This window comes from Labeo rohita, chromosome 5 (assembly GCF_022985175.1).
Source record: "Labeo rohita strain BAU-BD-2019 chromosome 5, IGBB_LRoh.1.0, whole genome shotgun sequence".
In the NCBI taxonomy this organism is placed as follows: Eukaryota; Metazoa; Chordata; class Actinopteri; order Cypriniformes; family Cyprinidae; genus Labeo; species Labeo rohita.
In genome coordinates, this window is record NC_066873.1 from 25,156,226 (window position 1) to 25,273,718 (window position 117,493).

The window sequence follows — 117,493 nt, forward strand, 5'->3', positions numbered from 1 at the left end:
TGTTGCCAGTGTGTAATACGATACTGCAATTTAGACGGCTTTAATCTTCGTCTAACCGCTTTATTTGATGTGCCAATATAGTTGATTTCCACTTTATCTAATATCTGAGGCCTGACAGGATGCCTTTTTGTCTTCTGGGGGTACACAGAGAGCACAGGAATGAAGTAGAAGAAAAGACGAATAAGGAGGGAGAGGTCTAGGGGTGCTCGCTCTGTTTCCTGTGGGGCAAAGTGGGGTAATATCACTCCCAAGCCCCCTGATACACAACAAGAGGTCTATTGTGTTGAGACAGAGAGAAAGAGAGAGAGTGCAAGAGAGAGAGAGAAAGAGTAAGGGTTGGGGTTACTCAGCTGTTAAAAGAATAATTCCCTCTCTTTAAAACTCAATTATATGAACCTGACTTTTGTCGGTGTCTCTTGCTCTTTCAAGCCACTGAAGACAGCACAAGCACATATTACATCATTAAATCCCAAATAATAGCTGTGGTTTTGCCAGTGCTGTCATTTTAAATGGATACAGTATGATTTTTTTTTATATATAATAGCACAAATGGAGTATAATAAAAATGGCAAGGCTGTCAGATAAGTAAGACAGTAATTTACACTGTTTAGGGATAAGCAGTAGATCAGAACTACTTTGTCTGTACCCCAAAAAAAAAAAAAAAAAAAAAAAATATAGCAAGGTCTGAGACACAAAGGCACTGAGGTACAGTTAGATGAGGATGTGAAGGGTACACAAATATACACTAAATTATTTTGGTAACACTTTACAATAAGGTGACATTAGTTAATATTAGTTAATGTATTAACTAACATGAACGGACAATGAACAATACATTTATAACACTATTTGAAGAGTTCGGATGCAAAACCAGCTAAATCCATCTGACGTCTTTCTTTAAAAAATGCATTTTTATCAGGCTCAGATGTATAGGTTTCTATGTAAGTATTGGTACTTCTGATTGGGCTGACGCTGGTATTTTAGCGAGTTTGAAGAAAAAGTATTTGATGGACGTATAATATGTGTCAAGAGCATTGTATCATTATCTCATTTTCGACCGAGATGGCTTTTAGCTGGTTTTGCATCTGAACTTTTCATTTAATCATCTCTGTTAATATTAGTTAATAAAAATACAACCATTAATTGTTTATTCATGTTAGTTCACAGTGCATTAACTAATGTTAACAAACACAACTTGTGATAAATTAACATTAACTAAGATTAATAAATGCTGTAGAAGTATTGTTCATTCTTAGTTCATGTTAACTAACACTGACAGAGGCCGCTCCCACGATAGTTGATTGACATGAGCGTCTTACCTCAGACCTGCCTTAAATCAGCTGTAACAGTAAATTAGGCAAGAATATCTCTGATTGAGTGACTGAGGTGTTCTGTTGCTGGATGTAATAATGAACATAGTGTTCTGAAGATGCAGTGGATCACATTTGTTTGTGAAGGGAATGCGCCTCCCGATCTACATAAATGTGTCTATGTTTGCACAAATCATTCATGATCCAGCTTCACCTACAGCAAAAATAAGTATAAGGGTTTTTTTTATGAATCTCTGCAATCACCTTTCCTCGTCACTCCACAGAGAGAAGAGAGGGGCGGGGCAAGCAGAGCTCATTTGCATTTAAAGGAACAATCCATCAGAATGGGTTGATTTTTGCAGAGCTCAAGGTAAAAAGAGTGTTGTTTTACACTACCAATGATAATTTTTAACCAAAATATATTATAGACTTTTCATTAAGACCCTGAAGAATCATATCAACTGGAAAATGGGCATCTGATGACCCCTTTAACTAATGAACCTTATTGTGAAGTGCTACCATTATTTTTAATGGAGGATTACTGCTAAGTGTTCAATATTAAAATTCCATTTTACTATTTTGTCTAAATAAAGTAAAACACACACAAAATAAATAATAATCAAAATATCCAAGTGAATTTAGGCATCGCAAAAGTATAAGCCCGAAAATGTTGAGATCGGCTAAAGATTACATTTAAAGGGGACATTGGAAGCAAAATTCACTTTTACATGGTGTTTGCATATAAATGTCTTAGCAGTTTGTGGACACAACCACCCTACAATTATAAAAAGCCATTTAATCCTTTGTTTTTAGTCCCCAAAAAAGCCTAAACAGACTTAATTATCAAGCCGTTTTGATTTTCAGAGCAGTGTGATGTCATACTGCTCAAGCCCCGCCCACAACCACTGACAGAATGTCCCATATTAGCATATGGTCAATCATTTGTACGTTGTCCGCCCTTTTCTCCGCGCTCGAGCAGCGACAATAATGTCTCGTAAGCGATGCAGGTGTTTTGTAGTTTGTAGTAGGATGTAAATTTTCATTTTCTTTCAACATCAGAGCCACTGAAGATGCAGTGGATTAGTTTTGTTTTTGATGGTAATGCGCCACTGAATACACCTAAATTTGTTTATGTCTGCGCAAATCATTTTACTCCAGACTGCTTTCCGAACAAGGTACAATTCAAGACAGGTTTTGCTAAAGTTTGCTAAAAACTCAAGGATGGATGATCCAGCTGCATCTTCAGAAGAAGTAAGCGTCACACTTTATATTTTTTATGATTATTCGCAAATCACTCGCAATTTGCACGACCATTGAGGAATTGCCCTAATGCCAAAACAGAGGAATAATTCCCAAGCATAATTTTGTCCTGGATTGTTAATCATAAAAATACCCCAGGGAAATCTTTTTCCATTCCTAGAACTATGTTATGTCTGCATTTGTATGTGTGTGTATGTGTTCAATTAGTTTGAAACATGGAACTGTGAAATTGAGAATGTGTTGATGTGTATGAAAAAAAGAAAGCACACAGGTGAATACAGACAGAATTTGTACAAAGAATATATGTGTGAGTATAAGTATGTGATGGCAGGGGCCGCAGGGTGGGGGGATTTGACAGGTGGCTGGATAACCAAAAGCTGCTGAGAGAACTACTTGTTTGAGATTAATAGTTTTGATAAAGTGGTAATGAGAGAACTGAGGGAGAATGAGAAGAGAAAGGAGAGGGATGGGGAATTGAGGCATGGAGAACGTGAACGTGAAGGTAAAAGTCATTTTGAACTACACACCAATCACTGCCTAACACATTTAACAGTTGACTGTACAACTGTACTCATATTCTGTATTTTAATTTGATTTGTTTAAAATTAAAACTATTTTTTTTTGTCACTGCTTTTGTAGTGCGTATTGATGTGTGTTTTACAATTATAACAATAAAGTACTGAAACTAAAATTAAAACTGAAAAAGGGAAAATAAAAGTCAATAAAACTTGCTAATAAACCAGATCATCAACAATTTAAAATTGAAGAGAGAACCCAAACAGAAGAGGAGAAGAACAAAGGCAGAAAAAAAAAGAACAGATTAAAAATACACAGCTGGGACAGTCAAAATATTTACATTAATTTGGTTAAGTTACACTCTTGTAGCATGGAAAAAGATTTCCTGCATCCTCATAACTGTGGTCTAATCCGAGGCCAAGGCTGAGTTCTGTACTGGGTAAATATGACTCAAAACGGACACAAACGCTCCGTTTGGTGTTGTAAGTGACTGATTCCGAATGAGACGTGAAACATCCTCCCTAGTAATAAACCTCCTGCTGCGAAACACACACACACACACACACACTTTGATCTTCAAAGCTTTGTCTCATCCTGCAGAAAATGACGACAGGCGCATGAGCAGGGTTGCGTGGGTAATTGAATGTACTGCACTCAAAATACATTGACGGATACAATCCTGTTAACGAAATTCACTATTTTTTGTCTCTTTTTTTCTTTCAACTGCTTCTTCAAAACCTTAAACAAAAACCAGTAAGAGCTTCTAGTTATGGCTGTTTCATCTAGTTTATATGGTACATTTTCACTCCTCAAATTCTACTTTAAACACAAACGGTTTGCTGAAATTAAGTGTGCTGGAACTGACTTGTTCAGACTTCAGACTAGACATGCAGGAATCAGCCCTACTGCTAAATGTTGTAACTACACTATTATGCTGCCCAAATCCACTGAAATAACACACGATTAGCCTCAGATCAACACCCTTGTGAAAAAGTACACAAGCATTCTTTAAAAAAGAGTACTTACTATGGAAATAATGTACTTTAAGTAAGTGTGAGATAAATATAATGTTTTTCTGACACTTAATTGCTTGTTAACTGCAATTAAATAAAATATTATTATTGTTTGCATATATATTAGATGTAATTTGTTGAGCTTAAGAGTGCTTTTTAAACATAATAGGACAGATTTATAATTTCGTTATTAGTTCTGTTGTGCTTGTTTGAAATATACTTAAAGTGTAAAGTGTACTATCTATCTATCATCTCTGTTTTTTTTAAATATGCTTTTAAGGTTTGAAGTATACTATGAGTGCACAAGTTATACAATTAAGTGCATGTTTTTACATCTTTGTGAAAATGAATTTAGAACTCTTCAGAACAAAGTGAACAATAGCCTTGAAAAATACTTTAAAAACATACATAATAGCAATGAGGCAATAATAATTAGTTAAAATAAAGTATAAAAACCAAGTAATAATATGGTTTTATTGAACAAAACTTAAAATGCATAATGTATTATAAACAATAGAGCTAATTATGCGTTATAACAAATGCCTGCAGAGCGCGCAAACGGCCTGACAATTGTTTTTACACTTTACTGCGTGATCTAATCATTGTTTAATATTGACTCAACAACATTTAACTTAGATGTAAGTTTTTTAATACATGGATATCAAAACATGTAAACTCAGAGTGAGGGTTTAAACTTTTATTTTGAAATCGCGATGAACAGTTAGCATATGATAAAGATAATGATGTATTCTCCTGTGTTTGCGAAAATTTATAAATGATTTACCTTACAAATCTGATGAAATAACACAGGCATGTTCCCAGATGAACGTTATAATAAACCCAAACTCATAGCAATATGCAGAGATGGAGTTTGAGACACTCCACACATGTAAATGATAACAGTTTGTGTAGCAGATTTACTGTGAACGGAGCCGTAAATAATTAGAGTGCATATATTAAACCTGCATCACATATATTTATTTAATTGAATTGTAGCGTTTGGGAATTCTTAAAATAATTATGCTTTATTATGATTTTTAAATGGGTTTAAAATATGTGGAACGCGCCACTTCCAGTATTTTGCCAATTACTCCACATGGGCAAAATGCAATGGAGGATTTTTTAAAATCGAATACTTGAATAGAATTGAGGAATAATTGCAGCCTGACACATTCGCTTGACATAATCATGATACTTTCTTAACAAAAACAATCATGCAAATAACTGGTCTTATTGAGAAAAACTAAAAAAACATAACCTTCCTATGTCAACATGTGAAGTCATGATTCTATACACCTCTTCTCCTTTGAAGAACACGATCTCCATCTCAATATCCTGACTGAGCCAAAGGTTAGAGCTTAGGGTCAGCTGTAATGCAGTGCATCAAACGGTTAAACACATTACTACAGAGGTGGGCTGAGCTGGATAGTATCAGCTGACATGTGCACCACTGGAGATCAAACCACTGATCAGATCGGTGCTGGGCCATTTCTCTAACTGCCCGACTAATGCTGCATTAGCATGGAATGAGCCGGCCCATCTGCAGTCCTCTGACCCCAGGCTAACGGTTTTCCCTGTCATTACACTGTCAGGTCATTTGTGTCAATGGTGCTAGAAAAAAACAGCCACTCAGCCGTGATCTTAGCGTGATGTACTGTAAAATAACACGCCAGAGGAGTGTGTGGATGCTGTGGATGTAGGGTTGTGTGCACAGATGTACTGTGTGCGATAAGTTTGGTTGGTTAAATTCAGTGTAAGCTATGTGTGTAATTCAGTTTTTCAGCCTGTTTGCTCATCAACCTATTAAGGCATTTTCACACCATGTCTAAATGTTTGGTACGAAAAACACGCATGAGGAGATCCGAGAACTAAATAAGGCATCTCAATGAACTCATTGACACTGAGACCAAAATATCAGATTGCAATGATCTGTATATAATTTTTTCCTCAAGTTTTTTTTTTATTCTGAACCAATTACAGAGAATAACAGATATAGTGACTCTATAAAGTATTGACACTTAAGTTAAACATTTTTAACCCATCTGTAGGTCATTATTTCGTGGATGTATGAAGTCAGTTCCACTCAGATTCACACAGGTGTCATGTGACCACCAGTATAGTTCATAATATTAAAGGGATAGTTCACTCAAAAATTAAAATTCTGTCTTTAATTACTTATCCTTATGTTGTTCCAAACCACTATGGCTTTCGATCATCCTCGGAACACAGTTGAAGATATTTTAAATGAAATCTCAGAGGTTTCTGTCCCTCCATTGACAGCCTATAAGCAACTTTCACTTGGAAGGCCCAGAAAGGTAGTGAAAACATCATGGAAGTATTCCTTGTTACTCCAGTGGTTTAACTTTAATTTTCTGGACTTCTCGTAGACCAGAGAACAAAATGAAGAAGCTCTTGTGAATGTGCACTTGAGACTGAACAGGAAGTGAAGAAAATGTTGAATATAGTCGTTACTTCCTTTAATTTCTCATAATTTATTTTGCTTCAGAAAAATGCAGTTGAACAAATAGAGTCACATACTCACATACTTAGTTTTTCTGGTCCTTTGAAGAGAAAGTTGCTTAGGCTGTCAATGGAGGGACAGAAACCTCTTGGATTTGATTTAAAATATGTTCAGTTGTGTTCAGAAAGATGAACTAAAGTCTTAGGGGACTGGAACAACATGAGGGCGAGTAATTGACATTTTCCATTTTAGGTGAACTATCCCTTTAATAATAAATATGTTCCACAAAGTTTGACAACCATAACTTGTCCAAAGACAGTTTACCTTCATTTGGAAACTTTGTGACACATTTTTAAACCCAACAAACTTCAATCTGTGAAATACTTTTATTAAAAAGGGTGTTTGTGCTATATAATGTCTCTTAAAAATAAATGCCACCTGTTTCAAATTTTGCAAAGAAAATAATACATTTTTAATATTTGTTACTTAAAGTCGGTGTCCAAAATATTGCGGGGCCTCTTTGTATAGATAAATGCATGTATGTAGGTTAATGCTGTAAATGAGATATGATGAGACATCCAAGAATAATATAATGTGTAGGGCCCTATGACTTCCACGATGCTGAAAATGCGGACAAAACCGTTGTATAATGCAGAATGCCATAGACTTGACAAATTTTGGATGAATAAATCAAAAGTAGCTGAGAAACCTTACATCAAAGTGTGATATGGAGTAGTGTCTTTGAATATTAAGCTGCAAAAATATAATTTCAATATGAATGCTGCATGCTTTGCATGTCTCTGTGTGAATGAATGGCACAGACACACAGTTTTGTTTATTACACACATACTGAAGTGCGCTTGACCGTCAAAATAAAAGTTTGGTTTAACTTTAAGAAACTGTGACAGGAATTATCTTAATACTACAACTGCTGCTAATAAAATTATTATTAAAACCTTATTTTTTAACAAATATTTACCAAAATTTATTTACCAGAAAAATGTAAATACACAACTCTGTATTTCTAAGAAGAAATATAGATTTTTCTTTTTATAAAATCAAATAATTAGAGATGCTTTTGATTATTAAAATTTATTTAAACTATTAATGGAATTCAGAGAATTAATGAAAAACTGAATTTGGTAAAAATAAAACTGAATTTGAGAAAAAAATAAAGCGTATTTCATAGTGCCTTAAAATGTAAATTTTGTTAAACTTTTAATAAAGTTATTTTTATTAAGTTTTTTAATTTAACCATTAAAACAAAGTCTAGGAAAATGTAAATGAGTAAAACAGAATTTGGAAGAAAATAAAACAGAATTTGAAAAAAAAAAATAAAATGGATTTCATAAGGCCCTAAATGTGGCAGCAACAGTCCATATAAGCATACATAAACAGCTTAAAATAGCTTCGTTTAGTTATTGCTGTTTGAACCAAACGTCAGAATGACAAAAAAATGTAAGTGACTTTGGCAGCAGAATGATCAATTGTGCCAGACGGGGTGGTCAGAATGTCTTTGAGACGACTGATCTCTTGGGATTTTCATGCACAACAGTTTCTACAGAGAATGTGTGAAAAACAATAAACATTCAGAAAGCAATGTCTCTGTGGGCAAACGGCCTTGTTAATGAGAAAGGTCAGAGGAGAATAACCAGATCGGTTACACTGTGAGGAAGGTAACAGTAACTGACATAACCAGGTGTTAATGCTAACAAGCAGCAGAAGACCAAAGTAGGTCCCTTCTCTCAGCCAGGAACAGGGAACAAAACAAAATCCACAGATTCATCCTACTTTGTGTGAACAGTTCAGGCTGCTGCCGGTGTAATGGTGCGAGAAATATTATCTTCTCACACATTAAAGGCTCTTAATTCCAATTCAGCATCATTTAAATGTCACCGCCTACCTGATTATTGTTGCTGATCATGTGCATCCCTTTATGACCACATTCTGCTTATATCCTAATAGGGATATTTTATCATTGGAGCGAATTCCTTTTCTTGTTATCTCAACATGACAAGACCTCAAGATCTTGATAATCGCTTTTTTCTTTTTCTGAAGATAACAAAATCTGAAGCGCTAAAGAAGACATTTTGAAAATGTCTCAATGTTTTTATCCATACACTGAAGTTACTTGGGTGCAGTGTTTGAACTTTTAAAAATATCTTCTTTTGTATTTCACTGAAGAAAGACAGTCATACAGCATTTTTAGTTTTGGCTGAACTCTCCCTTTAAAGTTGTTTTACATAGTGCTCGGCAAAGCGGAATTAAGCTCGTTCAGTATAATATATTGTTTTCATTAACAATTAACCATACACCATATGTGTGTACTGCAGATGTTTTTCTCTGTAACTAACCCTCAGAGACCCTGATGTTTATTTTATCTGATGAGGTTAACCATCTTCCTGCTGTTCGTGGAACAAGAAACTGTGTAAACGGTATATTTGTACTAGGCATTGTGCATCAGTGAATGTGTGTTTGGACAGTCCATCACCGCTTTTTCTGCATTTTCTATTTGTACTGCCAACTTAGCCATTATAGAGAAAAAACGAGGGGCGAGAGCTCATCTTCTTTCTCTATTTATCTTTGCTCCCGCACTTTTTATCTCTCCGTGTCATTCGAGAGCAATGGGACTGTCTTTCCATGCCAGTTCCTCTGCTTTAATAAAGGTGTGCAGTGAATCTATTGACGTGAACTGGCACTCAGGTGATTCAAGTATTGTTAGTAGTTGAGCAGGTTTTCCAGATCATGCAAATCACACTGAGGGTGTGTTGGTGTGAACCACAGGATAGTCATTAAAATTCATTCATTCTTTCATGCTGTCCTACGAACATATCTTTTTACCGCCACAAAAGCAACATATCCTTTTATCTTACTCACTTCCCCTGAAACTTATTCACACACATAAGTGAACAGGTGAGTCATTTACATTACACCTATAAAAGCATAAAAAGCTAATTGTTTTACGGTAAGCTTCGGGCTGTTCTTTATCGTGGCTGTCAGACCAGTATGTAAAGAAAGAGTCCAGAGAAAAGGTCCACATACCAGAGCTTTTTACGGAGAAGTCTTCAGAACGGTAAAGCCTGCATACCGCACATAGCAGCTTGATGACATACAATCACATGCAGGTCAACTCATGTGAACCCCTGTGAAATGGATCTATTAATTAGCTTTGGCATAATATCAGAGAAAGAGCCGAAATAGCTTCAAGCCTGGCGGAATGTCTTGTCGCTGTATGAAAATGCAGCAAGCATGCCTTGCTTTTACACTGTTTGCACACCTTTTGCTACTTTTCTTGGGAGTTTTATGATTATTACATTTTTATGTGATTCATTTATGTTGAATTACAATGGTGGGGGATAGGAAGTGTTTGCGTTAGTAGTGGGCTGTGTTTGTATATGTGTGTGTGTGTGTGTGTGTGTTTAAGACTATGAATCACACAACAGCACAATTTCAACCGACACAACCAGGTCAAGAGGAACAGAGTTGCAGCATGCTATCCAGTGTCTTGGATGGATTTCAAAGCCAGACTAGTCATATATTTCATTATATTCATATTTCCAGTTTGCCTTCTAGATTGTCTTCTGCATAGTCAGTTTGTTTACAAAGGTTTTAAGAGGTCATGCGATTTTTTCTGTCTTGTTTTCTTGTGATCACGACTTGTTTTTCTTCAGATCTTGACACATCAAAGGTTGACACAAAAACACCCTCACAATTTCTCAGGTCGGCATTCGAAGTATTTAAAAGATTATTTGACTTCCAGAATAAAAAATTCCTAATAATTTTACTCACCCCCTTGTCATCCAAGATGTTCATGTCTTTTTTTCTTTAGTCGAAAAGAAATTGTTTTTTGAGGAAAACATTCCAAGATTTTTTTCCATATAATGGATTTCAATGGGAGCAAAGGTCCAAATTGCAGTTTTAATGCAGCTTCAAAGGGCTCTACACCATCCCAGCCAAGGAATAAGGGTCTTATGTAGCAAAAGATCAGTCATTTTCTAAAAAAAAAAAATACTTTATACAAAGCCGCGGGAACTAGGGGTTCTGAGGGTGCTGCAGACCCCCCACTGCAGTGCCAGGTCTAAGATCTTCCGTATGCCCCTTGATCATTCCCAAGATACTTCATTTTTGTGATAGTTTTGTGATTAATTATATATTAAACTGACCAGAAATACAGTGCAGTTGTATTTTTCTTGTGTGCCTCGTAGCGTGCGTCCATATACATCTCCCCCTTACTGACAGAATTACATGTGAGATGTTCATGTGATATTACTGGAATTTCAGATTCCGACTTGTAAAAACCATTCACGTCCTTGCCCTTTTCATGAGCCGTTTTCCAAAGCTTTCTCACTTCTCAAGATGGCCACTGACAATCACAGCTCTTTAACCGCGCTCTAGTAGTCAAACGTGCTCAAAGCACTGTAGCCTATTGTAATCTATTACTACATACATCATAACGTTTTAGGTAAGTACCATATTATGTCTTAAAGATTTTAATAAGACTGAATTTATATTTAACCTGATCACGTTAAATAAAAAGACATTTTAGGTTTAAATTTAAATTATACAGCGAGCAAAGAACATTTACGTTATCAAAGAATATCACTGAATTCAGTCTAGCTTGAGTGTAAGCACTAAAAAAAAGTTCCAGTTACAATAAGTAAAGCTGTCCGCAGCATATGATAAATGAATCTCTTATTTACATCGCATGTACATCTGCACTTTGTTGTTTCTGGTGAGAGAATCCGCCAACGTGCACTGACTGAAATTTTGGCGTACAACCATGTTAATATTTAGTAAAATCCACTTAAATAATAGAAATAGTAAATAAAAAAATTCTAAATACACAAATATACAAATATATATTGGTTCGCATATAAGTCTGTCTTCATTAATTTGTATGTTTTGTTATGTTTAAATTTGGGCTGTTTAAATTTTAGGATTTTGTCTAAAATGCAACATCAAGCCCCGCCCCCCAGCACCCCCCAGATAAAATATGTTCATGTGGCTATGACTTTATATACTTTTTAACCACAAATGCTTATATTGCACTAGCTTGACTTCACGTGTTACGTAGTCACGTTGGAACAGTCACACCCAGTGTTTACAAAGCGAACGTGCAAAGAAAGCGAAACGCCCTTTACAAAAAAAAAAGGTAAAACAACGATGTTGGACGATTTTAAAGTTGGAGGAGAAAATGAGATGGAGCTTTTCTCCCTACCCTACTTTTCTGAGCCAGAGTACACAGACGAAGAACTAACCACACATAACCTTTCCAACTTGATTACTTAATGCGTGAAGAGCATTGTAGAGCTAGCGCAAGACAAACATTTGTGGTTAAAGTATATGTACATTTCTCTCTTTCTTTTCTTCGAAAATGACTGATTGTTTCACTGCATAAGACCCTTCTTCCTTGGCTGTGATTATGTACACTATAAAAAATGACCATGAATTTAACAGTATAAAAAATGTAAAAATGCTACAGTAAAAACCTGTTAAATGGTTAACGGTAAAAGACCATAAATTTTACAGTGAATAACCGTAAATTGACATTCCCAGAATTCCCTTTGTTACATTTTTTTTTCTAAATGTGATGTTTTTTTGTTGGAATAACTGTTTCTTCTTAGTTTCTTCTTAGCGGTTTAGTACATTAGGGTTGTATGTTACATCTAATGTTGTTAAATTAATGTTTATTGCATTATTTCAGTTTCATGTGTGTTACCATGATGGTGTTTAGTGTTTGTGTGAATGACACGGTGCACCTTCTATATATATATGTTAGTATTTAAAAGCTGCTTGTGATGAGCTTTGGTTCATCTTGTGACATTTTCATCACCACCTGCTTTTGGTGGTTATCAGTGTATTATAAAAGTACAAAACAGATTTCAGTACTTCAATAGGTTGGTACATTAATATTATATCATTTAATGAAATTATGGTATTTACCTGTACACATAAGTGAAAACCGTAAAACGTTGCTACCATATTTTTTATGGTGAAATTTTACAGATTTTACAGATTTGTTTTTTTTTTTTACAGTGAGTAGTTTGAAGCTGCCTTGAAACATTCAACCTGTTGGCTCCCATTGACATCCACTATATGGAAAAAAATCCTGGAATGTTTTCCTCAAAAACTTGAATTTATTTTCGACTGAAGAAAGAAAGACATGAACATCTTGGAAGACATGGGGGTAAGTAAATTATCAGGAATTTTTACTCTGGAAGTGAACTAATGCTTTAAGTGACCTCTTTCACACATTATTCTATAGTCATAAAAACTTTTTTTGTGCTAAAAATAATGTTTTTGAAAAGGCTATTATCATTGGTGCTGCATTTATTTTTTTATGATTATTACATATTTTCCTTTTTAATTTATTTTTGTTATTTATTCCTGTGCAAAGCTGAATTTTCAGCATCATTACTCCAGTATTCAGTGTCACATGCTCCTTCAGAAATCATTCTAATATATGCTGATTTGGTGTGCAAGAAACATTTTTTTCAGTATATTTTGATAAACAGAAAGTTTGAGGAACAGCATTTATTTAAAAATAGACATAATTTGTAACATTATAAATGTCTTTACTGTCACTTTTGAATAAAAGTATTAATTTCCTTAAAATAAAAAATCTTATTGGTCTCTCTTTTCATCTTTTTATTTTTCAATGGATGACGATAGCACACAAAAACATCAACAACATAAACAGGTTGTTTTCAAAAATGTGACAGTGTAGCTAGTTGTTACTGGGCAGGAGCATTGTTTACTAAGAGACACAAGGCAGATTTAACTAATTACTGGTAATTAAACATCCTTAAAGGAAAAACAGCTGCGATGCACATCTAGATGCATCTCTTGTTATCATAATCCCATTCTTGCTTAATGTGCTCTGTGTCTGTCTGCCTTGCATCTTTTTCATTTTCCATGCTGCTGATTTCTGTCATACATGGTGGGTGTTTATTCTGGTTTGTGTTTGAATAATCAAAAAGTTTGAGCTGTGCAGTTTTGTTTTGTATATATTTGTTGTTTACACCTACAGCCTGGGAAGATTCAGTGGCTGTAATGAATCTCTCATGGGAGTTGTATTTTATAGGCAACAAACACACTAAATGTTCTGAGGACGAGTTGACAAAGACCCACACGAATCAACACACACACACAAATAGACACACACTGCAGATAAGAGTTTTATGCATCACACTGCCAAGGACTGCTCAAGATTGGGCCCATAAATCAAACGGACTCCCTTTACACACACATACGAACACACACACACACACACACCTACACAGCCCCTGCCACTGCGTCCTTGACATTAAATGGATTTTTTCTCCACCCTTCCCGGCAGTTTCTTCATTACTGAAGTTATGGAGCTATGATTTATCTAGCTACGGCCATCACCGCTGCACAATTTTCAGCAAAACAACTGCACATCCCATAAAAAAGAGAAGAGGAAGATGTCCCTTTTTTATCTTCCCTCTCCTTAATTCTCTTGCTCGCTCACTCTCCCTTCCTCCCTCCCTCCGGCACAAACCGCTATGCAGGGGGTAATATAAATTGACAATATGTGTGCCTCTCTATTTGGGGAGATGATTTCGCACACGGCTGCTGAATGCGGACCGTACATTTGAAAAGAAATGTGCTGAAAGCAATCTCTCATGGTAAACCTCAAGATAATAAATAATTCACATCCCAAAAGAAAAATATCAACAGACCTTGAGGAAGAAATAATGCTTTGAGTGATTTATTATTTGGCAGCCTCTGCTCTAAAGGTACGGGATCCAGAAATCTGCTTGATCTCACACCTTGGCTTTTCTTCTGTTCTGAGACGGGTAACAATTTTACACACATACTTACGGAGAAACACAGCGAAACCTTAGCATAGAATTCACCAAAATGGCTCAGATGTCAACATTTTCTCAGATTTTACAAGTCATCGCCTTAGAATGATAAGGTTCTATCTGGATTCTGAGCACTTTTGAGATACTGAGCTTCAAAGTTTTTGCGTTCCGTAGACTTCTGTAGATTAGAACCGTTTTTGTTTTCTAAAAAAGGCCCAAAATGTAAATTACATAATGTAAATAAGTTACCGAATAATAACTCAATTTTGACAAAAATGACAGATAGAACCTTATAATTCTAAGGCGACGAAGTGTTTAAAGTCTTTATGAGAAATACACAGATAGCTAGTACACTTATAGCTAAACTGAACTGCAAAATTGATGAACTTTAAAAAAATTTACATTGTTGTTGAACTGAAATGATAGTGAACTAAACTGAGCTGAATAATGACACTATTGTCTTCTGTATAGCTGATTTAAAGCTGATATTGAAGTTCTGTGTTGTATAAAGAGCTATAAATGTTACTTGACTTGTGTTTTGACTGTCAGGTGTGTTTGGATGATGATAAATTTTTAATTCATAGTTAATTAATTAAACACAAACACTAAGACAAATGCAAATTTCAGACTAATATAGGCTATAAAAATACGGAACCATTTATCAACTAGATATTAATTTGGAGAAACCACTTTTATTTATATAAAAAAAGAGTGTGTTTGGGGTTCATTACAAGTGTATTATAGGCATAACAAGCGAATAGTCGAAAATTAATTTTTCAGCATGTATTTGGTATTTTCTGAAATGACAAAAGCACTCGAGCAGAACTACAAAGTTTCTGAACATACCCACACTAATAAGCCAATCTTTTTTATGTTATGGCCGATATTATACCAGTACCAATATCTATGCTATTTTATCTAAATAGAAAATAATAAAAATCAATTATAGGGTGAAGTCAGATAAAACAGGCCACATTTTGGTAAATTACTTATCATGCCGTCAAATAAGCATATGCTTGACACCTAATGATATTTTTATAAATTAGCATGGGTCTCTTAAATATATCTATATTTTTTTAAATGTGAAAAAGTATAATTGTTTTAAAATGATGAGAGTTAGAGTATCAGTGGGTACCTTCTTGAGCCAGGTAAAATGGGCCAATATAAAAAGAGAACAACACAATTTTATTTTAAACAGTAAATTGACACTATTGTGTTTAGTGTGCCATAAACAACGCCATAAATGTAGCTCATTAAATAAAAAGTTGAATGAATATTTCATTAAACAATGCAACTGAAAATTAACTGATCATGTGCATTTATGTGTGTATGCTTGTATTTTTTTATTTTATTTTTTTCAAAAGGCTGTTAAGATTTTGTATACATACATATCTAGGCCTATTTTAACCCTCAATTTCTATGTAAAAGTGTGTGTGTATGCAGCCCATTTTACTGACATCTTCCTTTCTTTCCCTTTCACTTCTCTCTTTTTATCTCTGTTTCTTTTCTTTGCTTGTCCTCCTGCCTGTAATGCACATTTTTATTTTATTTTTTATTTTTTAAAGACTGCTAACACACACTGCTATTTTCACCCTCAGTGTCTGTGTGTGTGAGCACGTTTGGTTTATATATACTGGTGGGGACTTAAACCTGAATATACACATGCACTCATGGTGACTCGTGTCACGGCGGGGACCTAAATTGAGGTCACCATGAGTACAAAAGCTTATAAATCATACAGAATGAGCTTTTTTTGAGAAAGTAAAAATGCAGAAAGTTTCCTGTGATGGGTAGGTTTAGGTGTAGGGCTGGTGTAGGGTACAGTATAAAAACCATTACAACTATGGAGAGTCCCTACAAGGATAGCTGACTAGACTGGTGTGTGTGTGTGTGTGTGTGTGTGTGTGTAGCCCATTTTAGATGAAAATTTTGGAAAATTGTGTTTAGCTTAACCAGTCATTTCTACCTAAAACTGGCTTTTCACAATTGGCAATTTTTTTATTTGAAAGAACATGTCAAAACATTGTTTCTAAACCTTTGCTTTGTTGGTAAGCTTACTTATAATTGCCTTAGTACCATTATTAGTGATTAATAAAATGTACTATGTCAGGCTCACTTACCTTACAATTTCTCTGACAAGCTTCATTTAACATTCTGCCCTGCCCGCCTTAAACAACTAGTCGAAATTATTGTTACATGTCAACAAGTGTTAAAGCACTTGTAAAGAGATATGATGCTACAACCTTATTAGGCCCATTGCCTATTTTAGCTGACTTCACCCTAATTAAAATTCATTATTTTAAATACTGAAAATGCTACAAGTAAATTTAACCATCATAACATTATAATGTAGACTAATGTATAAAATGTGATATTCATTTTGAAATTTGCTAAGATCATAGTTAGCATGTGTTATAAAATTACTTTTACTTATTAACTTTGTTACAGTTATTAACTTTACATAAGTATTAGACTATTAAAAAACAATCTCAATTAAATTCCTTTTTGTGATTTACTATTTTCTACATAAAATAATCCTTCATAAGGTAAAGTACATTCTGTAGCCTTAATGAAAATATAGCCTTAGTATCTTTAATAATAAATAAGACCATGTCAAAGATTGAAATCATAAATAATGTTTGAAATCAAACATTTTTATCTCATGATTAGATTTTGAGACTTTAGCCTGAATTTCACAGACAGGGTCTCACATATCCAATATCAGCAGATACTGATATATTAAAAATATTTAATATGGGCTGAAACTGATATGCTGATAATTCATGCATCCGACTACATTCTCAAGGCCACAAATATGCTTATTTGATTACTGATCTAGAAAAAGTTATAGAACCGTAATTAACTGAAGAGTTTATTTGCAAAAACGGATATATCTGTTTTTTATTTATTGTGGGGTTTTTTTTGTATGTTATGATGTTTTTATTGTTTTATTGTGTTACTTAGCTGTATTTTTTAGTCATTTTTACTTAATCAAAATAACCTAACTTTGAAAATGGTTAAAAACAGAGTTATTTGTTTTTGCAAATTAACTTCATTTCTTTTTTTTCCCTTCATTATAACATTTTTACATTTTTTACATGTTTATTTCAACTAAATGTTGAAATTGTCAGTGTGCTGTCTGACATTTGGACCCAACTCTATGTCCTTTACATAGCTGATGTGTACACGTGCAAAGGAAAAAAGACATAACATTTAGACAGACATTGATGTGGAAAGCTAGAACACATCTGCCTTGATGTAATGTGACAACAGGCCTGTGTGTGTGGAGATGAGTCAGTGTGAGTCAGTCTTTAGAGAGCCAGTCAGTCTATATACGTAAGAGTTCCTTCAAGTGTGTGTTTTCATCATGGATGAATTAAAAGACATTTGGTATGTGACATCGGATTAACTCCAACATCTCCACCCTGATTCTGCTACGGAAATTTCCTCCTCCTCTTCTCTTCTTTCTGTCTCGCCATATATCTAAGGCTTAGCCATAGTGGAAAAAATACTTTCTGTTCTGCGTTTTCACAGAATTGTGAGATATTCATCTCTGCAGCTGCGATTAGATCCCATGTGTATGTGTGAGTGTGTGTGTGATGGGTGTAACATTATCTGACCCTGGGTGTATAGCGCAGCCTACACATTTTTACTAGTTCTGTTCAGACTGTCGTCATCGTTCTGGCAATATGAGACAAAAAACAAAATTGAATGAAATGTTATTATGCATAATTCATTATTCACTAGCTCATATTCACATAATCTTTAGCCAGATGAAGGTAAACTGATTTGGCTTGCTGTCCGTAATGTAGAGCATGACTTAGCTCATTAATATTATAAGTTAAATGTAATTGAAATGCTATTTTAATTGGAGTTTTTAAATTAAATTTATTTTATTCAGCAAGGATGCATTAACCTTGTAAAGATATTTACAACGTTACAAAAGCTTTCTATTTTCGCTGCATGCAGTTCTTTTTATCAAAGAAACCTGGGGGGAAAAAAATAGGACCCAACAGTTTTCAAAACTGATAATAATAATAACAATAATAATAATAATAATAATAATAATAATAATAATAATAATAAATGTTTCTAGAACGGAAAATAAGCATACTACAATGATTTCTGAAGGAGTCATTTTATATATAAAATATTATTATTATTATTATTTTTAAATAGTTAAAATATTTCACAATATTACTGTTTTGCTGTATTTTGGATTAAATAAATGCAGCGTTGGTGAGCATAAGAGACTAAAACCTTTGAAACTGTACTTTTGTATATATTTAATTATATTTATATTTTTATATAAAAATACCATTTTGAGGAGTAGCCATGTAATGGGTGTGATAAAATACAGTCAGCTGGTCATTAGCACAAAATAAAACCTTTTTCAGTGTTACAAATCCTGCAAATCACCCTGTCTGAAATTGTGAGTATGACTAACAGACTTTAAATTACATATGCGTCAGTGCATATGGATTGATTATGCATTATGCATTCAGAGTTATGCATTTCTAAACTTGCCCAGATCCTGAAATGAACTTCATATCCCAAGCCAATATTTCATCAGTGATCTATAGAAGTAATTACAGAATTAACAGATTAGATGGCTGTTCCTCTCCTTTGCCTCTCTTCTCATTCAGCTCGTCCCTGATCTTGCTCTTTCATTCTCATCTGCACATTTCATTCGCTCCTCTTGGCAATGTCTCATTACCGAGACTGAATGGATGAATAGCTAAATAATCCTCAAATCATCTTTCATTATTATTACAGAGCAAGTTTTTCTCTCACTCGTAGTAGCCGTCTATGGCGCTTCTCCATTGTGGTTTCCATGGAGTCGCTGCAGATGTAGCTAAAGAATATGAAAATGTGTAAAAATATGAATATGGAAATATGTGAGTCACACAAATGAAGGGTGATGTTAAATTCAACCTCTTACGTCTTATATTATTTATTATGTTTTTGACAAACTCAACCTTGGAGCTACATCATTAGCTGATGTGTTTTTACGTGTTCAGTTGCTGTTTAAAAGTACAAGTCTGTCACACACACGTCGTATTTCTCTCCCCCAAACACGCACAAATGTAACAAATCTTCTCATATATTTCCTCACTGTTTCTATAAAATAAAAAACAGCCTTAAGTCACAGCCCTGGCACATGCTAAAAAGTATTCATGCCTTTTTCTTCAGGTTATTCAATAAATCATTTCTCTCCTATGTGATGTGATGACAAAGCTGAGCTGATCTCAAATATGTTACACTCTGTAAGTTTGCACACACTTACAAACAGACAAAGCCTCAGGGCCAGTCATTCACCTGCCACACATACAAACTCTCTGTTCCGCTGCCAGAACTCAGCAGCATTTCAGGTGTTCGGTTTTTACCGCAGTGTCTGTCCAGCGTATTGCATAAGCTCTGATATCATTCTCTATTCTGCTTTGGCTGGAGGTGTTATTGCATAAGTTTTGCAATATCTTCTCCTCGTTTCTGCTTGCATTGAGACATTGGGATGATACAGATCTACCTTTAGTGCCTTATATGTGCTTTACATATTTATACCTCAATATGTCTATGTAAAACATATGTAAGTTTTAAACAAAGATAAGTCAGTAAGATTGTTTTAAAGAAGTTAATGCTTTTATTAAGCATGTACTCACCCTATTGTCATCCAAGATGTTCATGTCTTTCTTTCTTCAGCTGTAAAGAAATTGTTTTTTGAGGAAAACATTTTAGGAGTTATCTCCATATAGTGGACTTCACTGGTGCCCGCAAGTTTGAACTTCCAAAATGCAGTTTAAATGCAACTGTAAAGGTATTATCTAACAAAACAATCTGTCATTTTCTAAAAAAAAGAGATATACTTTTAAACCTCAAATGCTCATCTTCTCTAGCTCTGCCATGCACATGCATGTCCCGTTCAAGACAGTTGGGGTATGTTGGAAAAACAATACAAAACAATACTGTTCAATACAGTTAGGAAAAACTCCCATCTCATTTTCTCCCCCAACTTCAAAATCGTCCTACATCGTTGTTTTACCTTTTTTTGTAAAGGGTGTTTGCACGTTCACTTTGTAAACACTGGGTCAGTACTTCTGCAGCGATCAAGGATGATTTTGAAAGTGGAGTTTTTCCTAACTGTATTGAACAAGAATGCCCAGGGTACACACTCTTATTCCTCGGCTGGGATCATTTAGAGTCCTTTGAAGCTGCATTTAAACTGAATTTGGAAGTTCAAACTCATGGGCACCATAGATGTCCACTATATAGAGATATATTCCTGAAATGTTTTCCTCAAAAAACAATTTCTTTACGACTGAAGAAAGAAAGACATGAACATCTTGGATGACAAGGGAGTACATTATATGTGAATCTTTGTTTTGGAAGTGGACTTCTCCTTTAATACTTTTATTGAGCATGGACTCAATAAATTAATTAAATTAAACTGATCAAAAGTAACAGTAAAAACATTAGATAGATTTTATACACTATTTTAAATAAACACTTTTTAAATATTTCAATCCTGATAAAATCCTGAAAAAAAAAAATCAGTATATTATAATGATATCTTAAGGATCATGTCACACTAAGGACTGCAATAATGGCTACTGAAAATTCAGCTTTGGCATTACAGGAAAAATTTATATTTTATTACAGTATTAAAATAGAAAACAGTGATTTTAAAGTAATAATATATTTCACAATATTTTTGTCTTTACTCATTTTATTGCCTTAATAAATGCAGTCTTTATAAGCATATGAGACTTCTTTCAAAAACGTAAAAAAATAATATTACCAGAAATTTACAAGGTAGTACAGGCTACATGTTTGTTAATGTGCAAAGTGTTTGTTTGTTATATTTGTGGAAACAAAATAGCCTTACAATTGTGGTAAAATCTTGCATTACTTCAATTATGGAGCCTTCTAATGATCCCTATTGAAAAGTTGCTACTTTATTAAAGTGTTAAAAAAATCTACACGGTGTAGGTGTATGAATAAAGTAAATAATTTAGTGCTGGGAGATAAATGGGTCATACTGTAAACCGGTTTGAATTACGCACACGTTTTTTTTTTTTTTTTTTTAAATAAGCATACTGGTACAAGTGGCTAAGCAACGTAGTGTTGTGAACTGAGAGGGGATCCCTGAATTGAATACACTTCTCACTAATGGTTATAGAACTATTAATAACACACAACTAATTATTTTGCTGGGTAAATAAACCAACTGTAAACGGCCATTAACAGAAGCCAGAGACACTGAAGACGAATGCAAAGAGGAGAAAATACTGTAGCAGGCAGAGCAAACTCAGTGTTTAGGGGTTTTATATAAATGTATTTTTGAGGAGAACTGTCTTCAAAAAAGTTTAGATGGTTTTATTCTTTTCATCTTACTTCTGTATCATTTATTAATGTAGTATTCAGGGCGGTACGCTTACTTTTCTTTGTAGGAGCACTTGTGCTCCTAACCCTAAAAAATTTAGGAGCACAGTCAAAATTCAGCACCTGCTAATCAATAATTTAAAAATCTGATCAAAAATTAGCCTTCCCATTATGAAGTGATATTTGACTCAAGTGATATACTGGGGAATTTTGTTTTTACCTTTGTAATGGCATTTTTCTAACTTTATTAAAAGTATGTCATCTTTTATGTAATTTTTTTTTATTTTATTTTTTAAGATTTTTAAAATTTCTAATTAAAACAACAGATTAAGAATAAGTAGAATAAGAATGTTACCAATCAAATGAATCAGTATTAACAAAATTAATTTGTACTACAGAGGTGGCACAGAAAAACTTTGTCTTGTAGGTGTATTTTCATGTTTAATGAGGCTCAGAGGTGGCATGAGTGCAATCAAATTCATAAATTCATGTTGAGATTAATGTTTTAAAAATAACATTTTGAATACAGAAATATTAAACGATTTAAACAACTGTCAAGTCACTGATATAATTACTGAATCATATCATTCATTTGATTCCTTTCGAACAGCTGATTCATTCAGGAATAAAGCAAGTGACTGTCTTTATGAATGGGAAACTGAATCGTTGACTCACTAGATTCGTTTAAAATGCACGTTCATTCATACACGACACAGCTGTTTTTGAATGGAGATGCACAGCGGCTCAGTTGACTTGTTTTAGCCTATTTTTGACCACAAAATAGAGCAAAATCAGGCAATAGTGTTATAGTCAGACAACGTAAGTCACGTAATATTAACTTCTTGTTTATGTAACTGTTGTATTAAATCAATATCTCATTTACAAACTCCCTTAAAATCATTAAAAGCTGTCACTCATCTTAGTTCATCGCGATCTCACAAAATTCCATTATAATCAACGAAGCTCTCTACACTACACAATAAATCTTTTATTCACACTCTCTCTACACTTCGTTTATGTAAGGATCCGTGAGATATGTCTGTGATACATTACCCAATGTTGCAAAAACACGTCGAAAATTTTAAAATTCTATCATTTAATTTACATTAAAAAACAGCTCACACTACATGTAGCATGTTTGTTTAGTTCAAGATTAAAATGTAGTGTTTCTACAACAGTTTTATGCAATCTGATTCATATAATGGCACAGTAAGAGAAAAACCATGATAAACCAGCACTAAATTTACTTAATATAAAAGCAAACAATCAATTTATACTAAAACACAAAGTCCCCAATGTGTGTTTTGGCTGCACAAACCACATGTTTAAAAGCAGGACTGATCCTATTACAGCCTCTCTCAATGTCAGACTGATGTGAGGCCAGTTTACATCTGAGTGGCCGTCACACTCTGCTGGTATCCTCACTGACCCTGAGAAAGCCTTGTCTCTGGGATAGGATATGATGTAGTTTTCACAAGTTTCAGTAGGGGGTTTACACTACAATACAAGATAACTTCCAGACACAATCTTTTGATGACATGATTATTTTGTATTAAACAGAGGAAGTGCAGAGTCACATGTACACAAATAGACATATATCATAATGGCATCTTTATAAATACAGAGCACCACTAATGCATAAAGTAAGCTTTCAATTGATGTTTAGGTCAAAGCTATGAGCAATACTGTCATCCTAATTAAGTAAATGAGAATATCAACACTGGCTTTGCTGTCATTTCAAGAGATATGCATGCTTGCTAAAGTGATGCTGACAAAGGAAGCTGATCGCTGCTTGTGCACTCTTGTGCTGGGTACATTAGCGTCTGATAGATGAGACACATTACACTGCTAAACCGTTTCCACAAATACACCGTGTCATTACACACATGCACACAAACATAAACCCATATACATGCTGACTTCAAATGCAATATGTCTGCAGAGGTACCTGTACTGTGAAAATAAAATGAATTAAATACTTAATACTGTGTTTCTTTTAGTTGTAAAAATATCTAAACATCTTTAACATTTTCGTGTGTACTTTATTTTTATTTTATTATTTTCATGAATATCTTGAGTTTGTTTATTTTTAATTAATGTATGTATTACCTAATCTGCATTTTTTTTGTTTCAATAAGTATAGACTTAAAAAAATAATTTTTATAACAACAATTATCCTTGCTGTGACGTTTAGACTTTTTTATGGCAAATAAGACTGATTAAGAAATTTATTTTGTGCTGTGTGCAAACAAAAAATGGAAATGCCTTGATATTGCTATTGATGAAATGCTTGGGCAACATTGTTATATCTACCATAGAAAAGGGGCTTAAGTCCAGCAAACAATAAACAGAGCAGCTAATGCTTAAACATAAGCCAGAGAGGCAACCAAGGCTTACTAATGCTGCCTTTAGTATTTCACACTCACTGCTCCCTGACAAAAGGCTTAAGACTCCCTTCTCTTAATTCTCCTCTCTCTCTTTCCGTTCCTGCTCCTATCATTATTTGTCATTTTCAAACCTTTCCTTTTGGCAGCCATTTGGCTTGTGCTTTCAAATGGGAGAGACTGTAGTTTCCAGCTGTCCTGAAGAGTCAACACACGCCTCTGAGGAATGCGACCTTGCCTTTTCCTTTTTTTTTTCAGACATGCTACAGTAAATGTTCAAAACCAACTTACAACAGCGGTTTATTCTTACATTAAGCAGACGTGTGCAGGCCGTCGTTGAACATCAGTCTAGGCTGCTCTGCTTCTTGCTTTTTGCATACCGTCTTCTCACTTGATTAATCAATTCATAACAGAACAGGATCTTATGAAATGCTAAATGCTCTCAGGAGTTTTTTTTCCTGAAGGCCCTATGTACACGTTGTCATCTGGGAAATGTCATATTTAGAATGTTTTCTTATCTGCAATACATCACTGAAGCAGTTTACTGTGAACTCGTAAATGCACTTATACTATACATTGCAACTTTAGATCTTTAGAGAACTTTATATTTCACAGTGTTATTATACAACTATTATATAAACATAATTATTTAATAATTGCTTTTTATTTACCTTATTTTTATTATGTGAACATCAAGAATTAAACAAAAGTACAGTTGAGGTCGAAAGTTTACATACACATTGCAGAATCTGCAAAATGTTAATTATTTTACCAAGATAAGAGGAGTCATGCAAAATGCATGTTATTTTTTATTTAGTACTGACCTGATTAAGACATTTTACATAAAAGACATTTACATATAGTCCACAAGAGTAAATGATAGTTGAATTTATACAAATGACCCCGTTCAAAAGTTTACATATGCTTGATTCTTAATACTGCATTGTTACCTGAATGATCCACAGCTGTGTGTGCGTTTTTTTTTTGTTTGTTTTTTTTTTGTTTTTTTTAGTGATAGTTGTCCATGAGTCCGTTGTTTGTCCTGAACAGTTAAACTGCCTGCTGTTCATCAGGAAAAATCCTTCAGATCCCACAAATTCTTTGGTTTTTCAGCATTTTTGTGTATTTGAACCCTTTCCAGCAATGACTGTATGATTTTGAGATCCTTCTTTTCACACTGAAGACAACTGAGGGACTCATATGCAACTATTACAGAAGGTTCAAATACTCCAGAATGAAACACAACGCATTAAGAGCCGGGAGGTGAAAACTTTTTGAATGGGAGGTGAAAACTTTTTGAATGTGAGGATCAGGGTAAATTTAACTTATTTTGTCTTCTGGAAAACATGTAAGCATCTTCTGTAGCTTCTGAAGGGCAATAGTAAATGAAAAAAATACAATATTTAGGCGAAATAAGAAAAATGTACACATTTTTGAACGCAAAAGTTTTCATCCCCGGCTCTTAATGCATCGTTTTTCCTTCTGAAGCATCAGTAAGAGTTTGAACCTTCTGTAATAGTTGCATATGAGTCCCTCAGTTGTCCTCAGTGTAAAAAAAATGGATCTCAAAATCATACAGTCATTTTTGGAAAGGGTTCAAATACACAAAAATTCTGAAAAACCAAACAATTTGTGGGACCTTAAGGATTTTTCTGAAGAACAGCAGACAGTTTAACTGTTCAGGACAAACAAGGGACTCATGAACAACTATCGCTAAACAAAAACACAGCTGTGGATCATTCAGGTAACAACACAGTATTAAGAGTCAAGCGTATGTAACTTTTGAGCGGGGTCATAAACTATTATTTACTCTTGTTCAGGTCAGTACTAAATAAAAAATAACATGCATTTTGTATGATCCCTCTTATTTTGGTAAAATAATTAACATTTTGCAGATTCTGCAAGGTGTATGAAAACTTTTGACCCCAACTGTATATGTGAACCTGCACCACAAAACCAGTCATAAGGGTCAATTTTTAAAAAAATTGAGATTTATACGTCATCTGAAAGCTGAATTAATAAGCTTTCCATTGATTTATGTTTTGTTAGGACAATAGGACAATATTTAGCAGAGATACTACATATATTTGATATTTGAAAATCTTGAATCTGAGAGTGCAAAAATATCAAAATATTGAGAAAATCACCTTTGAAGTTGTCCAAATGAAGTTCTTAGCAATGCACATTACTAATCACAATGTAAGTTTTCATATATTTATGGTAGGAAATTTACAAAATATCTTCATGGAACATGATCTATACTTTATATCCTAATGATTTTTGTCATAAAAGAAAACTAAATAATTTGACACCAATACCAATACTTTGGCTATTGCTACAAATATACCAGTGCCACTTATGACTGGTTTTGTGGTTCAGGGTCACATATTTGCAATGCATATTGTATGGTCTGAATAAAAGAAAATTTGCTCTTATAGAAGGTTCAATGCAGCTAATCTTTAACTTAGATTAAACTACAAATAAGTAAAAAGCCAAATACTACACTCTAAATAATGTTGGGTTAATAATTAGACATAATTACTAAGAGGCACCAGCAATAATCAAAAGGTGAAAATTTATTAATAAGCAATTTAAAGAAAGTTTATTTAATTATGTATCTGATATTTGTAGACAATGCAGTGTTTTCACCAGTGTCTGAATTCATGGCTGCTAGATATTCTTTTGCAAAGGTTATCAGAGGATTACTATAATTAAGCCATTAGTTGCTTACTCAACAAACAAGTAATGATTTTAATGTACCCTAGTGTTTTTACTTTTCATGCATTCCTCTCGTTCTCTATTCCTGTTTTTTTTTTTTCCCTCAAGCCTATCATTCTTTGTTATTGCTCTGTTTATTTTGCCTCTCACTTCTGCTTGGCTAACACAACTCTCATTGCAGCTGGACAAATGTGTTTTTGAAAGACCCTGAGAAATGTAATCTTATCATCTGTCAAAACAAGACCCCCAGCTTAGCAGGAACCCAATCCCATATCAGGACGTTAACATCGAGCCCGGCTCAGACTGGACCGGGTCATATGGGGCGAGTGTTTCTGACACATAAGCACTAAGCTTGGTAGACCCTGGTTGTATTCCACTGACCCCAATTTTGTAGTGATGCCAAGACGAAGGATAAGAAGGTAAACACGTAACTGTAAGAGAGATTAGAATTATTCTGGTTAACTAGTGTGACTGTTGAACCAGTTTAGGAGTGCTTAAGAGAAACGTGCTGAGTTATAGAGACTGTAGAGACCACCCACTACCGTTTGGTAGGTACCGTATCCCACGACACACTGACCTCAATGTTCATTCATCTCTCACACACTCATATTTATATACAAACACTCTTTCCCCTTAATTTATAGTGTAAATAATACTCCTCCACACTTGCATGTCACTGGGGCACACACTTACAAATTACAATCTGATCTATCATTTACACATTACACGCAAATCTAGAGATTATTTGTGGGATGACGCTGTACCAGGCAGCGAAATTCTGCAGCATTTGATAAGGCTCATAAATACTAAAAGGAGGCTCTGAAGTTGCTTTAACAAAAGTCAACAGCTGCTATGTGCTGCATTTGTCATCACTTCCTAAATCCTAAAAAGAGTGGTGTGAGAGAGGAGCCTGGAGGGAGAAAACAGTGCTCGTTACTTTAACTAAGGAAAACTATGTGTCCAATGTCACAAAACGTGTATTAAGACACCCACGTGTGGTTTGACTAGATGTACAGAAAGTTTTTCATCGTGTATACCACATGATATTTCCGTGTGAGTGTGCATATGTAAAGCTACATGGGTACACAAAACCTTGTTTATATATCCTTGTTGATACTGTGGGAACTTCCCTGTCACATATGTCAAATATGCTTTAATATGCTAATAAACTAACCAGAATTGATGCAACTCAACATGGTTCCAGTGACAAGTAATTTGACTGTCCACATTAAATGCCAAAATGGAAGAGACACCTTTTATGTTATATTCAGTAAGACACATTCAGTAAGACATGAAGAGATAGTTGACCCAAAAATGAAAATTCTGTCATTAATTACTCACCCTCGTGTTGTTTTAAACCTGTAAGACCTTTGTTCATCTTCAGAACACAAATTAAGATATTTTTGATGAAATCCGAGACCTTTCTCATCCTGCATAGACAGCAACGTAACCACCACATTCAAGGCCCAGAAAGATAGTAAGAACATTGATAAAGAGTGATAGAGAGAGAAGAGAAGAAATAAAGAATAAAGTTGTTATTTTTGTTTCTTTGTGCACAAAAGTATTCTCATAGCTTCATAAAATTACGGTTGAACCACTGATGTCACATGGACTATTTTAACAATCTTTCTGGGCCTTAAATGTGGGAATCACAATTTTAATGTCAGAATGTATATACGAAGTTGGATTTGAACCCAGGCTCCCACGCATGCTAATTAAAAACAGCACCACTAGACTAACACATCTTGCACTTACGTAAATAAATGTTAAGTGTTTTCTCATCATCTCGCCTAGGGCACTAAAAGAGCCAGGACCGCCACCGGTGCCTTCTTAAAAAACTTGATGCATGATGCCCCCAACCGTGTTCTACTTTATCTGGCTCTTCTCTTAAGAAATGAATTAAGCAATTAGACAGGTCAGTCAGAGGCTCATACAAACAGAGAGAGCGAGAGACACATGAGTGACTCAGTCTGCATATTCAAATTTTCACTCTCTTGCTCTACTAAATAGGACATTTCCATCTAACACAAATCAGGCAAACAGACACGCCAAGGACTGTGTAGTTCAAATATCTCTGATAGCAACTGAGTGTCTAGACTAACTCCTGTAAAGCACAAATAACAGAAAATGAAAGGCACACAAACAAATCAATGAGCGAAGTTATAATCCATAAAAAAACGACTGAATCAAAAGGATGATCTTTCCAGAAATTGTCTATTATTATTTGCGTAAAAGTACTGTTTTTACACAAATTCTACATGAATATTCAAACATTCAACTTTATTAAAATTCAAGTAATAAGATCCAATAAGTGGCAAAATAATAGAAACAATGAAATTATTAGTCTCTTGTTTATTTGTTCAAATCAAGGCAGAATATGAGACCCTGGACCACAAAACCAGTCTTAAGTCGCTGGGGTATATTTGTAGCAATAGCCAAAAATACACTGTATGGGTCAAAATTATAGATTTTTCTTTTATGCCAAAAATCATTAGGAAATTAAGTAAAGATCATGTTCCATGAAGATATTTTGTAAATTTCCTACTGTAAATATATCAAAACCTAATTTTTGATTAGTAATATGCATTGCAAAGAACTTAATTTGGACAACTTTAAAGGTAATTTTCTCAGGATTTAGATTTTTTTGCACCCTCAGATTCCATATACTGAAATAGTTGTATCTCGGCCAAATATTGTTCTATCTTAACAAACCATACATTGATGGAAAGCTTATTTATTCAGCTTTCAGATGATGTATAAAGCTCAGTTTCGAAATATTGACACTTATGACTGGTTTTGTGGTCCAGGGTCACATATATTACAGCAATTACTGTTCTAACATGTTGCAATATTCAGTTAACTATGGAAGGCCGTTTCCGCCACTGAATAAAAAATAAAAAAGGTGATTGCAAGTTTTTATCTTACAATTTTGACCTTTTTTCCTCGCAATTGCATTTTTTTTTCCTCAGAATTGTGAGATATAAACACAATTGCAAGTTATAGTCAGAATTGTGAGATATAGGCCTAAACTAGCAACTGTGAGAAATAAAGTCAGAATTGAGAGATTAAAAAAAAAAAAAAAAAAACTTTTTTCTCAAATTTTTTCCCCCCTCAGAATGGTGAGTTATAGTCAGACTTGCGAGATATACACTTGCAATTATGAGAAATAAAGTCAGAATGGAGAGATAAAAAATTGTTTTTTTATCTCTAAAAAAATTTTTTTTGTGAGATATAAACTCGCAATTGTGAGTTGCAAAGTCCAGTTCTGAGGGGGAAAAAGACTGATTATGTTCTCAGAATTGCGATCTTATATCTCACAATTCTGATTTAATAACTCGTAATTGCATCTTTTAAAGTCACAATTGCAAGATAACTCACAATTCTGAGAAAAAAAGTCACAATTGCGAGATATAAACTCAAAAAAAAAAAGTCAGAAATGTGAGTTTATATCTCAAAATTCTTTTTTATATCTCAGAATTGTGACTTTATTTCTTAATTCTGAGAAAAAAATGTTAAAGAACTGTTTATATCTCGCAATTCTGACTACATTTCTCAGAATTACCAGTTTATATCTTGCAATTGTGAGAAAAAAAGTCTGAATTGTGAGATATAAAGTCGCAGTTACCTTTTTTATTTTTTATTCAGTGGTAGAAATGGTCTTCCATAGTTAACCCAACATCTGTGGCTGAAAACTAATAATTGCAGTTGAACTGATTGATGCTGATGGTGCTGGTTTGTGCTTTAACTTGAATAGACTAAACAACAGACTGAATAGTAGGGAAAGGTTTTGGGTACTGTTAGTAAACAGTGTGTATCTGTTTGTTTCATGTGTGTGTGTCAGTATGAGAAAACGAGTCTCTCAGTTGGAGGCTAATGTGTAGATGACAGTGTGGATCATCTAGGATCCATAGGATAAAAGAAATGGGGGTTAAATGTGCCCTCTGACCTTTCCTATTAGCAGCATAATAGCTCAGGACGCTTGCCATTCATATCTACCTCTGCCTAAAAGGATAACTTCCAACAGAGAGGCCTTCAGGCACGCAACCCACTGAATTTAAGAGTGAGAACCACCACCCCCATTCCCGATCTGCCCAGCAATCCCCCCAAATCACTAACTGCCCCCTCTAGAGCTGAAGTGATCACTTCAAATCCCTAGGCAACCTTCGAAACATCAACTTAACCAACCTCAACCAACCCCAATCTCTAACAGTCCTCTGATACTTCACAGTTTATTAAAGTTTAGGTGGCCAGTCCACCAATAGCTCAACTCAAAAATGCACCCAGAGGTGAATTTATTAAAAACTAGCTTCAGGTAGCTTCCAAACAGATTACAGCAGATGTAGGTCGGGTTTACCATAGTATTAAAGGGATAGTTAATCCAAAAATGTAAATTCTGTCATTAAATACTCACCCTCATGTCGTTCCAAACCCTTAAGACCTCTGTTCATTTTCACAACACAAATTAAGATATTTTTAATAAAACTCTGCTTTCTGACCCTGCATAGACAGCAACACAACTGACACTTTTAAGGCCCAGAAAGGCAGTAAGGACATCATTAAAATAGTCAATGTGACATCAGTGGTTTAACCTTTATTTTGTGAAGCTACAAGAACACTTTTTGTGCGCAAAGAAAACAAATTAACAACTTTTTTCAACTATTCTTCTCTTCCGTGTCAGTCTTTGATATGCTTTCACAAGAGTACCACGAAACGTGTGTTCTGACTTAGAACCTGAATGCGGTGCACACGCTGTACACGTAAGCATGTCTTAAGATTTCGACAGATCTGGTCTGAACCAGAATATACAGACAATGAACTAAGAGAGATGGACATTCTGCGTCAGAACACATGCCAGTGAAGTTGGTATTTTTGTTTTCTTTGCGCACAAAAAGTATTTTCAAATATTTGAACCACTGATGTCACATGGACTATTTATATTATTTTAACGATGTCCTTACTACCTTTCTGGGCCTTGAACGTGCTAGTTGCATTGCTGTCTATGCAGGGTCAGAAAGCTCTCAGATTTCATCAAAAATATCTTAATTTGTGTTCTGAAGATGAACGAAGGTCTTACGGTGTTGGAACGTCATGAGGGTGAGTAATTAATTATAGAATTTAAATTTTTGGGTGATTAATACCTTTAAGATATGTCTCAAATGATCAAAAGAGGTCTGATGAGGCAGATCACCATTAACTGGTGGAAATTTGTGATCAAGTTGTGTCAAGTGGTTGATCTTTCAGTTCTGTTTTTATATATTTTAAAATGCATTTTATTCCTGCAATATCAAAACTGAATTTTCAGCGGCCATTACTCCAGTCTTCAGTGTCACATGATCCTTCAGAAATCATTCTAATATGCTGATTTGCTGCTCAAGAAACTTTGTTTTTTTTTTTCTTTTTGTAATGTTATAAATAGGGGTGCTCCGACCAGGATTTTTGAGGCCGATCCCCGATCGCCGATCACAGATACCGATCTTTTTAAAGCTTCCTATTAATCTTGTAGAATTATTTATAGAGATACTCCTATCAGGATTTTTATACACTGATTCAGGGCCTGATGTTTTTTTTTTTTGGTTTTTTTTTAAACATATATTTATCTCACATAAATGTCTGATCATGCAGTGCATTTTTGTTTTTAGAATTTTGCAATTATTGCACAATCGCTTACACACAGCACAAATCTGATTTCCACAAACACATTTAACCATTCTTTTGATTTCGAATCCAGAAATTGTTACAGCAAACAATGCGCTGTCACTTTAATTCTGCGCGTGCAGCACGATCTGCAGACTGCTGCAAATGCACCGTTCCTGGAACACACTACTAGACCGCAACTGTGTGCAGCTTGAATGCTTTAATCCGTTAACATGAGCGCGGAAAAATATGCACTGCAAACGGAGGTATGTTAACGTGGCGTTATGTGTTTATGCGGCCTTTTTAGAGACCGCCGATCAAACATCCCCAAGAGATTATCGGCCGATAATGATAGGTAGCCGATCAATCGGAGCACCCCTAGTTATAAATGTCTTTATAAATGTCACTTTTGATCATTCTTGCTTAATACGATTATCAATTTCTTTTTTAAAAAAAACTTGACGCCAATTTTTTTAAAACTATGTACATGTATGCATGCTTTCAAATGTTCCAAACAAATAGTTAAACATTGTCAGCAAAGGTTAAACCTTTGTTTTGGAGCAAAGAATGACTGACAGCTGAGTAGGCAGTCTTTTGCTGTTGCCTAGGATGCATCAAAACGGATTACTGTTTACACAACAAATGAAAGAGGTCAGATGCATTTTTGACTACCAGCAAATGTTTTGAATACTGTTTATGCCTTTATTTAGTCCTTCATGCTAAAATGAAAGATTATAAGGATTTTGAGTTGTGAGCAATTTTAGACAGGCAGTCAATTGACTCACTGGTTCTGTCTGAGGTAGACTTATGGTCTGTCTGCTAATTCACAAAGGACCAGTTTCCTGGAGCTGACTTATACCCAGACCGATAACGTGAGGCGATTGCTCACGAAAGCTCCCTGTTCCTGGATTAAGATGATGCTGAGCACATGAAGCCCCTGCAGAGTCTCAGACTGACCCAGCGTATGTATCATGATTCACAGAGTTCAAACGCAGTCTGGTCTGGAGGTCTTCGGGAACGTGAGGGTTTATGGAATCAGCTGTTGTCACATCAGAAGGATGCCGGGCTAAAGGTTTCCAGTCTGCGGTCGATGACTCTCTGAAGCTGGTTTGTCTGGGTGCCTTTAAAATGTCTGGCCTGGGGCCCTTTTCCAAAACACATGTTAGTGATTTAAAGAGGAAAAGGAGGGGGGGGGGTGCTAACCAATGGGTGGGTAGATTTGCATGTTTGGCTGTGCATTCAAAAAAGGTGCTTAGAAATGAGAGACAAGATTTTTCATAAATAAAATAGAAGATATATATTTAGATATAAGATAAGATATATTAATTCTCATTTTGTATTTTCATTTTTTTTTTAATATTTGTTTTTTACCCAAATTTGTCACTACCGAAACACAGTAATAATAATTTAATTAAAAGGGTTATATTGACCTATTAAGATTTTGCTTACATCTAGATTGTAAACAATTTTTTTGCTATTTTACTAACATTTTTTTTTCAGAGGTCAATCTATAAGAATTACATTTTTAACAATATTTCAAGTGTAATTTATGAGAATATGTTGTATTTTGAATCCAACTTTTCTTTGTAAATGGCAAAAAGTTGATCATACTGATTTCAAAGTTAAGGATTTATTAGTTTGAATATACATCCAAAAACTATCATAACATCTTAGTTAATAATTCAGTATACTTTATTTTTGATAAAACATTCCATGTTCCAGTAGTGACAGTAATGCTTTGGTAGCGACCACATCACATTACAGAATTTTAACTCACATACTAAAACACTACTAAAACATACTACAATACAAAAAAAAAAAAAAAAAAGCATAACTGTAAACTTCTGAAATTTAGGGATTAGGGTTCAGGACAGCCACCTCCCAATTGAAAGTACCCAATAAATGATGATTTTATATATATTAAGCTTACTAATATTTAAAATGTTATTGTGGGTTTCAATAGATAATGCTTTTTAAATGTGCTTTTTAGTTGTGGGATAGCAGTTTGCACCAGTTCTGTAGAATGGCCCATATCTCACACATATATGCACACTAGTTTGAATCAATGCAGTGTTCACATTCACATAATCATCATGTACATGCTCATTAACCCACCCACAACAGCAAATTAAATACAATCAATTTATTGACTTCAAACATTTAATCAGAGACACAATTCATCTTCATAAACAATTTCTCAGTCCCTCATCACTACATCATCACACTCATCTATCAGCCAGATGGACCAGGCAAACGTTAAAAAAAAGTAGAAAGGTAGAGAGAGCACCAGACCAAGAAGGTATGAGTGGGAGAGATCTGGATGACATTCAAACCCTTAATACCCATCGTTCTCAAAAGAAGTTGATTCATTGTCTTTTAATAGCACATATAAACACAGTTGAGGGGGAAGTGAATAACAGTGGTTAATTTGTAATTGCCAGATCGATGGAAACACATTCCTACTACTGTTTCAGGTTAATAAATAATAAGTAACCCTGCTTTGTAAATATAATGCTACCGTTTTAACACATCTCCACTGAAAAAAAAACAAGGAATCAAATGGTTACTCTTTATCTCAAAAATCTGAGAATCTGTTTTTTTGCTGGAATACAAAAATACAAACAAAACTAGGGCGTAATGAAATACAATTAGCAATCCAAAATCCATATGGTCTTATTGAAAGGCCATGGGAGGACACAGGATGGCAGTGCTGAGGCTATAAAGGCCCTTGTTTTAACCTCTGACTTTTGACCTCTGTACTGAGAGTACTATAACAGGACTGTTGTTGTAGAACAAGGACTGATACACACTAAAATTACAAGAGGCATGAGCGCCAACACACATGATCCTCCTGCAGCTACAGGAAATGTGAAGATGAAGTCCTGACCTTTGGATAACCTTCCTGATATTGGGCCAGAGAGACTAAACCTGAACTCCCAGAAACATCTAAGACGCAGAATTAGCGAGAGAGAAAGAGAGGGAGAGAGTGAGGTACACAAAAACAACAGAAACATGGGAGAAAGAACAAAGCAGGGACAGAATGAATAAAAGGAAGGATGGGAGACAAAGTGAGGATGAATCTGATTTCACTATCAGCTGTCTGAGGGATATGAGTAAGCTGTGGCAGGGGAGATGCTTCGGGTGAACTGATAGAGCAGCTTCCTCACAGACAGCACCACCAGACCAGACCTGATCGGGAGGAATTCCTCTGAGGAAGAACCTTATCTGGAAAAATGGGCCTCATGTCTGGTAATGGGCTGGGAAATGATGAAATGTGTATGTCTGTGTGTGTGTTTGTGTGGGAGTGATATGGCAGTAATACAACGGTTTCAGGGTTTGAGTCAGTGTGATTGTCTGCCCTCATTCTCTACAAATGAAGCCCTGAGTATTTCTAACAAACAAAAACAACAACAACAACAACAACAACAACAACAACAAAAATAACTTTTAACAGCCATTGAAATACAAGACAAAAAAAGACTAAACTCATGTCCATCTGTATATAAACCATATCATGAGGATTATTTTTTGTTGTTTATTTTGGTTTAAAAAAAAGAAAGGGTGGAAAATCAATGATGAAATTTAAGACACGTGTTATGTATATTTATTTTCGGATTTGTCCTTTCCAAAAACAGTAATGAAAGAAGTGGCAAAATGGTGCTTGAATTTGAGAGATGGTAAATGACAACAGATTATAAGATATATATATATATATATATATATATATATATATATATATAATGATTGTTAAATGAATTATGAATTAAAATGCATTGTACCCAAAAGTTAAATAAAAACTGTACTGTTCTTAAATGTGTAAAACAAACTTTATTCAAATAAAGATCAAGTTTAAATGTATTGTGTTTTAACATTAATTTATAATTAATTTAGTGATTCCACTGCGTACCACTAGAGGGAGCCTGAGTACCACTACTGTTACTCGTACCACACTTTGAGAACCACTGGTCTATAACATTCTTTGGTTAAAATTTCTCAATAGTAATATAAAACAACACCCTTGCCAAAAACATATTTTTTCACAGGTGCATGTCCCTTTTAATGCTAATGCCCACCCCTCTCTTCCGTGGGGTGACGAGCAATTATCTGAGACTGTTAACTTCAGCCACATTTAGCCATGCAACTTGCTAACTAGCACATTATTAGGAACGATTAGCTGCAGTGTATACTTACTTCTCTAGGTGAAGCTGGATCATGAATGACCGAACATTGACGCATTTAGGCAGATCGGGGGGCGCATTAGTGATCCACTGCATCTTCACGGGCTCAGATGTCGGGAGTAAATGACGACTGCTATGTTCATTATTACATCCAAATCCAAAACACCTTAATCGCTTAGGAGACATTCTTGTCTACCCCTGCTCCGGCATCAAAACAATGGCGGACTGTTCAGCTCACTCAAGGACAGTGTTGGGCATGTTACTTTAAAAAAAAAGTAATTAGTTACTAGTTACTTCTCACAAATAGTAACTGAGTTTGTAACTGAATTACATCATTATAAAAGTAACTAATTACCAGTGAAAGTAACTATTGTGTTACTTTTTAAAAAATAAATTGGATGCCCCTAATATTAAATATGTTAAAGGAATAAAACGTTGTACAATATTTAATGTTGCTGTGGGACAATGTGAGAGACACCTTCCAGGGGCTAAATATCATGTTATTGGGGTCGCTTCAACCCTCTGGGTTTGAAGACCGCACCAGTGTGGTCTGTCTCGTTTTGACCGCGAAAAGAAAATACTCCTGATTTTTGATCGTACAGATAAAAATAAGGTATCATTTGAAACGGCAAAGGGTCTACTTTTATTAATGACAACAACAAAACAGTGTGCTTTTGTAAAATAAACAGTTTGCTCTCTGCCATCTCTGCCTCCGTTAGTTCTCTTCATAGCCAATACCTGCACAGACGAGATATATATGTATAGAAAGCTTGAAACGTCTGCAAAACAAATTTTTGTCGAAAACAAATTTTCTCTGATAAAGTAATCCGTATGATACCAACACAAGCTCCAGCTGTTCCCGTCTAAACTCATTACCCTATTTGGATGAAAACCACTTCAGTGAGCTCAATTATAGTATTGCTGCATTTTTTTGTCAGTAACAGTAACAGCGTTGTAACAGGGGAAACAGTAATTAGTATGATTACTCATTACTGAAAAAAGTAATGCTGTTAGTAACGCCGTTTATTTATAATGCTGTTATTCCCATCTGAGAACAGCTTGATCTTGATTGTTTATGGGGATTTACACTGGGTGAATTTTTATCATTATAGGGTGGTTGTGTACACACACTACTGAGACACATTTCAGTTCAAACAACATGTAAATGTGGATTTTGCATCCGATGACCCATTTAAATGAATGATTTATGTTTTTACATTGTACTTACATTTTAAAAATACCCTCATGTAATTACATCTGTAAATAATTTCTCTAATTACATTTACAATTACATTGCTGACCCATCCCTTACACCTTAACCCACCCATTCCTTACACCTTAAACCTACCCATACCACCAAACTTGTTACTAAATTTACCAGTATCCCACTTCAATGGCAGCAAAAGTGTTTTGCAATATAATATGAACACAGTAAGTACATTGTTCTTACTTTCTGATTTAGTAGGCCACCTAATATAAAGTGGGATGATTTTATATTTTTTATAGCATCATTAGGTTTCTTTATAGCATTTTCAAAGCATTGTTCTTCATGGAACCTTATAAAAAAAAAATCTATTTAACACCAAAAAGATGCTGTCATAAACCAAAGATCTAGAACCATTTTTATTAAGAGTGTTTTGTAAATATTCTAAATACATATATTAGTATGGTCATATCCAATTAAGATAAAGATAAAAAGATTTGTGGACAGCAGGTATGTGACCTCCAGCATGAGAGAGGACTTGTTTTTCTGGTCAGAGACAAAAGCTCCATTTAGGTCCACTGCTCCAGCTGTGATTGGACCATTTGAAAGAGGAAATGGATTTAATTGGCTCTGTGACACAAGACATCACTTTCCGCTCTCGCTCTCTGTCCCTCTCCCCCTCTCTTGAGCATGCTTAATTTGCTCAGTTCAATGTCTGTTTTTCCACTCAGATTACTTTGGTTGTAAATGTCAAAAGCCATAAAATTAGCGTTCCAGAGACTGGATAAAGCAAGAATTACCATATAAAAATATCAGCACTGGAATATTAGATGTTCAAGCCATTGACCTTTGGTTATTGCTTCCTTCAGGGATACAGTTATGAAAGAAAAGTGAGTGAGAGAAGGAGAGAGAGATTCTATTTTGATCTTTTTGTCCCATTAATCTTTATAATGGAAGTATAATAAGAAGTAAAACACAGTATTGAAACTCACACACCGCTTTCTCTCGCTGACACAGCTTCCACCAGTGCACCGTTACCTGCTGTTTATGATAAGGACTTTACACATTATAAAACACAATACTCTTTGATCAAACCTTTCATAATTTTTGTGATTACTAGTACAAAGCGAAAGGTAGTGTCGTTGAGACCAGTTAACAGATACGGCTCATAACAGCTGATAACTGAAAAGTTAATGTTTACTCAGTATTGTAGTATTGAAGTTTATGTGTGTAAGAGAGAATGAGAGGAAGCGAGGTGTAGGAGGACACACAGCGACACTCTCATCACTCAAACCACACAATAATGTAGAATCATCACAACGATGTCAGACTTGAGTCATTTCTGTGATAAATTCACATCAGTCTGAAAAGTAAACAAACATAATCAATTATATTACATCTGAGAAACTTCTCATTTATTATATCAATACTTGAAAATAAGAGTCTCGTAAACACTGCAGTCTGACAAAGAGGGGTCCACTTGTAATTTAAAAGGAATTAGACTCAAAATGAGAGGCTTTTAGCAAAGGAATCTGAAGTGTGCTTTAGTGCAGAGCTTGAGGAAATACTCTCTAGTCACTTCTTCATATGATTAAGTATGATTCAATATGCAGACTTTAATCTCTCTTGAATATTTAATGCTCATATTAAACCATATTCTCATTTAATCAGATTTAATCATAAGATGAGAGTGAAGATTTTACCCATATGAAGAATATGGTCTCTTTTCATCCATATTAATTCATTCAAATACATTCATGTTCATAATAATGCACACAGTTAAAATTCTTGTTAAAAAGTCAGTTATTATTATTACTATTTTTTTTTTAAAGAAATTAATGCTTCTGTTCAGCATGGGTACATTAAACTAAGTTATAGCAAAGACGATACAAAAAAAAAAAGTTTCAACAAGAATATGAAGCAGCACAATTATTTTTATCATTGATATTTTAAGAAATATTTGTTGAGCAGCAAATTAGCCCATTAGAATGATTTCTGAAGGATCATGTGACATTGAAGACTTTATGAACGACTGCTAAATATTCAGCTTTGCATCACAGGAATGAATTACATTTTAAAATATATTACAACAGAAAACAGTTGTTAGTTTTAAATAAACAATCTTTTGAACGGTAGTGTATCAATGGACAGATTTCAGTTCTTCATTTGTATACTATAATAAAATAAGTCAGTTTTAAAGCTTCCCTTGTTTTCTTTTCATCATATGACATTATTGCTGCTACAGTTGTGTGTATAATTATTAGAGGACACGAACTATATTAAACAATAATTATTTATTATAGATTAAACTTGCGAATACTACATAAAATAGTGAAGGAAGAAAACGGCATAAGCACAAACGCACACATAAAATCGTTTTCTAATTCCTTTTTCCTAACTAACATCATGCTTTCTGTCAAATCTCGCTGTGACCAAACACTTTGTCCAAACACATTTCACACGTGCGTCAGAAGCGTTGACCTACATCAAGCTTCTTGCTAAACTAATATCAGAACACAAAGGGATTAGCCTAAGATTAGGATAAAACCGTCTGGGCAGTAATTGTTTTCTGCCAATTACAATCTAACATAAACACAGTAACCTCAACAACTCAACCATGCTGCATTTATAGATCCTATCAATCATTCTAATCCATCTAACAAACACAAAATTTGTGAACCAAAAACATGACAGTGAAGATGGCTAACCATGTGCTAAGAAAGAGCATTTGGTTGGTTGTTAGTTTGTCCATAGTGCTGCGCTTCAGTGTTTAAATGTTTTCCAAAAGGGTGGCCTGTTTACATGCCGCCTGACGGTCCAGACATAGTGTCAGATTGGAGCGCGTGCACTGTCGGTACACTTTGTTTTTTGTCTCACTCAAACGATGTGACTCATCCAGCAGACATTTGTTTGTGTAAACACACATCATCGTTAACCCTTGTTAAATAACCCTGGTGTTTACTAAACAAATAATCAGCGATGTCCATCCAGTGTCCTGTGAAGTGTTGTTCTTTTGCAGCTGTCCACCAATTTGTCAAGCCGTGTTAGTAAACTTTGAGATCTTCAAGTCCTTAAATGGACAGCATGGTCAATGAGTCCACAGGTTCCACCCAGACATTCTCACTCACTCACACACGTTGGGTTTCCACGATTTATGGTGACATTCCATAGACGCAATGGTTTTTTAACTGTACAAACTGTAGTTTATCTCTACACCTAAGCCTAGCCCATAGGAAACTTTCAGCATTTTTAGATTTTCAAAAAAACCTAATTATGTATAATTTATAAGCTTGTTTCCTCATGGGGACCAAAAAATGTCCCCACAAGGACAAGGATTTTGGATATTGCCATCTTTGTGTACACCTGAACCACACACACACACAAAATGAAAAACATTTTATGCAATAACTGACCTAAAACTAAGGCTACCTTACACTAGTGCATTTTCGTTTTAAACCGCATAACTTTTGCTACGGTTTCACCTGCCGTTTATACTACTCTGGCATTTTCGACCCTCGAAAACGGAGACTTTCAAAAACACTGCAGACCCCATTTTAGTTTGAAAACTCGTTGTGTTTCAAAAACAGAGACTTCGATGGTGTGGCTGCCCATATTCGCTCTACGTATCCTTGAGCGTGTAAACAATAACATCTTGTAGGGCCCTATGATTTCCGCGATGCGGAAAACGCAGACGGAATCTCGGAATCCTGTCATAAAAATGGAATTTACTGAATAACGCGGAATGTCATGGAATTTGTCAAAGTTTGAATGAATTAATCAAAAGTAGGTCATTACAATTAAATCAAACCGCAGTATAGACTAGTTACTGTAAATATTACACCGCAAAAATACCATTTAAATATGAATGCTGCATGTTCTGCGTGTCTCTGTCTTAACGAATGGAGCAGACGAGCGGTTTTGTTTACTAAACACACTGAAGCGCGCGTGACACTCGTGGTTTATTTCAGTGTCTGTTGTCTCACTAAATGAGGACATAAATACATGAACAATATCTGCTGAGAGTCACTTCATGAGCATTTGACCGTTCCATTTGTGTGTGTGTGTGCGTGCAGGATGTGTGCGTGTGTATCTGATATAACTAGCGTTATATCAGATACACACAGAAATGCAAAGGTAGACACGGCAACCCGTCTAAAGAAAAGTCCGGTTCTAACTTGAAGACACTGGGCCAGATATATTACTACTATTACTTCTTACTAGAATGAAACAAACATTATATTTTAAGGTTATAATCACACAACATTTTTTCCATGTTTTAATATTCCATGTTTTAATCACAAATATGAATAAAAACAAAACATAAGTATATAATAATAATAATAATAATAATAAATAATACTGTCATTTACTCACCCTCATGTCTTTCCAAACCTGTATGATTTTTTTTTTCTTCTGAGGAACAAAAAAAGATAATGTTTTGAATGTTCAACTTTTTCAAATAAGTCAGTGATTTTTATAGGGAATGTAAACAATGTCTTTCACTGAAATATGTAGCAGAAAATGCATTAAACATTTACATTATTTATAAAAATCAACATTGTTTTATACATATTTTGGACTATGGGGGCGCTGTTATTTCAGTGACGTGAAATGGTTGTACTCGATGAGCTACTGGTACTACCTGTTGCTATTTTTTATCACAACACAACTCTTAATACACAACTTGGAAAATAAAATAATACAATGACTACAACTACTGAAAGAGCTTATAGGTGGAGCTTATATTCCCCCTACACGTAGTCTAAATGCCCCCAGATATTAGGTGAAATCTGCACTGAGAAACTCCTTCAGTGGCAGCATTGTGACAAGCGTCGGCATGTTTACATCCTGCCAGGGTGGTATCTAGCGTTTTTTGTCTCTGCCATTTTTAAGCTCTTTCAGCAGCTGTGGTCAACTAATAGCCTCAAAAGCATCCGTGCTGAAGTGGAGAGAACAAAGACACAGGTCTTTAAAAAAAATGTATTCATCCACAGGCATCTTCCTATTATTTTTTCCTCTTCTTATCGCTAAGAAAGCAGTGAAGACTTACATCGCTTCTCTTATTTCAAGTCATTGAAAAAAATGGCACCCCCATAGTCCATAATGTGTATAAAACGATGTGGATTTTTTAAATAACATAAATATTTCATGAGTTTTCTACTAAATATTTCAGTAAGATACATCATTTGCGTTATATTAAGCCATAGAAGTTTTAATAACCAGGGATCCCTTTAAACTACCAAAGTACTTCAAAATATCTTCTCATTTAAAACAATTAAGTCACACAAATTTGGAACAGCATGAGGGTACGTAAATGATGACTCACCTTTTGTTTTTGGGTAAACTATCACTTTCTCAGTTTATAATTGTGGAAATGTGTCCATCAGGTGTGTTTAAACATGCATGTACACAAGCATCCAGTTTAGACACGGCTATCTTAAAGCATGCCAGTTAAATTACATGTTTGCCATATGACTTTTGCCATTTGTATGCGTGTGGTCTCAATCAAACAAATCTGTTCAGAACATAGTTTTTCACTCAGAATGCATGTTTTGTTCCCTGCTTACACTTCTAAATTCCTATTTTACAACATGCAAGGCTTGCTCTAGTGAGGGTAAAAAATAAAAAAAAAGATTCTGGATCTGGATGAGCCACACACAGCCAGACCAGTCAGGAAAAATAAAGGGAGAATAAAGTAGAAAGAGACACTGATACCTTAAAAGAGATGGGGGGAAATGGAGAACCTGAACGAGAGAAGGGAAGAGGGAGACATTCAAAGAAACATTCACTGGAGAGTCTTGGCAGACTGTCTCGACAGCCTACAGTTAATAAGCCACCGTGGGAGATACAGGCCTTATGCACTCACTCACACACACATAGTCGCATATACACAATAATCAAGATGACAAAACATAATAAAAAGGATCCCCAGAAGTGTTTCTTTGAGCACTGCGGAGGAGAATAGAAAGTGCGGTGCATAGAGAGGATACAAGGTGAAGTGTCACGGAGAGGAATTGTTAAAAAATGTTACTATTGCAAACAGCTATTGGATTTCCTACAATACTTTACTAATTACAAACTCTCTGGGTTCCTCCTCCCACTCAAACACGCGCTCGCACACACTCCATCTGCTCGCGTGCTGTCTAATTAGGGAGCAGCTCATTTAACTGATGAAAGGGAAGGCGGCCCCCAAACGTCAGACCGCAGTCCCAGTGAAGAATCCAAAGCCTCTGGTGCTTTAGCCTATTAACAACACAAACTGGTGCCTCAGAGGCTGCCTTTGGGTCTGTGTGTGTTTTTACTCTGCCTCATTAACTGTGGCTATCCTACCTTCATACGTCATTGACTGATTCGACCCCTTATGATTAAGGACACTGTCTCTTATTAGTGTTTTTTTACTGAGGGGTGTTGCAAAGAAGCTGTTGATTTGGTCTGTTCATCATAAACATCCTGCACGCACACACACACACACACACACACACACACTTAATGGCTACCTATTGCAAATGTTTCTTATTTGCATCTTGTTCTAGCCACATAATGACATGAAAATGTAAACTTAAGTGAACCTGACAGTATGCCTATGCAAAGGGCATATTATTTTCCTTGTCAAACATTAAAATAAAAAAATAAAATAGCCAATTAATGTTCTTTTAGAGGCATGACATAATTTCCTCTGTTCTATAAAGTGCAACACAATTACTATTTTACAAGTTCACTGGTTCATATTATCCCAGCTTGAGATATGGTACACGAATTTGGCGTGCCGTTCATTATAAACTCGGCTTATCCATGAACATCTCCCCTTTGGACAAAAAAAATAAAAAATAAAAAATAAAAACAAAATCAAATAATTGAACTCACTATTATTAATATATTATAATTAATATTACAATTAAAAATATCTAGCAAAAGAAAAATGACTAGTATTTTTTATTTTATTTTATTGAATTGAATTTAATTTTAATTAATTTTTTTTTCTTTTTACTGAAAGAACTGATCAGAGTAAAAATTTGAGTTTTTGATTTAAAAATGTATAAAGCAGATAGAAATCAATAACTGGCATATAAAACTATAAATTGACAGTTTTACTAGATTATGTCATGTAAAGTACATAGCCTTTATTCAGAAAGGATGCATTATATTTGCATAAGCGACAGTAAATACATTTATAATGGTACACAAAATGCTGTCATTTTGCTTTCTATTATATATATATATATATATTTATATATATATATATATTAAAGTTAACAGCTCAAATGTTTTCCACATAAATAATGTTTCTTGAGTACTAAAATTAAACTGCTATCATAAGAAAAAAAAATACATTAAATCGAATTAGAAAAAGTTTTAATTATAATATTATTCACTATATTACTGTTTTTAGAAAAAACAGAATTGAATAATATTACAATTATTCATTATAATAAATATTATTTGCTGTATTAATATTATAATTTTTAAAAAAATTTAAAAAGAAGAAAAAAAGAAACAGCAAAATTTTAAAAGTATTTTTTATTTATTTATTCATTTGTTTATTTATTTATTTATTTTGCTGCCACTTTATAATTTTTTTTTACCGAAAGAACTGATCACATTGAAAAATGTAATATAGCCGTATAATATTAGTATAGTACAATATTAAAATTATTCACTATAATTAAATATTATACATAATATACAATTATATTTAAATATTAATATCACAATTTATAAAGACACAGAGCAAAAGAAAAAAAAAGATTCATATTTTAAATTTTTTATTTAATTTTTTTTTTTTACCAAAAGAATTGATCAAGGTAAAAAATTTGATTTTTATTAAAAAATGTATAATGTAGATAGAAATGAATGATTTTGGCACATAAAACTCATAAATTGACAGTTTTACTAGATTATGTCATGTAAAGTACATAGCCCTCCTTCTTAACTAAGCATTAGGCAAGTATTTAATGTTAAATTCATCAAAGCAACGGTGCAAACAGTCAATATATGTCCGGGTCAGGGCAGCCTGATACTGACAACATTCCCCCCTCAGTAATTACTTTTCCAGTTCGTTAAAGACCAGCGTCTTTAACGAGAATGGCACAGACTGATAAGAGTGAAGCCGCTCGCGCCAGCTGAAGCATGAGCGTTCTCTCCTTTAATTAAAGGTCAATAAACCTGATAAATTTCCCTTTTTCTTTATTTCAGTTTCAAGCTAGAGCGGAGATTCACTAGTTTATGCTGCCGGGAGTCCGTCACTGATTCACACTGATCAGTGAAGCAAACTCCACAAGTCTGTTGTTTTAAATGAGGTTTCCTGTTATGACAGCCTGTCTGTCCTCGGAGTATCTCCAGCATTTTCAACAGCTCTTGGATTAATGAGAGAAGACGGGTTTAGAGAGACTCCCCACCCCCTGCAAAAAAAAAAAAAAAAGATTTACAGCTTACCAGCTTCTTTGGTCCTGAAAAACAGCATCAAATCAGTGTGTGTCGCTGTGGTTTTGGGCCTGGCTGTGTTTTCAAAACTGATGAATAACAAACAGTACCCAAGCACAAAATGACATTTAAGCAACATTTCACCACCGTTTATCGCAATCAAAGAATCACAGCAGATATTTAACATGCAGATGCTGGAGTTAATGAAGAGGGTGGTAGTCTGTTTTGATATGTAATGAGCTGTTTCCAGTTCATGACAGAGGTTTAAACGAGACTGCAATAACAACACGGTTTAAAAATAAAAACAAAAAATAAAAAAAATAAAAAAAGAGTTGAATTATAGAAAATGAGGGGAAGCTAGTTGATTATACGAGGGTATTATAGAATTAAAATGTCATTTGAATTAAATTAAATACAAATGTTAAGTGCTACCAACATTACTCATGCTTTCAAAACACATCCCAACAGTTAAAATTTAGCTGGAGTCGCAGTATAATAATGAGAGCGGCTGGTAGGTAATCTTAACCAAATGATGGAGATATGCAAAAGAGAGGGGGAAAAGCTATTGAGAGGATATTCAGCTCTGCCAGGCCTCGTAATACTGATCCAAAGAGCTCTTTAGTGAAAGAGCGCAGCCAAGCTATGGAGGAGAAGAGGATCGAGAGGGAAAAGGCTCAGGCGATTCCAGGCTTTTGTGTGTGGTCTCAATCACAAGCCCCTTGAGACTCACCCCTCCTCTGCTGCCTTCTTTCTCCATCCATCGCTCTGTTTACACGGTCACTTTCTCTTTCCTCTCTTCCTCTTCTTTTTTTAATGTGCTACAGGTGGGACTGATCACAAACAGCCACTACTAAGGGCAGCTAACCTTCCTCAAAGGTCGATATAAAGGCCTTTTCTATACGTGTGTGGTCTCAGAGTTTGTACTGGCCATTTGGGAATATATTTTCCTTTTAACCTCGAAACCGACCAAACCTTACTGAATGTCACATTATAGAAAGTTCTGATTTGGTACTGAATCTGAAAGGCCAATAATGCAAATTATGAATTTAGCCAGTAAGATTCTGTTGCCATGTATTTCATCTTGTTTTTAAAACACATATTATTTATTTATTAGTAAGTAGTATGTGAATAGTATAGTATGTGAATATATACTATATGTTTTTTTTTGTTGTTGTTGTTGTTGGTGTTGTTGTTAAATAGATTTATGGGTTTTTTTCACTGTCCATTTACATTTAAAGAATTGAATTCCCCATATATAATGAGTAAAGCATACTCATAAAAAAATAAAATATCATTTTCTTTGAGTTGCAATTCAACATTAGTACTTTGTTTAATGGGTCGTTCATTATTCGCTTGTTAAGTATGACATCAAGCGTCACCTCTTCCGTGACTTCCGGGTTCAAACGCTCTATTAGATGACACGAGAAAACAACAAACGGTACTAATTATACACTCACAATGTGGTATAATAATACCAAAAAAATGTAATCCCACCCTTTAACTCAATACCGAAATGCCAGACAGCCATACAATGAAAATATAAATGAATAAATATAAAAATTAATTGTGTTTGTGACGGAGCACAGAGCACGTAGGCTGTAGTGTACACCATAAATTTGAAAACGTTTAGCTTAAATGTTTAATATGAATAAACAGTGCTCATAAATGGCTGCTGATAGTATTCTCAAGTGAAATGAGTTGGGGTTTGGACCTGGAAACAGCTATAGATGGACGCTACAGAGCCCATTCAGCTCACAAAATTTAAAGGGATAGTTCACCCAAAAATGGAAATTCTGTCATTAATTACTTACCTCACATGTTGTTTTAAACCTGTAAGTCCTTCATTCATCTTCAGAACGCAAATTGAAGTATTTTTGATGAAATCCGAGAGCTTTCTAACCCTTGTCCACGTTTGATGTTTAATTGCATCATTATATTTGGTCCAATGAGGTTTCGGTGTGGGCGTGGCTATGTGGCACGACAACATAAACAGAAAAAATGCAATATTATCTAGGTTAAAAAAGCTATGGAAATGCTATTAGAGTTACAAATGTTATGGACATTATTCGTTACATACAAGAGTATGTGATTATATACTATATGGTTTGCTTTTTTTTAATGAAGTTTTAAGTAAGTTTATGGGTAGTTCATTATTCAGCTCACAAAATTTAAAGGGATAGTTCACCCAAAAATAAAAATTCTGTTATTAATTACTCGCCTCACATTAGAATAGTCCACCATTAAAATAGTCCATATGACATGAGTGATTCGTTTCTTAAACTTGGAACACACTACACAACAAACCTGAACAGATTTTTAAAACACTAGGAATCATACACTTAACAACTTTGTAAATAGTGACAAAGGAAAAACGGCCTTCATACACTACACGACTGAGGATCAAACACTAGCAGAAGTCGTTCCGATCACAACAAACTCATGCAGAAATGTGCGCCTTGTTGCTATGAGACGCTTGACAAATGAAATCAGTAAAATGTGTTCTGAAATCGGCTAAAAGTATCAAACATGGTTGATAGCCTCCGAATGGGTGGAATCAAAGTCGAATAAAAAAAAAAAAACCGGCTTCTGTGACCGTCTGATCTGTCATCTCAAAGCTCCGACTTACGGCAACTAGCGTCAACTTTTCCAGACTGTAAATCAGCTGAAAATCAGGGCAAAAACTGTGTTGTGTGTTCCAGGCTTTAGTTGCTACATTTCTGGGTCTGGAAACATTTCAGTTACATTGCTTTATATGGGGGGGTCAGAAAGCTCTCGGAGTTCATCAAAAATACTGTAATTTGTGTTCTGAACGATATGATGGTGAGTAGTTAATGACAGAATTTTCATTTTTGATGAACTATCCCTTTAAGAAACCACACTGAATAATAAGGGTGTAAGACTGGCCATGAGTGTTGGTGATTAGAGAATGCCATCAGAGAAAAAACACACTTGTTTTCCCATTATTCTGCTATTTTTATTATAGCCATTGGCTGAATAGCAAGGTTCTCTACACCTGATTGATGATTGGATCAGATTTCACTCAGAGCAACCTATTATTGGCTAAGAGACCGTGTGACATCTCAAGGAGGCTTTTACTATGGCAGAAAACACAGCGTATACGCCAGCTCCCTGGAACTGACAGACATGTTGCTTGGCAACAGGAACTTGAGGGACATGGTATCACATGACTGTGTTTATTGCATGTATATATGTATACAGAGTGTACTTACATGTAATTGTTTTTTAAACGCCGTTGATTGGAGGAAATTACCATGCGTTACACAATCCATAAAGTAATATCTCCAATATTAACATTAATATTTATTATCCTAAGTTGACATGTTATGATCATAGAGATTTGTTGTAATCACTTGGGTTATATGAGCCTGTGAGAAGTGTGAACTTTACAGCTTTCTCAGGGTGTGATTAAGCACATCCTTATCGTCTTGCCATAGTGTGCTTGGGTATCTGTCAAGAGCCTGTAAAACTGGTCTTTCTTTAACCTACTGAAAGGGAGTCGCTTTATCACAGGAATGTAAACACTCCTGTCCTCAGGAAGAGCAGGTTTGTAACACTGTGTGTCACTGTGACTCTGTTTACAAATTGTAGACCTGGTAGTTACTGTGGTCAGGATGCAGAATGTTTGAGTGCAATAAGGTAAGAGGATGATTAAGAACGTAGGAGGAACATCCACGAAAACTAAAAGACAAAACAAGAAAAGGAGGCCTGTGGCGGAGGAGGTCTATTTAAATGTTCATGTTTCACATCAGCTGCCAGAGTTTGCAGATAATGGTCAGGGTTGCCACGGCAACACTGAAATAAAACGGAAAGTATCTTATGGGTCACGTATGGCTGTTACTTCCTGTCTAACAGACACACACACACACAGACACGAAGAGATGATCTCAGCCTTTTCTGTACGTTTATAGGGGCCCTTAATAAACACACACCCATTTAATACGTTGTACAGACAAGTGTTGCCTGCCATATAAATCTGGCCAGATATGTGAGAAATGTTTTAATGAGCTCCAAATAAGCCATGCAGGAATTAAAAGCTTCATTTCTCAGCATAAAAGAAGGAAAAACTTACTTCAGGGATTGTAAAAGCATGCACTGAAGTTATTTCTGACGATCAGGAAAACTTGAATAATGCAAGAAGCTTTTATATCCATCAAGAGGAAAAACTCTTATCTTTATTTAGCCATGAATTTCACATTGTGAAAAAATCACTTGTACAAAATAATGTTAACCGCAGTGGTTGAGATAAAATAACAATACAATTATATAATACGACAAATATAGAAATGAAAAGAAAAATGACACCCACAAAAACACAACAGTACAGCCCAACATTGACAGTGTTTTAGCAATGCGTCTGTTTGTGAAGGCATACAGCGTTTAAGAGTTCTCAATGCACACAGGCTTATGAGTCACCTCCGAATCAATCTTTCACTTCAGCGGGAGGAGAGAGGGAGGGCAAAGGAGTAAGAGGGAAAAAACAAAACACTTGACTATTACTAGTTCAAATGGAGTGGGGAGCCATGATTGTTGACCATCGCTGTGGCAACTGTGCTATGCGAGTGGGGGCAGAACGGGGTCTTTTGATTGGCCGGAGGTCAGAGCGTGCAGTGTTTTGTGAAAAGGTATTCTGGAAGGGGGAGGGAGGGGGTCAAAGATGGAGGAGGGGGTGCGAGACCCTAAAGGCTAATCGGAACATTGTAAGCAAGAATTTCCTGGAGGGGATAAGAGGGTTTGTGTGGGAGGAACGCTTGCTACGGATTTTCCTCTCTCAGGGCTTTTCCTTCAACTTTGCAGTCGCTGTGCAATTTAACAACATAGAACACTATATTCTATTAATATAAAGCTAAATCATTCGTCACAACAGCTATAGTATAGCAAACTGCCTGTGGTGTTACTCAACCTAGCCGAAAACGCTTGTCACTGTCACTCTGCAGTGAATATTCAAACAGACAGATCATCTCTACAGGCAGTGCATTTGGCATTGACATGAAAGCACTATGGTCCTTGCCCTTATGTAGACATCGCTGTTAGTTATTTCGAGACCTTTGGGATTTAGCTTTATCATCATAAACACCATTGTAGTCGTCATCATTTTATCTGCCTTATAAAATCGTCATTTTAAGTCACATGCTGTAGCACATCCACTCTTAAAAATAAAGGCTATTTATTGATAACTAGGTCTCCTTTTAGTGGAAAAAGGTTCTTTGGATTAATAAAATGCCCTTCATACTCAAGGTCCTTGCAGTCAGAAATTTTCGAATGCGTTTTTTCATATTCGGCATCTTAAAAATTCACACCAAGTCCGACGTGTATTAATTAATCCATCGCGAAACAAACTCACAAAACAAACAAAATGGGAGTCCTCAAGCATTGAGGATGATTTTGTTGTCCCGTCTCCTCTTTAAAAGATAAAAAAAAAAAGAGAAATATTGGGTCCATCCAATCCTAAAATTGCTCCTTAAGGAGTTGTGGGATTATCCCAAGTGACTCAAAGTTTACTTCAGGATGTCAGTGGCTCAGTTTGATGCTTTGCTAGTGATACAGGAGCCACATTTTAAAAAGAAGACCACCGATTTCTGTGATTCTGGATTTTGGCGTTCACTTGTACGGTGGCTCTGAATTGTAAAAGAACTTCTCAAAATGCTTGTTACAAATGCGAAAAACGCAGAAAATAGAACCCGATCCACAACGTGAGGTCGTATGTATTTTTTTAACGTGAGAATTTCGGTGTGCAAGGACCTTAATACCATGTCTAGATGGGGTGCAACCTAGTATAGAGAGTATAAAAAACAAGATTTTTGGAGGACAATATTCACTGAAAATGGTTTTTCTATAGCAGAGACCCTCAAATCTGGGCCACGAAACCCACTTTCCTGCAGAGTTTAGCTCTAAACCTAATCAAACACACCTGTGCACGCTAAGCAATGTCTTCGGGATCATTAGAAAAAATTACTGGTAGGCGAGTTTGATCATGGGTTGGAGCTAAACTCAGTGCACTGGGCTGAGTTTTGAGGAACCCGGTTCTAAATCATCACTGCGAAAAAATTATTTTTGGAACCTGTATTTTTAAGAGTGCATCCAGCAAAGTGTCTGTGACATATTCCTAATCCAATAATGTTAACAGCACCGCTGAACTGTAAGGGTCAGTCAAAATTACAACTTGCTGGTGACAGTTCCAGCTGTTCTAAGAACAACTGTGGATGTCACATTCCTCAGATAGCTCTACAGGACCCTTATAACCCAAAGAAACCCTGGGTCAGTGTGAGTTTCAGTATTGACAAAGTGATGGACACAGGTTGAATACTGGTCCGAGTTGGGCATGGGGTCACTCGACACTGGTCGAAAGCACTTGCTAAACTACGCTAATGTTCGAGTGAAACTTAATGCTTTGTAAATGGAGGTTTGAGGTCAATCTATATTGTGTAAGATTATAAACAGTTGATGCAGGTCAGAGCACCATCACAACCACATGAACTGATCTGTGGTTGAATCACATCAGATTTTTAGAACCTGAATCAATTGGGTAACGTTTATTAAAGAGAGATTTCGCCCAAAAATGACCATTCTGAGAGCAAGTACAAAAATGACAATATTCATTTTGGGGTAAACCATCCCTCAATCTTAAAGAATTTTTCTTGCTGTCCCCCAAACTCTCAAAACCACTTCCCAACTCCCCCATCTGCTGACCCTCCCACCCTGGGTAATCTGAGCCTGTGACGTCATTTGGCCCATTCTTATCCCGTCAATGACCTTTAACCCCCAATCCTCCCTGTTTTTGATCAGATGAGCAAAAGGCTCAAGAGTTCGCTGACCACTACAAATTCCACCTGCTCAGTCAAAATTACCTTATGTAAATGTGCAAAAGAGCAGCAGGAACACAGAGCGTTTTGGGCCATGCGCGGTACAAAAACCTGTCAACTTCGATACATCCAAACATGTACGCAAGCAGAAAACTTAACAATAAATAAAGAAATATTGTTAATACACAATGGATCAAACAAAACAAAAACAGCTTTAAAAAAATCATAAATTAAGACTATTAATAGACACTGAAATATGTGAAGCCAGACAACCAGTTTCTTGCACTTTTTTTCTTGTCCGGGTTTTTTTTTTTTTTTTTTTTTTTTTTTTTTTTTTTTAAATTTACAGTTTCGTTGTTGTTGCCATAGAGACTGCATTCCCTCATAGGGTGACGAAACGACTCTCACCTCTTTTCTCTCTCCTTCTGTCGTTCACGTTTACCGTGACTGTATGTGCTTAGAATAGTACAAGCAAAAATGGCAGAAGTGTCGCGCACAATTGAAGTTCTGTGCGGGAGAAACGTAGAACTCTAGTCGGTCAGTCATCAGAAGCTGGAAGGATAGTATTTGTTGTTGTTGTTTCCACAAAGGGCATGCTCACGCTGTTTGTCGGTTGTTTATTTTAAAGGGGGTGGGAGAATGATCGGGTGTTGAGTGGGGGTCAGATGGACTCTCGTTCAGTCGAACATGCTGGGACATGCCTCTCCCGCACTCACTTAGTCGCAAACGCACAGCTGGCGCGTGTACCTTGGGACACACTGTGCCCGTGTCCATTTTCACACCAAGCTGCTAAGGTCTGTTCAACAGGAACCGTTCAGCATCAGTCTGTCCTCCTCGTACAGACGTGTGAAGGACAAATACTTTTTAATACTTTTTAAAAAAAAAAAAAAAAAAAAAAAGGCTTGCTCATGTTTCCTTCTGTCCTTTTTTTTTTTTCCACCAGCAAAATATGATGTATATCAGTCCATGAGTCTGCCTTAGCCTTTTGTCTTCAGAGCAAGTTCTATTTTTTAACATCAATATGGGAGAAGAAAAGGTAGATACATATCAGGACATGAGGTACTTTTCCTGGAGTATCTTCACATCTCCAATCATGCGTAGAGACTCCTGTTGATCTCCCAATCAAAAGTGTCCACTCATCCTTCATGCAGTATACAAATTAAGACAGGCATACGGGTCTATTTTAGCTTGCACGGCATCAGCATTGTACAAAAACGGTCAGAGTACACAGACGAAAGTGATGATTATGCTGGTTATGATGGAAGCAGACTGGACTTTCAGGGTGCTTCGCAGTTCTTTTGGTTTTCACTGTGAAGCGCACGTTCTGATACTCCACAAAATGTAGGACATCGCAATGTACATGAAACTTCCAAGCAGGAAGTCAAAACTCACAGCAGAAAACAGCTTTGTGACTGGACTTTGCACACAATATTTAGCTCTTATGGGAGAAAGTGTCTTCATAGAATTGCACAGGAAGGTTATAGCATTTCTTCACAGTTGGAATCCAGTAGACAATATCGACAAATGGACACAAAGAACTCTGTGGAGAGATAAGAAAACAAAAACACATTAGGAACAATTCACTTGAGGTATTTTGAGATTGTGCTGCTTTTGAAAGCTAGACTAGAACTTGACATTTACGTCACACATTCACACACGCATTTCAGGAATAAATAAATATTCAGACACTGAGCCAAACCATTTGTTCCTTATCTTTTTTCCCCCCTCAAGTAAAAACATCAGAACCTCACACCTGTTTAACTGCAGACACAAGCCAACAGACATTACAAACACACACAGGCCTGTACTCTTTTAGGTACTGCACTCAGTCAGATCACTGACTGAAATCAATTTCAGTATGAAATCAATTAACAAAGAAGCATTTAGGAACCTAAATGTAGTGCAACAAAGGCTTCCACTTCCGTCCATTGTACCAAACGCTACACAGTATGTTTTTCCTCTTTGGCTTTGTCTCTAGTATCATTTTACAGCCTTAAGCTTCTGCAAAGTCCACTATCCATTCTAAAGTCACGTATTCTCTCTCAAGGCCTCTAGCTTGAAATAAAAGAGAAAAATGAAGTGGAGGTGATCATTTGATAGCAGAAGTCCCCCAGAGCGACCAAATCAAGTCGTTAGCACACATTTTCCCCCTCTCTTTCCAACCCTTACCCAACTCCCACTTTTTTCCTTTTAAGTTCTGCATACAGTTCATATAAATGACAGTAAAGGGCAGAAGAGCCCTGCAGTTACAGAAGAATCGCTTGCCAATTAAAACCCACTCAAACAGAAGCCCAAAAAGAGACTGGAAGGAGGCATAGCCAAATCCATCTCTCCATCGATTCCATGGCCGGTTGGGTGTAGATTTTACAGAGCTGCTTTTGAAGACAAAATGTTCAGTGAACCATGGCACTTCATCTAAGCAGCATGGAGTTGACGGTGAATGAACACAGCTTAGACTAATGACCTCCCTCCACTCCCACACCCGCCAAACACAAGCCTGGCATAAACACACACGCGTATGTGCAACTCACACGCGCGGCAACATACAAGCTAAGTTTTTTTTATTGCCATGGTGGAGATTTTCTATTGATTTCTATTTTTTTTTTTTAAACCGAGCTAAACATTTTCTGAATCAAACATCTCCCTGTCATTTCAAGAAAGTGTTTAACTTTCTTTTCTTTGCAGTCTATTTATTTCAAAAAAATCCTGAAGGAAAAAGCATTAATATTATCAAAAAAAATTAATAAATCAGATGGATCATGACACTGGAGTAATGGCTGCTGAAAAATCTGATTTATATTAAATGTTTATATTAAAGCTTAATATTAAAACAAAAAAGTAACTTAAAATTATAATTTTATAATTATAATATTTTTTTCTGCACTTTCGGTCAAGAAAATGTGACCTTGGCAAGCATACAAGATTTTTCACAAACACACACACACAACAAATAAAAAGTAAAATATCTTACCAACCCCAAACATTTTAACTTCACATAACATTTACAAAAAAAAAAAAAAAAAGTTAAAGCTAACCTGACTTTTTCTTCTTTCTATGCGATAATCTCAAAATAACCAACTATAGACTGACATATAGACCATCACTACTTTACTTTTTCAAAGAAATGTTCTAATTTAAAGGATTATGACTAAATTTTCAAGGTATGACAAAAAAGAACCCCACATCATGGACCCTCTATCCAAAGTTCTAAAGGCTGAGGCAATTTGTTGTCAGCCATCTTTGAGGAGAAAGAAATAAAATAACTGTATATACAAATACGTAATTTGTTATCATATCTGTTCTGGTATAACGCAATACTTAAGCGAAGAACATCACTGAACCTTTGCAGAGTTCAACAGCAGATTTGTACAAAAAATGGTTTCACAGAGAGAGGGAAAAGATAAGAGATAAAGAGAACAGTGTGTCTGTGTATGTAGGAAAGGGAGGATCTCTGTAACCAGATGCATTCCCATGGGAGAAAGATAGCAGGAGTTTGAGTGTGAGAAAACACAGCCAGTTGGAGAGAAAGAAAGAGCAAGACTGAAAATCTTTGTTTACCCTCCCTTATCCAGTCCTCCCCCTCTCCCCTCATCTCTGTCTTCTCTCTCCTCCCACTCCTCTGGCCAGCAGTGAGGCTCCTCATTGTTAGCTGGGAGGAAGCTTGCTTAGAACACTTCATGGTCTTTTAAATGCATAGGAATGGCTCAGTGAACAAAGGAAGGACCACCACTTTGAAATTAACTGCCCTGTCAAGGTGGGCGGCATTTCACACGCATGCGGTCACAGAGACTTTAAAAGCGAAACTAAATGACCAGTGCCAAAGGGTCAGGAATGGAATGAGTGTGGAGGACTGCCTAAGTTGTTGTTTTTCAGTAAGGAGGAAGTTAAGTTGGTGCTCATTTTATTTAGTCTAACGTCCTCGAGTTAGATTCACTCTATCAGTATTTATGGGTTATTCTGTTCTCGCTACAGTCAGACTGATTACCTGCCATGAAGGGAGAGGAGAAATTAATGTATAAAATATTCATTTCCTTCTACCAGGCAAAGATAAATCTTTCTATTGTTAGGCGCTTTCACTCAAAGAATAAAGCGCTAATATATAAACACCCTCCTTTCAATGTCTTTGGATTTTTCAAAATATACTCATCAAATAAGAATGAAAATATTGTATTTATGTTCTCTTATTTTCAAGTGTTATACTCGCAGAATATAAATGCATCCATATTGATTTTTGCTTTGCACCTAAACTCCCATCACAGTCTGAATCGCAAGGATTGCATTGCATTGCAGCAAACTGCAAAACAAGTTGATTGACAATACTGAAACCGTTTATGAAAAACAACAGCTATGACTCATCTGAATTACCTCATTTCATTTACTTATGCGTGCTTTACTCTTAAGTTAAGCAATATATGAGTCAAGCCAAAAGATTTCCATCTAGAAGTCAAGTGAATCCGCAACAGCGTGGGTTTTGCATTAATCTCTGGCCTTTTACTACAGCTACGAATCTATCGAATTCAGTTTTGTTTCACCAGACACTGTTTTATCAATACACATTTCAAACAAGTGTCTATTTCACCTTCTTCCTTTTATTTAGATTTTTTCAACATAAACATTTCCTGATAATTTCCTCACCCCCATGTCATCCAAGATGTTCATGTCTTTCTTTCTTCAGACGCAAAGGAATTACGTTTTTTGAGGAACACATTACAGGATTTTTCTCCATATAGTGGACTTCAGTGGTGCTCAGTGGATTGAAGGTTAAAAATACAGCTTCAATGCAGCTTCCAAGCAGGTCTTATCTAGCGAAACGATCGGTTATTTTTAAAAAAATAAAGAAAATAGATACAATTCATATACTTTTTAGCCTCAAATGCTCATATTGTCTAGCTCTGCGATGCGCATGTGTACCCTGTGTGCTCTGGTTCAATACAGTTAGGGTATGTCTAATAAATTCCATCTCATTTTCTCCTCCAATCGTGCTACATCGCTGCAGAAATACAGACCCAGTGTTTACAATGTGAACATGCAAGGAGGGTCAAACACCCTCTACAAAAAAACAAAACAAACAAAAAAAACCAATAAAACAGCGACGTAGGATGATTTTGTACACATGCGCATTGCAGAGCTAGACAAGACGAGCATTGAGCGTGAGCATCATGTACTCTCATTTCGGCGAAATAATCAAGAATGAGAGGAAAAATATTGAAACTCTTGTGTCATTTTGAGCGAGATGTTAACGGTCTAATCTGATTCAATGATCTATGCTAAGTTATGCTACCGCCAGACCCAGAGATTGACTAAATGGATTCGAAAACGGTAAAACTGTTTACCCCTACGTGAAGTTGGACAATGAGCCTATTTTCAAAAAAAGTGGAGTGTTCCTTTAAAGTCCACCACATGGAGAAAAATCCTGAAATGTTTTCATAAAAAAAAAAAAACTTAATTTCTTTGCGACTGAAAAAAGAATTACATGAATATCTTGGATGACATGGGATGAGCAAATTATCAGGAAATTTTGATTCTAAAAGTGGACTAATCCTTTAAATTATATTAGTAATTTTTTGTCTACATATGCCATTCAAATATGCAAATTATCTGTGATCAACTTAAACCCGTTGCTAAATCTTACGCATACACACAATAATCACGAACTGTGTAGATTTCCTGTGAAAATGTCACTGAACAACTATTAACATGACCACACCTTTAACCAGAAAAGACGGTGGTGATCCACAATGTCTATTTAATCATTCAAATATTTGATTACACATTGTACCATATGTACTGTAAGACTGTAACTGAACAATGCAAAAGCCTACTGCAAACATACTGCAAAGGTACTAAACTGTTTCTCAGACTTCATGCTAGCATGTCAACACACTGCTCATCCAAATACAACACACCTCACGGTTTCCTTCTCTGTCTTTTCTCTGAGCCCTCGCCTCCTTCCTTATTTGCCCTACCTCTCTTTCCTCCTTCCTCCACCCTTAGACAAATTTCCCCCTCAGGAACAATAAAAGTCTTCTATTCTGCTTCAATTACCCTCGGTGCAACGCCCCTCACTGCACACTCATAACTCATTCAGCCCTACCGCAAGCCGCCTCCTCACAACAGAGACACACAAACACAGTTTTACTCTGAATCTAAATTTTACATGTGAAGATTTGCATGTACCCACACACACATTGAAATTCAGGTGTAGCCTAGGATCTGGTAGGGGAAGCTTGAATCTCCAGCTCAAAGACCAAGGCTTTGAAATCTCTAAAGCAAGAATTTCTATTTTTTTCTTCCTCAGTCTGGAGACTGATCAGATACAGCAGAGTCTCCATATCAGCCTAAGCAGACATAGCGTGCACACACACACACACTGCATCGCTGGGCATATCACTGCTGAGAGGTAGATACTGGAAAGCCTGATGCCCTTTTCCGATGCTGTCCTGCTGTGACCGAAGCCTGTTTTCCTGGAGACTGAGCAAGGCTCAATACTTAATAGCCACTATTTTTATGGACTCTCTGGAAACCTGACATCTGTAGCAACCTATTATAAAACATCCATTAATGCGCCAGCTTTGAAAGTTATCGATTAAAGTGAAACGCTGAGATTAGTACACCTATATACACAACAGAAGAATCTCCTTACAGAAAAAAAGAAGGAATACAGCAAAAAGACCATCGAGAAAGAACACAAAAACCAAGGGGGAACTGATAGATTGATATATATATGTTTTTGCATACGAGCCGTGTTGACTTGGTTGATATGCATAATAGGCTGCCTTACCGTATCTTTTCCATCTGCTTCCTAAGACAATCTAATTGTGCTGTCAATACTCAATTTGCCACTGATTTTAATAAGGTTCCTTGTCAATGTATGCACAAGGCAGATCATGAGGGATAAATGAAATCTCTATATCCAAATGCAGTGTGCATGTGAACACACAAAGTGAAATTGTACATGTGTCAGTACACTTACAAAGAGGGTACTGTGTGAAACCACGACACTGGAATTATTATAATTAGAGTTAAATATGTTCTGGGGAAACAAACAATTAGCAAATATGATCTAAACAGGTTCATGACCTTAACTAACAAGGGCTGGGCGCATCTCATTCCTCTGAAATCCCTCGTGTTTCAAAGAAAAAAAAAAAAAAAAAAAAATCTCACAAAATGTATTTCAGCCTTTACAAACTGATTTGCCCATGCAAAAACAAGCTCATTCAGTCGCTTGTAGACAAAATGTAAACAACAATGTGATTTTCTGTATTAACGTCCGCCAAGAAATGAAACCGAGACTAATCCAAACACAACAAATTCCTATATACAGACAGGGAAATAGAAATTCATACCAGTATGCCAATAATTACATGTTAAGGCTGATGAATGACAACTGATTTTAAGAACTTGATATTATTTTACTTAAATAAATTTAAAATAAACCTTTTGGAAGTGCCATTTCATTTTAAACAAATTTATGATATACAGTATGAAAATTATATGTTTTGACTAGATTTGATCACTTCCTATATATAACTGGCAAAAAAAAAAAAGTAACATTCATTTTTTTTTTTGATTATATTACCTACCTTGTAGGAACAGTAGGGTCACACAGGGGAGAACAGGCGTGCTTCAGGCTGGGAGGTGTTTCCAGGTGCTGACGAAGGCGGTAGGGATTAAGGAATATGGTACGGTAGTGATGCTGTTCCACGCATCCAGCGTGGGATCGTAACAGTCCAGGGTTTTGCAGCGCTGTGTACCAAAGTAGCCGCCCACCACATAAAGTTTGTTTCCCGAAGCCACCGCTTGGCAGCTCATTCGCTTCGCCGTAACATCTCCAACTTTAGTCCATTGATAAGTCTCACTGCTAAATTTGTAGGCAGAGCAAGCGGAGAATTCGGTGTCGCCCCCCCATTACAAAGATCTGGTTGCCGAGAACAGCAGCTGCGGTGTAGCGCCACGGCTGTGGACAGGAAGCCGGAACCGTCCAGCGATTTTCCGAGGGATCGTAGCACTGAACTTTGGGTAGCTTGTCGTGGGCCACGCTTGTCCCACCGAAGGCGAATAACTTTAGCTTTACGCTGACGACAGCAGCATTGCTGACTCCTTCTCGCAGTGGAGCCACCATGCTCCACTTGTTAGCAACTGGGTCAAACTGCTCTACCTGCTTCAAGGACACAGATGGTGATGCAGGCAGACAGCCAGTGGCAGCTGTGTGACCTCCGACGACATACAGGCAGTGGCGTAACTCAGCAGATCCGTGACCGAAACGTGCTATCAGCATCGGAGCCGCTTTGGACCATTCTTCATGTAATGTGTCATACACCCAAACGTCTTTAGACACACCGTTCTCTGAACCCCGGCCACCAGTCACGTACACTTTGCAGCCAATGGCGCAGGCGCTGAACTCTTTGCGTGGACTGGGGATGTCCGCCTTTGGAATGATTTCTTTAGCCTTCTGGTCAACCAGGTAAAGCTTGTCGCACATAAACGTGGGGCCGCCCAGAAGGAAAAGAGCATGACTGGTTTTTCGTGGCCGGGCGCAAGGACTATTAACGACGCCGTCGTTTTGCAAGATGCGCAGTTTGCAGCGAATTGCCTCGTCCACCAGCTCTTTGCTTTTTGCCTGTGCGATGATGAGCTCTTCCGTAGAGACGTTCTCCATGAGGAAGATGGCAGGCAGGAGAGCCAGACGCACAGTACGGAGCAGCTCTGGAAGGTGACAGTGCCGTCTCTCAAGGTCGTAGTTTACCCAGTTGAGCGCCGACTCGTAGACGAGACGCTCGTCCTCGGTTTCGAGCTCTTCATGCGCCAGCAGTTGGACCAGCATGTCCTTGGGCAGCTGGAGAAACTCTTCAGTCTTGCAGATAGCAGGGAAGTTACTGAGGCACATGCTCCAGGACAGCTGGAACAGCTGGGTGCACTGGTGAGCGTCCGAGAGCAGCAGCATGCCCAGGCAGTTGGATGGGTGAAGGTTCTTCTCCAGGAACTCGGCACAGGCATCACGGATGTCCTGGAACTCCAGCATGTCACCGGCCTCAAGGAGAGACTCCGCATTCTCCTCATTTATTATCACTCTTGATGAGTAGGCATAGTCCAGAAGGAGCTCCAAAACCTAGACAATGCAGAGTAAATGCAAAGTTAATATAAATAAACTGACAACCTGCACTTAAAAACCATGAAGCTATTGATTTGCAAAAGCCTGATGTTCAACTCTAGAGCTACTCCAAGGTTTCAGTACTCTTCAGTCAATAATGTGTTGCTTACAATGGCAGAAAATTGCTTTCTGTCATCATTTACTCACCCTCATGTACTTTCCAACCTTAATTTAACATAAAAGATGGTATTTTTAAGAGCTTTAGTTTTGTGCTACAATGAAAAAAAATGTCCTACAATGGAAAAAATAAATCATTTTTTCCTTTGAATTCCACAAAAGAAAGACATACAGGTTTGGAATCACCATGAGGTGATTCACTCTACAGAATTAAATTTTTTTTGGTGAACTATCCCTTTCACTCTACTATACAAATTCAAGCACTTTATCGGTACCTCTGGATGAATAGAGTCCCTGAAATCCACTTCACTGTCCTGACTCTCTCTCAACCCTCCGCTGAACATTGCTTCGAAGTAGCGGCTGCAAGCGGCCAGCACAGCCCTGTGGCACGGAAAAGAGCGATTTCCTGCGTGGAGCAGAACATCGGTGAAGAGTCTCTGCTGACGAAGAGCATTCAGGTGCATTAGCACGCTGTCGGCATATGAAGACTTGTGGAACAGGTAGATGTTCATAGAGCCCGTGCTGGCACGAGACTTGCGGTTCTCGTGGACGCAGACAGACATTTTCATTGAATCCTGAAAAAGTAGAGAGAGAGAGAGAAGTTGTTCTGGTGACTCAAGAATAAAAACAGGGAAAGTGTGCTAACCTTTTACACAATTAAAATTCACACTGAAGAGGAAAGAAAATGTGAAACTCCCTAGTACCATAGTGAGAACTGGCATTTTGCTGAGGGGCTTGAATAGCCTCTGTTGTTTGTTGCAGGAGTTGACTGACATTGTTTTGAACAGAGATATGATCAGTATCAGCAAAATACACAAAGAGCATGCCAAACCTCAACATGAAGGCAGAGAAGATGATGTAATTCTGCAAACACAACATAAAAACCCACTGGAAGCCTCTCTGATGTCTAGCCGACTGGAATGTGAACAAATGCAAGGGAGTCTAATCATTACCAGGTGTTCAAAGCCGGACGGATAAGGAGGGGGAAACTGAAGGGAAAGAAAAAAACTTTCAGAAGTAAACACCCCTGCCTGAAATTTACTGTGGAAAACTGAACAAAGAGTTGAGGACCAGGCACAGAGTCAACACTAAGTGTGTCAATGTCACCGGCCACCATCTGGTCACCTATATGGTGCACATTCAAATCCAATCAGTCTGAATTTCCATGTAACCGATACACGCCCCCCGGTCCCTGCCGGCTGTCAACATCCCTCCGGGGAGAATTTAATTGTGTTTCCGCTAATGTTGTGCAGAAGCAAAATGTAGTTCTGAACTGGGCTAAACACATTAAGGACACACAAGCAATGGTGATGTATCACACCTGATACAGTCCAATAATCCATTTAAATTGGCCACAGCTGTGAAGTACAAGAGCCAGAAACCCTGTGCTGACATTGGCCATTAATTATTTTGCAACACAGCACTGAAAACTAGCAATGTTATGCGAATGACTGTATAACAATCAGTTAATAGCTTACAATAAAAATAAACAATAAAGAATGTAATCACAATTTGCAATCATATCTTATAACAGTAGGCTCCATAAAAAGTGCTCTTCAAACACCATTTATTTCTATGCCAACATGTGTTACAGAAATCAAATTTTGAATAATGACAGATCAACATTGTCATGACATAATTCATAGGTGCACTGACATCACTATTTTGCTAACTATTTTTATCATTAAAGTATAAAAAGTAAAAACAAATGACAAGAATAACTATTAATTTGAATTAAAAGTGAATTATAATTTATTTCTAATATTTTAAAACATTCGAATCGAATATAAACATAGCTTTTTGTACAACAGAAGAAATGTCCAATGAAATGTGCCCTAGAAACAGCCCAGGGTAACTAAACAATGCACTTGCATTTGCATTTATGAAAATATAGACCGTATATATTACCTGTTCAGGAGCAATGAGGACTTCAGTTCCGTCTGCTCTGGCCGACAAACATGCCACAACGCGACGCGTACAGAGTCACAATACCGGCGGCGCTGGACGCTCTAGCAACAGCGTCCTATGTCGCGTGGGTGAACCACAAAATAAACAAATGAAGAGTAATTTAGTCCACTTGCTTTTAACGTAAGCAACGAGCCTAGAAATACAGTTTGGTCTATTTTTGCTGAGATGCACGGAAAACTACTTGAGTTCCTCTATTTTTTTGACAACGGTGCACAAATACATTCGCTCGTATCGTCATACAGCAGCTCCGCTGCTGCAGGTCTCTATAATGAACAGCTGACGGGTGTGAACAGCTTTTAGAGGAGGAAGAAAGAGAGGCGGAGCGCTACTGCTCTTTAGGAGAATGTGGGAGGAGATAGACTGATGAACTGGCGTGAAAAGAGATAAGGAGATTGTGGTGGGGCTCATTAATAGAGTAAAAATGAAATTTTTTAGGCTGCGTATCGCTAAGGGGTTTGTGTGTATGAAAGTATTTAAAGTCTGTATATACATTGTATAATATCGCATATATATGGCCATTTTTGGAAAGAGTGATCCTACTTAACAGCAACTTCGGCGGCAATGCTGTGTATTGAAAGTAATTCAAATAATCTAGTCTATAAATTGTACTTCGAATCCAGCATGAACTTTGTTTCTCGTTAGTTTGAGACGCACACTCTGGTTCAGAGCTCAAGTGGTGAATTTTAATTCACGGAACAATGTCGTCCCCTGCTGAACAAAAGGTGCATTTGCGTTGTCTGCATCATACCTGTAAATGCCCTTGACGTATGTAGGAGGGTCATTGCTAGTATTCGTGCCTTTTGGACATTCACACTTAAAAAATGAAACACATTTTTATATAAATTCTTGTGTGATACTATACCAATTCGTATGATAGGGAGATGTAAAACGTGTGTAGAATAAGTTTGGTCCACCTTTGGTATATACATTTGATTTTATGACTTTAAGAGCCATCGTTTCACACTGAGGACAACTGAGGGACTCATATGCAATTATTACAGAAGGTTCAGGATAAATATAACTTATTTTGTCCTCTGAGGTAACTATCTTCTGTAGCCTCTGAAGGGCAGTATTAAATGAAAAAACATAATATTTAGGCAAAAAATAGGTCTGTCAAATAAAAAATTGAATGTTTTTTTACATGCTACTTTTAAACATAAGAATTTCAAAAAATAGGTCTGTCAAATAAAAAATTGAATGTTTTTTTACATGCTACTTTTTTCCATATTTCCCTTAACAGGGTGGACATGTTAAAGTTGACCACATCAGATTGTAAATATAAAATAAGTAAAAACAGACAATTAACAAAACAGAGGCTCTCACTCACCTTCCCCAGTTGTTTTCCCTCCAAGAAAATGATATCAGCCATTTGATATGATGTATTTCCTTTTTCCAACTTTGATTTAAAGGGCCAGTAGTTTAATATAAGGGGATGGACAATATTTTGAAGGACAAGCTAAAAATCTTTATTATTATTATTATTATTATTGTTGTTGTTTAATGAATTTATTACTCTGAAAATATATACTTTAGAACAAGAGTGTCCAAACTCAGTCCTGAAGGGACAGTGTCCTGCAGAGTTCAGCTCCAACCCTAATTAAACACACCTAATATCACCTAGAACCAGCTAATCAAGCTCTTACTAGGCGTACTAGAAACTTCCAGGCAGGTGTGTTGAGGCAAGTTGGAGCTAAACTCTGCAGGACACCGGCCTTCCAGGACTGAGTTTGGACAACCCTGCATTAAAGAAATCACACATACCAAACAAGATGAAAAAAATATCACTCATATTAAGTGTTGTATTCGTCATCAAAAAGGCAGACACAGGCCTGGGGACATAGGAAAAATTGTGATATTTGGTGGTTTAAAATGCTGTAAAATGTTTAGAATTATTTTAAAAAATAATAAAATTTATGTTTTTGAAATTTTTAAGGCAATAATATCACGATCTTTATTGGGGACACAAAAGGCACTGAATCCCAGGAATAAACCAGGTGATTTAAATTTCTACCTTTTGAATGAAAAATGTCATGATTGTTCTTGGGTCTTGGGCAGTGATGTGGTAGATTAAAATATGTGGCTCATGTGGCCCTGGTATGCTTCTTTCTTTAATCTGTGGAGCTATAAAATTTATGTGGACCATACCATCTGCTGTCGGGCTCTGTCTGCAAAAATCTCACTGAATTATTTCAATTAATGGCAAAATGAATGTCTGGAAATGTAAACTGATGTAGTGTCACTATGGGAAATATGGTTCATTGCATTAGTATCGAACACAAGGAAGCGCCACCTAGTGGATGCGTAATGGTTTTTCTACTGTACAAACTGTACTTTTCTATTGCCCTACCCCAACTCTACACCTAAACCTACCCCTCACAGAACACTACTGGCAATTTTTTAAATTTCAAATAACACGGTTTAGTATGTTTTTTAAAGCCTTTTGGTCCACAGGGACACAGGAAGTGTTGTGATGTTGACAACCATGTTTACATTGTAGTCGTAGAAGTGTCCTCATAGACCATATATACCAGACACATGTTGGGTTTCCATATTTTATGGGGACATTCCATGGTTTTTATACTGTACAAACTGTATTTTCTATTCCCTTACCCTAAACCTACCTCTCACAGGAAACTTTATGCATTTTAATATTTTCAGAAAACTGTATGTGTATGATTTATAAGCTTGTATCCTTATGGGGACCAAAAATTTCCCCACAAGGACAAAGATTTTGGATACTGCCATCTTTGTGGGGACATTTTGTTAAGGTATGTCAAACACACACGTCCGTCAGTAGCTTTGTACCTGGACTGCATTTCTCAAAAGCATTGTTAAGCTGTAGAAACCACTGGTAACAATGTTCTATACAATCTACTTATGCCTTTGTGTTTCCTCACCCAGGTGTTGCTGTAATGTGCCATTCTTTCTTTGTTCAATCAAGACCAAGCAAGACATTTTAATTTTTCCTTTTGTGGTCCAAAAAATAAAGAATGACTCCATTTTCGAGTATGACGTCTGTGAGGCCTCTGCAGAATAAACGTTTCTAACTTATTGGGCGTTCTCAATTTAATGTTCCTGAGAGGACGTTAAATAATCGCATGTACACTGTTTGTGCTGAGAAAAGTTCTTGAAATTTTTCTTTCTATTGTAATTTCACATGAAAAAATAGCATATCTTTCATATCTAGTTTTTAACAACAGCAGCAAATAATGCTTTACAAAAAGTAGGGGATTTAAAGGGGTCATCGGATGCCCATTATCCACAGGTTGATATGATTCTTTAGGGTCTTAATGAAAAGTCTCTAATATACTTTAATTAAAAATTCCTAATGGTTTTGTAAAACAACACCCTTTTTACCTTGTCAAAATCAGCTCTCAAAAATCATCTCATTCTAAGGGGTTGTACCTTTAAATGCAAATGAGCTCTGCTCGCCCCGCCCCTCTCTTCTCTCTGTGGAAGGACGGTCTTGTTTACATTAGCTGCATTTAGCCGCTAAACTTCCTAACTACAACGTTATAAGGAAAGGCGATCGCAAAGATTCATAAAAAAACGCGTATACTCACGTCTGCTGTAAGTGAAGCTGGATCATGAATGATTCGCGCGAACATAGGCGGATATATGTACATATCGCATTCCTTTCACAAACAAACGTAATCTACTGCATCTTCAGCTGCTCACATGATGGGAGTAAATGACGACCACTACGTTAATTATTACATCCAGCAACACAACACCTCAATCGCTCAATCGGAGATATTCTTGTCTAATTTACATCCCTGCTCTGGCATCAAAACATGGAAAGTTACTGGACTGTGACAGCTGGTCTGAGGTAAAATGCTCATGTCAATCAACTATCGTGGGAGCGGCCTCTGTGTGTGTGACGCAACAACGACAGGCATCTGAGAATGGCTCGATTTGAAAAACCACTGCATGGATTTTTATCATTATAGGGTAGATTTGTACATACACTGCCAACACACATTAATGTTCAAACAGCATGAAAAAGTGAACTTAGCATCCGATGACCCCTTTAAGTACACAGTAGGCTACTATTACAATTATAATTAGGTAATACATTATAATTACATAGTACTAGTATTCGGGAAATATGCCATAATGTATTTTAAAATACATTAGGTCTGCTCCCTGTTCCCAGCTAACAAAAAAAGGTCGCCACAACGTCCCCTGAATGGCATCTGCGAACGTCCCCTGGACGTCACCGTGTAGGGTTCTTTAGACGTCATGGGGACGTCGCGGGATGTTCATGAAAACATTGTGGGGACCTATAGCAAAGGTTTGCTACAGGTCATTTTAACATATGTAAACATGTCATTAGTCAGATCAGACAAAACTGAACTACCCAAGGAATAAACACACAAGCAATAGTACGTTAACAATACTTTTTTATTTGTTAAAATTGTTAATTTTTTCTTTTTTTTGGTTTGTTTGTTTGTGTGTGTGTATGTGTGTGTGTGTGTGTTTCTGTCTGTCTGTCGTCTGTTCCAGATGGTGGGTGTTATCCAGGTCTGATTCCACCCATACGTTCGAAACCTAAAAAATATAAATGAACAAAAATCAGCAATGGTTTTAAACCTTGACTTCATTTTCACATAATGACATAATATTCTATAAAACTTAATCAACTGACTACTCTTTATCTGCGCAAATGCGACCTAATTTCCCAATGTAATAAGTAAATTAACCAGTGAACAGATCAAAATAATAATCGTTTTTGCCAGATTGCATGCTGTAATATATCTCAGTAGAATTTTGGTACTGCAGACTCAGACTCACTGGAAAGACAATTTCTTTTGATGAATTTATATATATATATATATATATATATATATATATATATATATATATATATATATATATATGTATTATTTTTTTTTTTTACACCATTTTAGCTGAGGGTGTTTTTATGTTTGTACCAACAACGAATGTTACAAAGTGGACGTACTGTGGACCTAAACCGACGTTCGCGACGTCCCCTGTTTACTGGGTTATACTTTGTTGAAACCTGAAACAACTGTTTAGCTTATATCGTTTCTATTTCCTGTTTGTTTTGCAAGTTAGCCTACATCTAAGGATTGACCTTCATTGTGCTCGGCACAAATCAACAGATAAAGGGATGAGGTTTGGTAATAACAATCTGTGCAGTTCACTTAAGACGTTGAAGGGGTGTGGCGGCTTGGTAGGTCTCATGACTTGAGTTGAGGTAAACGCCGCCCCCGAGCTCAGAGCACAACATCTACAGTCGTCCGTTCAGACTAGAAGCAGAAGTCAGCTGACTGCACAGCGCTCGACACAGCCATGTACTGTCTGCTCAAATTGGCGCCTTTGTTTTTGGCATTAGCCGTCTGCCATGGGTGGCTTTTCGACAACTTTGTAGAGAAACAGACGGAGCTGGATGAAATCGCTCTATGGCCGCTACCGCAGAAATTTCAGTCGTCTGACGCCGCTTTTAAACTCAGCCATGCCAGCTTTCAGATCGTCCACTCGAAACAGTCCTCCGCCGGACCGAGCTGCAGTCTACTCGAGAATGCGTTTCGCAGGTAGGTAACGCTACTGTATACCTTATTCATATTTGTGTTATGAAAAACGCTAGTGTTTAGTTTAATAGGAAGTATAGTGTCAGTACAGTACTTAACTAGCACCGTGTGCTCGGTATCATAGAGATAGTAATAGTTAAGTAGAATCCATTAGGCCTTAACTGACCTTTGCTTTGCAGATATTTTGAATACATATTCGGTGACATGAAGAAGCACGAGAAGAGCCGAAAGAAAATGTATGATTCAGATCTCGCAGAGCTGCAGGTGTGGATCACATCAGCTGATCCAGAGTGTGACGGCTACCCGAGTCTGCGGACCGACGAGTCATGTGAGCTTTTTTCCTTCCGCCTTTTTTGATCCACAGCGCCGTAACCCAAATGATCTCTAATCCAATGAACGATCGGCAAATCCAATAATTGGCATCTGCCTTTTGTGGGTGTAATCGGGTTAACGTATTAACGTAATTCTAGAGCTCTTTTTAGATTTTGTAAAATTTGACTCATGTTATGTAATTTGTAAACACTTTTTACAGTTTCATAGAAACTCGAGTGTGAAAGTCAGTCACTTCCTGCTTCAATCAGATGTACTGAGATCAAACTGAATGAATGTTTTGGTTGTCTGTGAATTGTGAATCGTTTCTTTTCTTTGTGTAGATGAGCTGTCAGTTGATCAACCCTCTGCTGTCCTGAAAGCAGCTAATGTATGGGGAGCTTTGCGAGGTAAGCAAAACTCCACAATAGAGTTGTACTGTAAAGGCAGTAAACAGGCTCAACATTTAGATTTCCCCTATGAACATATACTCTACTATTCAAAAGTCTGGGGTCAGTCTTTTTGTTAAAGACTAAATTAATATATTTTTTTTCCAGTAGGTACACAATAAATGAATCAAAAGTGACAGTAAACATATTTACATTGTTACAAAAATATATATTTCAATAAATCCTGTTCTTTTGAACTTTCTATTTAACAAATAACTTCAAAAATATTAAGCAGCAACTGTTTTCAGCATTGGTAATAATAAGTTAATATAACAAATATGTTTCTTGAGCAGCAAAACAGCTTATTAGAATGATTTCTGAAGAATCATGTGACACTTAAGACTGAAGTAATGGCTGCTGAAAATACAGCTTTGCCATCACAGGAATAAATAACGTTTTAAAATAGAAGTAGAAATATTGATATATTTCACAATATTACATTGGATTAAATTCCATTTCAATTCTTATTAGGGGCATTGCCCTTTTCTAAGTCTCAAGTCTCAGTTTATTTACAGAGCACAATTTGAGTTGACCAATGTGCTGTACAATATTCTAAAAGACTTTTAAAAACATGTATACAAACCAAACAAACAACAGACAACAAAAAACATCATAAATCATATGCTATGTTGAATAGATATGTTTTTAACTTTGATTTAAAAATATGCAATGTCGGTGCAGTTTTAATATGGATCGGTAACTTGTTCCGAAGTTTAGGTGAGGCTATATCAAAAGCTCGATCACCCCTAGATTTTAATTTTGACTTTGGAACAGTTAACAAACTCTGGTTGGCAGACTTAAGAGTTCTTTCTGGATGATATTCACACAACAGGTCAGAAAGGTAGGAGGGAGCGAGGCCATTTAAGCATTTAAAAACAAGCATAAGCAGTTTAAAATCAATTCTAAAGCGTACTGGGAGCCAATGTAAAGACAATAACACAGGAGTAATATGTTCGTGTTTACAAACACCTGTTAAAAGACATGCAGCTACATTTTGGACCATTTGTAATCTTGATATTGAAGAACTGTTAATTCCCAGATATAAGGAATTACAATAGTCAAGTCTAGAAGAAATAAAAGCATGAATTGCAATTTCGAAATGCTTAAAATAAAGATCTGTAGAAGCTATTCTGCCTTAAGAGAAGAGATTGCAATGTTTATTATGTCCATATAACATGTTTTATCTCAACTTATGATTTCATCATTTTAACTTCCTTTATTGTTGTAAGGACTGGAAACATTCAGCCAGCTGGTCTATGAGGACGACTATGGAGTCGTAAGTTTGAAGTAGACCATTACTTACTAGATTGTTGTTTTTGATTAAGGCTTTAAATGTTAATACATTCCATCAGTGTATCTGTTTAGCTCTTCTAAAATCAAAACATCTTTTGTCTTCTCAACAGAACAACATCAATAAAACAGAAATCTCAGATTTCCCACGGTTTGCCCATCGAGGGATCCTCCTGGACTCATCTCGCCACTTCCTACCACTCAAAGTCATTTTGGCCAATTTGGTAAGCTGAAATTGTTTGCTTTACAAAAGCAGGCTTTAGTTAAACACATGCATAGATCTGGAATGGCATTTTTTAGGCCATGCTTAAATTATGAATTATCATTTTTTCATTAATGCTCAGTTAGAAGGCTTTTGTCAACAAACTAGCTCAAGGAAGTTATTTTACATATGAGACTGGAAAGTCAAGTTTTTTAGGTACATGACAGTAATCACAAGACAAGATGATGCTCATCACAACTTTTCCAGAAAAATGCAGTCAGTGAACAGTAGTGAAGTTTTGACTTAGAATTAAATGCGAGTCACGTTCATATTTTGCTGGTTTTGAAATACTTCTCATACCACAGCGTTCAGTAATAAAGTGTCTTCACAGGAAGCAATGGCGATGAACAAGTTTAATGTATTTCACTGGCACATTGTTGATGATCAGTCCTTTCCTTATGTGAGCCGTACCTTCCCGGAGTTAAGTCAGAAGGTGAGTATGTGATACATTTGACTTTGTTTTAGATTCAAACTTGACTGCCCCACACTGATTAAACAGGTCTGTATTCAGAACATGAATTATATTGTAGATTTCAAACAGGTTGTTAGTGGATAGTGTCATGGGCAAACATCATGTAAATAGGAGATCATATTGAGCTATAATTACACTGAAACTAATTCCAGGTTTTTGAAAGACTTATAGGTAGGGCATCAGATGCAAAATTCATATTTACGTTGTGTTTGCATATAAACGTGTCTTGGCAGTGTGTGGACACAACCATCCTACAAAGATAAAAATCCATTCACTCTTATATTCTTAAAAATCCTAACAGTCTCAGTTCAAGCCATTTTGATTTTCTGAGCAGTGTGATATCGTACTGCTCAGGACCCGCCCGCAACCGCTGACGGATATGTCCCATATAAGCATATTTCCGCCCTCAGCCAGTTGTATACTGTTCGCCATTTTCTCAGTGCTTGAACAGCTGGAGCAACAACATCTTGTAAGCAACGTGTTTTGGAGTAGGATGTAAAAGTGAACATAAGAGTCTTCATTTTCTTCATTTTCTCACCACTAAGGACGCAGTGAATTAATTTTGTTTTTGATTGAAATGCGCTACTAAATATACAAAAAAATAGAATAGAGGGGCGGGGTGAACAGTAGCTCATTAGCATTTAAAAAGACATGCACCGAAACTGGTCGCTGTGAACAGAGCTGTTTTTGACCAAATGAAAAGGGTGTTGTTTTACACAACCATTAAGGGATTTTAACCAAAGTATATTACAAACATTTCATGAAGACCCTAAAGCAGGAGTTTTCAAACTGGGATTTGTGACACAAAGCCAGGGGGTCTGAAAAACAATTTGCTATTATAGGCTACAATATTTTCCGGACAACTCACGTTTTTTTATCTTCTAAAATGTGCTATGATTCATATTCCAAATGTCAAATAAGCAAAACGTAAACACTTAAAAGCGGGGTTTTTTTCGGTCACAAGAGAACTTCTTTATATAATAAATAATAGTTTAGCAACCACACCGTGTCTAACAGTTCACTCATGAAAACAATTCATGCCGAATGAGAGGTTACCGGCAAATTACCGGCAATTCTGCATCACTTAATTAAACTGACAACAAAACTGTGACACCACTTTGTAGTAGGCCTATCGAACCGAACTGTGACTTTGTGAACCGTTTCACCCCTAATATGTACACATTTATTTCTGTTCTGTTTTGAATTCCACTAAATTTAAACAATTTGAAGTGAGGGGAAATAAAATACATGTTAGTGTTTGTCAAGTTCCCTAACATTTGTTTTATTTAGGCCTATTAGTACATTATAGGAAAATGCAACTTGCATGCGACTTGCATTAAGGATCATTTTAACCAATAAAACAATCATATTATGTTTATTATTCCCACCCACTTTAAACTTTAAAAATCCTCCCCCCTGTAAGGGGTCCCTGGCTCCAAAAAGTTTGAAAACCCCTGCCCTAAAGAATCATACCAACTTGTGTAAAATGGCATCCAATGTCCCCCTTTAAAAAAAGATATGCCATGCTTTTAAAAATAGTTCCCTGTTCTCATATGCGTTTATTTGTATTTGCTGCACTGGAAGCGAAAGGTAAGGGATAAAATTGCCACAAAATGATGATACTGCTGTAGGACATGTCAATTCCTGTGTTGTCCTTTAGTGTAGAATTTTCACCTCTAATCTAAAGAATTAGCCTGTAGGACTCAACTGCCACTGCTGAAATCTACTGGGGAAAGTTTTTATCTTTGTGTATTGATCATGTTTTCCCTATTTCTTTTGTGATTGACAGGGAGCCTATCACCCATTCACACATGTGTACACTCCATCTGATGTGAAGATGGTCATCGAATTTGCCCGCATGAGGGGGATCCGAGTCATCCCTGAGTTTGACACCCCTGGACACACACAGTCGTGGGGCAATGGTTAGTTGTTGGACTTGCTTAGTCATACGTAAGACTAGAAAACACTGCACAACTTTTCAGATCTGAACAAATTTTAAAACACTAGGGGTCATGCACTTGCCAACTTGCCCAAATGACAAACACAGTACAAACTCACAAAGAAACATGCCTTATTACTAGCAGACACATGTTTCAGAAGTCATGTAGTTTATTTCAGTCTTAAGTCATGTTTTGTTGGTTTAGCAGTTTACATTTAAACTACAGTTACTGATTAATGTGATAATAAATGTTTTCTCTCTCCGTCACTCTTTCCTTTAGGCATGAAGGATCTGCTAACACCTTGTTACAGTGGCTCTAGTCCTTCAGGATCATTTGGGCCGGTGAACCCCATCTTAAACTCCTCTTATGACTTCATGACACAGTTTTTTAAAGAGATCAGCACCGTCTTCCCTGATGCCTACATACACCTGGGAGGAGATGAGGTTGATTTCAGTTGCTGGTAAAAAAAAAAAGGAGCTTCTTAGCCAGTTGTCAATTAGTGAAGTACATTGTTTCCCTGAATATTGTAATGCCAACAATCTTACTTTATATCACTATTGCTCTACTTAATGTTGATAGCAGTTATGGTTAAAGTTTATGATTACATTCCTCTTATTGTTCCTGTAGGAAGTCCAATCCTGATGTTCAAAAGTTTATGGCAGAGCAGGGCTTTGGCACAGACTACAGCAAACTGGAGTCTTTCTATATTCAAAAGTAAGAGTTTCAGTGTAGTCAGCAAATATATTTAGTATAGTCTTGCAGTATAAATTACAGATGATTAAGAGAGTTTGCTTTTCTTCCCAGAAGAATGTAATTGTAAATGAAAATATGAATCAGAACACAAACTGACATTGTATTATTCATCTTTGGAAAACAGATTACTTGATATTGTGGCTTCTACCAACAAAGGTTACATGGTATGGCAGGAAGTGTTTGATAATGGGGTGAAGGTAAGGCTCATCTCATTTTATCTGTGATATGGGCTTAATGTAAATCCAGAAATGTTATATTAATTTCTTAGTTTATCTTCCTTTTGTACACAAATTAAGACACATTAGTGCGGGTCCAAAATGTTTTGTGACTTCAAATCAAAGCCTAATCCACTTTTCTTTAACCTTCTTAATCACAAATAGCCTTGCATGCTCACCTTTTCATTAAATTGCTGTTTATAACTGTGCTTGCATGTGAATGTATGATTGCCCATAAATATAACAGTCAAAAAGAAAGGGGGGGGGGAAACATTGATTAGGGCACATAATGAGCTTTATGCATGTTCCAGCTGAATGCAGACACTGTGGTGGAGGTGTGGATGGGGAACAAGATGGAGGAGGAGCTACAGAATGTGACTGGGGCAGGATTTACAACCATTCTTTCTGCCCCTTGGTACCTGGACTACATTAGCTATGGACAGGACTGGCAACGCTACTACAAAGTTGAGCCACTCAATTTCCCTGGTCAGTTTCTCTAGTCAAACTCTAGTTTTGTTTAGTTTAGAAGCACTAGTTTAACATCTAGTTTCAAAAGCAGTCATTTAGGAACTCTAGTTATTCAGTGTTTACACATGTATTGGGCATTAAATGATGTGTGATTGGTTTTGACCTGTCTTGTTGGCAACTTAGGGTTAAAATGGTCGGTTCAGATTTAGATTTCAGATTTAGTTTTAGAGTTTTAATCAAATATGGTTATTAATAACATTTTCAATCAATGTAACATTACATTTCATCCTGGTTTTTGCCCTGAAAATAGCCGTGGACAAGTTGACATGGTGCTGAAATCACAAACAATCTTGGGGGTTGAGACTGTGGTCTGGGTAGAGATGGTTAGTTGAGAAACACCTCCATTTTAAAGTTGGATATATATGCTTCTCATCGACCATCGATTAATTTTATGAAAATTCCTGTAAGTCTGCATTATTGTAGTGTTCAGTTGTGGTCCTGTCAGTATGGCTCTTGTATTTGGTTGTCACTTGTGGGTTGTCATGTCTATGTAATGTCAATGTTTGACCGCTCCTGATCAATTCTGAGCTCCTGCCACATCTTGAGGTCAGTTGTTGAAGACACTGAAACCACATATTCCTGAATGCTTTGGAAAGCATGCGCTCCAGCAACTGTCACTCTAAATACACTACCGTTCAAAGTTTGGATTTGGAAGATTTTTAAAAAGGTTTTTGAAAGAAGGCTTTGAATAAAAAGTAAAAATGTGCTAAATATTATAAATATCTTTAATGTCAGTTTTGATCTTAAAAATGTCTTAGTGACCCCAAACGTTGGAATGGTAGCGTATGCTTTGCCATAATTCCTTCTCCACCTTGCTCCAGCCTTGTTAAATCAATACAATAATATCTCTGCTAAAAACTTCTTCATAGATGTCACTGTAAAGGATAATGTTTAACTTGTCAAGTTTAGAGGCCATTAACTAATAATCTAATGAGAAAGACATGGCAGTCACTGCCGAGCAGTTTAGCCTCTTGGAAAATGTGACACTAAATGGATATATTTCTCTGGACTGTGTGCAACAAAGAACAATTTTGATGTAGTTTTGACATTTTTAACTGCTAAAATTGAATATTGATTGCATTGTATTGGGATATGCCAATATTGATAGTAGGGATGCCCGATACAGAATTTTTCCGATATGCCGGTATTGTTTAACTCATTTTGGCCAATACTGATATTTCCTTTAGTTTGAAAACCGAAATTATAAGCAACATATTTTACATTTTATCAAGAACCCATTTGTTACAATTAAATAAACAATAATGAAGTTCTTTTATGATGACAGTACATTAAAGCTTTGAAAATAACTATAAATAAACTATCAATCGCTGCATTTTTTTCCCAGAAAGATGCAGTGTTAACCTTAACATTTTATTTAAAGATTTAACATTAGTAGATGGTCTAAAGCAAACAAGTTGTGAAACTTTTGAAAATCTTCTAGGGCTCATAATTTGTTTAAAAAAATATAACATTACACATTAATGAATAAATCAGTATATATAAAATTATTTAATTTACAAGTGTTTGCGATTTGTTTTTTTTTTTTTTTTTTTTTTTAAAACCGTCATTTTGTACCTGCATTCTCAGTTTAAATGCAGTAATCCAAAACAGTGAATCTAATCATCATTCAGGCAAAAGAATGAGCCACACTGCTGACGTGATCTAATCGCTAGCACACCCTGAGCACATATGAGTTATTTATGAGTTATATTTACATTTAAAGCTATTACCGGCCGATTCTGATATCAGTCCGATAATATCATGCATCCTTAATTGATAGCCAGTAATTTTTACAGCTGATTTAACACCAAATATTGTACATTCATATTATTTTGTCATTTTAAAATGAACTATGTTTGGTTCTTTAAGGACTACTAGCGACTAGATCTGCATAAATGTGCAATCTTGAGTAAAGTAAATCTGAATGAAGCCTGAAAAGCCTCACGAAAACCTTAAATGGAGTCCAGAGGGATTTATCCACATGTATGTTCGTTTGTGTGTTATACATGGGTCTGTATGTGTACACATGTAGCTGAAAGCGGACACACAGATCCATGTGTGGATAGAAAGGCAGTACCAGGAGGAGATGGCGCAGGTAACGGCGGCTGGTTTCAGTGCTCTGCTCTCTTCACCCTGGTACCTCAACCGCATCAGCTACGGCCAAGACTGGGTGAACATTTACAAAGCCGACCCCCAAAATTTCACTGGTGTGTTTCATTAGCAGATAATGGGCCTCTTTCTTTTTTGTGACTTGTTGTGTTTCTTCTTGACTGTTAAGTAACTTTAAATAGCACTAATGCATGATTTTGTAAGCTATGTTGGAGTTGACCTTTCTTTAACAAAGAGTTAAGTAGTAAGTCTGTCTGTTAATGGATGAGTCTGGTGAATTTCCTTGTTTATTCTAATTTCTTTGTTTATTGTATAGGTTTTGAAGGTCAGCTACACTGATTCAAAGGCAACAGGTTTAAATGATAAAGGTGGCATGTGATTGTACAGAGTCAGATCAGATATTACATCCTTAAATCGATCAGTTTCCCCCCCCCCCCAGTCCAAAGCTTTCATATTAATGGTATTGTCAGGAACCCGTTCTCATTTGGATATGCAAACAAACATGTTTGTCATGTGACCATAGCACTTTGTACAGACTGACAGTTATGAGTCTGTTCAGTCACGTCCCAGTTTAAATGGTTTGCTTTGTCTGCAGGTATTCAGATGTTTAATATAGGAGTGTTTGACACAGATCTGACTCAGACAGGACCAACTTTTTGCTTTGAGGGACTACTTTTTATACATTGTTTTATTTTATGTATATGTTGTATTAAAGTGTATTTTGTCTTTGCTGTTGTTGTTAACTTGTGATTGATATTTTACCACAGGCACAGATGCACAGAAGAAGCTGGTGATCGGTGGAGAGGCTTGTCTTTGGGGAGAGTATGTGGATGCTACCAACCTCAGTCCTCGACTCTGGTATGATACATCACTCAACTGTACCAACAACAGCAATACAAACCATTATACAGGTGTAATAATGTTACAAACATGCGCTTAATTAACTGCATCTCCTATCTTGTAATATGTGAAATATAAAAGTAAAAGCTAAAGTTAGGAGTCTGTGGCATAACTGAAACCAAACCAAAGACTGTAGAATACCCAAGACGACGTGTCACTCGTATTGTTTTGAATGCGGAAAGCTCATTATGGCCGCTCTATCAAAGGAAGCCCCGCCTTCTGAATAAAAGAGCCAGTTGCATCACTGCAGCTGCCGTTAGAAGTCCCGGTTGCTATCCGCCTTTCTCTTCCCGTAAATTTTATGGGGTTGGCTTCCGGTCTCATTCGCATCCAGCTATTTTTAGCTGTACAAAACAGCTCGTTTTGCTGCTTGATATTGCAAATTGGTGCGTTTTTCCATATTATTTTAATGTGTTATCTTAATTATGAACACACTGGTTTGTAGTGCAAGATTTACAGTTTATTGCACGTTGTTATTCTTTCCCTATAGGGGATAATGAACCGGAAGTCTCAGCCATAAGCTTACTTCTGCGTTGAAGAAAAAGGTGGATAGGAACAGCGTTCTTAGACGTGTCCTTCAAACTGCGCATGTGGACTGACTGGTCTAGCCTGAAAAATTTGCTTGTTTTAACATTATTTATGCAAAAGAAACAACCTTTATAAGACCGTTGTTGTCAGAATTCATTGGTGATTTTAAATATGAAATTCAAATGTAAGCTTGGTGAACAGTTTTGGAGAATTTAATGTTTCCCCATTCAAAGAGATAGGAGCTGCACTTGCACACCCAAGAGGTGTTTTAAAGATGTCCGCAGAGTGAAATGACTTGCCTTAAAGGGACTTTGACCAAACCTACTATTTATTTAGAATTATGTTAATAATTTATGAATTTTGTTCGTTTGTTTCATTGCAGGCCAAGGGCCAGTGCTGTCGCTGAGAGGTTATGGAGTGATAAAAACGTGACAGACGTGGGTAAAGCCTATACTCGTCTGGTCCAGCATCGCTGCCGCATGGTCAAGTGAGTTAAACTATGATAGTTGCAAATTCATTAATGCAATCTCACCTTATAATACAACATATGATTCCGTCTGTTATATTCTTTAACTATACGTGTAAGAATCCTGATGCTTAGTAGTGGAGTGACCTCACTAAATTTTATTCAATTATAGATTTACTTATTTGTGTATTACAATATTGATTTGTAATTATTTTTAAGGCAGTCACTGAATTAAACTAAATTTGTTTTTGCAAATAAAATTTGCACAGGCATGTTGTTTGTGTATTTCACTGGTGAAAGTGATATTTTTCCCCTCTTTCCCCATCAGGAGAGGCATACCTGCAGAACCTCTGTTTGTTGGCCACTGCCGTCAGGAGTACAAGGGCCTGTGAATGTCAACACTCAGTCCAGAGTAGACAATTAAAAGGGAATAAAAGCATGACACTTTTTAAAATGTAAAACCATGTTAACCATGTTCCAGTTACTATGATTTGCTGTTGTATGCACTGAGCCAGCTACTGCCCGAACTTGATGATTGCGATTTACTGTCTTTTATCATTAAGCTCTTAGCATTCTTGGAAAATTTAACTAAGCACAAAATGTACCATGGCACCAACAGTTTCAACAGTTCTGCACATCTAGATTTCCTCTGCAGGGTTAAATTTGCTGAAATTGTAATTAGTATTCTTGTGAATAAATTTTACGGTATTTGAAGCTTTTAAAATGAAGTTTGCTTTTTACTCATTTCCCATGGCTAGGTATGTTGTAAGCGTTTTATAAATGAAATACACATTTGGAAAAAAGATTTATAAATGTGTTGTTATTGTAAAATTATTTTATATACATGTACACAAACACCAGTAAGCACTTTTACCTTACACTGTTGTCTCCAAGAGACAAAAATCCAATTAAGTCTTTGGATGTGGGTTGAGCAGGGTCATCATGTCTATATATAGCCTGGTCTCCAAGACTTATCTTCTGGACATATGTGAGCAGCCAATCACAGAGCAATCAAAATTTGTGTCCGTATAAATGGTCAGTTCAGTTGGTGACAATTACTGCTTTAAACCAGTCCAGCCATCTTGTTGAGCAGTATATTCTGGTCCTGAGTGTTCATGGGTTCATAGCTGGACAGCTCCAGAGAAAAGGTGGCGTTCCCAGAGGTCAAAGTGCGCAGAACGGTTGAGTAGCCCTTGCAACAAAATAATATAAAAACTGTTTCAACATTCTCAGATGGTATATAGTTATTGGCCTTTTTATACATAGAGATTTTATAATGTCAATATACTTGCAGTAAAATTTGACTAGAGCTGTGCGATAATAAAAAAAATTATATCTTGACATTTTCTGAAATTTTGCTGATAACTATAATTAGACTATATCTTGCTGAGCGTGCACAGAATCTGCATATGAAGTCACATTTAGATGCATTTACATTGTTTAATGCTGGACATGAATGCATTTAACCTGCAGTTACAAATGCATAATTCATGTTTTGATGTTTAAAAAAAACATGTAGAGCACTGATATATGAAATGATTTGGGAAAGATATATGTTAAAGGATTAGTTCACTTCCAGAACAAAAATGTACAGATATTGTACTCACCCCCTTGTCATCCAAGATGTTCATGTCTTTCTTTCTTCAGTTGTAAAGAAAGTGTTTTTTGAGGAAAACATTTCAGCATTTTTCTCCATATAGTGGACTTCTATGGTGCCTGAGAGTTTGCACTTCCAAAATGCAGTTTAAATGCGGCTTCAAACGATCCCAAATGCGGTTGTAAACGATCCCAGCTGAGAAAGAAGGGTCTTATCTAGCAAAACAATTGGTTATTTTCATTAAAATAATACAATTTATATACTTTTTTTTATGTCAAATGCTCGTCTTGTCTTGTTCTGCCTGAACTGTTTTTTTTTCCGGTTCAAGACAGTTAGGCTGTGTCAAAAAACTCCCATCTCATGTTCTCCCTCAACTTCAAAATCGTCCTATATCGCTGTTTTACCTTTTTTGTTAAAGGTGTTTGATCTTCTTTGCATGTTCACTTTGTAAAGACTGGGTCGGTACTTCTGTAGTGATGTAGGATGATTCTGAAATGATTTTTAAGTTGAGGGAGAAAATACGATTGGAGTTTTTCAACATACCCTAACTGTCTTGAGTCAGAATACACAGAGTTCAGGCAGAGCAAGACAAGACGAGCGTTTGAGATTAAAAAGTATTTTAATTGAATTTTTTAATGTAAATAACCAAAAGTTTCGTTAGATAACACCCTTCTTCCTCGGCTAGGATCGTTTACCACCGCATTTGGGATCGTTTGAAGTCGCATTTTGGAAGTTCAAACTCCGGGCACCATAGCAGTCTATTATATGAAGAAAAATTCTGAAATGTTTTTCTCAAAAAACATTTTTTTTTTCCGACTGAACAGAGAAAGACATGAACATCTTGGATGACAAGGGGGTGAGTACATTATCTGTAAATTTTCATTGAGTCATTCATTCAACCGAAACACTGTTGTGTTGCTCAAAGACACAAAACAGTTCTGCTGTGACTTGTTTGGAACCATTTTCATTGACGAAATTTTAATAGACTAAATCAGTCAGTGAAAGTGTGAACTCTATGTGTGCACAGTAACCTACATCTCATAGTGTATGTGTGCACTTGTTTGGTTTTTGCAATGTACCTGATAATGTCAAATCGCATATTGTTTAAACAACAATTTCAATATTATCGTAGACAATATATGTCACACATCCCCAGCTATTACTAACACATTATATCATCGTAATATTTTTAGTGAAAGACTCACCATCATCTCAGCCAAAGGTACTGTAGCGAGCAAAACCTTGTTTTCCTGTCGACTTTGGATGTCACATACAGTACCTCGTCGCTGGGAGAGATCTGCAAGCACAGGACTCAGATATTCTTCCCCTACTGTCACTTCCAGAGCCATCACTGGCTCCAAAACCTGCCCCCCAGCCAGCTTCAGAGCCTGACACAGAAAGACGACAACTCAGATGTGGCACTGTTTTGTGATTGTGATTTTGTGATTTTTTCTGCAGTGATTGCAGAAAAAAAGGCAGTGTTTGAGTACCTTGAGCATGCAGCGGGACACGCAGGCTGACACCATGGCGGCAGAAGTGCCTGGCTCCAATCTCACATGCTGGATAACCGTCTTTACACCCTGTACAGGAAAACCCAGCACAGGACCTGGAGGGACATCAGATTTATAGACTCACCTGTACTGCAATACTGTGCCAGGAAGATACGGATGTGATGAATGATTCAGGCATAATACCTTGGAGGTAGGCGCTCTGAACTCCATTTTCCACAGCTTCTCTGACATCAGCAGAGAGCTGAGTTTTCACTTCCTCCTCAAAAGTCACATCACAGGAAGTGCTAGACTCCCTCAAAGCACGGACGTCAAGCTCCACCGTAACAACATGCCTCTTGTCTCCCAGAGTACGATCTAATGTGTCTGAAAAGATCGTACAAATCATACTAGAATTTAGTAATATTTAACTAATAATATTTAAATACTGTATTATTTGATATTATACTTCATTTAACTTTACAATTTCTTTGTGTGTAGAACTACAGGATGTTTTGTTGATCTTTTAATTTACACATAAATAAAGACATTAAAACATCCTACCAACCACAAACTTTTGAACCTACACTAAAATAGGGCACATAACTGGTCATATGTGGTTTTCTTTATCATTTTATTGTTTTATGCCTATTGTTTGCCATGAACAAAGTCTAGTGTAACCATAAGCTGTATTGGAACATAAAACAGTAAAGCAGACAAACACATAACCTTTTACTGGAAAATACTTACAATGTTTCCTCACAAAGAAAGTAATATGATTTTACCTGAAGTAAACAAACATATAAAATGCAAGGGGAGAATTTGCACTAGCCTCACCTGTGGCAGTTGCTGATTGGAGGATGGTCTCTCTGTAGGCCACCTGCAAGGGTCCCAAGTGTGTTTCGATGTTATACTCTCTCTTAATACGGTCATGAATGATCTCAATGTGCAGCTCTCCCATGCCACACAGTATCGTCTGTGCATAAATAAATAAATACATTGTAGAGCATGAGAATGAGAAAGAGAGATTGGAAGAGAAGAAATTGTTGAATAAAGTCGTTTTTGCTTTCTTTGTGCAAAAAAGCATTCTTGTACTTCATAAAATTATGGTCGAACGACTGATGTCAAATGGACTATTTTATTGATGTCCTTGCTACCTTTCTGGGCCTTAAACATGGTAGTTGTGTTGCTGTCTATGCTGGGTCAGAAAGCTCTCCAATTTTATAAACTTTGAGTATGAACAATTAAATATGTATATACTACACCATCTAACAGACAAAACACTTTCAAAGAAGAAATACTTTGTAAATGACTCCATTACCTGTCCTGAATCAGGGTCTGTTCTGACTTTAAGACTGGGGTCTTCTCTCTGCAGGCAGTTGAGCGCATGCTCCAGATCTGTTGGACGAATAACGAGATTTCAATCTTTCCACTTGCTGCAGCCTACTTGGAAAATTAACTGCTGAAGACTTGTTCTCAATATTCTTACCTGCTTGTTTGGCCAGGGTAGGAGGTTCAATGGAGCAGAAGAACACAGGCTCAGGGACCTCCACCCCTGCAAGAGCCAGACTGCTGCTCTCCCTGTGCGAGCTACTCTTGCTCTCTGCTTCCTTCTCAGCCCGACGCACCGCAGCTGCTGCAGAGGCTTTGGAGGAGACGATGGTGTCGCCTGTCACCGTCTGACTCGAAACAAATAAAATGATAGAACATACTATTTTCTCAAGGTGTGTAATGGATGAGATGAAGATTCCAGTCCTATGAGCTGGCAAGAAAAAGCATTTTTGTTCTACATAAGAGTGGTACCACTAATAACAGCCATTATTTATTTATTTAAAAAACAACAACAACAACATCACGACCACTCAAATGCACAGATGCTACTAAGCTCTTTAAACAATCATGTAAAAAACATGTAGATTTTCTTTGTTCCATGAAAGATAAGTTTACCTGTTTGAGTCCTACTGTGAGCGCAATGTTTCCTGCAGACAAAGATGGGATTTCTATCTGCTGATCAGCAAAAGGCAAGAGAAGACGACTCATTCTTTCCCTGGAGCAACAAAAACATAACAGATTGTAAGTACAGACCTTAAAATAAAATAAATCCTGGGGCATAATAAAAAAAACCCCTTTTTTTTTTTTAACACCACAGTAGTTTTTTGTTGAGTAATTGTGTAATTTTCCACACAACAAATGAAAGGAAAAGTAAAAAGCTGCTGAAGTAACAAAAATTTTATGGCATTGGGCTCTTTGGGCCCTTAACTACATGCAGTTGAGGTCAAAGGTTTACATACACCATACAGAATCTCCAAAATGTTAATTATTTTACCAAAATAAGAGGGATTATGCAAAATGCATGTTATTTATTATTTAGTACTGACCTGAATAAGATAATAAGAACTTATTTTGTCTTCTGGGAAGTATCTGAAGGGCAGTACTACATGGAAAAATATGATATGTAGGCAAAATAAGAAAAATGTACACATCGTCGCCCTGTTACACCCCTCACTCTTAATGCATCATTTTTACTTCTGGAGCATCAGTGAGCATTTGAACCTTCTGTAACAGTTGTATATGAGTTCCTCAGTTGTCCTCAGTGTAAAAAAGATGGATCTCAAAATCATACAGTCCTTTGACCTCAACCGTATAAGTCGGACATCAAAAAGTATAAACCTACGTTCCGTTCCTGTTGATGTTGTACACTGCCGACTGAGCCTTCATGCTTCCAGAATAGATCCTAACAAACACGAGCGGACCCCTCTGTTTATCATGGACCACTTTGAATGCCAACGCACACAGATCATCCTTATACCAGCGCCTGGACAGACAGGAACACATATACATTTAATCATAACATGATTTATTCTCCTTTAGCAAAATGAGTTGAAGGATGGTGCACTCACACCAGGTCATGGTTCCTCTCATTGGGGGCAGGAAGGTAAGCAGTAATGGCATCAAGCAGAGGTTGAACCCCTTTATTTTTCAGAGAGCTTCCACACAACACAGGCACCCCCTTACGAGTTAATGTCACTCTTCTCACCGCCTCCTGCAACTGGATATTAAATTTCAGTTCTGTTTATTCAATATCCAAATGTAACTGAACCAAAAGAAACATGGAGGACATGTATAGAGAAACTGTATATTCTTACCTTCCCAGCAGGCACTGCATCAAAGTTTTCACTGTACTGTCCCAGCAGCAGCTCAGCAAAATCATCATCTAAATCTGCTACCTGTCCAGTTCACACAAAATATTCAGCCAAAAATTAAAATTCTGTCATTCTAAAGCTGTATGACTTTTCTTCTGTGAAACACAAAAGGAAATATTTTGAAAAATGTCTTCACATCAGTGGTCATGCATAAAAGAGAGTAAATTACAAAAGAACCGTAATTTTTTGGTATTACTTACAATACTCAAGATAATAACAAAAGGCAAATAACAATAAATGTAGCAGTGTTTAGTCTATCATTTTCAAATACATTTTTTGTTTCACCTGTTCTATTAAAGTGGTCCTGGCCTCACTTGCAGCCTGGAGCACATCTGGGTCATCTGAGGCCTGAAGGGCACTGGTCTCAAAAGCACGACCATCATATGCCAGTGAGCTCCCCTGCCACGTTATTTTCTGCCTAGTGATCAAGTCTACCAATCCGGTGAAGCTCTTCCCTGAGCCAATGGGGATCTGGAAATAATACCAAATATCCAGAATTAATCTTTTCATTGGTAACTCCAGTTGGTTGCTATGTTTAAAAAGGTTACCTGAAGGAGAACAGGGTTGGCCTTAAGTTTAGTCTTTATGCTGTCTATAGAGTAACTCAGGCTAGGAGAAATGAGAGTGAGATTTAACCTTAGTAAACTGCAGTCATTCATTCAGATCAATAGCACATGCTTTCTCAGACAAAAAACAGTCATAAGTTGCATGGGTATATTTGTAGCAAATACAAAAAATACATTGTATAGGTCAAAATTTTTCTTTTATGCCAAAAATCATTAGGATATTAGGTAAAGATCATGTCCCATGAAGATATTTTGTAAATTTCCTACTGTAAATATATCAAAACTTAATTTTTGGTTGGTAATATGCATTGCTAAGAACTTCATTTGGACAACTTTAAAGCTGATTTTCTCAATATTTTAAATTTTTTGCACCATCACATTCCAGATTTTCAAATAGTTGTATCCTGTCCTATCCTTAAAAAAACATACATCAATGGAAAGCTTATTTTATTCAGCTTTCAGATGTTGTATAAATCTTAATTTCAAAAGAATGTACCCTTACGACTGTTTTTGTGGTCCAGGGTAACATATTTTAACAGATTCTCTAAATTTAATTGTAAAAAAAAAAAAAAAAGATTATGTGTATAACCTAGCTGCAGGCTTGTCCATCTTGTTTAGGAAACACACACATGGGATTTTATGTTTTTCTGCCTGACGCCACACAGTCATGGTTTGAGCCTGAAATCCACATCAAACACACACACACACAAAATAAATAAATACATTCTTTACAGAAAACTTATAGCCTTTATTAATTATTAATTCAAACACATCCTCAAAATACATTAAAATACATAATAATCTATTTATATTATGTCTGCCAAACCTCTACTCCAGCAGAAGCATCAAATACAGCTACCGCTCCATCCAACACTCGTAACGCTCTCTCAACCTCCAGAGTAAAATCAACGTGACCTGAGAAAAGGAAGATAATTCATTATAATTGTATATAAATACGTATGAAAGAAATGAATTATCTTTTCCCATTGAATACATCACTATAGGTGTGAATGAGTGACACACGTGTACCTGGCGTGTCTATGAGGTTAATCCTGTGATCCTTCCAATCAAAGGTAACAGCAGCTGACTGGATGGTGATTCCTCTCTCCCTCTCCTGAGCCATGTAATCAGTTACAGTGTCGCCGTCATCCACATCTAAACAAGACCAATCACAAAGAAACTTATAAAACAAATACACATTTATTAAAGAATGTAAATTAAGCTGCTCAAATGTGCCATTTTATTATCATTTATCTACTATGATTGTATTATTATTTTAAATCACTTTTTTAAAATATATTTTTCTCAGTTTTCAATTTAATTCAAATTTAACCCTTTAACTGTCACCCCCATTTTTTTTAAATAGGCATGAAAGTGCACTATCCGAACTTAAATTATTGTAATTCATGAACACATTGAAATACAGATCTAAGGTTGGTCTCTTTTCAAAGAAGACAGTCAGCACATTATGCCAGAAGTGGAATTTTTTCAAAAAAAAAAAAAAAAAAAAAAAAAAAAATATATATATATATATATATATATATATATATATATATTAATAAGTTATAGAAGTTTAAATTTACTAAAAAGAAAATGCACTGTACCATTTTTATTTTATTTTATATAAAATACATATTTTACATAACAGGTTTTACCCTAAATTTGATATCAAATTGAAGCCTTATGTCTAAATAAGTTACGTTCCAAATTTGAAGTTGATTTGAAAAAAATTGAGGTTCCTGTAAAGTTTGTTTGGGGCGTTATACCACAAACAGCCACCGTGTGCCATACAAACTCTACTGAATTTTTTAAAATGCATTTTTCTGTCACAAACGTCTAAATTTCTCTGTCAATTTTACTTTACTTTATCACAAAATAACCACCAAATATGAAATCCTGAGACTCAGACCTTTCCAATGACATGTTTTTTGTCAAGATTATAAAAAGTTTGGATTCTAAAAGACCATAATGCATTTTGTAATATGACACTTGACACCGCTGCTAAGGGGGAGGAGACCGCCAAAAGATTTCACAGTACCATTTCCATGGTAACGCAATGCCTGATTTCAAAATTCATAGGATGATTCTTGGGCTTCTAAGCTTTCAAACGATACATAATTTATGATGATTACTAAAATATTTGATAGAGAAAAAGGACAATGAAAAAAAGAGCGCCAAGCGTCCCACAGGTGGGACGGTGACAGTAAAGGGTTAAGTAATTGCGTCAGTTTCATTATATTTTTAAATATTTCTATTTAGCATTTTTTTTTAAATATCAGAATAAGTTTTTTAGTACTGCAATTTATTTCATTTTAGTTATTTTCCAAGGATATATTTTTAATTTTTTGTTTACGTTTTTTAAATAAACATTTTTGTCTAAAACGTATTTAATATTACTTATTTATTTTATAATGCTATATTATAATTTAATATAATAGTATTAAATACTTGTATTAATAATATTATCATAATAATAAAATAAAATAATAATAAAATAATTCAACTTTATTCCAGTTAATGATAATAAGATATTCTTCATCTACTTTCTTTCTTAATGTCACCTCACCTCCGAGAGCCCGTGTGTAGCCAGAGTAGTACAGCATTCTCTCTGTCGTGGTAGTCTTCCCTGCATCTATATGTGCCATGATGCCTATGTTACGAATTCTGACCAAGAACATAATACAAACATTTGGAGTTAATAGACCATCATTCTATACTCTTATATTCAAAAGAAAATTGTGAAAAAAAGGATCACAAAAAAAAAACAAAAAACAAAAACATTAATAACAAATATAACACTGTAACTGTGGCAGCATTTTAAATAGGCTGTCATATCTTACTTTGAGATGTCAGGGTTGACCACTGCTCTAGGTGATTTCACCTCATCTGAAGAAACAAAAAAAAGCTGTGAACAGTAAGACACTAGTCTAAAACTACAAAATATGTAGAACTTTCTAATTATCCACTACTGTCCTTTACCTCGATAAAAGCTGTAATTTCTATTCCAAGTCACTCTGCATCGGCATGTCTGTGAGGATCTGGTCATCAGGTGTCTGATGCTCTGAAAGGGAATAAATGATGCCATGCTTACTGAGTTCTGTTTATCACAGTTCGATCACACACAGGTGAACCACTTCATCACTAGTAACAGATAATGGTGTAAAAGACTAATACAAATGTTTGAGATGTACTTAAATGGTTTCAGAATCTGCTTTAAACAAGGCTTTACTGTAGTACTCATGATATCTTGGTGGAAAGTATTGTTGTAAACATAGTAAATTACACATACCTGTACGTCTGCTACATTTAAGACAAACAATCAACAACACAAACTTACCCCTCGGAGAATGGGGGACGTTGCACTTAAATGCATTTTTGAGGCGGAATGTCTGATTAAAGAGTTAAAGCTTCAGTTGTACAATAACGTTACGACACATGACTGCTGCGCTTGTTCAAAGTCACGTTAAGATCAGACTGGACATTTAAGTCATCGTAACGCTTGGACGTAGGGGGCAAATCTCACTGACGACACGGTAAAGGTAAAATACATCTAAAGCAAACTCGTATCGTTTTCTTTTCCTACTGACAGCAAGTTAAATACAGTTAACTGGCAGTTGTCAAACGCTTTTTACAATCATTCCAGTCGGTGACAGTGTTTGAACGCACACGTTTTGGTGCATCTGTAAATAAGTCCGTCAGAAACATGAATGAACGGTAAGATGTTCCACAGCCAACACACCGAATAAACATTGATCATGAAGTTACTACATTTACTACACACTACATTTATTTAAAATACTTAATATATAAACATTTTTCTCAATTATATAAAAGTTTAGCTACGCCGATATACTTTATATGTATTTACAAGAAATAAGACTAATACCGAGAGGTGATTGCTACAGTTAATGTTAATACAGATGTGATCCCTATTGAAAAAAAAAAAAAAACAGCATATGCTGGTTAGGTAGGTTTAGATGCTGGGATGCTGGTTTTAGCTGGTCGTTAGCTGATTTATGCTGGTCCTTTGCTGGTTTATGCTGGCTCTTTGCTGGTCCTGGACCAGCACATGACCAGCTAAGGACCAGCATAGCAGGGTGGGGGTCAATTCAGGAATGAACTCAACAATTCCAATTCAAAGAAGGAAATAGAATTGGAATTGGAATTCAACAACAATTACAGGAAACAGAGTTGGAATTGAATTGGAATTACAGGAAGTGGAATTCAGTTCAGGGAAATTCCACTAAATTCCGTTTATTGCTGTTTCTGAGCATTTATTTGTGATTGCATTTAGAGACATACATTTGAACTTTATGATGCTTTACAAATACAAATACAAGTAATTTATGAAATAGAGTTGATCAAATGCAAGTAAATAAAAATGAGAACTGTACATTATGAATTATTAATTGAATGACAGTGGTGATAAGTTTCTGGATGTACTATACATTCAATACATGATTACCACATATATATATATATATATATATATATATATATATATATATATATATATATATATATATATATATATATGTCTCAACTCAAAAAAAAAAAAAAGAGTCATGTTCATTCATGTATTTCATTCACTTTTTATTGCATCGAATTATCATCATTTCCTGAAATTTGGCATCGCTAAGATTGCATCTCTCAGGCCTAAATATCTCAGGTGGAATTTAGTGGACTTTATTTGATTTCAATTCTGTTTCCTGACATTCCAATTCAGTTCCAATTCCATTTCCTGTCAGCTGCATGCAATTCCAATTCCAATTCCATTCCAGGAAGTGAATTGGAATTTACCATTCATTCTCAATTCAATTCATGAATGGCCCCAACCCTGCAGCATAGACCAGCAAAGGACCAGCATAAACCAGCATCAAAACCTACCTAACCAGCATATGCTGTTTTTTTTCAATATCTGCGAATGTTTTTAAAGTTTGCTGTGAAAATTAGTTTGTTTATTTCTTTGGTTAAGGTGTGGGTTCATTTGACGTCATTTGTGAACGCTTAGAAATGACATGCTGTGCTTTACTATTTTACCCCAGTAGAGGGAAACACAGTCCATCATGACGACACTCACACAAACCTTTGCAACTGACTAGCAATACTACAGCACACAGAACTAATCATTTCATATAAAATTGCTGGTAATGCGGAACTTTTTAATCAGCTCTAACTCTGTTATTTTATTACAAAGGTCGTGTTACAAGAGATGTTTGGTACATTTCCTTTTTTGTGTCGATACGTCCCTCAGGCAGAATGGGGAACAGAAAGAACAGCAAATTACAGTCGACAGAGATAGAGTGACATGTAGACCTGCTGTTTAACTGTGTGGAGGAGGTAAAAAATACTGTCTTTAAGCGTCACATATATAGATAAGCTGTATAAAGAATAGAATTGTGGGTGAGAATTGTTGCCACTTCTATATTGTAACCTGTAATGCAGAAGTTTAATGAGGAAGTGAACCGGACCACTGAGTTTACACTTATGAAAAGGTCCTCTTTACTATCATTATTTTGGAAAAGCCCCAAAATAACTTCTGTTTTTCAATGGTTTTCAAACGTTAACAAAAAGTTAAGTGGTTTACAAAACCTTGTTTTGTGAGCAAAAAGATAAATACATGTTTGAGTTCCTTTTTTGTTATATAATTGAAGAGGTTTTCTTTCTCATCTCGCAAGCTTACATTGTTTGAAAAATCACCTGACCTACATACAGCATAAAACAGGGTGGTACAAACAACCACTAGATGTAATATCTTCTTCTGACCATTATCATAACCACAATCATAGCATTTTTTTTTTTTTTTTAAACACGTGGTTGACTTCACATGGTAGTTTCACATGAGATATTTATGTGTGTACATGTGGGTTATCATAGCTTCCGTTCTATCATAAATTAATGTGGTTTCCATTTTGACTGCATTAACTTTATAGACTACACAGCAAGACAGCTGAAACCATATTAGAGACTAATTTTGTGCTGGACTAAATTAATGACTTATTTTACATTAGAAATCCAAGTAAACATTTACTTACCTAAAGGGTGATGAAAGACTTCTATTGTTTACATAAAGGTTTTTAATTATTAATAAACTACACTGCCATACAATGTTTGGGGTCAGAAAGATTTATTATTATTATTATTTTTTTTTATTTTTGTATTACAATTTAAAATTATTTCATTTTAATATATTTTAACACAATTTTGCAGCTGTCTTCACTGTCACATGATCCGTCAGAAATCATTCTCATATGCTGATTTGGTGCTCAAGCAACATTTATCAATGTCGAAAATAGCTGTGCTGCTGTCATGATACATTTTTATGATTCTGTAATGAATAGAAAGCTCAAAATAACATCATAAATATCTTTACTGTCACTTCTGATTGAGTCCTTGCTGAATAAAAGTATTATTTCTTTAAAATAAAATCTGACCCCACAATTACCTAATCTCAAATTAAAACTGCTTTTTCAGTATTATGAAAGAATGTAAGAGCAAACCTACTTTTACAAATTAGGACATTCCTCAATTTCCCAAACTGGGGTTTTGTCACATTTTGCAAAATTCTGGGTGACAGAAAGTACACATGCAAGTAAACACACAGTCAGAAACATAAAGAAAAGAGCTCCACTATTAGTTAAGGTGTAACAGTAGGGTATTTACTTCCTTTGGTGTTTGCCAAAAAAGAAAAAAAAAAAAAAGCAGTTTACAAATGCCTCTGCTAATTAATATGCGGACAGAAAACTATTAATAATTCTAACAATGCATTAAAAATAATTTCTAATAAATAGCAATACAGTGCAGCCCTCAGTTCACACTTCACTGATTTAAAAAGGAAAATAAAAGCATGTCATTGAGATAAACTTGAACAGAGGCACAGAACTGAAACCCATAAAACATGACATATTACAGAATCAAATAAAAGTTGCTTTGTTTGCAGATTAAGTCTGAAATGGAAGTGAAAGCCACACCTGCTACTGCTGCCTGACGGCATGCCATCATCTTAAGCTTAAAAAAAAAAAAAAAGGTTCTTGAGATCACTTTTTTTTCCTTACATAGCACATTTTACAAAAAGAAATCTTGATGAGGCCAGTCGGAAAATAAAAGGACGAAAGCACTACTGGAATATTTGCATCAGAGCTGCACAACATGGGTTAAAACATGACAAGATTTCCAAGGACTCCACCACGCGACGACATTCTTGGAATGTCTCAAAATACGACTCAACAGAATATAAATTCCAAGCACACGCGCACGCACAAAATCTGTTTCAAAGATGCTTCACTCAATCTTCACTCAAAACTTCTGCTACATCAAACTGAGTGAGGCACTTGGAAAGAGCGGTTTTAAACTAATCAGCTCTAGTGACTAAAACCAACCCTGCTGCGCATCTAAAACGCGACAATCAGCGATCTTTCCTACAACATCATTCCCAGTTTAAGCAGGAGAATTTATAAAAGCATATCCTAAAATTGTGGTTCAAAGCATATCTGCACAATATGTGTGTACTTGACAGTTAATGTGCTTATACAATACAGAAATGTTACAGATTACAGTCATTTGGACGCAGACAAGCAGGTTAAAAAGAAGCAGAGTCTAAACGCTGGAAAGTGAAAAAAGGATGAGCAAGGAAAGTTTGAGGAATTAATGGTCGTCCCTTTTAATGCCTTCTCCCTCACTCAAATCCCAGCGTTCTCACTCCCCGCGCCTTCCTGTACAGAAATGTTACAAAGGAAATCCTGCATTTAGAAGCAGAACAAGCTAAATGAAAAGCTTTTTCATGGCTGAGCACTAACTGAATCTTAAAAGAGCCTCACGCACATCTACAATGTCACACTATAGGACACGGCGTTAGCATAAGCTAAAGAACGCTTCAAGCGAATACGACTCAACTGGCAAACACGAACATATTGAAATGAAAATATAAAATGATCACACATTATCGGGGAAGACGAAAAATCTTAATTCTCAATCTTAATTCTTCAAATTTGCCTTGCAAGCTAAAATTGTGTCATCCCGTACACCCTATACTTAGTACACTTGCAGTGTTACACACTAAACTTCACTAGTACTTCACCCACAGGATTTGTGCTTGTAAACACTATTCGAAAACACCTTTTTTCATATAAATATATACATTTGTTTACTTATAAAAAGCTACTTTGCGTTTCGACTTCTTCACAGCAAATATATAGACATCTTTCACTTTTTTTCGTCATTTTGTCTGTCTATGAACTAAGATTTTTCCCTGGATCTTGGCAAAAAGATTCTAGGTAAGGCTATTGAAACCTAGCCCCTAATGTTAAATGGGCGGGATTTGCGAATGCAGGGATGCCAGTCAAATCCATCTCCACTGGTCTATGGCAGGCTGGTGATGTCACGCTTAGGTGGGGGTCCATCGGGTTTACAGCTGGTCCCGTTAGCTTTGTCTTCAAACATCATAACCCTGTATGAGAGAAGAGAGAACATTCATTAAGTCATTAGTAAAAAGCTAATTTAATTTCAACCATCAAATCGAAAATATTCCACAACCGGGGTGCAGACATGTATTATATGCACACTTTTTTTAATGAGTTTAAAAAAGAAAAATGAACCACCTAAAAGTAATTAGAACTGATTTACAGTGAAAGAAAAAAAAAAAAAAAAACTTAAAGCTGCAAGCAGCGTTGAAAATGCATTTAAAATGGTAAATATAGAAGAAATATGTCAGTCATTTATATGTGCCAAACATCCTGCTGCCAGCTGGTGGCGCTATGACTATAACTGGATATTGGCATGTAGATGACTTTAGTCCAGGACTTTGGTCAAACATATGAAGTTTGGGGCAGATTGAACATGGTATGTTTGAGTTAGTGTATAACATGACATATCCTGTTGCCAACAGGTGGCGCTATGATTATAACTGAATATTGCCCTTTAAATGTGTTCAGGCCAGGACTCAGCGACGTTTGGGGCAGATCAGACATTGCATGGCTGAGTTATAACAACTTTCTTGTACATGGTGAAACGTTGAACTTTGTCAGGCTGCCAGGGACACGCCCTTTCTCAAGATTTTTGTTTTTGCGACTAACATCGAAAAAGTCCTTTAGATTAGACTGACCAAATATAATACTGATGTCATTACATCTCTATGAGGAGTTTGTTACCGTGTAAAACATGCCACTTCCTGTTGCCAGCAGGTGGCGTGATGGCTACTGAATATGGTCATGCACATGTATTCAGGACAGGACTCTTATCAAACATGCAAATTTTGATGCAGATCGGACATTGTAGGCCTGAATTATAAAAACTTCCTGCTTCATGGCGAAACATCAAAGTTTGTCAGGTCGCCATGGACGCTAGAGCTGAAGATCTTTGCCCGAACCCGACGGGACCCGACGGGTTTGGGCTTAATTTATATAATTTTACATGGGCTCGGGCAGGGCGGTAAATGAGCGATCATGTGATGCGTTTCGATTAGCGCGAGAAAGATGCAAAAATTGATGTTGAGGAGGTGAAAAGGAGGCTTGCCTCTGGCGATTACGTTTTGGCAAAATTTACAAAACTTGCAAAATTAGCCAGATCAGTACTATGCATCCTGGCCAGTAGTAGCAGCAGTGAAAGGGTGTTCAGCACTGCTGGACGCACCATCAGTGAGCGCAGGACCGCGCTGAAGCCATCTACCGTGCATTCAATAAATTTCCTCCACAAAAACATGTCTAATCCTGTTGAGTAAAGGTTTTTCAAATTATAACTAAATATTAATTGCATAATGCATAATGTAGACAGAGTATATAGGCTAATGTTGCCATTATTCTTTTATTAAATTTTAGCTGCTATTCACCGTCGCGTTGAGGCCGGATCGTAGAGAGAAGTAGCGAAGCAAATGCCGCGGAGCCTTTATCTTAATTTCGTTATTGCCAAATACCCATCTTAATTTAGAATTCATCTTAATTTAATTTGTTAAGAAGGACTCATTTTTATTGGCGTGTTGGCCTAGTGTATGCCTAGGCCTATTTAGAGTGCTGAGATGTTACAATGTTACAGAGGACTTATTTTATTTATTTGTTCCAACTTCCAAGTGGCCTATAGCCTAAGTTAGTCATGAATAAATTATGTTAAAACATGTATAAATGACTCATTCTTGACAAAAGGCAAAAGAGCTGTGTGTTTGCACACATTTGAATAATGTCGGGCTGTAAACGGGTTCAGGCTTTTAAAAAGCTGTCAATCAAAATGTACTTGTCGGGCTCGGGCCGAATTCTGTCGGGCTCTGGCACTGTAGGGCCTAACTTTTAAGGCCCGATTACAGCTCTAACGGACACGCCCTTCAACAAAAATGCAAGATCTTCACAATTTAACGTCACAAAGTGCTTTAGATTACATTGACCAAATTTGGTGTTGATCTGTTTAAATCTCTATGAGGAGTTTGTTAAAATACAAAGCTATGTGAAACATAGCTCAAAAGGGCACTTTGTTGAAATTTTATAGGTGGCGCAATTGAGCCATTTTGCCACACACACTTCTGAAAGCCACATCAGATGTAAATTTTCACCATTTTTGGCGTGTGCAAAGTTTCATGAATTTTCGAGCATGTTTAGGCCCTCAAAAATGTGATTCAATTCGGAGAAGAAGAAGAAACAGGGCTCAGGCCCTAAAAATTAGAAACATGTATGATAAACAATTTAAACCGTATTAGCTTTGCAAGCATTTTTATGACTAAGTTTAATCTTCTAATACAAGGAAATCAATTGTGATACAGATAAAATATTTATATTATAATTTTATTATATATAATAGCATATAAATATATTTATCAGAGGTCAACTTCAAGTTGGTTCTTCAAGATAAGGCTTCTATGTCCAAATATAGGTATTTAAGAACACAGGGAGTTAAAAATGTTGTGGTGTCCACTCAGTGTCCAGCACCGGCTATAAGCAATCCCAGCTTCCTACTGTGTAGATTAGTAGAAAGAGCTAGAGAACATAAGCGTCCTGTAAGCGACAAGTAAAAAAGAAACTGGACCAGCTTGTAAAACCTCAAAAGCTGGATCAGATAAAATGCTGGTGTTTTGGAGTTCTGAGATAAAAAAAGAGAACACTGATGGTGCAGAACTGCTGAGTGATCTATTCAGACCATGTGACGTTCTGTTTCAGGTAAACCTTGACAAATCTCTAATAAGCCCTTAACAAGCCCTAAAGGCCTTTTGACACCAAAGACAATAACTATAAAGATAATGATAAAGATGCAGTTCTAAAAATCATTCTATAATTCTAAAAATCAAATAGCAGAGTCCAAACCATAGCTGTAAAGACATAGGCACAGAGAAACAACATCGTTGAAATCACTGTGAACAGGCCTTAACTCACTGAACAGCTAGTCAAATATCACCCATTCACAATCTGTAGAACACAGGCAGATGAAGATACACATCTCTGCAAACTAATAATAAATCAGTATATGTCTGCATAATAATTCTGACACTGCCTGTTATTAAAGACAACCAACACAGGATCAAATTAAACAATCTCCATCTGCAGCATCACAGCCAAGAACCACACATTTAGCGATTTGTGCTTATGATTAGTTGTTTACCGAAGCAAACCACCACACAAATTTAGCACGAAACATGAACGATAAAGTTACGCAATGAAATCATACCACAAATTGTGCAATTACTTTTGAAAATGGTCAGACAAACCAGCTTCTGCCTGGTGTACTATAAAATGGATGAAAAAAAAATTCATAACATTTCATACAGGCTCCCACTGTGTTTTCCTAGTCTCAGACCGTTGGCTGAATATCTCATGCAAATGGTGCTTTAAATTGGAAACACTTCAAGAGTTTCAAAGTCCTTATCTGACTGGTTGAATTCTATAGAATTTTCAGGAGAGGTGTGTTGCGTTCTCTAACATTGCGTCTTGAAACAAAGATGCCATGATGCCAAACCCTCCTCATAATTTTTGCAACAGTGATAATGAGCGCTTGTTAAGATCAACAAAATGCTGGATTTCCAAAAATATGTGAAATATGTAAAGTTTGCGGCATAGACTCTTTAAAATGTGTCCAAGAGTTTTACATACCGGTCTATTATTTTAGGGATGTTTCCACGCCCCTAAATTGGTCATTGGTTGCTGTACCTCAGTCATATTGGGCAGGCCTTGGCCATTCAAAGCAGCCAAGGTTCCCAGACCTTCTGCCGTCAGTCTGAAGGTCTGGCTATGCGAAACTAGTGTTTTCCCAACTGTACAATTCTACTAATCATTGCCCGTGTTCTTTACTATGTCTTCTCTCGTTACCACAATCTTATCTGGTCTGTTTCACTCTGCCACGGGTGTTTACTTACAGAGTGATCCAACATAAAGTATGACACCTCCAATGGCTGTTCAACCATTATGTTCTACAATGTCAAATATGAGCACTTTGTGTGTGAGAGACTTCAAAACCCCAGTCTGTGTGTCCACTCAAAAGCCTTGTGAAAAATGGTTTAAGATGTTTTCAATGAATCATGAAACTTGGCACAAACTAGTGTTTGTCACAAACAACCCAATTTTCTGTTCCAAACTACAGCCATGTTTTTTGCAAAAAAGGAAAAGAAAAAAAGGAAGTTGAAGGTTTTGTTTATCGCTTGCACCGAGACTAGGGAGGTGTTTGGTGGTACCAGTGCCAACTTGGACAACATCCACACTTGTGTCATTGAGAGCCATAATTAGGGAATAACTGTATTTCCTACCCCACCCAAGAAAATGTGGTGTTATGTCATTGTATATATACACAAGTGTGTATATATAGAACCGGATCATTAAAAATGTAATGACACCATTTCATTATTTATTTTAAAAGTTTAAAAGGCTTATTCATTAATGAAAGAACACAATGTACAAAAAAGTCACAAAATATCAATTTTGCTAACTTAAATGCCTGACCTACACTACCAGTCAAACGCTTTTGAACAGTACGATTTTCAAAGTTTTTTTTTTAAAGAAGTTTCTTCTGCTCATCAAGCCTCCATTTATTTGATCCAAAGTACAGCAAAACAGTTAAATTTTGAAACATTTTTACCATTTAAAATAACTCTTTTCTATTTGAATATATTTTAAAATGTAATTTATTCTTGTGATTTCAAAACTGAGTTTTTAGCATCATTACTCCAGTCACATGATTATTCATCTTGCTGCTCAAAAACATTTACTATTATTATTATTATCATCATCATGTTAAAAACAGCTAAGTAGATTTTTTTTCAGGTTTCTTTGATAAATAGAAAGTTCAGAAGAACAGCATTTATTTGAAATAGAAATGTTTTGTAACATTATAAATGTCTCTATCATCACTTGCTAAATAAAATTATTAATTTCTATAATTTCTTTTCCAAAAAGGTTTTACTGACTCCAAGCTTTTGAATACTATAGTGTATGTTACAAAAGCTTTTGATTTCAGATAAATTCTGATCTTTGGATTTTTCTATTCATCGAAGAATCCTGAAAAAATGTACTCAACTGTTTTAAATATTGATAATAATAATAAATGTTTCTTGAACAGCAAGAATTATTAGAATGATTTCTGAAGGATCAGACTTGAGTACAGGAATAAATTACATTTTAAAATATATTCAAATAGAAAGCAATTATTTTAAATAGTAAAATTATTTTACAATATTATTGCTTTTGCTGTATTGAATCACATAAATGCAGGCTTAGTGAGCAAAAGAATATTCTTTAAAAAAAACATTGTTTCGTAACTTTTGACTGGTAGTGTAGATAATGTGTTGAATAGTTCAGGCAGCATGAAACATAGAACAGTTTTTTTTTGTTTGTCTGTCACAAGACCAATAAATATTGCACATTTTGCAATATTAACAACTGACAGCCCCAGTTTCATATTATCAGTCACACAAGGCTGTTTATTTAATGACTTAGTATTGATTTAGTATTGATCCTGAGGTACCAGAGGCTTATACTGTACCAAAGCCAAATTTCTGGTATTGATCCAACCCCTAGTGTCTCATGGTGATGACATCACCTGTCACAGCAGATCCCGCACCCACTGAGAGATAATGGCACAGATATGCTGATCCTGCACTGGATGTGCTGACGAGATTAAACACACGCCGACATATCTAAAAATAGCTGGACAGAGTCAAAGTACCCAGCAGCAGGAAATAGCCCAACAATTCTACATAATGCCATTTGCCAGTATTAAAAACAAGATGTGGAACATGCATGAATGATCACAGAAACATGTTTAAACACACACACACACACACACACACTTACAGTTTGAGAACAGCTGATCGCTTGCCCAGCATCATTTTTACAAAGTCCCTGTAGTTGATGGTGTCGCTGCTACCTCCCGTCACCTCTGAGATCATTTTCTTCATCTCCAGATGAGTCTTTGGCACACCCAACTTCTCCATCATTCGCTTCAAACCCATCATGTCTGCAACGGGAACACAAGCAAATGACTACAAACAGACTCAATGAACTAGTCAATTAATAAGTTCAGAATTGTTAAATATCTGGCATTAAACTTGTTGAAGGACTGCATAGTCTATGTACAAACACAGACAGATATGTTTGGCTGTTAAGTTGTGTTTTAAGTCATGGATCAAGTTAAAAATAGTCTAAATGTGTCAAGACCCCTCCTTTTTGTGTGAGAGTCCCCTAAGAAAGGGTCTGATTTGGTGACAATGACATAAAAATTGGCCTAATTAATACAGGGTTTACTTAAAATGATTAGTTTGGCACAATCATAATGTTCACAGAAATGCATTTAAACAACGTGAAAGCAAACTAAATGTGCTAACATTCTGAAGATGACACCACATATCTGTCATTTGTGCTGTGAACTACAACATCAAGCATACTACCATAAAGTAGCGCTACACAGAGGTGTCAGTGTTCATCTGCCCACATCATTTGCATTGGTGGAATGATTTTCTCCTCGCTGTGCATTCAATTTTTGTGTCCCACATTATACAGTACGCCTCTCTGTCATAAAAAACATATTTGCTATCACAAACTACACATTTGTACAAGTATCCCAATGAATCAGCCTCTGAAGTGCCCTTAGTTATGAGACACACGCTTCAGCTGTTTGTATTTACAAATTAGGAATAAAGGCCTATGCCTCTTTGCCCCAACATCTTGTGTGGGCAAGCCTTCCATTTGCATAAAATTCCACATTATGCATTTTTGAACGAAACAGAATTGGAATATAGTACACGATTTCAACTTGTCTATCATGATTTGATTGCACTGATGGTAAATATAGTAATAGATTATTATTAGTAGTAGTATTATTATTGTTATAATATCTGTAATATTATTAATGTTATTTATCTTCATCTGCATTTACGCCAGCATTTTCAGTTTTCAGTCGAAGGGCAACAAGAAAAGCGATGCAAGTCTTCACTGCTTTCCTAGTGATAAGAAGAGGAGAAAAGAATCCTGTGGACGAATAAAACATCCTAAAGACCCGCGTCTTTGTTCTCTCCACTTTATCCCTGAGCCTTTGAGGGTTTTAGTCAACCACATCTACTAAAAGAGCTCACAAACGGCAGAGACAAGAAACGCTAGATGCCATATTGGCAGGATGTAAAAACGTTGACACTTGTCATGACGCCGCAGGCACTGAAGGAGTTACTCAACGTGAAATTTCACTCGTTATCTGGGGGTGTTTAGTCTCCTTGTGGGGAAAAAAAAAAAAGGTACGGCATTTTCTATGCTTATATCAGTGTTGCCATTGCTATTTTAACACTGTTCACGTCTGTGCGTTGAAGCGACCCCACAAGTAATATTTATCCACTGGAATGTGAATTTTACCAGGGGTACCCCATAATCTAAAATATGTATACAACAATGTGGATTTTTTTAAATAACGTAAATCTTTAATGAGTTTTCTACTACATATTTCAGTAAGAGACATCATTTACATTATATTAAGCCACACGTCTTAACACCTGGGGTTCCCTTTAAGATTCTCTTGAAACTAGGGCCGGATATCGTTCAAAAACACCAACATCCTCATCATCCGCCCGTAGCTGCTTCCGGGTACGACCAGCCAGCGCAAGCTAGATTGAAGTGATTATTACATTTTAAATATGGATATTTTTCTTACAAAAACTCATTGATTTGCTACAGGAAGCCTTTATTCACCCCCCGGAGCAATGTGAGGTACTTTTTATTATGAAAGGATGCACTTTATTCAGGGTTCCCACACCTTGGTTAACTTCAAATTCAAGAAACATTCAAGGACTTTCCAGGTCCAATAACCTCAAATTCAAGGACTTATTATGGGAAAACATTTCACGTGAGAGCAAGGTTACATCGTGTTACCTTATAAGATACATTGTTACAGTTTTCATGTGTCAAACACAACTATGCAAAAAAGCCTCTTTTTTTGTTTTTTGCATTTATTTTTGCCCATATGACAGAGATATGATATTCTATTAGTCGTATTTCTGTTCTGCATAAAACCAAAGAATATTTGGTACATCCTATCCTGTATTCTAAAATGATCTGACATTAACTTTTGCATGGGTTGTATTGAAAAGAGCTTAGGCTCATGTAACGATAAGTTAACATAACGTGTAAAAGCGTGGAACTAATGTGAAATCAAGCAAGCTAATGTTGGTGAAATAATACATTAGCCGACTGGAGAGAATAATATGGTATTTTTTTCCAGAAAAGGACCTGTATATATGTTTTTTATTTTCAAACACTTTTCAGGGCCTTGACATTTTTTTTTCAGATTCACAAACTTTCAAGGATTTCAAGGACCCGTGGGAACCCTGTTTATTGGACTTGTTTTGGACTGATGAAGAGAAACACCCACCCATGCAATGATAAAGCTTTGAAATGGCAGGATCATTTTTAATATAACTCTGATTTGATTCGTCTAAAAGAAGGAAGTCACATACACCTAGGATGTCTCGATGGTGAGTTAATTATGCGCTAATTTTCATTTTTGGGTGAAGTAACCCTTTAAGCCACACAAGTCATAATTCCCAGGGTTCCCTTTAAGATTCTTTTGAAACTAGGGCTGGGTATCGTTAAAAAAAAGTATCATTGAAAGTATCAAAATTTGGTACCAAACAACAAGACATTTTTCAATATTTGATGGTATCAAGGCAATTCTGTCTGTGCCTAAAAAGCTTGATACCCAGCCCTACTTGAAACTGGTGCTCAATTTTATGTCATGTAGTCTTTGACAATTAAACTGTTGAATAAATGAAACTACAATGCTAGTTTTAGTTTTTTTCCCCCACAGCAACTTAAATCTTTTAGAGCAGTGGTTCTCTCTAGGGGCCTCAGCAAATTTCCAGGGGGTCCTTGAGATGACTTGAAATGATTTAACATAGGGGCAAAAAAAAAAGGTGACAAGACATTAGGGATGCAACAATACAGTTAGTCCACGGTTCAATACGTACCTCGGTTTTTAACGACGGTTTTCGGTTCAGTTCGGTTTTGATAGCTTGCCACAGAGTGTTTTTTTTTTTTTGCATCTAATTAACAACAAAATACTTCTGTAAACCTCTGTACACTGGAAAAAGCATGGATTATTAATATTAATATTGTCTGCTTAATATTATTTTGAGAGAGGTATTATTTTTCCGATTTTTACGCAAAATAGGATAGGTTTCATTCATACTGGATGCCAGAGGGCGCCCTCGAGCAGAAAATTCACATATGTGTCAAAGAAGTAGCACTGATTACGTTCCGTTCCAGCTTCTCTAATGTGGATAAAGGCATAACGTTAAACATTTTGAATGATGAAATGTAAGGACAATAAACACTCGTCTGCAATAATATATGGTTTATTTGTGTTCTTCAAGCCATCTTGGGTATTTGCATAATGATTTTCATAATGATATTTGTAAGTCATAATCAACATACAGTGTAGAATATATTGTCTGCCTCATTCTGTGATAAGAAGCCACATCAGATCACAAAAGGAAGTAATTTCAAACACTCGACTGATGCTGTGACGTAAAAATAAGTTATGCGTGTTTTGCTTTTTCAAATACAAGCAGGGAAGCGTTTCCTCATCTCAGAACGTAAAATCATGGGCACACACAGCAAATTTTGAGAGAAATAAAACAAGGAAATTATTTAAATACAAAACCGAAAAACTGCAATTCACAAGCGCGTATTGAACCGGGGATGTCGTACCAAATGGTTCAATATTATATTGAGTATTGTGACATCCCTACAAGATATATCTCTTTTTTTTAAAATTACCCCAACAGCCACCCCTCAAAAATTACAATTCATTAATTCTTAATTTTTTTTTTTATTTGCAATTTTTTTTAAATCTCCATGTCCAATCATGAGTCACTTCTACTCTTTCTACAGCACATGACAGTGACCTTTAAGTTGGTTACAGGTGAGTTCTCACGTTTCCCATCTGTCAAGTGTGGTATCACCTACACAGTGAGCATGACAAAAGAGCCATTCCCCAATAACACCCCAAGTCTTAACTACATATGCACAAAAACGTACTTACCGATCTCCCCCTGATCGTTCAGGTCAAACTCAGCATATTTATCTGTGAATTGAAAAAAAAAAAAACAAGTGATATTTTAAATAATCCAACAAGAACAATTGAAACAATTCACACACAACTGCCAGCAACATCTGACAGTGGCAGCATCTAGAGGTCAGGCATGTGACAGCTGCGGTTCAGAGGAAAACAACAGAAAGGACATTTGGAAAATCCAGCATTCTCAGCGCTTTTATCAGAAATTAGGCCTTTTTCACAAAGGATGGCTGGCTATATCTGTAAATGAGGACAGCCAGTACCAGATCTGAATCCTTGTCCTATTTGATTTTGCTAGATTATTCTAGAATTTCCTCTCTCTCCCCTCCATCTCCCTTATTCTGTGTTATTTCATTCCCACAATGAGGCTTCTGTTGGAGTGGATGCATTGAAAGTGTAACGGAGTCACCGTGAGAGGAGGCTGATGGGAAGGAGAGGGTTACAATGGCCCCCTATGAACACAAACGCAGCCTGTTCACCCCCGAGCTGAATGAGTGCGTGTGAAACAGAGCTGGCAAGAGAGGTCGTCCGTCGAAATGCACTGACGCTGCCTAAATATAACTCGCAATTTTCACTGAATCACTATCTCTCTAAATGGTTTTCTTTTTTGGATGGTGATCCCTCTTATTGTCAACTGTTTTCTTTTTCTCCTAACACTCATTTCATTTCTGCTTTTAGGGCAGCGGTGAATACACATACTGACATTAGTGGGTCAAACACTGCGGCAAGTGCTCAGACTGTATGTGTGCGTGTGTGTGAGCGTGACACTTTCATTTCAACAATGTCAAGAGAAATCTCAAGGGTTTGGCAGTCCTTCTGTCCCTTGTGCTTTTGACTTGTGTCCTTTCCTTCCTTCCATTTTCTCAGTCTGTTTAATAAGAAATCATTGTAACATTCAGAGCCACTTAACCCCTTTAACCTGATCGCTGCCTCTTGATAATGACCCACAAACCAAAACGTACACACACTGAGGCCAGCTGGTAGTAAATAATTCAGAGTTAAAGGAGGCCCTTGGGTCTAAAGTCAACATGAAACATCTCACAATCCATTTTTAAAAAAAATAAGCTTATGTAATAGCTTGATGTATTTCTGAGTGAAACAGGATATTCAGAGAAGGGGAAAAAAGTAAAGAAGGACTAGACTGGATTGTGAAAAGTGGAGAAGGGCAGATGGAGGGGAGGGGTTGAAAATAAGAGGAATTCATAACATTACTTCAAAAGGTAACTCACAATTCTGACTTTTTTTTACATCTTGCAATTTACACTTTTTTTCCCCCTCAGAACTGCAGCATACAAACTTGCAATTCTAACTTTTTTCTCAGAATTGTGAGACATAAACTCGCAAATTGTGAGTTATAAAGTTAGAATTGCATGTTTTTATCTCGCAATTCTGACATTTTTTCCCTCGCAATTGTGAGTTTATTTTTCGCATATCTGACTTTTTTGTGAGATATGCCTCGCAATTGTGAAATATAAAGTTCAGTTCTGAGGGGAAAGAAGACTGATGTTCCGAATTAATAACTCACAATTGTGTGTTCTAAAGTCACAACTGCGATATAAACTTGCAATTCTGAGAAAAAGTCACTATTATGATATAAACTCGCACTTCTGAAAAGAAAGTGACAATTGCGAGATATAAACCCACAATTCTGAGAAAAAGTGACAACTGCAGGATATAAACTTGCAATTGTGAGAAAAAGTGACAATTGCGAGAAATAAACTCGCAATTGTGAGGAAAAAAATGACAATCGCGAGATAAAAACCTCACAAGAAAAAGTAACAATTGTGAGATATAAACTCACAATTCTGAGAAAAAGTGACAATTGCAAGATATAAACTCGGAAGTGTGACCTTTTTCTCAGAATTGTGAGTTTATACAATTCTGGCTGTATAACTTGCAATTGCAACTTTGTATCCCACAATTCTGGTTGTATAACTCGCAATTGTGAGCAGTGTTGGGAAGCTTAGTTTGGAAATGTAATAGGTTACAGATTACAAATTACTTGATTTAAAATGTAATAAGTAGTGTAACTTTTCAATTTATTAAAGTAATGTAACATTACTTTTAATTACTTTTTGATTACTTTTCTAAATTTCTAATATTTTCAACTGTTAATCATTTTAAAACATTAAAGTATAAAGTTAGCCTTACAGTAGCGTTTAACACTGATTACTGTCAGACTTTCAAAATCCTTTATCACTTGAATTAGATTATAATAAGTAAGGGATAATATACATCCTTATTTTGTGATAACAGCTAGCTGAATGTACATTATCTCACTTATTACACACTAATAGATTATTTAGATGTTTCGTGTCAAAATTATTAGACACGAAACACTGATCTGAGTTGAAATATTTGAACACAAAGCTTCCATCAAGAAATCAGTTGCTAGCAAACGGCAAGTTCAAACTAGACATTTTAGGGACACAATGCAGTCATACCAGTTTTCTTACACAACATTTCACCACATAAATAATTAAGTAGTAGTACTAGTTTGTTAGTTATCTTATAATCCATTACAATGTACAAAAAAAAATAAATAAATAAAATAAATGGCAGCAGCTGCATTTGTATGAAACAATAGAGCAAGTCCATGATACCAGGATGACAGAATTAAGAAATTGTCCACATAATATTGAATTAAGCTTTAATATTCTATTAACTAACCAAACGCAAAGCTTCCGCCAAGAAAAATTATCAAGCATATAGCACTGACTTAAGTTGCCCCAAAATAGTCTGAGCTGTGTAATAATTTAATTTAAAGCACACCACAAATTCAGACTTTTTTTTTACTTATATTTTTGGGCTTTTATGTCTTTTAGTGATAGGACAGCAGAGAGATGACAGGAAAGAGCTGGGAGGAGAGAGGGAAGCGGGGTCGGCAAAGGACCTCGAGATGGGAATCGAACTCGGGTCACCGTGAGCGCAGTTGTGTCATAACAAGATCATAACATAAATAACATCATAACAAGAAATAGTTTAATAGATGTGATACTGGGTTTGAAATCAAATGTTTGCATAGTTATGACAGAAAACACTAGCATCTAACAATGCCTGGGAAAAACAATCTTAAAAAATAAAGTTTATGCATAAACCCAAATAGGAAATAAAACAGTTATCGAATAAGCATGTGTCCTATTCTGTGTCCTAAACTTCTGAAACATTGGTGTTTCATTTTAGAGCAGTCAATGCAATTTAAAAGAAGTCAATTAAATCTGTAAGTGGGGGTGGGTGTGTGAAAAAATTCAAATGTAATCCCCTTTGTAATCACTGGCATTTTTCAAAAGTAACTGTAATTTAATTGCATATTTTTTCTCAGTAACTGTAACTAATTACAATTACATTTATTTTGTAATTAAATTACGTAATTCCGTTACATGTAACTAGTTACTCCCCAACACTGATTGTGAGTTTATGTCTCACAATTCAGAGAAAAAAAGTCAGAAATTTAAGTTTGCATCATGCAATTGTAAGAAAAAAAAAAGTTAAAATTGTGAGATAAAAAGTTGCAATTTTTTTTTACATTTTTTATTCAGTGGTGGAAATAGGCTTCCATAGATAACTGATAAAGCAGCTTATAATAAAACTTTACACTCTTTTGTCTAAATAGACTTGCACTTTCAAGTATCTCTAGTTTTAGAGACAGAGGAAGTTGTTACATTTTGATAAAAAAAGATCACAAAGAAAAACATTTTTTACTTGGAACAACACCAATCAATTGTGCACAATAAGACCAAGAATGTGCACTAAACAATTATGGTCAATACTGACTTCATAGGTAATTTTTTAGAGAAGTGTTAACATTAGAAAGAGCAGAAAGATGACTTCACGATTCAGGTGGCTAAAGTTTGCATAGGGGTTTTCAGAGAGAAAGGCAAAACCACACTTAAGCTTTGACCAAAATGCTCAGAGGACTTTTCGTTTACATTCCAGTTGTCCTTTCCCACACACACACAAACCGTTATTTCCCTCTCCCACAAGAAGCACATATCCAAAAACCTTCGCGCTAAAACAACAACAAGGGGGCAAGAGCAGCACATTCCTGCAAGACCATATGGACAAAGCAAGTCCATCACACATGCACAAACACCCACACAAGCTCTCTTGAGCATTCATGCCACAAACATGTGCGCATATAAACACTGGACTATGTCTGTGTAACTAACGTATCCTTTAGTTTACAACTCTTACTTTTAAAAGAATCCAACTTCTCTGGTAAATCCTCTTCATCCCGATACTTCTGATCTTCCATAAACTCCTGCAAACAAGAGAGAGAAACAGAGTTAGCATGATCTCTAAATGGAACAGACTGCATGGATGAATGATTATCCTTTCTGTTTGATTATACATGGCAGAAGCCCAGAGAGGGCACGCAAGCATGTGTCAAGTATCTTAGAGTGCTGATTCTCCACTGTGTAGTTTTGTTCTGTAGAACCGTTCTGACGCCAAGAACGCGCTAAAACACAAAGACAGCTATATATTGTTGTGCAAAACAAAAAAGACAAATGTTTGCGAAGATTTCCCCACATCAATTTTGCAAATTTTTAAAGTTGGTAATACGAATTTGACAATCTTCTTGGTTTGAAAGCAGTGATGTGCGGTGGTGTTCTGTAATGGGGAAGGAAAGTTCTCAGTTGTTGTTTTTTTAAAGGGGTCGTCGGATGCATTTTCCACAAGCTGATATGATTCTTTAGGGTCTTAATGAGAAGTCTAAAACATACTTTAGTTAAAATTTCACAGTGGTAGTGTAAAAAAAAAAACCTTTTTACCTTGTCAAAATCAGCCCTGTTCAGAGTGATCCATTCTACTGCATGTTCCTTTAAATGATAATGAGCTCTGCTCACCCCGCCCCTCTCTTCTGTGGGGTGACGAGCCGATCTGTTTACTTTAACCGCAATTAGCCGCAAAACTTGATAACTAGCACATTTTTAAGAAAGGCGAAAGAGATGCATAAAGAGATGCACTTCTGCTGTAGGTGAAGCTGCATCACGAATGATTCGCGCGAACATCTGCATTTATGTAGATCGCCGGGCGCATTTTCTTCTAAAACGAAAGTAACGTTACTCCTCTGCGTCTTCAGCGGCTCAGATGTCGGGAGTAAATGATGACCTCTATGATCACATCCAACAACAGAACACCTCAGTCGCTCAGTCGGAGACATTCTTGTCTTCCACTGCACCAGAGTCAGAACAACGGCGGTTGGAGTTGGACTGTTACAGCTCATTCAGGGCGGGTCTAAGGTAAGACAGTCATGTCAATCAACTACGGAAACGCTTTTGTCAGTGTTATGTCACACCGACAAGAAGCTGAGAATGGCTTGATTTAAAAAAGGTGATATTACTTAAAGATTACAAAATACCAATAGGTGGATTTTTATCGTAATAGGGTGGTTGTGTACACACACTGCCAACACACATTTATGTACCAAACAACATGTGAAAGTGAGTTTTGCATCCGATGACCCCTTTAAATCAAATGTAAATTCATGCCCCAGTCACATTTTCTTGGTTAAATAAACATTACTTACACTATCAGAAAAAAAATCTCTTTTATATTTTTACATTAACAATGTACTCAATATTCTATTTATTAAAGCTGAGTATGAATCTCATTAAGATGTGTTTTTATACATTTACTCCAAAATAATATCTCAAGGCAGTAACAATTTAAACTTTTTATTTGTGAACTTATGTTCACAAATAAACATAAGTTCAAATTGCTATTCTTTTTAATAGTTAACTTTTAACTATTTTTGAATTCGGATCATCAGTCATCAAAACTTGGTAAATATTAGTCACAAACTGGAGGATTTACTTTCAATTTCAGCAAGATGATTACTTACTAAAAACTTCCACAGATCATGTTTTCAGGCCATTTTAAGCCTTATTTTGACGTAACAAAATAGTTATATAGTGTGTGACTTGTTTACTTTTCTAAAATTAGTCTTCCCATTAACGGCAAGCGACAACTGTGAGATATAAACTCGCAAACGTGAGAAAAAGTGACAACTGCGAGATATAAACTTGCACGAACACAAGAGGTGGGATTTATTGCCTAAACCAATCACAGCCAAACATGTCCAGTCATATCCAAGAAATTTACCTAAGAAATTCTGCCGAAATTTTGGTAAAGTGACTGCACCTTTAGTGTTAGTCAGAAGATAAGCATGCTTCATAAATGCAGGCTGCCAGCCAGTGTAGCCAACAATAACAAAAGCAAAAGCACTTTCAAAGTCCTCCTGTTATCAGGAAACTGGACGGTGGCGAAATAAAAAGACAAAGGCAGTTAATTGTTAATGATTTATGACAAGACTCTGAATAAGGGTCATAAATCAAAGATCCACATATGTGATATGATATCAGTGAATTATTAGAGAGCGTGTGCGTATCAGGGAGATTATACAGTGTGTGGGTGTGTTTCTGAGTGGTTTTTAATTATGGTTGGTGGGAGACGCTGCTGACTAAGTGAAGAAATGTGTTGTAAAAGCAAACAGCAGGTGTTGGTGGATCTATGTGAGCATCAGGCAACCTTGAACAGTTAATTATGACTCATCATGACGTCGTCTTGTCTCTCGTCCCACACATACTGGGAGAGGGAGTAAAAATAAGATAGATTAACAAGCTGTGGTCAACTCATGATACGGTTTTAGAATTAGATGATGAAAACTACGCTGGGAGGATCGGCCCTCTTGAGTCACGCTGAGAGATGAAGAGCATGAGTACCGCCTTCTACCTCAGTAAAGTCACGACTACAGATCAACATTCCTTCACATTAGAACTCGAATCTGTCAGTTTGTTTCATCTGATAAGCATGCCGTTTGCTTTTCACTGGTCTGCAATATCTCACCGTTGCTGCTGCCAGCTTTTATCTTATCAACACATCTGACTGGCGAAAACACGTAAGAACTTGTGCATATCACATCACAACCTTAAAATCAAAAGACACTAGTCTTTATTTTACTAAAGGAAAATAAGGCCTATTTTTAGCACCATTAAGATTTCCTGCATTATTTTTTATAAAATTAAGCACATTTCCCCTAATTTCATATTACCATAAGGGACCTATTAAAAGACCATTTTCATGACTGTAAAGTGAAAATATTTTATTTAATTTTAACATGTTAATGTTTCGAACTTTTTTCAAATACGTCTCAGGGCTCAACGCTAAGGATTTTTTCTACTGGCCCGGTTGGGCTAGTGGTTCAAATTTTTACTTGCCCGGTCAAAATTTTCACTGGCCCTGACACAAAAAAATAAAACAGTTGCTTTTATTATTGTTTTCTACTCATGTTATCTTTTATTTTAATAAATAAGCTCACATGACACCAAATATTTTACATACCAATTAAATTGTACAATTCTCAATTCTAATTTCAATACCACAGCAAAACCTACTAGCCTAACAAATATAAAGTTTAAACATTATATGTTTGTTCAAAAACTATTTTATTATCATTAATATTTTATTATAAATGAAAAGATGCTTTAGGGAAAAACAGCAGACTGAAAGAACGCAAACTCAGTTTCTGCCAGCAGGTGACGCTTTATGGAATAACATAACGCTGTAAACAAAGCAGCGCCGTGCATATGAACGCTAGTTTAAAGGTTTATACAGAGGCTAATGAAAAGAAAAATCCATGTAAAATTTTCTTAAAACAGTCAGTTTCCCTCAGACACACATTCATATAAACCCCCATTTCAATATTTAGGATAATATTCCCAATATTTACTGCATTATGAACCGTGATCTTGCTCTGCATGCTACAGTATTTTTTTCCTCTTTGCGTTCATCTACAGTGTCTCTGCCCTCTGTTAACGGAGTTTGTAATGATTTACATGCCATTTTGAAAAATGAGTGCATGAAATTTTAAATCAACAAAGCTTAAAAACATGTGCAAATGAAAAATGTTTGTGACGACCCAGCAGTGGCCCGATTGGGCCAGTGACAAATTCGTCAACTGTCCCGAGCATTTTTCACGCTGGCTTCGGGCCATCAGGCACTCCTTACTGTTGAGCCCTGTGCCTTTATGAAAAAACTGAAAACATTTTTGAGACCTTGTGGGAAGGTCATTATTAAATTGTTTTGCATTTTTGGAGCCTATGGTGTGCCAACTTTTGTTTGTTTTTATTAACAAGAATTTGGAGGAACATGTGTTTAAAGTCATAATGTAACAAAAATAGTAACCTGTTTGTCCTGCAATGTGATGCACACTGAATGAAACAGATGAAAAAGAAATAAGAAGAAACTTAGTTCAATCCATCAGTTGTTAAATGGATGGGGGCAGATCAGATTTGAGGTCGACTGTAAGAAAGCGGCGTGATTTGAGCGGACTAAGCAGCACAGGTGCGCAGTTTTGTTTACTACTCATACTGAAGCACGCATGGCGCTAGTGGTGATTTCAGTGTCTGTCGTCTCACTAAATGAGGACATAAATACATGATCAACATCTCAGAACTGCTCTGAGAATACTTCATGAGCATTCAACCATTTCATTTGAGTGAAGCTAGCGTCATATCATATACACACGGAAATTTAATCAAAGATTGGCTTAACTCGAAGACATTGTGGCAGAAATACATCACCACTGTTCAGCAGAATTTACTTAATACTACAACTTTAATTATGAAAACATCATTTTTTTTTAAATATTCATACAATTTTTCTTCAGTGTTTTAACTGTAATAGGAAATCTTTATTTTTTTAAATTTTCATTAATGAAAAGATAACTTCATGTTGTCTGCCTTAATTTGATAAGCAGAAAAAAATCATAAGGCTATTCTAAGAATAAATGACACTTGTTTTATGCATTCAAATAATTAGACATGCTAAAACGCAGAATTTTGTAACAATAACAATAAGGTGGGGAAAAAAAACAACATAATTTTTGTTTAACTTTTAATAAATTGATGTTAAATTGTTTACGTTTCATGATTTTAATTAATTAGACATGCTTTATGATTAATGCAATTTAATTTAAGCATTAAAAAGGAGTCCAGAAAAATTCAAACAGAAAAAAAGTGAAATTCAGAAAAAATAAAACAGAAAAAAAAAATTTAATTTGGGGAAAAATAAAACAGATTTCATAGGGCCCTACATTTCATGCAGACTTATGCAGATGTGCCAAAATGTCATGAAAACAGTATCACAATTACATTTAAAAAAAACCCTTTATGGTGCTAAAATTGTTTTCAAATTATTACTTAAATATATTGACCATGCTATGTGAAATATATTATGCTCTTGAACATTTTATTGACCCTTTTCCTGAGAGTCGCCTCTACACTATGTGCAGGTAAGCGCTGCAGATGTCACTACTAGTGGGCCAGTACATGACCTGATTTTCTCATTATTTCAGTGTGTTCATGTGACCAGACCAAGCTGTCACTCCCGCCAGCAGCAGTCCACATGAGAGCAAGAGAAGGAGAGAACAGCAGCTAAGACCACAGCTCAAATGCCACCGCTGCCCACTCCTCAATCTCCATCCCACATAATAGGTCCATTCATAACGGATCACAGACACCTGTTTCCCGTCTGAGGGCACGGAGACAGCCGGCTGCGGGGGGACACACTGCCTCTTATCACATCAAAGAGGGCTGATCTTAAACATTAGCTTTAAAATAACACGGTCAAGATAATAACCCTCTTGGGATTTTCATAAAAGGTCTGGGATTGTTCAAAACGCCCAAGACCAGGTCACCTCCTTTACTTAAATGTTAAGTATGTCATTTTAAAATACTTTAGATTAATATGCTTATAGTACCCGGTTGTATTGATTCCATTAAAACTGTGAACATGCTATGGCGGTAACCAAACTATTGTTTGAGGGTCTTGGGCCTACACAACGCACTAAGGCTGGCTCAGCCAATGGGGTGAGTTGGGGGCGGGGCTATCTGTTTGTCCGACCAATGGCTGACGGGAAGAGCGCTTGGGGGAATCCTTAAGCGTTTAACGCAGCTGTGAATGACTCATACACGCGGGTTGAACTGGGCTGCGTCTCAAGACCTAGTCAGCTGTCTGCAGAAATTGCGATTTTGAATCATTTTTACAGTTTCGTGTAAGAAGAAAATCCTGTCTCCGTTGGCAGTTCAATAGATGTTAAGACACAACCCTGCTCTGGATTGTGAAATGATCTGCGGCTTAATGTGGTCGAGCTGTCTAACTAAATTAGGTCATGCTGTTGTAAAATCGAGCTTAACAATTCCACTGCTGTCCAAAATAACATTTAACAGATAAGAGACCACAGTGAATAAGTAAAGGTAATTACAAACCTCGCTAATGTTTACAGACAGTGCGTTTGGGAACAACATCAGGGTGAATGGAGGCGGTTCAAGGCCATTGAAATAATCTCGTCTCTCCATTAAGACAATAATAATCCATCAGCGTTAGTTTATTTACCTTATTGATTTCCTCCAGCTTCTCCCTCTGCTGTGCTTTGAGTAACCCGAAGGCTTTCCCGCCTGAAAAAATGAGACATAGGGACCGTTACGCACTCGTCTGGATGTTTTACCCAGGCTGTCTGGTGCACTTGCAGGCACGAGATAAAGACAGTCGGCCGCTAACGGCACACAGAACAAAAACAGGCTTCGTGCGTATAACGGTAAATAAAGCTAAACACAGACCGGCGACAAACGATATACCTTGTAAATCCAGGTTGGAAGGCATGCTGGGACGGTCGAGAGGTGGTAATGAAGGTACAGAGAGGAGAGACGCTGCTGTTTGGTGACCGCTCGAGTCGGTTATGCGGGAGAGAGGGAATCTCACGCTGCTTAGAAGCGCAGGTCTCCCTGTGATGCACTCGCTGCTCGTCAGGAATGCAGCTATAAACGCCACCGAGCGGTGAAGAGAGGTAATACAGGCTTGAAACGCACAATAATATTTAAAACATCCGTAAGCTTAATATCTATAAAGTCATCATTTATTGGGTATTTGCATTTGGGAGGTGGCTGTCCCAAACCCTAACCCCTAAATTTCAATTGATGAAAATTATATTGAAATCATTTTTGCATTCCACTGTTGTTTTTAAAAATATCTTTTTGATTTTTTTTTTAAAGTGAAGTTAATAAAATGTATTTTGTATTTTCTACGCAAATTATGAAACTTTGTGTAATGTGTCCAGCATTTTTATGTCACTACTTAAACAGTGTATGTTTTAGTCCATTGGCTGAGACTGATATTAACTACACCCCTACATTTATGATCCGGAAATATTTATGTGTCCCACTCTCTCATAGCTACATGGTGAGTAGATAGGCCCTATCATTTTGAGGTAAAAGTATGAAAAATCTGTTTGTAACTTTACAGAATGTCAATACCGATTAAACAGTTTTTTGGGAATTATCCCATTACATTTAGTTTTCATATGTGTACAACTGTTCAGAACTGTGCTAGCAAACCATGTGCTGATTAGCATCTTTGAGCTAGGTTAAAAAGTATCTAAAATTGTCACTACCAAAACAGTCACAACCAAAACATTTGGTGACGTTTCAGTAGTGATATCTTTTTTTTTTTCTTTCTTTTTTGGGTGTTATCCCATAAAGTTGTTACAGTCATGACCGAAGAATTGCCATGGTTTCAGTAGTGACAAAAGGGAACACATAATCTTTTATTTGGTGTAAATAAAAACATTTTAGAACAGTTATGCCAATGTCTAGTATTTTAGTGTGTTTTAGTATGTGGGTTAAAATTCTGTAATGTGATGTGGTTGCTACCAAAACATCACAATCACTACCAAAAATGTGCAGTCACGACCTAAACAAGGGACGTTTTGTAAAAATAAAGTTTACTGAATTATCAGCTAAGATGTTATCATACTTTTTGGTTCAATGTATATTCAAACTAATGAATCCTTAAGTCTGAAATCAGTATGATCAACTTTTTGCCTTTTACAAAGAAAAAATTGGATTCAGTATACAACAAATCTCATAAATCACACTTGAAATATTGTTCAAATTGTAACTGTTATTGATCTACCTCT

General features: G+C 36.2%; 4 protein-coding genes across 5 annotated transcripts; 1 reads left to right on the forward strand and 3 right to left on the reverse strand.

Annotated features, from left to right (window-relative positions):
* Nucleotides 1–50,486: 50,486 nt before the first annotated feature.
* enc1 (ectodermal-neural cortex 1) lies at nt 50,487–64,628 on the reverse strand. The gene is given in 5 exon segments (XM_051110230.1): nt 50,487–54,672; nt 60,716–61,037; nt 61,039–62,241; nt 62,676–62,975; nt 64,309–64,628. Coding segments are annotated over 3 exon segments (1,776 nt in total). The 5' UTR covers nt 62,970–62,975; nt 64,309–64,628; the 3' UTR covers nt 50,487–54,672; nt 60,716–60,758.
* Nucleotides 64,629–69,606: 4,978 nt separating this feature from the next.
* hexb (hexosaminidase B (beta polypeptide)) lies at nt 69,607–80,868 on the forward strand. 2 transcript variants are annotated; one of them, XM_051109576.1, is made up of 14 exons: nt 69,607–69,926; nt 70,103–70,251; nt 70,577–70,642; nt 71,911–71,957; nt 72,085–72,195; nt 72,565–72,666; nt 74,495–74,627; nt 74,925–75,105; nt 75,273–75,359; nt 75,523–75,595; nt 75,925–76,099; nt 79,018–79,108; nt 80,061–80,165; nt 80,473–80,868. In XM_051109576.1, the coding sequence occupies exons 1-14, from the start codon at nt 69,685–69,687 to the stop codon at nt 80,534–80,536; spliced, it is 1,626 nt and encodes a 541-aa protein (XP_050965533.1). In that variant the 5' UTR covers nt 69,607–69,684; the 3' UTR covers nt 80,537–80,868. The 2 variants fall into 2 exon arrangements, with proteins under 2 accessions (XP_050965533.1, XP_050965532.1); XM_051109575.1 differs by lacking the exon at nt 75,925–76,099 and adding an exon at nt 78,174–78,348.
* A 35-nt stretch (nt 80,869–80,903) lies between these two features.
* Nucleotides 80,904–90,406, reverse strand: gfm2 (GTP dependent ribosome recycling factor mitochondrial 2). The gene is made up of 20 exons (XM_051109574.1): nt 90,335–90,406; nt 89,977–90,058; nt 89,838–89,883; nt 89,564–89,661; nt 88,027–88,152; nt 87,824–87,912; nt 87,587–87,675; nt 86,980–87,040; nt 86,717–86,902; nt 86,375–86,455; nt 86,129–86,277; nt 85,903–86,043; nt 85,176–85,275; nt 84,718–84,907; nt 84,550–84,626; nt 84,066–84,204; nt 83,436–83,615; nt 83,232–83,347; nt 82,947–83,129; nt 80,904–81,336 (listed from the first exon to the last, which is right to left on the reverse strand). The coding sequence occupies exons 1-20, from the start codon at nt 90,368–90,370 to the stop codon at nt 81,208–81,210; spliced, it is 2,298 nt and encodes a 765-aa protein (XP_050965531.1). The 5' UTR covers nt 90,371–90,406; the 3' UTR covers nt 80,904–81,207.
* A 3,600-nt stretch (nt 90,407–94,006) lies between these two features.
* On the reverse strand, nt 94,007–116,321 carry aif1l (allograft inflammatory factor 1-like). The gene is made up of 6 exons (XM_051110546.1): nt 116,157–116,321; nt 115,915–115,976; nt 109,711–109,777; nt 105,484–105,525; nt 101,253–101,415; nt 94,007–95,443 (listed from the first exon to the last, which is right to left on the reverse strand). Exons 1-6 carry the CDS (start codon nt 116,179–116,181, stop codon nt 95,356–95,358), a joined length of 447 nt encoding a protein of 148 aa, XP_050966503.1. The 5' UTR covers nt 116,182–116,321; the 3' UTR covers nt 94,007–95,355.
* Nucleotides 116,322–117,493: the final 1,172 nt, after the last annotated feature.

What these genes read in the sequence shown, in the direction of transcription:
- hexb (XM_051109576.1), top strand. Translation starts at nt 69,685, where the DNA reads ATGTACTGTCTGCTCAAATTGGCGCCTTTGTTTTTGGCATTAGCCGTC. An exon ending in CTCGAGAATGCGTTTCGCAG is followed by an intron (nt 69,927 to 70,102) that starts GTAGGTAACGCT and finishes TTTGCTTTGCAG; the next exon opens with ATATTTTGAATACATATTCG. An exon ending in TGTTTGATAATGGGGTGAAG is followed by an intron (nt 75,596 to 75,924) that starts GTAAGGCTCATC and finishes TGCATGTTCCAG; the next exon opens with CTGAATGCAGACACTGTGGT.
- gfm2 (XM_051109574.1), bottom strand. Translation starts at nt 90,370, where the DNA reads ATGCATTTAAGTGCAACGTCCCCCATTCTCCGAGGG. An exon ending in ATGGACAAGCCTGCAGCTAG is followed by an intron (nt 87,041 to 87,586) that starts GTTATACACATA and finishes CATTTCTCCTAG; the next exon opens with CCTGAGTTACTCTATAGACA. An exon ending in TACCTTTGGCTGAGATGATG is followed by an intron (nt 81,337 to 82,946) that starts GTGAGTCTTTCA and finishes TTTTGTTGCAAG; the next exon opens with GGCTACTCAACCGTTCTGCG.
- aif1l (XM_051110546.1), bottom strand. Translation starts at nt 116,181, where the DNA reads ATGCCTTCCAACCTGGATTTACAAG. An exon ending in TTCCAACCTGGATTTACAAG is followed by an intron (nt 115,977 to 116,156) that starts GTATATCGTTTG and finishes TCATTTTTTCAG; the next exon opens with GCGGGAAAGCCTTCGGGTTA. An exon ending in AGCTGGAGGAAATCAATAAG is followed by an intron (nt 109,778 to 115,914) that starts GTAAATAAACTA and finishes TCTTGTTTGCAG; the next exon opens with GAGTTTATGGAAGATCAGAA.